Here is a 144,179-nt window from a genome sequence, read left to right as displayed (position 1 = left end):
TATTTTTATAATTAAGAACAAATAATTGACTTCTAAATAAAATTTCTCAAAGATGAAAACCATGTGCTGTCTGAGGACTAAGGGGTCCTGCCTTGTTCACCTTTCTAAACTCTAAACCCTTTATGTAAGTTTCGGGACAAGTGCAAAAAGCCCCTTCTAGACTGACCATGACCACCTGACTTTATCCTGATTATAATTTAACCTGCAGTTTCCAACGGCTGAGATGTCTTCTCCTCACTCTCTATGATCAAAGTATTGTCTACCAAAAAAACAAATGTGTATCATAATAATCTCAATCATATTAAATGCCAAATAATTGGTTGTATTATTGAGTGTGGTAGTTTTTTTTTTGTTTTTGATAGGCAAGCGTTGGTTGAGTGTAGTAGTTTTGGTAGGATGAATGATTGGCAGAGAGAGATATAGAGAGAGGGTTTTATTTAGGGATGGCGGTGGACTAGGGCAGGGCAGGGGGACAAGGTCTCTACCTCTGCCCCGTTCCAAAATTTCACCCTCCATCCCTGTCTCCATCCTTGCACGAGTTTTGATTTTAACCTCCATCCTCATTTCATGTCCTCCATTCTTGGTCCAAACGGGAAGGAGCCCGTTTCTCTCCGGTCTACTGCCATCCCTGAAGGCAATCCATCCCCGCACAGGTTTTGATTTAAACCTTCATGCCCACTTTCATCCCCGTTTTATGTCTTCCATCCCTGATCCAAACGGAGCTGAGGTAGGGTGGAGCCCCATTTTCCCTCGGTCCACTGCCATCCATAGTTTTATTTTCTATAGTTTCAACATAAGAGATGAGGAGATTGAAACCACTTATGGATGGAAAAGTCAGGCTTGCCACACGGATGGAGACGAAATGAATGGGACCCAAGTTCATGAGCTCAAAAAAAATTCCTACAATCATCTCACATATTTCTTTCAGACAAGACAAAAATGATAGAAAAGTGGAGTAAAGGAATAAGGTAATTAAACGCTTATGCTAAAAAAAAATCTTGACAAGGTTGGTTTTATAGGAAAGTGGGCAGATAACTTTCTTATTGAAGGCATGCCCGTCGAGAAACAATCATCCATGCATGGGGCCCACATTTCAGTTCCCCATTGGGGCCCTCTGAAAAGGTTTTTCCTCCAAAAAAAAACCTTGGAAAGTGAGTGAAATGTGAGCCCCATGTGACCACATGGAGCCTTTCATTTTCTTGCAAGAACACTTGTTTCTCCCACTGCAGGAAAACGATTTGTTTTCATGTGAAAAGGGGTTGTTTTTCCGTAAGTAAGAACTATGCATGGCTAAAGGAAAATGGGTGTGGAATGGGCCCATGGAATTCTATCACGTGACTGGCCTGTGTCACATATAGGGATGGCAGTGGACCGGGTGACTCCGCCCCGTTTGGATAGGGATGAAGGGTATGAAACGGGGATGGAGGCAGGGACGAAGGTTAAAATCCATCTTCGGGGATGGAGGCAGGGATGAACTTACACTTTTTCCCGCCCCGCCCCGTCCCCGCCTAGTCCCTCCCTGCCCCATCCTCGGTCCTTCTAAAGGATGGCAATAGACTACGGGAAAACGGGCCCCGCCCCGCCCTACCTCATCCCCGTTTGAACCAGGGATGGAGGACATGAAACAGGGATGAAGGCAGGGGTGGAGGTTAAAATCCTTCCCCGTGCGGGGATGAAGTTTTTAATCTTTAGATGGGGGGGAGGGTGGAGACCCTGTCCCTCGCCCCCACCCCGGTTCATTGCCATCCCTAATCACATAGGTAGGGATGGCAGTGGGGCGGGGCGGGGGACAAGGTTTCCACCCCCGCCCCGCCTCAAAATTTTATCCTCCACCCCCGCCCCGCCTCCGCGGCGGGGATGGATTTTATCCTCCACCCCCGCCTTCATCCCCGTTTCATGTCCTCCACCCCCGCCCCGTCCCCGTCCCCGTCCCCGCCCCGTCCCCGTCCCCGCCCCGCCCCCGCCCCGTCCCCGTCCCGACCCCGCCCCCGTCCCCGACCCCGCGGGATGAGCGTGCTCGTCACCGGCGCCGCTGGCTTTGTCGGCACCCACGTCTCGCTCGCCCTCCGGAAGCGCGGTGACGGTGTCGTCGGCCTCGACAACTTCAACGACTACTACGACCCCTCGCTCAAGAAGGCCCGCCGTCGAATCCTCGGCGACCACGGCGTCTTCGTCATCGCCGACGACATCAACGACGCCCGGCTCCTGGCCAAGCTCTTCGACCTCGTCGCCTTCACCCACGTGATGCACCTCGCCGCCCAGGCCGGAGTCCGGTACGCTATCGAGAACCCGGCGTCCTACGTGCACAGTAACGTCGCCCGGCTCCAGGGTTAGGAAATTAGGGAAGGGAGTTAGGGTTAGTAAACAGTTCATCTGAGTTGGGGGCGGGGATGGGGCGGGGCGGGGCCGGGACGGGGATGGGCCGGGGGCGGGGCGGGGATGGGCCGGGGCGGGGCCGGGGCGGGGATGGGGCGGGGCGGGGGAACGTGCCAGTCCATCCCCGCCTCCACCCCCGGACGGGGATGGATTTTAACCTTCATCCCCGCCTCCATCCCCGTTTCATACCCTTCATCCCCGGTCCAAACGGGGCGAGGCGGGGCGGGGCCCCGCTTTCCCCCGGTCCACTGCCATCCCTACACATAGGCAGGCACTTGAGCAATCCGTGGATCCCATGATTTGTCAACATCTTCACCGTACATTGCTTCAATGGGTTGTAGGGTCCACCAAAAAGTTAATGATGATATCATCATTGGCAGCTACAATAGTGACCATTGATCACTATAACTGACGGTGATGATTCAAAGGGATTTTAGCTATTTGGCAGGAAGTAAAGTGGATGTACCCATGTTTTAACAACTATCGTTTTTAGGAAAACACCATAGTACGTATATTCAAGACAATCATGTATAGTCGTTATGAGGATCATGCAAAATATTTCAACATGGTTTTGAGTGATTTGATGGGTTAAACTAACCCCAACTTGCTTACTATCTTGTCAGAAAAATCACCTATAAGCGGCCCCACCTGGATGAACAATGGTCACTTAATGTCACTTGCATCTGCTTGCCACTGGCAGAGTCCGGATCTGGTGCAATATGATTGTACAAATATTTGTGCATTAAGCATTGGATCACCCTCCATCTTAGAGACAAGTCCCGTCAATTGTGGAGCCCAAGGTTTGATGGACGGCAATGAGGTGCTTAATGCACAAATATTTGTACAATCATACGGAACTAGATCCGAACTCGCCAATGGCAAGCAAATGCAATGCAGGTGGGGCAGCTTTATAGGAGATTTTTCTGACAAGATAGTAAGCAAGTTAGGATTAGTTTAACCTATCATAACAAAAACATAATTGTGTACTCTGATGTTTTCTTAAAAAACTATAGTTGTTAAAACATGAGTACAGTAGCTGAAATGCAATTTTACTTTTTGAGCCACACCTCTCATGCTTTTCTCTATCACCTTACACGCTAAGACAATCAGCCCCATAAAAAAAAGGAAAACAACTTTGATATAAAAATAATAAGAAGAAAGTTTACAACAAGCCATGCCAAGTCATGTCAATACTAAAAGACCTTCTAGGGTATATATAAACATGAGTTGGTCAACAAGACTTCAAAAGTTCATTAACCACAATATTTATTAGGCCTTATAATGGTTCATCAAGCTCAACATTGTTATTATCGCAAAATTTTTTTCTCTCCCCCTGCAAGAGTGAGAGAAATGATACTGCGAGTTAAACTCGACCAAAGTTTTGAAAATTGGTTTTGAAAATCACTCGCATCCGTTTTGAAAATTTGCAAGAAAATTCCGTGGAATGAGATCCGCCTGTCGGTACGAGGTTCAACCGTTCCTGACGCCTTTACCAGGAGAAATTGAACCAAGGATCAAATGTGCGCTTTGACTAAGTTAAATTAACTAAATCATGCTCTATTTTCCTAAAATGCATAGAGAATCAGGCTTGTGCTATGAAAATTTGAAAATAATGCAAATTTGAGAAATATGATGTTTGCTTTGGAAACTTGAAGAAGTCCTTGAAAAATGATTGGAAAAATACTTGAAAATCGAATTTCTGGAAAAATCATTGAAAATCAGAAATTTGCATTGGAAGATGAATTCTCAGGAAAACTTGAACTTTGGGAAAATCGATTTTGAGATTTGGATTGCTTTTCTGAGGAAATGGATTTGAGAATTCTGACGAAATCAGGAAGTTCATTGAAAAATGATTTTTAAAATAGAAAATAGATTCTCAGGAAAACTTGGACTTTGAGAAAATCGATTTTGAGATTTGGATTGCTTTTCTAAGAAAATAGATTTGAGAATTCTGAGAAACCAACTTCTGAAACAATTCAAGGAACTTTGGAAAAATCAATTTTTGGGATTTGAAAATGAAATTGAGAATGTGGAAACCTTGATTTGAACTTGGAAAATACTTGAAAATCTCATTTAAAAATTCAGAGTACTGAGAAAATCAAATCTTGAGAAAATCTTGAGAAAATTGATTTCTCTGAAATGGAATTGGGAAAAGGACTTGGAAAATTATGCAAATTAGATAAATGAATATAAATTTGAAAGATATTTCATTGAAAAATTAGGAAATCCTTTTAAAATTTTGAGGAATGCGGTGCATTTTTGAAATTAGCCTAAGCGTAGTCTCAATGTGGCTAATACGAAGACCATAAATCTATGGTTTTCTTCGTATCCTGACCATGGTCATAAATACGAATCCCACCAAGTTTATAAACTCCATAAGAGCTTGTGCACGTGCCATTCGTGTCAACCATAGTGAATTTTGGAAAAATGTGTATGAATGATGCATCAAATATTAAAATTTGCAGAAATTAAATTATATGCAATGCAGTTCTATTCTAAGCAGAAATGTAAATCTTATTCCAATTTATTACATCTTTACATTGAATAAAAATAAAAGAATAAAAGCTAAGTCTTCTTCTTGAATGTTCCTACAAAACTAGAAAATATGTTAGCACAGAAATGTAGGTTTTTCTGAATTTATCCAAAAATATTGGAAATTATCGGATATTATTCAGATATAAACCCAAATTCATACCCCCCCTGATATAAACATGAGAAATAAGGAACAAATTTCGAAAATAAACTTGGAAATTTGAAATTGAGGTCAAAATAACCAAAATGCCCTTGATAACCTTGAAATCAAGGTTTTCTGAAAGAATTTTTGTAAAATTGGGAAATTTCAAAATCAAATAAAATAAATCAAATATAATATGATAAAATATGATGATATATACGAAAATTTATGGAATTAGAAATTGGAATTTTAAAATTTAGGTCAAATAACTAAAATGCCCCTGATAACAAGACTATGGCCTTGAAACCAGGGTTTTCTGAAATAAATTATGCAAAAATGAGAAATTGAAATGCAAATGAGATTGAAATTAACTCTAATATGACATGCCATGCTTATTTATATGATAAAAACCCTAAAATGGCAAAAATATCATAAAATGTCGAATTTAACTTTATTTTCACCTGATTTTCGCTTTTGAATTTAAAAATAAACTAACATGCAAAGCAAATAAACTTGGAATTGAGCCAAATTTGGCATAGACACCTATAATAACCCTAGGAACAGAATAGAATCCGAAAATATATAGTTTTGGTACTTTTAGATATGAAAATTCAAATAAAGACCCTAAATTTTATGATTTTTGCCTAAAATGTTAACTCTAAATTAGATTTTGGATACTAAACTTATATAAAACTTTACCAAATTTTATGGGGTGACAGAGTACAGTTAGGCAAAGATTTTTTCCTCTTACATATTCTGGATTTGACCTATGGTCAGAGCTGGACAGATCCGGCAAGTCGGATTGGAATCCGACGACTCTAGGATTTAGGACAGACAAATAGGTTTTGGAAGAAATTAAGGGAAAAATAGAAAACAGATGGGAAAATATCTGAAATTATGTGAAAATGTCCTTGAAAAATAGAGGCAAATTTCATCTTTTTACAGAATTGAGATTCGAGTTACGGTTTGGAAATGAGCATACTGTTATCAAAGACCTTGATCTATGGAATTTTCGAGCATGAGAATATGATAGATAAGAAAGATAAATCCGAGAAAAATACTTTGATAATTCCAAAAAATTTTAAATTTTGGTAAATGACAGAGGAATAAGTTAGAAACAACTTTCATGTTAAAAGTTTTTGCATTCGAGCTACGGGTTGAGTGGACACAACACATTAGGGTCGGTCTATACCCTGACAAGGAAAAATCGAGGTTTTCCCAAAGGTTTGGGAAAATCGATTTTTAACAAAAGACAAATCTACTTGGAAAAATCTGAAAATTTACAAGAAAATAATTAATTGTCACAGAGATTCATGGTATTTTTTTGAAGGAAAATCAGATCATTCATCTAGGAGATCTTGAAGGTTATTTTCTGCTAAAACTGAATTTGGAATTTCTAGAAGTGTGAAATCCCGGTTTGGGGTTCGATTTTCTAAATAGAATTACAGAACCCAATTTGATTCGGGTTTTTTGAAGGAGATCAAGATCACATACATCTGTATAACAAGAATTTTTTGAAGTTTATTGAAGGACATTCTTACATAAAATGATGATTGGATAGGGTACATGGATTGAACTTGTGAAGTAACGATAAGAACTTAATAAGCTAACCTAAATATGCAAAGTAAGCCAAAAACAAAGCTATAAGTCTAGCTATGATGCTTAAAACATAAAATAAATTTTAGTATGGCAACAAAAAAAAAACTCAGGGAAGCATGGTTTCTATTTGATTTAGCTCTCTAAAATAGAGATTCAACCCATCAATCGGTTGAACCTCATCTTTCTTGGAGCTTAAGCATAGAAAATGATAATTTCATTATTTCCAATGAGTTGAAACCTCTAAAGAACACCCTTACACGTCAATAGGTTCAGTCTTTGGACTGATTTCAGGCCCCCTTCATGAATATAAGGCTTTGGAATGCAAGATCAATAAGCATCAATGGTGAAAATCATATAAACTCAACAAGATTTAATGAAAAACGTAAAATAAAAGAAAGCAATCTCACCTTGGGACCTTGCTGAAATCAGTTGAGAGGAGTTGTAGGTAGCTGTTTGGAAGGGGCTACAACTGTAAGAGAAGTTGGAGATCCTCCTTGGTGGTTGGCGTGAAGGAGGTGGCTGGGCATCGGCTGAAGGTGGCTGCAACTTGTAGGTGGCTGAAGCTATATTGAAGCTGGCTGCAGGTTGTGTTGAAGGTGACTGCAAGCTGGTAGATGCTGCCAAGGAAGGGCCTTGGAGGGGCTGGTAGAAGTGCAACAATGAAGGCTGCAACCAAAAGAGAGAGAGAGAGAGAGAGAGAGAGAGAGAGAGAGAGAGAGAGAGAGAGAGAGGCGTGAAAAGGAGAGGAACCGTATCCTTTTCTTCTTCTTTTTTTGGTTTTTAACTTAGGGCCAAATAAGATATTTTCCTAAGTTTTTAATGGAAATAGGTTTTGATGAAAAGGAAGAAGGGAGGTTTTACGTGAATGGGCAATAAAGAGAGGGGAAAAGGAAGAAAGGAGGGAAAGAAAGAAGGAAAGAAGGGGAAGAAAAGAAAGGAAAGAGAAGGAAGAAGGGAAAAGGAAAGAAAAGAGGAAGAAAGGAGAGGGAAAGAAGAAGAAGGAGAAGAAAGAAGAAGAAGAAAAGGAAAAAAAAAGAAAAAAAAAGGAAAGAAAGGAAGAAGAAAGGGAAAGAAAAAGGGAAAAAGAAAAAGGAAAGAAGGGGTTGGAGGTTTGGTTGACCACCTTGGTGGGTCCCACCTCTAAAAAAATGAATGATAAAAATAGAGATAAAATAAAAAGAAAATTATAAAATAAGGTAAAAGAAAATATTTATATTGTTTTTTCCTTTTTCTTTTAAAAATAAAATGCAAGTAGATAAGCCATCTCAGAGTGGGCTCTCTTTCCAAATTTAAAATTCATTTTTAAAATCATAGGGGTAGAATGGTCTTTTTAGAAAGATTTCTGACGAAATGAGCTATTTTAGGCAGTTTTTTAAATGAACTCAGAATTTGAAGTTCAATACCCCGTTGCGAAACAAATCGAGTATAGAATTTGAAATTTTAAGTTTAAAAGAAATCCAGATTATTTTTCTCGGGAAAATATTTCCAAATTTAGAATCCTGGGGGTAAAAATGTCAATTTTGGAAACCCAGGGTTTGAAATTGATTTTTAAAAACTTTTAAAACTCAATCTGGATTGAAATTTATAAAACTGGAGTTCTGGACTTCGAAAATGAAATATTATGAAATATTGAGAAATGATATGAAATGATGAAAAATGCAGACCCTGAATGAAGAATTTTGGATGTTAGACCCCGATTGGCAGTTGTATCAATTTAAAAAGTGTTGAAATTGATAAAAATTGCAAAATGGTTCAAGAAATGGTTTTCAGGCCCTACCGAGCTAGAGTGACACTGAAAATCAGGGTTTGAGCTGAATTGAACTGAAATGAGCTGGATTGAGCTGGATTGAGCTGGGTTTTAGAGTTTCAGAACTCAACTGGACTGACAATGCACTAACTCAACTAACCTTTCCGACTAAGTTTTCAAGAAAAGTTGTCATTTTTAGAGAAGTGGTACGGAATGGTCACTGGAGTGAAGTGAATTACAGACCATATCTGGGTTTAAGCTAAAACAAAGATCAGTAATACTGACATGAACTAAAATCGAAACTCAAACACTAGCTCAACTGGCTGAACTTAGCTCAATTTCAGCTAAAAGAGCTGAAACAGGCTAAAATGGGCTCCTGAACTCTTGAAAATGGTTTTGAACTGAAATTGGAGCGCTTGAACTTCTAATGAGCTCAAGCTAGACTCTGGAGAATATGGTTGACTGAGAATGACTGATTCAGAGACAATTGGCTCGGATTTGAGTGAGAAATGAGATCATTTCTGAAGAAATGATCCCATTTTGGCAGGAATTGTCAGAAATGAAAATGGTCTGTTCATCATGAGCTCAGATGAGCTTGGAATGACTGATATTCTAACTGTTTTGAACTAACCAATGAGCTTGGTTGACTTTGACTAATTGGAGTTCGAGATATCCTAGGGGTAAATGGTAATTTTCCTAATAAAAATGGGTAAAATGATAATTTTTTGAAATTGACTCGAGGTTTGACTCCTACACAGACTTAACAGGGTTGGCACTGCACGAGGGGGGTTGTCTGAAATGAGTGTGGAAAAATTGGGGTGTTTACAGATGCCCCTCTTTGCTACTAAGCCGGCTTGAAGACGAGCTTAGTGGCAAAGAAAAACGTACCAAATTTGTGCTATAAAAATGCCCCAGTTAGAAGGATCTGACTGGATATGAAGAAATTAGCCCTTATGAAAATGGTAGATATGAAATAGAGAATGAAGAAGAGAAATTTACTTCAAAAGAAGTGAGATTCAGGTTTTGCCCTTAACCTAGATGGGACGGGAAATACTTCGTGTAGAAACGAAGCTCAGGTTTGACCCTTAACCTAACTAGGAATGAAATACCTCATCAAAATGAGGCTCAAGTTTAACCCTTAACCTGACCGAGAAATGAAATACCTCATCAAAATGAGGCTCAGGTTTAACCCTTAACCTGACCGGGAATGAAAATGATGAGATTCTCGAAAGAAGAACCCATGATGGAACCTTCGGACTTCAGCACAATGAATCTGATAGGAGTTTTTCAAAAGGATGAAATTGGGGTCCCTAAAGCTTGAAAAGGGGTTTGATTTTGGGTGCCTCATTGTTGAGACTAAATAACTTTTGAAATTGATGACCTTTTGCGAGAAAATGATTGGTGGCTTAACCTCAAGCCAAAATTAGACTGTCTATGGTGGGACAGTGGGGACACAAGGAAGTGTGCAAATCTGAGAGCCCAAGCGCTCAGATTATACCAAAGAAGGGAAGGAATCTTAAAAACTCTCGTTATCAAGTCCTAAAAAGGATAACAAATTGTGTCAAGATGCGCCAAAGATGAACCTCAAGCTCTCGATTCACGCCAAGATAGCTAGAAAATATTGTTAAAATGTTGAGAATTGTTGTTGATTCAAAATAATTGGAAATGATGCACATTGGTGCAAAAATATTCCTTTTTTTTCTACCTAAAGTATTACCTCTGACTGGTCTTAACTCCGTAGAATCAAGATTCGAATTCAAATTGCTTGCGATTGACTTTCTTTCAAGGAAGCTACCAATTTCCTTGATATGAACAGAAAAGAAAGTATTCTTGATATTGTGAAAGCAATTGGTGAAAGAATATTGATAGTAGAATTTCACAAAATTTAAAGAGGATTCTTAGCAGACTTGACAGTCTGACATCATGGGATTCTTTTTTCATGATGATCTTTTTGCACTCTCTTTTTGACAGAATTGGAGCTCTCTTGGGTTTTTGGGAAATTTATTACATCATCCTTCATTTTGGAGATGTCCTGACTTTTCTCTCTTTTTTTTGGAAGGGTACGTCACAAACTCCTTCATCTTGGAGATGCTCTGATCCGTCTTTTCTCTCAGGGATTATATTGACGGTTATTGGGTCTTTGGTTGGAAATCGCTTAATGATAGCAGAAATTAAATATCATTTAGGGTTTGTCGGGAGGCTCATCACAGTCGCCTTCATCTTGACGGTGATCTGAACTTTCCCTGGAAGGATCCGTCACAAACTTCTTCATCTCGGAGATGCTCTAAATCTTCTTTGGCACTGGGAGTCTAACTTGCATAATTCGTCTTCATCTTGACGACAATTGAGAGATCCCTTTTGCAGATATTTAATTGCAGCTTAAACGATTGAGGAGATATGGAAATTGAATAGATTTTTTTGTATCACCCAGGATATTTCGACTGCTTTATTTTCCAAGAATGATCTTTAAAAATGTGTCATTGACTGTGATCAATATCAATCACTTATGGCTTTGCGACAACATTGAATTTCCTTTGCTGGCCATATCGAGGATTTATTCTTCTTCTTTTTGGTTGGCCATTGAAAAGATTTTGAATTTTGAATCATTTTTCGCGAAAGCTTTGTCCTTTCGAAAATAATACTGAAGGTATTCTGAGGTAATAATTTTGTGTAATAAAGATTTTGAAATCAACAAATATTTAACGACGATCTGGCAAATTTTTCTTGAAATCCTTTGTGGAAGTGAGCATTTGCAGCACAACTCAACGCATCCATGGCAAAAAAATTCTTCTCCTTTCCCCAAAGGAGAAGATTCAGAAATGGGAAATAGAAATTACTTCTCTCTTCACTGAAGAGGAGGTGTTTGCAAAATGAACTTTCGAAGAGAAATTAAGCTTTCATCAAAACTTCCTAACATTAGGCTTCTCTTATGGAAAGGGGGCCAGTAATAGTGAGGTCAGTGAATTGATCATGAAGGAACGAGTTCATCATATTCTCTCTGAAAAGAGGGTCCTCCATGATGAAATGGCCTAGTATGAAATTATGGTCACAAGGAAAGCGAGCTTCCGTCGAAGCTGTCCCTGAACTAAGAGTTCCTTGTGTGAAATTGGAAATTGATTTTGCAAACGGTTCACAAAGAAACGAGTCCCTTCAAACTCTCCCTGAAAAGGGGCTAAGTGAACAAAGGATAGCATACGAAAAGAATGAGCTCCCTAGAACTCTCCCTGTAAAAAGGGTCTCTCGCAAGAGAAAATGATTAAAATTGGAAATTGGAGATTGGAAATCTGGAAATTAGAATTTAGAATTTAGAAATTGGAAATTGGAAATTGATTGACCCGAAGGTCGAAATTGGAAATTGATTGACCCGAAGGTTGAAATTAGTTTACTGGGAACGACATGGGTTCAATTGAGAATGACATTGGTTCACTGGGAACAACATGGGTTCAATAGGGATTCAGCCTAAGAACGACATTGGTTCAATTGAGAACGACATTGGTTCACTTGGAATGACATGGGTTCAATAGGGATTCAGCCTAAGAATGACATTGGTTCAATTGAGAACGACATTGGTTCACTAGGAACGACATGGGTTTAATAGGGATTCAACCTAAGAACAACATTGGTTCAGTTGAGAACGACATTGGTTCACTAGAAACGACATGGGTTCAATAGGGATTCAGCCTAAGAACGACATTGGTTCACTAGGAACGACATGGGTTCAATAGAAATTCAGCCTAAGAACGTGGATCAGGAGGACTTCAACCTACAAATCACATTTCTGAAAAATACCAATCCAAAAGGGGTTCGACCTAAGGACTGTAAAGAATATTGGATCAGGAGGACTTCAACCTATAGATCCCATTTCTGAAGAATACCAATCCAAAAGGGGTTCGACCTAAGGGTTGTAAAGAATATTGGATCAGGAGGACTTCAACCTACAGATCAAATTTTTGACAGTGAGATTAGTTCCAAAGTTATTAAACCTAAGAACCATATTGGTTTGACAGACGTTCAACCTAAAAATTACATTGGTTTAGTAGGGATTCAGCCTACAAACTATCAATTCCATAGGGATTTAACCTAGGGATCACATCGGTTCAACAGGGGTTCAACCTACGAACTATCAATTCCATAGGGATTTAACCTAAGGATCAAATTGGTTCCGCAGGGGTTCGACCTACGAACTATCAATTCCACAGGGATTTAACCTAAGGATCACATCAGTTCCGCAGGAGTTCGACCTATGAACTATCAATTCCATAGGGATTTAACCTAAGGATCACATCGGTTCTGCAGGGGTTTGACATATAAACTATCAATTTCATAGGGATTTAACCTAAGGATCACATCGGTTCCGCAGGGGTTCGACCTACAAACTATTAATTCCATAGGGATTTAACCTAGGGACCATAGTTTAAGAAGAAAGGGTTCAACTTGTGGGCTTTGAATGAACCAGGTGCTACACTGGGTTTTGAAGGAAGATTCGAATCAGAATTCAAATCTTCAAGGGAAAACTAAATGAATTGGGTTTTGAAAGAAAATTTGAGTCGGAACTTGGATCTTCTAGACCAATTACTAAATTGCAAAAAAGTTTGAGTAGAAACTCAAACTTCTAAAGGAAAGCTAAGTGAATCGGATTTGGAAGAAAATTCAAGTTGGAACACCAAATTTTCTAGACTGATTCTGACACTTGAATTGGATTTGGAAGAAAATTTGAGTTAGAACTCTAATTTTCTAGACCAATTCTAGACATTTGAATTGGATTTGAAAGAAAATTCGAGTCAAAACTCTAATTTTCTAGACCAATTCTAGACATTTGAATTGGATTTGGAAGAAAATTAGAATCGGAACTCTAATTTTCTAGACCGATTCTAGGATCTGAAGGAAGAAAAATTAGACCAATATAAATTGGATTTAAGAGTTCCAACCAGTAAAATAGGATTTAGAAAAATACCAGCATGAGTACCGGATTTTGAAAGAGTACCAGCACGAGCACTGGATTTTGAAAAATTATCAGCACAAATACTGGATTTTAAAAAATTACCAATACGAACACTGAATTTTAAAGAAAATTTTACCAACACGAACACTGGGTTTTTGAAAATAACCAGCACGAACACTGGGTTTTGAAGAATTACCAACACGAACACTGGTTTTTCAAAAATTGCTAGCACGAACATTGGGTTTTGAAGAATTACTAGCACGAACACTGGTTTTTCAAAAATTACTAGCACGAACATTGGGTTTTGAAGAATTACTAGCACGAACACTGGTTTTTTTGAAAAATTATCAATTGATTTTGATAGAAGATTTTCAGTCTTCACCCTCACGATGACTTGGACAACTATAAATTTCAAAATAATGCTCCAGTATAACTGGTGAGTGAGAAGTTGGATGAAAAGATAAGTAATTGATATTTAAAGAATGCTTTCTGACTTTTGATTGATTCTGGAGGGACTTTGAAGATGTCATTCCTTGTGAGCAATATCTTGCAAGAGAAACAAGGCAAATTGATGTTTTATTGATGTACTGAAAAAATAAACTGATAGAAGAACTGGGGCTACATCTTCTTTTCAAAATGACAAGAGTAAGATGGAAAGGATGAGAGCATTAGTATCATCATTTTTCTTTGTGTTCAGGTAAGATAGTTGATTGATCTTCTGACTCAGCCCTTATAAGCAATCCTTTGTCGATGCAATCTTGCACGATGTTCTTAAAGTCAAAGCAATGTTCTATGTCATGCCCCAATACTCAGTGATATTTTCAGAATTTATTCTTCCATTTCCCCAAAGTGGCAGCAAGATCGACAACCTTTGGAAGTCTGACCATATTTTTGGCTAACATATACTCAAGCATGCTCTCGAGTGTCTGATCTAATGGGGTGAATTGGCGATCACATCTCCAACCTTCATGTTTTGGCTTCTTTTGAGTGTTTGCCTTCTGCTGGGAATAGGATTGAAGGGATTTGGCCAGGATAGTTGGTGGTCTGCTGTTTTGTTTTCCCCTAGAATATTCTTATCAACGCGATCTTGAACAATGTTTTTTAGGATAAAACAATTTTCTGTGTCGTGTCCTATTGCACGATGAAACTTGTAAAATTGTTCTTTGAACCTACCCATGATTGCCGGAGGATCGGTGACTTTTGGTAAACAAACCATGTCTTTTGCGAGCAATTTTTCTAGAATATTCTCGAGCTTCTGGTCCAGAGGAGTGAACTTTCGGTCAGTGCTCCAGTCTTTGTGTTTTGGTTTCTCCTGATCTTTCTCTTTATACTGAGGACTAGATTGAAGAGGCTTATCATTGTTGGAGATCTTTTCTTTTTGGTCCTCAGATCCCTCTGAATGGTCATCATGATTTTTCTGGTTACCCTTGCTATTGTTGGCAGAAAGAGTAAAGTATGCCTTCGGAGGTCTGACCATATCTTTTGTGAGCATGTATTCCAAAAAACTGTCAAGTATTTGATCCAATGGAGCCATCTTGCAGTCTTGGTTTCGATTGTCATGTTGTACCTCTTGCCGAGTGTTTGATTTCTGCTGAGACTTGGCCGAAACAGCTGATTGGCATTCTTTTTCATCCTCAACGAATTTTTTTTTATCGATATAGTCTTGGACAATGTTCTTGAAGACGAAACAATGTTCAATATCTTGTCCCGTTGTTTGGTGAAATTTGCATAATCGATCTTTCCATTTGCCTTTTGCAACAGGATGATTAGCAATCTTTGGGAGTTTAACCATTTCCTTGACCAGCATGTATTCAAGGATCTTTTCGAGGGGCTGATCTAGAGGAGTAAATTTGCGATCGTAACCCCAACCGTCATATTTTATCTTCTCTTTCTGTTGACTCAATTTTCCACTCTACTTTGAAGATTTCACTTTCTGACTTATATGATTGCCTTCGTTATCTTTGCAATCATCGCGGTTGGCATTGACGAATAAGGTGGAATTTGTCTTCTTTTTTTAATCTTGATTATTCCTGACGGGGGTGATGCCCTCGTAGAGGTCTTTGCTCATGAAGACCTTGCCCTTGTCACGATCTTGCAAAATTTTAATCACCTTAACCATTTTCTTCAACTGTACTTGGACTGAATCATCCATTGCTTGACTCTTTAATTTATAGGCTACCCCTTGTCTATGAGGGGATCTTTGAAACGCTTGTTGAGCTTCATATTCTTCATCATTGTCCTCTGTTGATTCCTCTTCATCTGTCGTATCAGTATTCTGAACATGCTTCTTGGAAAACTTTAAAACCCTTTTGACTACCCGGCCTTTTGCCTTCTGCTTGACCTGGGTTTTTTCTGCACTGGCTTCAGCTTGCTCTGCTAGCATCTTGCTCATCATCTTTTTAAACATGGTATATATTTGAGGATCGATGCCATCATCTGCTTGCTTTCCTTGACTTTTAAATGACCGCGAGAAATTTATTTCCTCTTCTGAAGCCATTGAGTACTCAGCGATCATCTTTTTTGACCTTGTCTGAACCATTAAATATCACAAACGCTCTCTGCAGGGCAAAGCTGATGGTTAGGTTTTTGAGAGAGATTTTGATTGGAAGAAAATATTTGCTGAGAAATTTGGTAGACAATTGAAAGAGTATCCAATTACTAGGGATTGAGTCGTCACTGGGATTGCGACAATTGTGTTGTCATTCCTTCGCAAAGAAAATAAACAACTGAAAATTATGCCTTGTTACCTAGGCGAGGTCGTCAAACCAAGAATGAAGAATTTGAAAGATTTTTTATTCATTAAAAGAAAAACATGATTGTATTAATAATAAACTTGAGAAAGAGGGGGCGGACAGACAATTTGCCACTACTCTTTATAATCAGTAGAGATACGAGGACCAGAAAAAAGTGGAAGAGTAACAAAAGAGTCCCAGCCATATCTGGCAGAATGGTATGTTCCGGACCACTGTGCTGATGTAAGGTCGAACTCTGGCACAACCCCTGATAGTAGTCAAGCTTCTACGCGCTTCTGTCTTTGAGAAAATTGCCTGACGCATCACTCTGGATAGTAGTAGGTACAGAAAAATGGGTCAAGTAGCTTGAACTGATTGCCATACACATGTATATCTGGGAAGAAAGCGAGCCCTTCAGTGCATACGACCATCACATACTGAATTCTTTCTCGAGCTGTTCTGGATAATGAGCTTACTTCTGCGAATGCCTTATACTGTCGATAGATCTCGATCAGGTTCACATATTCATTCCCGTTTTCTTCAATCAATGGTCGGGACTTACGCCCTGTCATGCGAGCTACAACATCTTTGGGGTTCAAACCCTTGACATTGATAAAAAATTGTTGTTTCAATGGATCTCCAAGTTGACCGGCTAGCTCAGGCAATCCCATGATCTCTGAAAACTCATCAATCAACAGTGTCATCTCGCCCCATGGGAACTAGAACGTGCAAGTACGCGGATTCCACCGTTCTGTCAGTGCATGGATCTGATTGCCGTTGATTGTCAACTTTCCCACTGCGGATGCCAGTTCCAACCCACAATCACCCAAGTGGTCCGAAAACATACAGGAGAAGTTTTTGTGCCAAGTATAGTACCACCGGGGAAAGAAAGGTCCAGTGTTGAGAACTCGATGCTCGGAAAGACTTTGTCGTACCTTGTAGGAGATGTGACCCTCATGAAAGACAGAGTTAAGCTGACTGGATGCCATTGGACTGAAAGATAGGAAGATTGAAATCAGACTTAGAAAAAATACAAGAATTTTGAAAATTGCAGGCAAGATAAAAATGAAAAGCTGGAAATTCGAAGTCTAGAGGAACGAAAGAGTAGAAAATCACCTGGAGTTTTGAAGAAAAAGTGGATAATTTGGAAAAATTGTCTAGGGTTTACAAAGAAATGTTTCATAAATTGGAAAATGAAGTACTTTGGAAAATTATCCAGTAATTTGGAAAAATATGGAAAAATATGGGAAAATAAGATGGAAATGAATATCATACATTCAATTTCAAACAATTATGCACATACAGTATTCCCTAAGAAGCTCACTCTAAATGCATCAGTTTTGAAAGAGCTTTTAGGATCCTAATCCTGACTCTAGGTTCAGATCATCTGTGTCCAATCATGTTATGCTGATATACTCGAGCCGAGGCTTGATGTACGTGGCATAAAAATTTATCTCAGTTCTAGGCTTGTGTTTTCTCAACACCCTTGAGCACCTGCCGATATACGTTGGACTATGGCCCTTGGTACATGGCAGGGGGCGTTAGCCCAAATAAGTGGCCCAGTTGTGAGGCTCTGTCCCGAACTATGGTTCTAGAAGAGAGCCCAGCAACGTGAAGACCGAGTAGACATAGGTGGGGTAGTTTTTGAAAAATGATCACATGCAGGCAAACAGAGGGCTCTAAAACCTAAAGAGATAGAATTTTGAAATTTTGAAATTTTGAAGAAGCAAACATTATTTTCATACAAATCCTAGATTGAGGAGTGATGTATTTCAGACCTAAGTCTATGTGAGCATGAATAGTTCTCCTCAATATGGTCCTACCAAACCATGCCTAGTCTACATGCAATCCATGTCAGCTAGGTTCAAGTCTAGGCTCCTACGTTCACATGATATCAGAAATTAAAAGATGACATTCCATAGAACACGATTTTGATAATTGAGCTAAGTCAAAGCACAAAATTGATCAGGCGAAGACAGGTCCCATCACGGTCGTCGACTGAGTGCAAACACGAGTATATATTAGCCTCCTAGTATCAGATCTAGTACATAATCATCCATAAACGCATCTCGATTGAAAATTTTACATGAGTTCTAAAAGTAATATGCCAACAAGTTCATCCATGACCACATTCCAACCATTCCAAATACTAGACGACTCACCTGAGCACAAGCACTAGTGTATGTTAGCCTCCATGTATCAGATCCAGTACATAATCATCTATGGATGCATCTCAATTGGGTTTATTACTCTAAGGATGCTCACATGTGAAAAAGAGACAAAAATATGGAAATCAAATTTATCTAAGGTTTAAAACAATTGAGGAGTTACGTAAAAGTTCAAAATTTCTAAACCACAAGCATAACTAATGCAAAAATGAAAAGGCAAAATTTAACATTCTTCTTATTCCAAAATATTACAACTTTCAAAATTTAAAGATCCAGAAATAAAAGTTGAATCCTGACAAGTTTATAATCAATCATTAGAATTTAAGGATAACCACGACCTCCATACCTCTGAGTGATGGAGGCCATCATGAACTCTATCAGGTTCGAAGGTAATATAAGTCACTCAAGGCTGCACCATCCCAAAGTGTTTAGGTCCCCTAGGGACTGTAGTAGGTAAGAGTGAAGCCTCCAGCCACATAGCAATTTGTGCTTTGCTTCAACCATTCACGAGGTTATCTATAAATATTATAGGGTATCAACCACTTGCCTGTATGAAACCAAAAATAAACTAAAAGAATATAAGTCAAGTTGTAATAATGCAATCAAAGTGCAATTCTCATCATTTTAAAATGAGGGTCAAGAGAATTCACATTCAAAGCATGCACATGATATTCAATCTCATTTATCATCATTCATTCCATAGCATTCATATTTGCATAATTCATATGCATGCACCTCAAACTCATATTCTTCCTCAAGCATGGCATTCAACATTACAATCATTCATAATCTTGACAAATGTTTATATAAATATATGAAAATTCACACTTCACAGTATGTTTCAAAGTAAAGTAAAATGCAACCGTTCATCCAACACAATATTCACTTTCCTTATACTCAAAAGAAGCATGCTCATGTCCAACTCATAACTAAGACATGCATTATCTAAATTATAAGTTCACATGTCATTTCTCAGAATATTTATGAACTTTGTATTCGATTATATAAATGAAATAGGCCCTAACACACACAAGCACCTCACGTGCAACAACCAAGCACATGGCTTGTATCAACATGTCAAACCATATGACCAACATAACATATTTTTTTTTATTTACATGTAACAAATCATATGCAATAATCATGCAAACCTTAGTAGTCTCTACGTGTTCACAACTACATGTTTATGCATATGATAGCAGTGATTCAAAGAAATCTAATTAATTGTTTCTCTTATTTATTCAGACTAATCTAGTACAAAAGAGAGTATAAACATCCAGAAACAACCATAGGAGTATTTATTATTTTATATATTTTAATTGCCCTCCTATGGCTTAACTGGTTCTTTTCTGAGTGATTCAACCCTGCAATATAGTGGTTGGAAGAACGAACCCATGGTTCCAGGTTTTGGTCAACACCAAACCAAAATCACTGGCAAAAATTGGGCATGTATCCTTAACTTTGCAGAGCTATGGTACTACCACCTAGGATTCACTAGTAGACCAATCCCTTAACCTCCATGGGATGGGGACAAGAGATGCATTCAGCCCTCAAAAACATGTTTCACGAGGCTTATATCACCCTTCTCTCTCCTAGGAGGATAAGAGATCGGGACAGACTCAACCCTCTCGAAGAGTTCGATTTCACTGACGCTTCAAATTGACCCATTATAATGCCCCAGATTTCCAAAACAAAACTAAGTTAAAATTTTCATGAATTTCTTTTTTGTTTTTTCTTTGCAGCGGAACTTAGAAAATATTTTAGCAACAGATTCAGACGATAATGAGTCATCAGTTTTAGAAAACTCTGAGCACATTATAGGTATGTGGCCAAGCAACTTATTGATCACCAAAGTGTTCTATTTTATCAAAAACCACATTTTATTACAACATCACTGCTTGGAAAAGCAGTATAGGTTCAATAAAAGGAAGCAGTACAACTTTGTCTAGAGAAACCCTAAAACTCGATGTTGCATTGCTCCACATATCGTAACGTAGGTCCAACACCTGAAATCTCTATTAAACGGGGTCAGAACCACTCATGGTCTGGTAAGCAAGCAATCACACATTCATTCAACTCAAGTAAATATTTTTGACCACTCAGGGTCGCGTTTTGAAATAACGACACTCAAGCCTCTGCGGCTTAGCGTATATCGCAAGAGCCTCCTTAGGGATATGAGTTAAACATTCATTCAAGTCTTCATGACTTAGTGCCAGCCTTTTCACGGCTGTGATTTGAATAACCGCTTAAGTCTCCACGACTTAGCCTTGACCTCTTCTGGGTCTAAAAGGGATGTCTAGCTCAAGTCTTTATACTTGGCACATTTGTATCCTACACATCTAAGGATAGCACCTCGATCTTTACTTAGTCGTGCAGATACAACATGGGTCTTCGGTTCAGTCATATACCGATCATGACACCTTCACAAAGTTTATGCAAGACTGACTCAACAACGTTCATTCACTCATACATTCAAGCATCGTTGAACCTAAGCTAATGCTTTGTTTCGATAATTAACCCCTCTCCCTGGGCTTAAGGGAGGTATATCTGAGCACTAACGCAACGATCTGGGGGTTGATTATTCTATGTATTATTAGATACCCTAGAGGCCTGTTGACCCCATCCCCCTAGTAGGATGGTACAATCATACCGAAAGAAGTTTCTACTAGGTATTCGAATGCATTCTGCTACTGCTGTAGGTGGGTTCAATCCTTAGAATTTAAGGATAACCACGACCTCCATACCTCTGAATGATGGAGGTCATCATGAACTCTATTAGGTTCGAAGGTAATATAAGTCACTCAAGGTTGCACCATCACTGTCTTCCTCGATGAAAAATTTTAAAGAGGTCTGCTGGTCTAACAAGCTACTTAATGTATGCCTATAGGGCAGTCGTTGAGGAGTATGTAGCCGACCCTGTTCAGTATGCCCCTAACACAGTCATCAACTGCGGGGTCTTTTTATTTTATTCATATGCATGCTTGACTCTGCTCTCGGCACTACGGCCATCACGAGCATTTCACGTCCTTCAGGTGGACAACGTACTCTGTCTCTGCGACCCTTACGAGTCTAGTTGTGTATTAGTCTCTCAATGAGCATGCATATGACATGATCACAATGGATAAGTTTCTCGGCGTATTTTTACGCAACGAGCCCACAACCTAGTCAAGGCGCAACCACTACTCTAGCACAACAGCCCTTATGAGCAAGGTGCCATTACAGGTATCCGGGAGACTAGCCAATCTGGCATCGTTGTGCCATTTAACCGGTTCTGAAAACTCTTCTGCCAACCATTTTGTCAGAATCTTCTCTGCTTCAACGGCAAGGATGCGACAATCCTTTCTACGTTGTAGAAAGTGTTTCATGGACTGGGTAGCACTTCGTTATATGACGAAGTATCTTTCTACGTTCTTTTTTGAGCAATTATTAGCTTCTTCAAAAAATTCTGCAGAACTTCCTCTCTTTGACGGATAAAGCATGCGTTTCTTTTATGTATTTTAGCGGCATCTCCCCTTTTTGGCAGAAAATTGCTACGCTTAACTCGAGAAATGGATGTGCACCGTTGTGCGTACTTTGCATCCATCATGGTTGAATGAAACCTTAGGCCATAGCCAGGTCATACACAAATAGCTTAGTTTTTACGTAAAGAGCAGTTTTGCCAAAAAATGAAGCCTTTCCAATAGGGGCTTCATTTGTCAAGCAGAATCTCGAACGAGGAGCAGTAAGGGAATCACATTGGCGATTTGGAGTTGATCTCCATTTGAACGCTCATTTATACGTCATATATGTATTATAAGCAAGAGTTTGTGCTTTATATGGTGGCGGCGTAAAGGAAATGCATATACTATTGTTTGGAGTGTTTAACCGAACAAAATATTCTACATATATATTTACAGAAAGTAGAAGCCTTAGCGTCATTCAATGCGACGACGTAAGTAAATGCATAATTGGAAGTGCATAATCAGAAATTGCAGAAAGCAGAGAGCCTTGGCATCACACGATGCAACGGCGTAATGTAAATGCATAATCGAAAGTGCATAATTGAAAATTGCAAAAAACAGGGAGCCTGGGCATCATACGACGTGACGACAAAGGTAAATTACAAAGCCTTGGCGATATAAGACGCGATGGCAGTCACCAGACGATATGCACGAAGTTCGGCATCCAATGAGAGTTACGAGGTGAGCGGGTGAACACCGAAGTGTCCCGAAGGGCTCAACCAAGAACTAAGGTAAGATATCCTTTTTAAGAACGCATATACTATGTATTCAACATATATATCCGACGATAGTTACGAGGAAAGCGGTTGAATACCGAAGTGTCTCAAAGGGCTCAACCAAAATCTAGGGTCAGATACTACTTTAGAAAGTATATGCTATATACAAACAAGCAAATACTTGAAAGAGATGGATCAATGAAGCGAACTTACTTGTTGATTTGCGAAGAACGGCTCTGAACTGTGTCTTCTGCTTCGAACCTTCCTTTGAGAGGTCAGATGAGGTCGACCTAGTTGAGAAAGAGGCAAAGCAGGTCAAGCTGCTCAACCCAAGGGGTTTGAACCAAACTGGGTTCGGTCCAAGTCAACTGGGTTCAGCAGGTTCGAATTCAGCCTAAGTAGGCTAAGTCTGGGTTCAGAAAACCAAACCAGAATCTGGACCAAAAATGATATTGACTTTGACTTCAAACCAAACCAGGTTCAAGTCAAGTCGACTGGGTTTGGATCAGGTCAAGTGGGTTCAGACCAGGTCAGGTGAGCTGGGACCAGGTCAGGCAGGCTCAGACCAGGTCAGGTGGGCTAGGCTAGGTAGGGGAGGTTTAGGAGAGAGAGAAGGCAAGAGAGAGGGGGGGGGCAATTTTTATGAAAAGAGAGAGAGTGGGGAGGGCTATTTATAGCCCAAGCCCACCTCCTTCATGGATTTTTCTAGAAATAGCTAGAAAAATCCATTTCCTTTTATGCCCTTAGTTTTCTTTTAATTCCAAGAGGATCCTTGGTGTGGGGCCCACATGAAAATTTCATGGGATATTTTTGTGGGTTCCACCAGATATTTTTTGAGAAATATTTCTATGGGTCCCACCAACATTTTCGTGGGTCCCACAAAAATTTTGGCTTTTCGGCGATTTTTTTTGAAAAATTCTGAGTACGTCATTCCCTTCGTATTGATGTAACTAAGAAAGTTGGCTCGAGGAAATCTCTTGATTTAATCCAGGTAGAAAGTTATGACTTCCAGAGTGTTTGAGCATATATTCGCAAAACGGTGAATATCCTAAGTATAACTGGTTCATAGAATTTAATTTGTTTTGTATTCTGAGTGAAAATGCTATTTTTACCGGTAAATGCCTCATGAATTTTATTCATAAATTATACTAAAAAATTACGGGTCTTACATCATTACCCCCTTAAAGGAATTTCGTCCGCGAAATTCAGTTAAGAGTGCAAAGTCAGTAGCTGAGGATACTTATCTCGCATATCATATTCGAGTTCCCAAGTGCAATCCTCGATTCCATGACGTTGCCATCTCACTTTAACAAGTGGAATGACCTTCGTTCTTAGCACTTGCTCCCGTCGGTCCATGATCTCGACTAGCATTTCTTCTATTGTCATATCTTCTTGAATGTTGATATCTTCATATTGGATGACGTGAGAAGGATCATGAATGTATTTCTTAAGCATTGACACATGGAATACATTGTGTATCTGTGCATATTGCGGTGGCAATGCTACTCGGTAGGCAGTCTCTCCGATTCGGTTTAAAACCTCGAAGGGACCAACGAATCTGGGGCTGAGCTTCCCCTTTTTTCCAAAATGAAACACACTCTTGGTTGGGGAGACCTTGACAAAAACCTTGTCTCCAACCGAGAATGTGAGTTCCCTACGTCGTTGATCTGCGTAGCTCTTTTGTCAACTCTGATCAATCAGTAGCTTCTTTCTGATCATATGGACATGCTCAGTATAATGCTACAACACAATGGGCGAGTCCAAGGTTCACTCACCCACTTCACCCCAATGGATTGGTGATGGACAGGGTCATCCGTACAAGGCTTCATACGATGCCATCCCAATGCTAGCGTGGTGGCTATTATTATAAATGAATTCAGCCAACGCTAGATGGGAATCCCAATCACCCTTCCATTTCAACATACAAGCTCTCAACATATCTTCCAGAGTTTGTATGGTCCGCTCAGATTGCCCATCAGTTTGGGGGTAGAATATTGTACTGAACTTGAGTTTCGTCCTCAGAGATTTCTGCAGTTGCTCTCAGAAGTGAGATGTGAACTTCGGGTCACGATCAGATATGATCGATGTCGGCACTCCATGAAGTCTGACGATTTCCCGAACATAGATTTCTGTCAATCGTTCGGTTGAGTATCGAGTGTTGATTAGCAGGAAGTGAGCAGACTTGGTAAGTTTGTCCATGATCACCCATATTGAGTCGTGTTGTCTTTTGGATCGAGGTAGTTCTACGATGAAATCCATCGTAATGCCTTCTCATTTCCATTTTGGAATTTCGATCCATTGTATTTTTTCGCCAGGTCGTTGATGTTAGATCTTGACTTGCTGGCATATCAAACACTTCGAGACAAACGTAGCCACATCTCTTTTCATACCCCTTCACCAGTACTTTCTCTGCAAGTCTCGGAACATTTTTGTACCTCCATGGTGGATAGTGTACTTGCTACTATGAGCTTTCCGAAGTACTTCCTCTCTTAGCTCAGGGTTATTTGGAACCCATACCCTTTCTTCCATTCATATTCCTCCATCTTCTTTCAAATAAAAGACAGTGTCATCCTTCTCAGCACGAGCTTTTAATTCCAAGTGCTGGGGGTCCTTGAACTGTTCGGCTATAATTTGATCAAGGATTTCAATGTGGATCGTCAAACAGGACAATCGGATTCTGCCAGAATCAGCCAAAAATGGTTTTCAGTTGACGAAATCCTCCATCAACTTCCATTATCCTGCGAGGCTGGCCAGAGTGCCAATAGTCTTGCGACTAAGGGCATCTGCTATGATATTCGCCTTTATAGGGTGATAGGAAAGCGTGAATTCATAGTATTTGAGGAATTCTAGTCAACGCCATTGCCGCATATTGAGCTCTCTTTGAGAGAAGATATATTTTAAGCTTTTATGGTCTGACATGACCTCAAATTTCTCTCCATACAAGTATTGTCACAAGATTTTAAGCACGAACACCACCACATCAAGCTCTAGGTTATGAGTTGGATAGTTTTTCTCATGTATTCTCAACTATCATGACGCATAGGCGATCACCTTACCGTGTTGCATCAACACGCAACCCAGACCCATTCCTGAGGCATTCGTGTAAGCTACAAATCCTCCTTGACCAGAAGGTAGAGTAAGGATAGAAGCAGTAGTAAGCCTCTGTTTGAGAGTCTCAAAGCACTCCTTACACTGGTCATTCCATTCAAACTTGACTCCCTTTTTTAATAATTTTGTCATGGGTACGACGATTCGGGAGAAGTCTTGTATGAACTTCCGGTAGTATCTGGCAAGTCCTAGGAAGCTGCGGACCTCTGTGATATTTTCTAGCTGCTTCCAGTCTATCACAGCTTCCACCTTCGCAGGATCTACTGCGATCCCATCCTTAGAGATTACATGACCAAGGAACATCACTTTGTCTAGCCAGAATTCACATTTCGAAAACTTGGCATAGAGTTGATTATCCTGAAGGGTCTTCAAAATGATTCTCAAGTGCTTAATGTATTGCTCCTTATTCTCTGAATATACGAGAATGTCATCAATGAAGATGATGACAAAGTTGTCTAAATATGGTCTGAATATCCGATTCATCAGATCCATGAAGGCAGTCGGCGCATTAGTGAGTCCGAAAGGCATTACTATGAACTCATAATGGCCATATCTCGTTCTGAAGGCAGTCTTAGGTATATCCTCCTCTTTAACTCTGAGTTGATGATACTCAGACCAGAGGTCGATCTTGGAGAACACTCTTGTTGTTCTGAGTTGATCGAATAAATCCTTAATCCGAGGCAACGGGTACTTGTTCTTAATGGTTGTCCGGTTAAGCATCTGGTAATCGATGCATAACCGAAGGGATCCATCCTTCTTCTTTACAAATAGTATCGGGGCTCCCCACGGTGATACACTCGGATGGATGAACCCTTGTTCCATCAGTTTTTCCAACTGACATTTCAACTCACTGAGTTCAGCTGGCGCCATTTGATACAGGGCTTTGGATATCGACGTTGTTCCAGGTAAGGATTGAATTCTAAATTCAACCTCACAAAGTGGTGGAAGTCCTGGCAATTCCTTAAGAAACACCCGTACCACTTCCAAACTCTCAAGGGACTGGATGTTTGAATTTTTCACTAAGAGGCTTAATAGGAAGGTTACACAATCCTTCCTAAGGTATTTTTGTGCCTTAAGAGCTGATATGAGTCGTTTCTGCGGGACAGGTTTTGATAACCGGTATTCCACCTTAGGCAATCTCGGTTGAGATAGAATTACTCTACCCTAGCGGCACAAAATCCTGGCATTGTTCTAGGCCAACCAATTCATTCCCAGAATGATATTGTATTGTACCATATCGATTAGGATGGCATCAATAGGTAAGTGTTGCCCAACTATCTGTATATTCAGGTTCTTCACACACCGAATACATTTGGTGTGTGAACCCAACGGGTTGTACACTTCGATCATTTTATCAAACGGTTGCACCGAAGCGTGGAGTTGTTCAGTGAAATCATCAGAGATAAAAGTATGAGTAGAACCACAATCAAACAAGATGTAAGTTGCATGTCCATTAACATGTACGGTGCCTTCAATCAGGTCATCATTTTTTACTTGTTCAGTCGTTACAGCGTATACACGACCTGTAGCAGGCCCTTGTTCTACTCTAGGTGAGGGTCGTTGGAACTGGGGGCGTTGTGGCACTTGTCGAGGGGGTCCGACAGATCCAGAATTCCCCTTTTTCTCATCTGCAAGCTTCTTTCTACACTGCCTCACAATGTGGCCTACTTTGCCACAATAGAAGCAACTACTTGTGTCACGAGGACATGGTCTCTTCAGTTGGTTCACATGGCACTTTGGGCAACTGGAGTTGGATTGCTGACTATTGGGAGTCACATTCTGCCTGGGTTTTACGACTTAATGAGCGATGTTCTCACCTTGGAACTTCCTCTTTTGAAAGGGTTGTCGTGAACCTTGGCCAATTGGGAACGTTCTCTTATGGTTCCCACCATTGCTTACAGGCCTTTTTGCTATGACCCCTTTGGATCACTCCCAATCCATGTGAATTTTTAAAGTTGCCACCACTACAGCTTGAAAAGTTGATGGCATGCTTGTTATAACTCGAGATTGCAGCCCTTCCCGCAGACCATTGATATACTTGTCGGCTCTCTCTTGGTCTGTCTCGAACAACTAGGAGCAATATTGTTCTAGAATTTAGAATTTTGTGGTATAGTCAATCAGACTCATATCGTTGTGTTCTAACTTCAGAAACTCCATCTTTTTCTTATTTCTGGAATGCACTGGAAAGTAGTTATCCAAAAAAAATGTGTGAAAGTCCTCCCAAGGAACGACTTTGAGTTGCGAGAACTGGATCAACTTAGTGGTATCCCACCACTTCCGTGCATTGTCCTTTAATCGATACATGCCAAAGTTAGTCATTTTCTCTTCTGGTACACCCAATACCAGAAAGGCACATTCTGTCTTCTCGATCCAACTTTCTGCAAGCTCTGGATCAGCTTTTTCGATAAAAACTAGTGGGTCAAGTTTGAGAAACTTCTCATAGGTTATTCCTCCCAGGTTCTCGTTGCGAGGTGTGATTGGTTCTGGCCTCGTCTCATGGATGGTCGTAACCAGGTTGTTGAGCATCTCCAGCAGGAATCCTTGCGTATGGGACTCCTCGCTCGTCATGGTTCTCCTCGTTGTAGGAGTCATTTATCTATTCACACACAAGCACTTGTTTTTAGTTTCTTGATATATATAGGAAAGTAAAACTTTATTTACTTATATACATTCCATTACACAAAAATTGCATTATATACAAGTGTCATGCCACAGTGGCAGACATAGGCGACAAGAAACTATATACATGAGTCTATTGACTCCAAAATATCACCAGTCGCTTAAGATATGGATTTTCTTGATGAAGATGAACTCATAAAAATCCATTTGTTGCCACATTGCCTTGGTTTAGGCACAACAAGAGTCGACTTGGGTGGCACTTTCGCACTCTTAAGTGAATCCTGGGGATAGATGAGGGATGTTGGTTCACTCTCCCAAACAGCGATATCAAGACTCAGGGAGTCTGAAATTATGTTTGACGAATAAAAGGAATCTCCTCTTTCATTTAGATCATGCAAGCTTGGCGTATGTGATGTCGAGTGGTAGCTTAGTGAGTGATTGACTTTCTCAAGGAAGTTCAAATCAAAGTCTCTCAGCCTTGGCGATCCATCAGAAGTCGTTGATGTATTGTTACTCCCAATACTTGAATGATGCAGTCCACCGACATGCGAGGTCTCATCTTTAAGACCTTTTAATCTCCGCCGACCTATATCGGTGATATATTTCCTTTGACATTCGTTGGCGGAATGCCCATCCTCGTCACAAAACTGGCAGTCATGAACCTCATACGGGCATATCCACTCATCGTGCATGAACTTGCAATGATAGCAATAACCGCGCGAGTTGTGAGTTGTCATCTATACAAAGATGCACTCAAATTAGTAATTTTGAAAGAAGATATACTTACAGTGTAATATCATGAACATGACGGATCTTGAACCAGGTTTCTCAGACACATGCTCTGATGCCAATTTTGTAATGCCCTGAATCTCCAAAACAAAGCTAAGTTAAAATTTTCATGAATTTCTTTTTTTTTCTTTGCAATGAAACTTAGAAAAACTTTTAGCAACGGATTTAGACGATAATGAGTCGTCAATTTTAGAAAACTCTGAGCACATTACAGGTATATGGCCAAGCAACTTATTGACCACCAAAGTGTTCCATTTTATCTAAAACCATATATTTATTATAACATCACTGCTTGGAAAAGTAGTATAGGTTCAATAAAAGGAAGCAGTACAACTCTGTCTAGAAAAACCCTGGAACTCGATGCCGCCTTACTACGCATATTGCAACGTAGGCTCAACACCTGAAATCTCCATTAAACGGAGTCAGAATCACTGATGGTCTGGTAAGCAAGCAATCGCACATTCATTCAACTCAAGTAAATATGTTTGACCACTCAGGGTCGCGTTTCGAAATAATGGCACTCAAGCTTCCACGACTTAGCGTATATCGCAAGAGCCTCCTCAGGGCTATGAGTTAAACATCCGCTCAAGTCTTCATGACTTAGCGCGAGCCTTTTCACGACTATGATTTGAATAACCGCTTAAGTCTCCACGACTTAGCCTTGACCTCTTCTGGGTCTAAAAGGGATGTCTAGCTCAAGTCTTTATACTTGGCACATCCGTATCCCACACATCTAAGGACAGCTTCTCGAGCTTCGCTTAGTCGTGCAAATATAACATGAGTCTTCGGTCCGGTCAATCTAGTCATATACCGATCATGACACCTTCACAAAGGTTATGCAAGACTGACTCAACACCGTTCATCCACTCATGCATTCAAGCGTCGTTGAACCTAAGTTAATGCTTTGTTTTGATAATTAACCCCTCCCCCTAGGTTTAAGGGAGGTATATCTGAGCACCAACGCGACGATCTGGGGGATGATTATTCTATGTATTTTTAAATACCCCAAAGGCATGTTGACCCCATCCCCCTAGTAAGACAGTACAATCATACCGGAAGAAGTCCCTACTAGGTATTTGAATGCATTTTGCTACTGCAGTAGTTGGGTTCAATCCTTAGAATTTAAGAATAACCACGACCTCCATACCTTTGAGTGATGGAGGTCATCATGAACTCTATCAGGTTCGAAGGTAATATAAGTCACTCAAGGCTACACCATCACCGTCTTCCTCGGTGAGAAATTCTGAAGGGGTCTGTCGGTCTGACAAGTTACTTAATGCATGCCTATAGGGCAACCGTTGAGGAGTATGTACCCGACCCTGTTCAATATGCCCCTAACACAGTCATCGACCGCAAAGGTCCTTTCATTTTATTCATATGCATGCTTGACTCTGCTCTCGACACTACGACCATCATGAGCATCTCACCTCCTTCGGGTGGACAACGTACTTTTACTCTGCGGCCCTTAAGAGTCTAGTTGGACGAGCCCATAACCTAGTCAAGGCGCAACCACTACTCTGGTACAACGGCCCTTACGAGCAAGATACCCTTACAGGTATCTGGGAGACGAGTCAATCTGACATCGTTCTAATAATGGGCATCGTTGTGCCATTTAACCGGTTTTGGCAGCTCTTCTGCCAACCATTTTGTGAGCACCTCCTCTACTTTAACAACAGAGATGCGGCAATCCTTTCTACGTTGTAGAAAGTGTTTCATGGACTGGGTAACACTTCGCTATATGACAGAGTATCTTGCTACGTTCTTTTCTAAGCTATTATTAGCTTCTTCAAAAATTTCTGCAGCACTTTCTCTCTTTGTCGGAGAAAGTGTGTGTTTCTTTTATCCATTTCAGCGACATCTAACCTCTTTGGTGGGAAATCACTACGCTTAACTCGAGAAATGGATGTTCACCATTATGCGTACTTTGCATCCATCAAGGTTGATTGAAACCTTAGGTCATAGCCAGGTCATACGCAAATGGCTTAATTTTTACGTAAAGAGCAGTTTTGCCAAAAAGTGAAGTCTTTCCAATAGGAGCTTCATTCGTCAAGCAGAATCTTGAACAAGAAGCGGTAAGGGAATCACATTTGCGATTTGGAGTTGATCTTCATTTGAACGCTCATTTACGCGACATATATGTAATATAAGCAGAAGCTTGTGCTTTATATGGCGGCGGCGTAAAGGAAATGATATACTATTGTTCGGGGTGTTTAACCGAACGAAATATTCTACATATATATTTGCAGAAAGTAGAAGCCTTGGCGTCATTCAACGCGACGACGTAAGTAAATGCATAATCGGAAGTGCATAATCAGAAATTGTAGAAAGCAGGGAGCCTTGGCATCATACGACGCGACAATGTAATGTAAATACGTAATCAAAAGTGCATAATTAGAAATTATAGAAAACAAGGAGCCTGAGCATCATACGACGTGACGACAAAGGTAATTTACAAAGCCTTGGCGATATAAGACGCAATGACAGTCACCAGATGATATACACGAAGTTCGGTATCCAATAAGAGTTACGAGGTGAGCGGGTGAACACTGAAGTGTCCCGAAGGGATCAACCAAGAACTAGGGTAAGATATCATTTTTAAGAACGCATATAGTGCGTATTCAACATATATATATGATGATAGTTACGAGACAAGCGGTTGAACACCGAAGTGTCCCAAATGGATCAACCAAGAACTAGGGTCAGATACTACTTCAGAAAGTATATGCTATATACAAACAAGCAAATACTTGAAAGAGATGGATCAACAAAGCTAACTTGTTGATTTGCAAAGAATGACTCTGAACTGCGTTTTTTGCTTCGAACCGTCCTTTGAGAGGTCAGACTAGGTCAGATGAGGTCGACCTAGTTGAGAAAGAGGTAAAGCAGGTCAAGCTGCTCAACCTAAGGGGTTTGAACCAAACTGGGTTCGGTCTAAGTCAATTGGGTTCAGCAAGTTCGAACTCAGCCTAAGTAGGCTAAGTCTGGGTTCAGAAAACCAAATCTGGACCAAAAAGAACCTTGACTTTGACTTTAAACCAAACCAGGTTCAAGTCAAGTCAACTGGGTTTGGACCAGGTCAAGTGGGTTCAGACCAGGTCAGGTGAGCTAGGACCAGGTCAGGCAGGCTTAGACCAGGTCAGGTGGGCTAGGTTAGGTAGGGGAGGTTTACGAGAGAGAGAGAGAGATAAGGCAAGAGAGAGAGGGGGGGTCATTTTTATGAGAAAAGAGAGAGTGGGGAGGGCTATTTATAGCCCAAGCCCACCTCCTCCATGGATTTTCTAGAAAAAGCTAGAAAAAATCATTTTCTTTTATGCCCTTAGTTTTATTTTAATTCCAGGAGGTTCCTTGGTGTGGGGCTCACATGAAAATTTCATGGGATATTTTTGTGGGACCCACCAGATATTTTCTGAGGAATATTTCTATGGGTCCCACCAACATTTTCGTGGGTCCCACAAAAATTTTGACTTTTCGACGATTTTTCAGACTCTACTGGATTTATCATTGTTCAGCCCTGCCTAAGTCCAACTCCAAGTGGGACTCTACGAGATTTATCAGACTCTACTGGATTTATAAGAATCCATGTTGGGATCTACATAAGTTATCAGAGTTCAGCCCGGCGAGGAGTCTTGCCTAGGCTGGGTGGGACTATAGTGGGATGCCCCCTAGACTCTCATTTAGGGTGAGAGTATTCTTGTGTATCTTATCTGTAGTTTATCTTCTTCTCTTATATGTAGTTTATCTTCTTCTGATTCTGTATTCTATAAATATGTTTGTATAGTTTATTTTTTCTTCAATGAGATTTATTGAGTTTAACCTTTAAGTTTCACTTTGCTTATTGTTTGTGAGTACTCCTTGAGGGAAAAACTCTGCTATCTCACCCATTCATCCATCCTCGCTCATCATCGGTCAATTATGAATGTGTTTTTTCCTTTCAGCCGCGCCCTCACTCTTGCCTTAATTTTCGTGCTCATCAAGTGAGGTCCTCATCTCTCCCTGTTGTTTCTCCCTTGGTTGTGTTCTCCCTGCCCTAGCCTCCTCCACCCCCCCCCCCCCCCCCACCCCCTTCCACGCTCTTCTGCCTTAATTATCCTAGCTAGCCTGCATGTCCCAGACCGAACCCAATTTACAGATCAAAGAAATCATATTTTGTTTTATAAATATTACTTTTTTACCCAACCCTGTCAGATCTGGCATATGGATCCTGGACGATTTTCTACCGACTACTTCCAAAAATTCTCTAGGCCAAAATTCTAAAAATTTAACCATAGGAGAGTACACCTGTTAGCTTTCAAACTCAATCTACAAATCCCAAAAATTCATCCAGACCATTGAGATCTAGTCAAATCTTTGGAACATGTCAGAGCTCGAATCCAAGACAGAACCTGTGACGTCCTTACTAGTCCCAAAAATTAATTATTTTTGACCTTTTCAAACCCCTAAAAAATCTCAAAAAATTATGTTTTACGTACTTGAGACCTCCCACCAGTCGACCAAGCCCAAATCCAGCCTCAAATCCCAGCCAAACCCTCTCCACCACCCGAACTTTAGACCTGCAATAGTCTATCCTATAGGCCAACAACACTTGACTTGGAGTCATAAAGTCACTCTGTATAAAGTTTTCCACCTTCGCCAGCAAGGATCCAACTAGTTGGATATTCTAAGTATGTAGACCCTAGAAATAGAAAAAGTCTCCATCGCTTCCATCCATCTGGAGGAAGATGCAACACGTTGGTACCACTGATTCGAACAGAGCCTTGGTGTACCAACTTGGGAAGCGTTCACACGTGCATTGATTCTATGATTTGGCTCTTTGGTGCATGTAGATCACAATGTAACGTTGTCCCAACTAGAGGTTCACAACCGTAGTTACCAAGGAGCACCAGGAATGGTACCGAGACTTCAGAGTAGGGATGCCAAAATACTACAACCCCATTGATTACATGTCGTGAATGCTTCAAGGAGGAGGATGAAAGGTTCAAGAAGAAGCATGTTGAGATGATGCAGGTGACTAACCAGATTAAGAAACATACTCCCAACATTGTACGTGGGCTCCTTGATGCAAAATTCCAACTGAAGGTAGTTAAACCTGAGCCAGAAGGGACTGCCCCCAACTTGTTCGGTGAAATGTCTGAACCAGTGGTAGTTGCTTCCTGTGCCACTCCAGAAGGTCTGAGATGGCTAAAGTTGGGTGGCAAAGATGGGTTTAAAGGGCAGAACACCATCATCTATCATGTGTTTGATATAATGTTCGAATCAGACAAGCAGGGTGGGACCAAATGCCACTCGAGTTCAGTTGCACCTAGCGAGTCCTTGGAGCATCCCTTGCAACTGAATGTACATCACCATGGTCGAGATACAAGGTACCCAACTTTGATCATGAGCTCTCTCACTCATGATGTGGGTCGACGCACATCACAATCAGCCCTCTCACGATACTATAGCGAGGTACCCAATCCAACACAACATAATCGTGATTTTTGTCAATCCATGAGGAATTTTGTGACACAATTTTTTGCATTGGATTCACAATTAAATTTTCTAGCCGATCACACAAGCCGCAACCTCAAATATGGCCTATATTGTACGCAAAATGCAAAATACTCAAAATAGGACACTATAGTTCTCATAATTGTTGAGAGTGACTATGCATCAGCCATTGCAAGGATGACCACTTCCGTGAGGATCTCAGTGAAGGAATAGAAGAAGGCATGTCTAAAGCACAACACTCCAATGCCCACTATGGGCACACTGAAATGCAACAAGAACCCTATTTAGTTGTGGGCAAAATGTGTGCTAATATAACCTTGTCGATTGTTGCCCCTACCATAGTTGCAGGTCATCACTACGGCAAGTCGTTGGTAACGTTACAACAATCTGATGCATGCTATATGTTCAAGGAGATGTTTGGTATAGTTGCCAACCAATTAATTGGGCATCATCTAGGTTGCCACTTAGATGACTGACATATGGCAAAAGAAGAAATCCTACCTAGGTGTTTGATTCAGGGGGAGAGGTTGATTACAGAGGTGTTACCCTGAGTTTTCGTCTTGAGGACAAGGCCTGTTTGAGAGGGTTGGATTGTTACAAACCCTTTTCTACTCCAGGTCTGACTTAGGAAATCCGCCCCCAATTGGATTTGTTCCACAAGAGGATCTACCATAGGAGTTGCCCAACCTAAAGTCCTACCCAGACTGGGATTTGCAAAAGTTATCAGAGTCCAACCCAGCATGGAGTCCTACCCAAGTTGGGACTATGGTGGGACGGCCCCTAGACTCTCATCTAGAGTGGGAGTATTCTTATGTAGCTTATTTGTATCTTATCTTCTTCTCTTTTTGTATTCTATAAATATGCTTGTATAGTTTAGTTTTTCTTTAATGAGATTTATTGAGTTCAACCTTTGTTTCATTCTGGTTTTTGTGTGTAAGTATTTCTTGAGGGAAAAACTTTGCTCTCTCACCCGTTTATCCATTCATGCTCATTACTGATCAGTCAAGAACGTATTTCTCCCTTCCAGCCATACCCTCTCGCTCCTGCCTTCATTTTCAAGCCTACCAGGTGAGGTCATCTTCTCTCCCTAATGTTTCTCCCTCCCTTGATTGTGTCCCCTGCCTTGAGAAATGCCCTAGCCTCCCCCCCGCCCTTCCACATTCTTCTGGCTGTGTCCCCTACACTAGGGCATGCCTCTCTCATCTTACCACTAGCCAAGTCCTTGTCCGATGACACGCTCTGCTACTACAGTGTATCTGACACCTATCAAACACGCCGCACCCACCCCCAATGCCGTTGTTGCCCCTCTATTGTTGTTACAACAACCCAACCGCGACCTCAGATCCGGTCAGCATCTAGCCGAGCAAGTGCAATTCCATTCTAGGTTTCGAACTGTGCTTCGCAAGGCCAGAACCGATCCTCTGAGAGTCAGGTTCTATTAGTCCCTCTCTCTCGTACCAGAGAGAGGGACGAGGACATTCACAAATATGTGAAGACATTGCATGCATGATTTGCAAAAGTCCTCTCTCTCATCCCAACAATGCTTGAAAACAGTTTAATGCCAATATCTTATTTGTAGGATGTCAAAGTCATGGGTGCCAGTTTAAGGTCTCAGATCCATGCAGATACATTCCATGCCTTGTTGTAATGAGGCATGTTCAATTAAAGAATGTGACTATGTATTGATAGAGACACGAGTGAGAGAGACAAGAGACAGAGATAGAGAGATGAGAGAGAGAGGGGGATGTTCGCAAATCATGGATGTGAATGTTCTTACACATTTGTGAATGTCCTCAAACATGATCTTTTATTTTTAGTAAAAGGAGATTCACACATTTTGGGGACATTTACGTGTCATACTATATTTGCAAATGTCCTCATGCTTGTCATTTTTTTAGTAAAAGGAGGTTCACACATTTTGAGGACATTCGCAAATATGAATTGCGAATATCATGCTATATTTATGGAGGGGTAAAAATGTCTTGAAAATTTTGAGAATCAAAATTTTGGATATGCAAGAGATTTTGTCAAATTGCTAGGTATTTCAGGAAGCGTGTATGATCATTTGCCGAAGTTTAAATCTATGCTAGTGTAGAGTAAGTCATTTTTCCTTGACAAACGCTGAAGCATCGCCACCCATTTAGCATTGTTGAAGTGGACATCTACAATTGAATAACCATCTAGAGGATATTCGCAAATATGAGTTGCAAACATCATGCTATATTTGCGGAGGGGTAAAATTGATAAAAATTGAGAAATAAAATTTTGGATATGCAAGAGATTTTGTCAAATTGCTAGGTATTTAGAGAAGCGTGCCATTTTTCAAGGTCAGTACAATCATTTGTGGAAGTTTAAATCTATACTAGTGTGGAGTAAGTCCTCTACCCTTGAGAAGCTCTCAAGCATCGCCACCCATTTAGCATTGTTGAAGTGGAAATCCACAATTGAATAACCATCTAGAGGCACATCCATAAGTCGATATAGTGCCAATCGTTCTGGGCATGATCCATTGAGCATCGTAAGATTGACCGATGCCATAATGTATTATTGGTATGGTCACAAACTACAGTTTTTACCACCACCTATCCTTTTGTGTCCAGAATGTTTTGCCCTTTGTTGGATCCGATGCAAAAATCACACTCTCCCTCAACCCAAATTTTAAAGAGTTAATGCTCATCCTTCAACTTATCCACTTGAAAGACTTCCATGGAGGTTTGATTACTACTATCATTAGCTTCCCTAGTGGCACAGGCAACACCTTCATGACAGATGTTCTTCATAAAGGTCCAAATCTTCCAGATAATAATGTGAAATGATATCCTTCAACATTCCTCCAACCAAGGTACTTCACGTATGACAGAAAACCACCATTTAATCTCTGTCACAATCTTCGACCAAGGAGGGTGCCATTTATTAGATGCTCTTCACAGATCTCCAAAAATTAGCTACCACTAGACAGGATAAAAACAAACATTAATATGTTTCTTCACATTCAAGCTGCATGCTCTTGGATCTGCAGTTTTCTTTAGTGTATTCCATAGAATTTTCCTACTGCTTTCCTTAAAGACATCTAGCTGTAATTCTGATTGTTCACGCTATTGAACACAGTGGCTTGAACTTGGATCCACATATGGTCAAGAGAGGGGATTAGACAAGGTTCATTGTAGTTTCCACTCCCTTTCTAACCTCCCCCTCCTATTTGGCTTATGATGGTGTTTTCTTCTTGATCTGATAGATAGGATTCACGGGTGCCTTCACACAATGGATCAAACTAGAAATGAGCATTCAAACCATTCTCAATTCTCCAGCCAGTTTTTCCTTTTGATGGTACTCCAACCTGGTTTGAACTCCTTCCAAGCCCATGAACCTTCTGAAGTTTTCCCTATTATTTCTACTACTGAGATATTTACTTTTCATAGTGCTAGTATGAAAGATATCCCAGGGAGCTTGACATCACCAGGCCTTTTCATACCTACTTCAGACTTTAGACAACAAATCTGATCCCATCCAACAAGACAGATCCTCCTCGCATCTTTGGCCCATTCCATAAGTAATAAAAAGTTACCCATAGTAGTAATTATATTAGAAATCTGCAACTACATTGGAAATTTTAATCACTGCAAAAGAGTACTGCATACAACTAATTATATTGGAGTTACTTTTAAGAAATTTGATTTCCTCTCTATCGGATCAACAGTATCTTGGCATAGATCTGGTTTTAATTTCTCACAGAACAGGGAAGTCCAAGGCACTTCAGTCGGAGATCTGTAAGCTTCCATCCCAAAAGATCCTTGACATGGTTAATGCCTCCATAAGTCCTGAATGCAAGGATCAATAACTTGCCTTCATTAACTTTCAGCCTAAGTTGGATAAAAAGCCTTGAACTTTCTCTTTAAACTTAAAACTATACTGGGTACTTGCGCTACACAAAAATAACATCAGTTCTGAATTATCAGCTTAAAAGTAGTCTTGGCATTTGCACTGCACAAAAATAATGTATCATCAGTGAAAAAGGATGCGAGATAATGAATGCTCGCATAGGGAACCTTGAAGCACACAATTTTCCTTCTTGAATCACCAAGAATACTTGCTTATGGAATCTTGGAGCACACCATTTTCCTTGAAACACCAAGAATGCTTGCTTATGGAATCTTGGAGCACACAATTCTCCTTCTTGAATCACCAGGTTTAGACAGCAAGTCAAATTCTCCATTACCACAAGGAATACATATGGTGATATTGGGCGTTATTGGATCACCTTGGAAAAACATTTACCTGCTGTCTTGTTTAACACCAAAGTAATAGATGCAATTGATACACACAACATGATCTTCTCAACCCACTTTTTATGCAAACTGAATACTATAAAAAAAAAATGGGAATCCCTAGTCTAACCAGTCATAGGCTTTGCATAGGGTGCTTGCCTATTGCAGGCTTGGATAGAGTCGATCAGCTCGTCAACTAATAAAATACTTTCTTTGATATCACACCTTTTAAGAAAAGCCCCTTGATTTTAAGAAATTACGCAGTTCAGCATACTCCTCCAAGTTACACAAAGCAATTTAGTTATCAGTAAATATTTAGCCCCAGTAACCTTAGGAATGATAAGAATATCAGTATTTTTAATTGTTCTATACATTTTTCCTTTATCAAAGAAGTTCTTAATTTCTTTTCACAATCACTACCTATAATGCTCCAAAATTCCTGGTAAGAACTGCTAGGAAAACTTGTTAGTTCAGGTGATTTGCTTCCATTAGATTGAAAGATAGCTTGTTTGGTCTCTTCGTGAACAACAGGGAAGTGTAGAGCTTAGGTCCAAAAGCCACAGAGGTAGTTCATCTATATTATCTTCTTTTAGAAGCAAGGATTTTAAATACTCATAGCAATGTTTGTGAATAGTCTCAAGTTCTTCAACCTCAACACCATCGACAACAATACTCCGTTTCTGAAACTTGGTTTTCAGTCTATAAAGAATTCAGAATTTATATCCCCTTCTTTTAACTATAGAATTCACGTTTTGTAGTGTCAAAAGTGTTTCCCTAAAGCTGCAACAAGCGCCATTTTCAGAATCAAATCTTTTGACAACATTGTCATTGGTATCATACAATTTCTCCAACTATTTCCTCAAACCCTCTTATCCTGGTGTAAATATTTCTAAATATGTTACAATTCCAAGCTTTAACCCAACCTTTGACTTCATGAAGTTTCAATTCCAAGCTTTAACCCAACCTTTGACTTCATGAAGTTTCACCACAACTTGTTCAGTGGGACATCCGATGATTTTGACAATCCAAGACTTTACAACAATCTACCTCCATTCCAGCCTTTTCACATGTTGAAGAATTTCAGGTTGTCTGGATCCCATGCTCAGAAAATATATTTTTCAGACACAATAGCATTATGGCCATAGACTGATCTTAAAAGGGTACGAAGATTCTGGAAGTCCGAACATCTTAGCCACGAGTCAGTGATGGAACATTAATCAAGTTTGCTCCTGATATTGGCTCTGCCCACCTGATTGCTTGTTCAAGTATATGGTTGATTAGAGACTGTAACTTCAATTAGCCCATAAGAGTTTAGAAAATTAAAGAAATTTGTGACACATTGGTTTAGGAGCTTTTGTAGTTTTCTCATCATTAGCTCTGATTACATTAAACTCACCAATAAGAAACCAAGGTTCTTGTTTATTTGCCCTAGACTTCACCATAGCTCTCTTCTATTGTCTTTTTCCTCTTTTCCTTTCTCATTCTTGTCTTTCTCCTCTTCCGTAATATTCATAAAAGTGTAGGACTTGTGTAACGACCCCAACTCATACCCCTTAAAAAGTACGGAATTTTTTTTTTAAGTGCAGAAACATTCCAGAGACTCGGGGCCTTTACATTTCCACTCCCCATTGGATAACCAACCAACCACAAGATATCTCTCTCTCTCTCTCTCTCTCTCTCTCTCTCTCTCTCTCTCTCTCTCTATATATATATATATATATATATATATATATATATATATATATATATATATATATATATATATGTTAGAAAGTGGCTTTGAATACATTAGGTTCAATAAAGAACCAATACACATGCACATGAAGTGCGAATAAACCCATTAAAGGGAACAACACAAGCACATAATGTGCTAACACATAAACCCACACAAGAGGCAAAAATATGACATAAAGTCATAAGTTGAATATTATTGAAGAAGAAGGAAGAAGGGGGTATAAACCCCATACAATGGAGCATAAGCTCCTCTAAGAAGTAAAGAATACAAAGGGGGAGACCCCTATTTATAACACAAGAGAGGGGCCAAAAAGGGGGCTCCCAAAGGAGTCGTTAGGAGCCCCCAACGGTCACATTTGTGACCGTTGGGGGCTCCCTAACGACTCTTTGGGGAGCCTCCCTAGGTGGCGCAAACCACAAAAAAGGGAAAAATAAAAAAGAAAATTAAAAATAAAATTACAAACATATTTCAAATGGAATATGCGTAAAAACTGTGAAATGTCTAAACTACCCCTATGCCTATAAATAGATAAATATATATTATATATATATAATTAGGATAATACATATGCATATATACCATATATGAATATGTATTATCCTTTATATATATAAAATATATATAATATTACAATTGTCGAATGATACATTTTAACACCCTCCCCTCAAGCTTTGCGTGGGGGAACGAAAAGATTGAAGAAAGCAAGAGGAAGAATCTCAAGGCTTCAAGAGCCTTCAGGACGAATGTCATTGTAAATGTCTCCCTCCAATGTCTTTAACGATGAGCACCTTCCATGATCTATCCAAGGTACTTCTTTTCCTCTTATCTTCAAGATCCTGAGGAACAACAACAAAGAACAAGTAAAAAATATCTTTGCACTTTACTCAAAAAAGAACATTCCTAACAAGGTGCAAAATTTATGCATAATAAGATAATTACTTTAGCATGAAAAGAAAATTTAGAAAACCAAAGTTTTCAAAATCATATATCATGTTTAAAGAGTGAGCGGAAACATATTGCAAGAATGCATAATGCATTCATAAGGTCCAATATTGGACAAACACAACCCCATAATGGGAGAATAACAAAATAGTCCACTAAGGGACACCACAATAATCCTACGAAGAGGCATAAGCAACATATACTTTATTGAATGAGATCCTAAAAGGTCATAAAGAGCATATGCATATATTATCATGAAATGAATTAATACGTAAAGGAATCATTAATAAACATGCTTCAAACATGTAATGAAGTGCCAAACAAGAGAAACGAAGTCTACAAGCATACTTTAGACAAAAAATAAACACAAGAATTCACAAGGTTTTAAATCCATTTACGAGGCAAAACGAATAGTATTATTTGAGTAGAGAATCTTACCCCTTTAGGAAAATCTCACTCAATTGACAAAAAGGACACATTTTGCATACAAAAGTGGCCAAAATACCATAAGCACTTAATATATAGATTAAATGCCAAAAAATCAACTTGATTTTAAAATATGCATATCAAAAATATGATTCACTTGAATATCTTAAAACACAAGTCATGAATGAAATTTTGCAAATTTCAACAATACTTCATCCATTACAAACAACTACCTCATTAGTCCTCCAAAACCCATAAATCAAGTGTATAAGCTACTAGATCAAGAATATAAATATAATGCCATTAAAGGCCAAAGACACACACAAAGGTGTGCAAAAGAATTTCTTGTCTACATATAATAATACTTGAAATGAGTGCATCTACGACAAGAACAAGAGAATACACGTCAACATGGACCAAAAACATCTCTTGTCTACGTAAAAATACACTCAAAACCAAGTATGTTCAGCTAGTAGAACAAGAGTAACAAGTCAACCATGGGCTAAAACACAATACATCTCTTGTCTACATAAAATGGCACTTGAAATGAGTGAAATAAGCCAACCATGGGCATACATCTCAGCGACTAGAGCAAGGACACAAACGCCAACATGGACTAAAATCACACACCATGGTGTGAATCAACGTGCCTTGTCTACATAAAATAACACTCAAGACAAGTGTGTTCAGCTACTAGACCAAGAGAGCAAAAGCCAACAAAGGGCTACCAACACACGAAGGTGTAATAAAATTCTTGTCTACATATGATGACACTTAGATAAGGGGCATAAAAGGAGAAGACTTTTGAGGTAATCAAACTTGTAATGACAAACATATATATAAATCAAACCTTGAATCAATAAAACAATATTCTTCAAAAAAAAGAATACCCATAAAAATAACATTTTGGAATAAACTATGTAAAAGTATCTTCAACAAGATACAACAACCGATAGAACAATATTCTTAAAAATAAATGTGTGAACATACGCACACCAAGAACATATGGAACACTTGTGCACAAAAACACAAAATCACAAATGTGCAAATGCACTCATAATTTTCATAAACAATGGAAGGTTGAGCAATAATCCCTAAAACCTTGATTTCAATATGCCTTAAACATTTTAAGGTTTCAAACATCATATATCCATCACATTTATATATAAATAAGAGCATCCATAAGATCAATGGCAAACATCAAACTAGTGACACACTCATATACCAAATCATTCTAGAATCCCAAGGTGCCCATAACTCACCTCAACCCCCATCTATAATATGGTAAGTGGACAATCTAAAAAGACATAACAACGAGTGTCACACTCATAATTAGATATCATATACCAAATCATTCTAGAGTCCCAAGGTGCCCATAACTCACCTCAACCACCATCTATAATATGACAATTTGGACAATCTAAAATGATATAACACGAGGTGCCCATAACTCACCTCAACAAACATCTCTAATAAAACAATAATAAGGCCAAAACAATGATGCATTAAAGAAACATGTGATGGACACATATAAATGCCACAAAAAGGCAATAAACACTTTAGGAATCATTTTTCAAAGAAAAGAGGACCGATTAAAAATTGAATCAAAGGTCCAATATAATCAATCACAATAATATGCTTTATAACAACAATTTTGCATAAACATGAATTATGCTTAATCTTCAAAAGAAGTCATTTATACAAAAAAGACTTATTATGCAACTAACACAATTATGAAATATTAAGCAACATCATGCGTAAGAACCGATTTGGAATAATCAAAAAGTCAAAAACAAGCCTCAACTATGATAGATATAAAGTGCAATTAAATGCACACCAAATGATAATAGATGCACTTTTATGCAATGCAAGATTTTTAAATGACAATAATCTTGAATAAGCAAATAACAAACTTAGGCCAATATAGGCATTCATAAAGATGGTGAAGTTTGAAAAATCTTATGAAATCCACTATTGTAACTTAAAAAATGATGCTCACAACCAATCTCAAAAGATCCACAAAGGGTTACAAGTATTAATGAATCGTTGAAGAATATTATGCAAGGAAAAAGATACTTACAAACAATCTTCTCACAACAACCATGAAATCTTCATAAAAGAGTATATACTCACAAGAAGATTATAAGGACCGAAAGACTCCTTAAAGAGAGCTCAAAACACACAAAATTCCCAAAGGGGGAAACTCCACTAAAGTGAGAGAAATTCCAACAAAGAAGAATAATAGATTTGTTAAAAAAACCTTATGATAAAGTAAGATTGTACTATGGCATAAATCTATAAAATTAAACATTTATTGAGGAAAAATTCAAAAGCTTTTAAGTTTTATCAAAAAACATGACTTAATAGATTATTACGAACTCCTAATGTAATAAGTACGCAACAAACATTAGTGAAGACCATAAATTTTATAATGAGACAAGCTCTTTAAATCAAATTGAAAAATCTTTTAAGAGTATAAAGATCCAAAGAAAATCACCATATTCCATAAGACTATTTTAAAACTTAATTCAACCGGAATAAAAAAAAAACTTTCTTAATTAAATGTTGCTCATATAAAAAGGACACATTGGGTAAGTGAATCAAAACTTATTAAGGAATTTAGCATTTTTCAAAAAACTACATCTCACAAACATTTTAATCTTAACATACCTTTCTTTAAAGATTTACAATATATAAAAGGTATTCTTATAAACAAAGTTAGATTTAAAATATAAATTCAAGGCTCCAATGGTCATAAATCTTTACCGACCCATTAAGTTTTGAGCAATCATATATCTAATTTTTTCGCCAAACAAGTTATCATTTTCAAATGTTTCAAAGAAAAACATACGAAAAAGATTCAATAGAGTATCAAGTAACTCAAATTTTTATAAAAAGACATAATGACAAAGAGTACAAATAAAAAAAAAACATATTAAATTCTTCATACAATACTTAAGGAAATAGAATGCATACCTAATAACTTTAAGAAAGAAAAGAGAGAGAAATAAATACTTCACCATTTTTCTTTAAAAATTTCTTGAATACCACGCTTCCCGATGCACCAAAGAGCAACTCGATCTCAACCTTGCTCTGATACCATGTTAGAAAGTTGGTTTGAATACATTAGGTTCAATAAAGAACTCATACACATGCACATGAAGTGCGAATAAACCTATTAAAGGGAACAACACAAGCACATAATGTGCTAACACATAAACCCACACAAGAGGCAAAAATATGACATAAAGTCATAAGTTGAATATTATTGAAGAAGAAGGAAGAAGGGGGTATAAACCCCATACAATGGAGCATAAGCTCCTCTAAGAAGTAAAGAATACAAAGGGGGAGACCCCTATTTATAACACAAGAGAGGGGCCAAAAAGGGGGCTCCCAAAGGAGTCGTTGGGAGCCCCCAACGGTCACATTTGTGACCGTTGGGGGCTCCCCAACGACTCTTTGGGGAGCCTCCCTAGGTGGCGCAAACCACAAAAAAGGGAAAAATAAAAAAGAAAATTAAAAATAAAATTAAAAATAAAATTACAAACATATTCTAAATGGAATATGCGTAAAAACTGTGAAATGTCTAAACTACCCCTATACCTATAAATAGATAAATATATATTTTATATATATAATTAGGATAATACATATGCATATATACCATATATGAATATGTATTATCCTTTATATATATAAAATATATATAATATTACAATTGTCGAATGATACATTTTAACAATATATATATATATAGATCTTACATTTATCATTCATACCATAGAAAACCAAAATTTCATTAATTAAATAAGAAAAAGTAATCTCAAGACAATTATATAAAAAGAACCAGAGTGCAATAACAAGTAAATGTAAAGCTATGTCACATGGGTGCGGGTGCGGGTGCGGGTGCAGGGATGCGGCACTTCCAAAAAACCCGGGTGCGGGGGTGCGGCAGGGGCAAAAATGTAAAAAAAAAATTATATATATATATATAATGAAATTTTGAAGTTTAACAGTTTAACATTTAACAATTAACATTGTCATAATATGATTCATCATGCATGCAGTATATCAACCTAAATATCAAATTATCAATCAAATAAGTAAAGCAATTACATAAATCGACCTAAATATCAATCATATAAGTAAAGTATAAAAGAAATAAATTACATACCAAAGTATATCCTGATGAAGTAATGGATGTTAATAATCTTCTTCTTCATCATCAAATGCATCATTAGAAGGAATATTGGGCTCAGCTAAATCCATGTTTGTTATGTTGAAATCATGTTCTCCCTCGAAGTCACACTCTTCTGGGTTTACATCCCAAAATTTGGATGTTTCTTGTATGCGTTATAAACCCAATTTGAAAATGATAAATACAATACAAGTATATTTAAATGAAAACTAAGAAATAATCAAATAACTAAGAGAGCAAATTAGTACATGTATTCATCATTGCTTCGCAAAAGTAATCGAAGATTTGAATGAACATATACTAAATCCTATGCACGCTTGCTGGTGAGTTTGTTTCTCTTCATGTTGTGGATTTGAGAATATGTGCTCCAATTTCTTTCACAACAAGATGAACTAGCAGACTGCGATAGCAATCTTAATGCAAGACGTTGGAGAAGAGGTGTTTCTGATCCAAATGTTGACCACCATGTGATAGGATCTATATTATCTTCTTCTCTCGCGAATAACGCCGGTCCATATAATCTCGAAGATGAAAATTTTCCAAACTCTTATGTGACTTGATGTAGAAGATATGTTTCTGGAAAAAGTCTTGTCATACACATATTTCTGTCTTGATAGCTCTGGGTCTAAATTTGGAGGAACACGACCAATACCACCAGCCCGCCACTTATTTGCATAATATTTTGGATTAAGAGAATGTGTCATGCAATGCAAAGGAGTGTTGCTCTTATCCCATTTTCTAACTAAAATTGAATGAATATGATTAAAAAAATCTGAATCATCCAATGCAGGATTTTTTTCTTCATGCTCGAAAACTATAGCTTGTATTTTTTCAATCATATTATCCCACATTTCATAAACTCTGTGAAGCATGAGCTCATCCTTATCAACTTCTCTTAACATTTCCTAAATAGGTTGCGTAAATTGAAAGAAGTATACCACTCTGTCCCAAAACTCATCATCAAGAATGAATTTTTTTATTTCTTGAGCCTTGATATCATCATCAGCACGATAGAATGTCCAATTTTCATCAGTCACCATGTTAATCAAAGCATTCTTCACTCTTTTAATCATCTTCATCATCACAATGATGGACGCAAAATGTGTTTCAGCGACGTTCAACAATTTCAAATCAGAATGCCTATTAAATATAGCATTAGCACGATGGTGGTTAACAACAAAATTCCTAATGCTTTTGACATTTCTTTCTAAATCTTCAATCCATGAACATAAAGCATATGCTTGTGAATTTTCTTCTTCTTTGGGGTTGCAGATGCTCTTTAGGGCTAGATTTAAGTTGTGTGCTACACAGGGAGTCCAAAAAATATGAGAGTACTCACTCTCCAAACTCAACGCTGCACTTTTACAAACTGGAGCGTTGTCTGTAATGATTTGTATCACTTTCTGATCACTCACTTCTTTTATCACTTCTATAAACAATCCCTTCAAATACTCTGCATTTTTATATTCCCCAGATGCATCAACTGCTTTCAAGAATATTGGGTCACTAAGCGAGCAAGCAATGAAATTGATTAATGGACGCCTTTGAATATCTGTCCATCTATCAGACACAATAGAAACTCCATTTTGCTCCCATGAATATTTTTTAATCTCTAGCAACCTCTCCACATTTGCCCTCTCTTCTGCAAGAAGTGTGGTTCGTATTTTTTCTGAACTTGGAGGCACATAACCACTCAAATTACAATTTGCCAAGGATGTTACTAAATCCTTCCAATAAGGATTTCTAGCCGCATTAAATGGGAGTGAACCAGAATAAAAATACCTCCCAACTTTTCTATCCAATTCTTCTCTTCCATATGTATTGAATGTTGTTTGTATCGTTCCTCTACCTCCTACATTGACTTTTCTTTTCTTTTCAGCATCTTCTTGGTGGCTTGCAAATGGCACACTGACTGCAGAAGAATCGGACATTGTCTTTCTCTTCTCATATTCTTCTTGTATTTTCTTGTATTGTCTTCGCATTGCCTCATCAACTTTTCTGCAAGCTGAAATGCCATGTTTCGGTATCTTCAACAAATGAGCCTTCACTCTTGTGTAAGACCCAACAAAATCTCTTTCGCAGAGCTTGCATCGAAATCTCTTGTTTCCACCACCTCCTTCTCCAGTTTTTGCAAGTTTATCTACATGTACCCATAGTGGTCTTACATCATCAATCCCACTGCAACTATCAGCAAAACTAGCAGCAGAACTCACATGTTGGGATGAGGATGACGCAAGTCCTTTACCTTTATCCGTCATTTTTATCCTGAAAACACACAAAAAAAATACATTAAAATTTTCAAATTAATTATACTCGACCCTCTCCCCCTGTGGAAAACACAGGGAGAAGGGGGGGCTCAGCCCCTCCCCTGCCAACCCAACAAGAGAGCGAGAGCGAGGGGGGCTCGGCCCCTGCCCTGCCGAAAACAGAGGGAGCATGGGGGGGGGGGGCTCAGCCCCTACCCTGCCGACCCAACAAGAGAGCGAGGGGGGGGGGGGGGGGGGGGGGGCTCGGCCCCTCCCCTGAAATCAAAGGGAGTAGGGTGGGGGGCTCAGCCCCTCCCCTGCCGAAAACAGAAGGAGCAGGGGGGGCTCGGCCCCTACCCTGTCGACCCAAAAAAAGAGCCAGAGGGGGGAGGGGCTCGGCCCCTCCCCTGTCGACCCAAAAAGAGAGCCAGAGGGGGGAGGGGCTCGGCCCCTCCCCTGTCGACCCAAAAAAAGAGCCAGAGGGGGGAGGGGCTCGACCCCTCCCCTGTCGACCCAAAAAAAGAGCCAGAGGGGGGAGGGGCTCGGCCCCTCCCCTGTCGACCCAAAAAAAGAGCCAGAGGGGGGGGGGGGGGCTTGGCCCCTTCCCTGTCAACCCAACAAGAGAGCGAGAAGGGAAGGGGGTGCTCGGCCCCTCCCCTGCCGACCCAAGAAGAGAGTGAGAGAGGGTACATACCTGCGAAAGGAGAGGAGGAGCCTGGGAGGCGGAGCTGGGGCGGCAATGGGAGAGAGCTCGAGCTCAGGAGGAGAGGAGAGATTAGGGCAAAAAATTTTTTTTTACCCTAATCCTCCTTTTCATCGGGGAAATTTTTTTTTTACGCCCAAACAGTGGACAAAATGACCCTGGGTGCATTGACCGCACCCGGTGCCGCAAGCGCACCAGCGTCGCGTCGACGCGGGTGCGACACCTGTTTTGCCGAGTCTCTGTGACATAGATGTAAAGAAAACGAAAGAAAAGTAGAGTCACGTTGTCCATCTGTGAAGCTGTCTAGTAATCGTATAGCACTCGTAGCTCTCCCAGAAGCGAGTCACTTCACTGATCCTCTGCGGTTGCGAAAAAACACAGAAAGAGGGTGTCACAAATCTGAAGAATTCTGCGTATGAATCCCTCTAATGAAATAAATAATCAAAAAGAACACAGATAAGATTTCATGCAATAATTCAGAGGAATGCAATTATGACAAATACATAATTCGCTTAAGCATTCATGCAATAGAGACAATTATTAAGCATGAGAGAACATTTAATAAATAATAAGGATCACAACTGAAGTAATAAAATCATTTAACATGCATTAGAAAACAACATTATGCATTTACCAACATTTAACAGTTAAGGGAACGGGTAAACATGCATGATCTAATGTATAGCAGAAATATGCATGGCTTCAGTGTAATGCATGAGTAAGTTATTTTCTCTTATTAGAATTTTCTTTTCATATGCATGTCTCTATTAAATAGATACAATTTAAGTTCCTCTTTTTAATTACCGTTGCCCGCGAATACACCAAACGGGTAAAATCCCCGAGGTCAAGTTAGATTCTAAGAGTAACTTAGCACACAATTTATATTTTATTACTGAGTTCCAAACCTAACCCTCAACCGATATCAGAAAACAACACCATCCATCAGAACATTGGAAATCAACATCCAATATCGAAGACACCATGAAAATCAGCATCCACTGGCGTCACTTTCTTGGTATACCAAAACAACAACTGTGTCTAACACACCACCCCCCGGCAAAGTGGCGAACTCTCTCTAAAATCGTGGTCAGGAGAAAGAACCTCAATATCGGGTTCAGGGACAACAACAATGCACATGGAGTTTTTGTATCCTTTCAGTTTCCCCAAAACCGCAACTCCAAGAGTCCCGTACTCCCGACGAGACATCTTAGAAAATACATTACACTGTTCTTTTATTTTTATTAATTTATTATTATCCCATTACTTTAATTTGCAAATTCAGCACGTAAACAAAGGCAACTCGCATCTACCCCTGCGAGAGCCATCACGGGACTCTCGCCCATGAAAACACATAGATCAGTGCAATATAATGCAAGCTATTAATGTGATTTTTGTGATGTATTCAAAATAAATAAAGGAGCAAACCACTGCTCGAAGCCCACCCGGCCCACGATGATTCATTTCGATCATCGATGCACCGCATGCAAAAACCATAACATGCCATATATGAAATAAATCACATTTTCTATGTGCACATTCATATATACAAATTTTCACTATGCGCAGAAAAACAAGAATATTTAGAAACATGTTTATATTCAGTTTATATGATAGTGGTACGTGCACGTTTTCATGTAATGCACATGTTCAAGTCTATTGCATGCTCTCATTCAGTACAAAAGTTCATGTCCAACGCATAATCTCATTTAATACTTGGATTCATGTCAAATGCATGCTTTCACTTACAATTCACTTTAAACAAACTTGTGAACACATCATGCAGTCACTTACAGGTAATTCCACATCAATTCCATGTATGCTCATGTATAAGTAAACCATCATGTGTTAACACTTTTTAACTCTGCAGTTTAAGCATTAGAAACAGCTTATACAACGGCAACCAAGGACAATTACATGTTTAGCTAAATCATCGTAGCACTCGTAACATTTTTGCCATGTTGATTATATTGATGCATGCCTAACAACTTTACATGACATATGCATTTTGATCACATTGTAAATAGGCATGACAGGATGCATAAACGATGATCATGTATGCAGCTAAACAATCAATTAAACACTTAAACATGAGTGTATATATGTATAGAAATCAATGTAACCTGTGCAATTATGGACTAACCTATATATATATATATATAATGCGTTCTCTTTTTTTTATTAACCTGTAGGGTAGACAGGCCAGCACCCAGCCGAAGGTCGGCTGGGGCTGACAGGGTGCCACACGGCCCAGACCGGGCCTGGGCACCACCTGTCATGCTGCCAACGTCTGGCAATCAGCCGAGACCCACTCAGTTGGCTGCCATCCACATGGGTTACTCCTTTTCCCATGTATTTTTACCAAATCATTGCATGGAATACAAATTCATGCCTTTGTTCTCATTCACAACAAAAGAAGAACTCGTACCTTATTAAAAATCGAAAAAGACACGAAAAATGAAGGTCGGATGGTTGGAGATCCACCAGTCTCCTCCTCTCTCTCTCTCTCTCTCTCTCTCTCTCTCTCTCTCTCTCTCTCTCTCTCTCTCTCTTTTCTCTTTTGTTTAAGAGGGTCAAGAGGGGGTGACGCCCCCCCTTCTCCAGCCCTCTTTAGATGGGCTGGAGAGGGTGGGTTTCCCTCTTGGTCCCTCTCCTTTCTTGCCTTTTCTAAGGTTTCCAAATTTTTTTAAGATCCCCCTTTTGAAAGTTTCTATATATTTTTATTTTCAAGCCTTCTCTCTTAAAAGTCCCTCAAGACCTCTTAGGTAAGCAAGAGGGCCCATTTTAGAAGCCCTAGTCAGCCCCCCTCCCCCCCTCCCCATTACCATCTCGAAATTAATAAAAATTAATTAATTAAATAATTAATTATTAAATATTTATTAAGTATTAATTGTTCAAAAGCTCCCCAAAATAGTCAAATTGACTAGGAAGACTTTTTATACTTAATTAACTCTAATTTAAAGCTCCTAACTGAATTTAAAGCTATAAATATGTTGGGCATGAATTTGGATCTGGATCCAAATCCAACTCCACAAATCCAAATGGATTTTGGATTGAACCAAGTCCAGATTAATATGGGTCATGGATATAGCTCAGATCCATATTAATTTGGATCAAACCCACTGGGTCCGATCCGATCCAAATTCGGATCCAGTTTAACAAACTGCTCCCTTTTTGTAAAAACGTGATTTTTGGACCAACCGTAGCCCGAATCGAGAAAAATAAAGTATCGTTGCGCTCAGAATTCTGAGACGCATCCAACGACATATTACACTAATATCAAATTCCAAATTTCTCCCAAAAATAACCTGAATTTCGCTTGAATTTAAAAGTCAAAAAATAAAACTCTTTATCTCTCTTCGATTGGCTCGTTGCGACCTTGTCGATGGAACCTGGGCCAAGCCCAGACTCAAAGACATCAGTCTAAAATCGAGCCTCAAACGATTTTTCTCCCAGACTTAGCCAAATTTTCGAAAATCTCATGAAATGACTAAGTACGAAAATACGCGATATTACAACTTGACTGTTCTAGTATGATATTAGAGCCATACTGCCTCAAGCATGTGGCAATGCTGACCTATCAAAGGAGCAGGTGATAATGAGAAGTACTACCATTGAGAGAAAACCGTGCTAGAGAATTTTTAACTGGATGAGTTTTTTCTTTTATCTATTTAATACAAAGTTTTAAAATTTTCTATTGTAAATACGACAAAACAAGAAGATTACTCATTATAGAAAATGGCCATGTTAATTCAAACAAGAGTGAAATTTGGACTAATTCAATATGAACAGGTTCCCATCTGAATGATATTCTCGCCTTTGATTCCCCATTGCTTGGCCAGAATTGAATGTTTTATCAGAACTAAAGTCATCTCCTGTGATATTAAAAATAAAGCACAATGCACCCTCTATTCATTCAAAATGTGAAAAATTCTTAAATATTTCTGCATGTGTTGCAGTCTAGTCATCCATCTAATCAAACTGCTGGCGCAGCTGCATTTCTGACTCACTTTTCCATGTTGAGTGACTTGACTGGCCCTTCATTCGTTTACTTTTCTCTTTGTCTTTTATTGTTGATCCCTTCTTTTTTTCAACTTCTGTCTCAGGGTTTGTAGGTGGACGATCACCACATATTGGGCATACCATACCTCGTGCATTAGTATATGTCTTTGGTACTCCACATTGCAAGCACATTCTATAACAAAAACAAAATCCAAGAAATGCTTTACATTGAATAACATAAAAGGTATTCATTTCAGCACAACAATAGAGTAAAACAAGAATCAAACCGACTATGGAAAAGGCTAAAGCAGAAAATACCTTGAAGATTACCATCAACTGGACAAATAATATCTTTCTAGATGAAAACTATGTAAAGCATTAGCAAGGACCACACCTTTTGTTCAGAATAATAAATAAAGCATAAGCTAGAAGCATTTATAGTCAGACACGAGCGAAGATAATCCTTCAATAAAATAACTTCTTTTCTACTATAGTTAATGAGCAAAGCAAATCTGAACAACATCACAAGTTCACAACTCATGAGATAAACCAAGGTCATGGACAAGCCATACTTAACATCAACTATTTCCCATCTGTGGGGTTAGGATGACCATGGAATATGACACCAACATATAGAATGCTATTCAAGAGATCCTTCCAAACAGGGCAAAACCTAAATATTTCTAAGAGAGTATTCCACAAGGTATTTTTGCTTTTTTGGGTACGTGAAAATAAAAGTCCAAATAAGACACCCACAAAGAATGGGTTATAATGGGCTGGATCTCATTACACACATCTCATTGCACACACACACACACACACACACACACACACACACACAGCTCATCTTTGTGATTCCATGTTCCCTTACTAGCTATGTTTCAAAACCAGAATTTTCCATTATATATACAAAACTCTATGACCATGGGCATGTTTGTTTTGGTCACAGGTAAATTAGCTATGAAAGTTTTGTCCTGGAGAATGTGTTTCACATGATTAACATTCTCAGGAGCAACTTTTCATGTTTGTTTTTTAGTTGTGATTTTTGGGTTGTAATTTTCATTCACTTGTGATTCACATTATCATGTTTGTGAAAGGTTGAGGTAAGCAAAAACTTTCTCATGCCTTTAAAATGGACCAACTTTGGATTTACCCATTTGGATAGTTTTCGGATCTGGGTTAGATTTGTAACAACATTTCAGATCTGGGTTGGATTTGGATTCAGGTTTGATCCAAAATCTGTTTGCATTTTAACCCCATGCATGATAAAAAAAAAATCAAGCGAGAAGTACTTGCTGGCCTCTCTCCCGTCAAACATCCAATATAAGAGGAGGGGCTCACCAGGCCCCTCTCGCCATCAGAATAGAGGGGCTCACCTAGGGCTGGAAAACAAACCGAGCAACTCATGGCTCTGCTCGGTTCGGCTTGTCCCAAACTCGTTCATGTTCAGTTCGTTTGGATGGTGAGCCAAACACGAGCTTGTTCATTATACATAGCCGAGTCAAACACGAACAAGGGGTGTTCTACTCGGCTCTGCTCATATAAGCTCGTTTAGATAGCTTATGTTGAATTTATTGCATTATAAATGTAATAACCACACTTTTCTTTTATTTATTTGGAATTTTTATGCTTAAATTGGTTGATTTAGGCTTGGGATCCAGGATCCCGATATGACTTCTATAAAATAGGTATAATACCTTATATAAATGTATGCTAAAGACAAATATATATATATAGACACACACACACACACACACACACACACGTAGGTATATCAATGGACTCACGATTGGATCCATTCGGATCCAACCCGTGAATCCATATCACGTGAGTGGTGAGGGTCCGAAATTGCGGTCTGACCCAGACCCGGCCCACACCTTGCAAAATGAAAAAAAAAGGTAAAAAAAGGCAACCCGATATGGGTTGCCCGATAAAACAAAAAAAGGAAAGTTAGGGTTTAGTGTGAACCCTAACTGATATCGCATGGGAGGAGGGGGGCTGGAGCACGTCCGCCAGGAGGACGGTGTGCTCCTGCCTTTTCGGGGACCACAGCCCTCAAATAGGGGTCCCAAACCCCTTCTCTTCCACTCTCTGCCTCCCACGCTCTCTTCCTCTCGTTTTTGCGCGCGGCAGCAGGGGCAACCGACGCCCTTTGCATCTCCCTTTGTCTCTCTTCCTCCCACTGTACCTCTCTTTTACCCTTTGTCGATCGCCTCTCATATCTCATCTCTCCCTCTATTTCGATCTCGTGCACACCGACAGAATCATCGACGTCTGAGTGCTTCTCGACCCAGCTACTGCTGTCGCCAGTCACCCTCATCAGAGCCAGCGACCTCCTCACAACAAGCGAGGAACTGACGCCCTCTCACTGCAGCAACCTCCAATCGCCGGAAAACGGTAGGATCTCTGTGATTTTTCTTGTTGGGTATTGATTGTATCCGGGTGTGGTGGGGTGGGGGGGGGGGGAGAAACCTTGTTTTGCACTGGCACCGAGTGTCTGTCTGGATTCTTGTCTGATGGAAAACCCAAGTCTGTGAGTTGGGGGTTCTGGTAGCTACGACATCCGAGCTTAAGGATCCTGTCAACCCTAATCCAAAAACCCCAAATTGAGGATTTGGGGGTTTTGGATATATATATATATATATATATATATATATATATATATATATGATAAAGGGGTTTATAATGGTTGTGTGGTTCTTTTCATTTTCTGTAATTACGTTTTTTTCGTGCTCTTGAATTCATTTTCTGCTGAAAAGGAGGAAGATCTGGTTTCGGATATACATATTATAAGGAGATTTATAATGGTTGAGTGGTTCTTTTCAATTTTTGTAATTAGGGTTTTTCGTACCTTTTGATTTCGATTTACGCTAAGGGGGAGTTTCGAATGATAAAGAGGGATTTCGGTTTATGCAAAAAAAAAGGTTTTCGATTGATGCAAAAGGGATTTCACATATACTGATTTTTTTTTTAAATCCCTATTCTTTTAAATCCTCTGTCCATTCTGTTGGAGCGTGCTAGACCTTGCGTGATATGTGATCAGACACGTGCTTGCTGAAATCGAGAGTGGTCCAGATCTTTTATGGTGTTTGGCTCCATTCATTTATTTTTCAATAGACCAGTTAGTGTAGATCTGAAATGGGGATTAGTAGTTTTGTGTTATTTATACTAAAAAGGGGTGTGTTATTTTTATCATCCTGCGTAGCATATATTGTAATGATCCGAGTTAGCTGGCCTTGTATGCATAATATGGATCTCTTGATTTTTAGTTTTATGGTCTTGCATATTATGTTGTTTCGAGTAGGCTGTATTTTTGTGTTTTGTTGTCGGTGGAGAGATGAATGATAATAACTTAGAAGTTATGATTAGTATGCCTGCAAACTGAAAACCTGTTTGGCATGCTAATGCTCACTCTTATCAAATACTTTGATATGCTCGTTGGGTCTGGATGTCTAAACCAGTCTATCATTGAGATGCTAGATTGGACCAGGTAACTTGTACATTTCATTTCACCTATCTAGTTAAAATACATGTTATGTTATTTCCTTGTAAATAGAAATACCCCTAGTTAATTATAAAGTGCATAATAGACATTCTTTATATGAAGGCCAATTAAATTTTGATTGGGGGACCAGACCTAACATATGCCAGATTGTCTTGCTACAACATATGCATACACGCTCAGTTGGTTAAGTAGGAGGTTGCACCTATCATTACCCTCTTATTGTACTTACACCCAGCAGTCATACTAATGTTATAGTGATACTCTGGCGATATTGTATCTCATGACCAGCATGTGTAATGGTTTCTGGTTATATGTTACTTTATGTGCATCATATGTAATCCGCACTTACGTACTCAGATTATGACGTATTTGATGGTACATGATAGAGCTGGATCTAGTGTGAAATAAATTTGCACTTGCGTAATGTATGATCGATGTATGTCCATGGTCACACCACCCCATGTTCTGACAGGTTAATACTCAGATCACAGTGTATGTTGAGAAACTTTGGGTTTTGGCACAGGTCAGTGTCTAAGCATGTACAGGACATACATAAGTTAATTCAATGTTAACAAATTTATGTTGATAACTCTATCTGTTATTATATACATAAAGTTGAGTTTTTGAATATTTAATGGCACATGTTAGCATGCTTTATAGTTTATAACATGTGAGATATTTGATGTATGTTAATATGTTATCGCAAAGTTTGTTTTGGGTACAGGTGCATACATGATATGAATGTGTGCAGCCCTGCAATTTCAATTTCTAGATCCGGGTTATGTTCATGTGTGTGGATGTTAACATATGTTATGAATGAAAAGTTTCATGTGCCTACATTTATAGGACATGTTTAATTATCGTGCATTTATGAATTGGTTTCAATTGCATGTGCATACATGAATTCGATGTGTGTTTGGCATGTACAACCTTGCATAAATGTTCTCATGTACTTATGAATCATGAATGAATGTATGTGTATTAAGTGATTACATGAAAGCAATTTCACATGAATGGTGAAGACATGCATATGATTGTGATAGCTCATGCACATTGTTGAATTAGTATGAATGAATGTGCATTTGGAATCATATTGGTATCATTGCATAAATTGCATATTGTTATGATTTTTACATACGATGCATCGATGGTCTAATGAATCATCACAGGCATAAAGAACCTTGAGCTTTGGTTTGCTCTTTCTTTAATTATTTAAATGCATCGCAAAAATCACATTTATACCATGGTTTTAATTGTGTTGTTCTATTGTTGTCACGGGTGGTAGATCGTGAAGAGCTGTGTATGTTGATTTGCGAGCTTATGGTTGCATGTTGATGTGCAAGCCTATGTTATTAATTTTGCATGTTGATTTGCAAATGTAATTTTATTGCTTTATATTGCACTGTTCTATGTGGTTTCACGGGTGGGAGTCCCGTGATGGTTCTCGCAGGAGTAGATGCGAGCTTTTGCCTTATTTTTGCATGTTGAATTACAAAACTCAATAATTGGCTCTTAATAAAAAGATAATGAATAAGAACAGTGTAATATACGTTCTGAGATATCTCATCTGGCGTATGGGAATCTTAGAGATCCGGTCTTTGGAAGACTGTGAGGATACAAAAATTCCGTGTATTTTATTTTGTCCCCTGAACCCGATATTGAGGTTCCTTCTCCTGGCCACGGTTTTAGGGAGAGTCTGTCACTTTACCTGGGAGTGGTGTGTTTGACACAGTTGTTGTTTTGGTACCAAGAAACTGACACTTGTGGGCGTGGGGTGTCCTTGGTGTTCCCGACATTAGATGTGGAGGTTTAATATTCCGATGGATGGTGTTGTTTCCTGATATCGGTCGAGGGATAAGTTTGAAACCCAGTAATAAAATACAAATTGTGTGTTAAGCTACCCTGGAAACCTAACTTGACCTCGGAGATTTTACCCGTTTGGTGTATCTGCGGGCAACGGTAATTAAAAAGAGAAACTTAAATTGTATGCATTTAATATGGCATGCATATGGAAAAGAAAAACCTTAAGGAAAGATAATAAAGTGTTCATGCATTGCACATAAATCATGCATATTTTTGTTATGCATTAGGACATGCATCTTTTATCTATTCCTTTAATTGTCATATGGTGGTGAATGCATGTTGTTTAAGTTCTAATGCATGTTAAATATACTGCTTACTTACATTATGATTTCTGTTATTGATGTATGTTTTGCATGCTTAATAATTGTTTCATGTTGCATGAATGCTTACTTGAATTATGCAATTGTCATAATTGCATTCCTCTGAATTGTTGCATGAATTCGTATCTGTGATTATAAGATAATTAAATGTTGTTATTGATGTTACCTGTCAGTTAGCTTCTGATAAATTGTTGACTGTCGTAGCGTAAATCTTTACTTATTCTTGTATATACTGAAAATCATACTTGACACTCACATCATATATTAGATTCATGATATACCTGCATTAAAAGTTACAGTAATTCCTACTTAGACAATTATAGTCTAATTCTTATAAATATATCATTTTTCAGGTAAAGAGTAGAACTTATGAGCGGCTGCGGGATGCGGCATTGGATCGAGATTTTGGATTTACTGATCTAGGGTTAGTTTGAGAAACTCTGATGTTATTATTCATTGATAATGAAATAAAATAAATGTTTTGGTTTGCTCCCCACTGTAATGTTCCGGAATACTTAACCCTATAGTATTACTTGTTTCCACTGTTTTAAAAAAAAATCCTCAAAATTTGGGTTAAGATTTTGAGGCGTTACAATAAATGTCAAAAGAGCATGTTAGCCCAACTGGGTGGTTGGGCTTACTTGATGTAACAATTCAGGAGTTCCATTCCTATAATGAACCCTTTCAAAAAAAATATTTTTTTTATTTAGGTGAGCTAGCTCGAACTCTGCTCATTTTTATTTAGGCGAGCCTCCAACAAAGTCCATCAAATCACCAAAGTGGATACACAAAAGCTCTCACTCACAAAACCCACAAAAGGGCACACAAAAGAGGCTCACAAAATATAAAAAATATTATTTTATTGATGTTCAAAATATGCAAGAAGCATTACATTTATAAAGGGGGTTCACCCCTATTTATATACATCATGGGAGCACCATAGAGACGTTGGGGCTGGTCCGTCTCTATTGACTAGTCAACAAGAAATAAAAAGAAAGAAAAAAGAAACTAACCTCAAACTATAGTTACAATAATATATATAGTACATATATATGTATATATATACATAATACATATACATATGTATCTACAATATATGTATATATACAATTTAACATATCTACAATATATGTATATATACAATTTAACATGTACTAGCCTGGCCTAGAGTTCCATAGTTGTACAATCATCTGGACTGCTAATCAAAACTTCCTGAGATAGTATAGGCGTGATATAGGCAACGAATGTTTGATCATGTTTCATCCGGGATATGTAATCTAGAATCCAAATGTAAGTTGTAGCAACAATAACCCCTTTTCTATATTTTTCTTTCTGCAAAACAAATTCTGGTGGGATCTTAACTGACCCATCCAGATGATCCTAAAGATCTTGGCTACAAATTAAACGAATGATTTATCTTTTTTAGGTAAGAAATTTGGAATTCGTTAATTTTTCAGATGCTAGTTGATTAAGAAAGCTGGCAGAAAGAAGCAAAGAAGAAGAGGAATCCATTAGGAAACAAGATTATAAAGGAAAGGTTCTCTTTCTTAAGCGAGTTGCTGCTGATAAGATCAAGGCTAAGAAGACTGCAGAAAACCAGTCCCTCACGATACACAGATCTGCATTTTTTTTTTTTGCAGATCAGGGAGCAATCACGAAACAACAGTGATAAAGAAAACTAGGAAAGTAGATCAAGACGAGAAACAATAATTTAACGAGAAGGATGTGGTCAAGTAGAAATGATTTTGATAAAGAGAATAAATATTTTCAGAACAGAAACCCAGCAAGAACAAGAAAAGAACCCAAAACGATATTTGATTTTGGGGTTTTTAAAGAAAGGGAAATTCAAAATTCACGTCAAAGGAAAAATCAAGAATGAGAAAACATGAAAGAGAAGAATGAAGAAAATGAAAAAAGAAGCAAGGAGGAAACCCAAATACAAATACCTGATTTAGGGATTTTCAGGAAGAAGGAAACCAACAAAGAAAGAAGAAAGAGAAGGGAAAGAATAAAGACAAGAGTAGCCAAGATCCTTCAAACTTACCGTGATGAATAAGTCAAGACCGAACCGTGCCCTGATACCATGTGAAATCAGATCTGCGTCACCAAAGAAGAAGAGGAGGAGAGGAAGAGACGAGAAAAGAGAAAGGAGGGCTGCAGCAACTCACCACACGATTCCCAATGTGGGACGTGTAGGGTTCCCTTTTAATAAAATATAACTGATCCCTTTTTGGTACAAGTACAAAACTGCCCTTTGTATTAATGTATAGGGGAAAAACTGGAAACAAAAGAGGGATTAAATAGCATGTTACAATAAAAGGCGTCAATCTGGATCCAGATCCAAATGTCATGTCTCAACACGCCCACAGCCTTGGGCCGGTTTCTTTTGTCTTTTTGGTCATTTTAGCAATTGGATTGGATTGTTTGGAGTGGGATCCGATGCCAACATGTGGTGACACGTGTTAAAATATGTATATATATATATATATATACATATACTTATATATATATATATATATATATACATCCGTATATATATAAGCATATATATACATATATGTATATATATATATATATTGTTTCTCTTTTAGTGAAATACCCGATAGGGGTATTCTTGTAAAACAGCCAATGTAGTTTTTGTTTTTTACTTCTTTTTTTTTCCTTTTTCCTTTTTACTTTTTCCTTTTTTTATTTTGTCTTTTTGTAAGACCACAAGGGGCCCCACTCTTGTAGTCATTGGGGCCCCAACGGTCAGATTTCTGACCGTTGGGGCTCCCAACGTCTACAAGGGAGCCCCCTTGTGGTCCCTTCTTAGAGCCTCCCTCCTCTATAAATAGAGGAGGTTTTCTCCTCTTGTAAGCATGGGTTTTTCACCCTTTTCTTTCCTTCTTCAATAATATCCAACTTATGACTTTAAGTCATTTTCTATATTTGATAGTTTTGTGTGTGCACATTTGGTGTTTGTGTTCGTGGCTCTAGTGGTCACTCTTAAAGAGTGACTTTTGCTCTATTGGTGCTTCCGCCTCTTTTTCATTTCATGGTATCAGAGCTCGGTTGGTGATTGGGCTTTTCTTTGGAACGTGTGCCTCTCAATTTTTGAAGAAAGGAAGGACTTGTTGGTGCCGATGGAACGTGACTCTAAAGTGGAGCTTTCTTTTAAGCTAAATGGGTCCAACTATCTCATGTGGGCCTCCGCTATGGAAAATCATCTTAGAGGTAAGAAACTTTGGGGTTTTGTTATGGGAACTACTCTCAAACCCTCTCTTGTTCTCACCAAAATCGAAAATGAAGTTGAAAAAGCTTTAGATGGTGATGAGCGCATCAAAGCTATTAATGATCATCAATCCAAAATTGAGGATTGGGAAAGTAACCATGCCAAAATTTTAGCATGGTTTATGAATAATGTAGATCTTAAAAATTGTGCTAATATTGCCAAATTTAGAAGGGCCAATGAGGCTTGGTTTTTCCTTAAGGGTATGTATACCCAAAAGGATCTTGCTCGACAATTTTTTTGTCAAAAAAAAATCCGTTCCACTAAACAAATGGATATGAGTGTCCGGGACTATTTTAGCTCTTTAACTCCTCTTTGGGATGAACTTGCTCTTCTTGAGCTTAAGTGGGTGGCTCCGGAAGATATTGAATTAAGAAGGGAGCAAATTGAAAAGGAACATTTTTTCCAATTTCTTCATGGTCTTCGCCCGAAATTTGAACAAGGGCATCTCTTCTCCATAGAAGCAAAGCCCTACCTATTGAAGATGCCCTTGCCGAGATATGTCAAGAAGAAACTCGACTTGGCTTGAGCATTAAGAGTGATGAAGTTTTGGCCGTTACTAGGCCCGGATCGAATGTTAAAGCATATAGACCTCCCCATTTTAACAAAAATAGTAATGGGTCTAGAAAGGGAATAATATGTCATTACTGTAATGAACCGGGACACATTAGACCGGTTTGTCCAAAACTCAAAGGAAAGGTAGCCGCGGTTTGGGAAAATTCTCCAAAGAAGGAAGAAAGTACCAAAGGAGATATCAAAGAAACTCTAAATCACATCTCCCAAGTTCTCCAACATCTTCTCAAGACTTCTCCTTCAACATCCGGAGCCGCCATCGCCTACTGTTCATCACCTCCAGGTATGTGGATACTAGACTCCGGTGCTTCTTTTCATATGACATCTCACAAAAACTCTCTTTCAAATGTTTTTTCCGAACCCATATCCTCTTGTGTTTCAACAGCTGATGGTACATCATTAAAAATTGAAAGTATTGGAACACTTGACTTTAAAAACTTTTTCGTTCCTAAAGTAAGAATCGTTCCTAAAATTAATTTAAACATTTTTTCCGTTTCTCAAATCACCGATCATGGATGCCAAGTCTCTTTCTCACCTAAAGATTGCACCGTGCAGGATCTCCAGTCAGGGAAGCTGATTGGGCAAGGCCATAGAAGGGATGACCTCTACTTTATGGATTTTTTGACTCTTCCATATAAGTCATCTTGCAATCTTGTAAAAGACAAAAGTATTGGAATATGGCATGAGAGACTTGGCCATCCAAATTTTGTAAAAATGTCTCTTTTTCCGTTTTTGAACAATACTTGTAAAGACAATTACATGACTTGTAAATATTGCATTTTTGGGAAATCTAAAGCTACTCCATTTCCTCAAAGAAGTTACTTTACCACTCGGCCATTTAAACTTATTCATTCCGATGTGTGGGGACCTTCTCCTATTTTGTCTAAAGGAGGTTTTTCGTATTACGTGGTATTTATAGATGACTTCACTCGATTTAAATGGATTTACTTCCTAAGTCGCAAATCCGAAGTTTTCTCCTTCTTTAAAGAATTTCATGCAATGGTCAAAAATCAATTTTTGGGAAATCTATCTATTCTTAGGTCCGATTCGGGAGGCGAATATATGTCCAATGATTTTCAAAGCTATTTAAAAGAAAATGGAATTTGTCACCAACGTTCTTGCCCCAACACTCCGCAACAAAATGGTCTTGCGGAAAGAAAGCATAGACACATAATAGAAACTACAAGAACGTTATTAATTTCAAGAAATATTCCAAAATCCTTTTGGGCCGAAGCGGTTCTAACCTCTACATATCTTATCAATAGAACTCCTTCATCCTCTTTGAAAAATCTTTCTCCATTTGAAAAACTTTACAATATGTCTCCCGATTATAAAAGACTAAGAATTTTTGGATGTAAATGTTTTGTTCTAACTCACAAAAATGATAAACTTTCTCCTAGGGCTATTGAATGTATCTTTTTGGGATATGGCGAAAAACAAAAAGGTTATCGATGTTTTGACATACTTAAGAACAAACTTTATATCTCTAAAGATGTAACATTCCTTGAAGAGGAAAATGGTTTTTCGCACCAACCAAATGAAAATATTGATTATTCCTTTCTATTTGACTTGTTGCCTCAAGAAAACATCATAGATGATCATATTGATCCTAGTGAATCCCTTAGTGAAGATCTTTTTGAACATCCAAGTGATGATCAAAACTTAGAAGAAAATGTTTCAAGACAAATTCAAGTCTACTCTAGAAGGAATGAAAGAAATCCTCCTTGTGCCCTTGAAAAATTTTCCCAAGGTGAGTCAATCGAAGAGACATCTCAAAGAAGATCAAATCGGATTTCCAAAATACCAAATAGATTTGTTTCGTATGATTCCTTTTCTCCTAACTTTCGAGCATGCCTTCTTGCTCTTCACTCCTTTCATGAACCATCTCATTACAATGATGCTAAGCAATATGCTCATTGGAATGAAGCTATGGAACTAGAACTTAATGCTCTTAAAAAGGCACAAACTTGGGAAATCATTGATCCTCCCAATGGCAAGAAACTCATTGGATGTAGATGGGTTTTTAAAGTTAAAACTAAGAGTGATGGTTCATTGGAAAGATATAAGGCTAGGTTGGTTGCCAAGGGATATGCCCAAGAGTATGGGGTAGATTATGATGAAACTTTTGCCCCGGTTGCTCGAATGACTAGGGTTCGAGCTCTTATTGTTATAGCCTCAGTCAAAAAATGGCTTATCTTTCAACTTGATGTCAAAAATGCATTTTTGAATGGTAATTTAAATGAAGAAGTTTATATGGAACCGCCTCCAGGTATGAACTTAAATGGAAAAAATTTGAAATTAAAAAAGGCTTTATATGGACTTAAGCAAGCTCTTAAAGCTTGGTATGATAGGTTTAGTAACGTATTAATCAATTTAGGATTTTCTTCTTGCTATACTGACACTGCTCTTTTTGTTAAAAGGACAGGTGACTCCATTATTATGCTTCTACTATATGTTGATGATATGATCATTATTGGAAATGACAAAAAGGGAGTAAATGATGTAAAGTCTATGTTAAAAGAAACTTTTGACATGTCTGACCTTGGTTATTTGAGATATTTTTTAGGGATTGAAGTGGCTTATTCCCCGCGTGGATACATCCTATCTCAAATGAAATTAGCTGCAGAAATTTGTACCAAATCAGGAATATCTGATGAAAAGAAAGTTGAGACTCCTGAAGTTATTAATGCAAAACTGAGACTTGGAGATGGTGTTCTTCTTGAGGATCCAACCCCCTACCGTCAATTAATCGGATCTCTCACCTATCTATCCATCACACGTCCAGACATAGCTCATGCGGTTCATGCAGCAAGCCAGTTTCAGCATGCACCTACTTCGGTTCATATGGCAGCCGTAATAAGGATTGTACGATATATCAAAAATACTATATCCAAGGGACTCTTCTTATCCTCTTCCTCATCTCTTGACTTAACTGCTTTTACTGATGCTGACTGGGGAGGAAATCCCAATGATCGTATCTCAATAACGGGTCTTTGTATTTTTTTAGGTGAATCCCTCATTTCGTGGAGATGTAAGAAGCAGCAGAAGGTTTCACTGTCATCCACTGAAGCTGAGTATCGGGCCATGGCAATGACCACTATGGAAATCGTATGGCTCAGAAGTCTCCTTGCTGACATGGGTGTTCCCATTTCCACTCCCACCAAGCTCTGCTATGATAACAAAAGTGCGATATACATTGCCAGCAATCACACTTTTCATGAGCGAACCAAGCATATTGAAATGGATTGCCATTATGTTCGAGACGAATACCTCAGAGGGACTATCTCATTACCATATGTTACTTCAGAGTATCAACTAGCTGACTTCTTCACCAAGGCGCTCCCAACTCCACGATTTATGTTTGCAAACTTTCGGTCTTCTCCCCGTAAAGTTTGAGGGGGCGTGTTAAAATATGTATATATATATATACATATACTTATATATATATACATTCGTATATATATAAGTATATATATATATATGTATATATATACTGTTTCTCTTTTAGTGAAATACCCGATAGAGGTATTCTTGTAAAACAGCCAATGTATTTTTTGTTTTTTACTTTTTCCTTTTTTCCTTTTTCCTTTTTACTTTTTCCTTTTTTTATTTTGTCTTTTTGTAAGACCACAAGAGGCCCCACTCTTGTAGTCGTTGGGGCCCCAACGGTCAGATTTCTGACTGTTGGGGCTCCCAACGTCTACAAGGGAGCCCCCTTGTGGTCCCTTCTTAGAGCCTCCCTCCTCTATAAATAGAGGAGGTTTTCTCCTCTTGTAAGCATGGGTTTTTCACCCTTTTTTTCCCTTCTTCAATAATATCCAACTTATGACTTTAAGTCGTTTTCTATATTTGAGAGTTTTGTGTGTGCACATTTGGTGTTTGTGTTCGTGGCTCTAGTGGTCACTCTTAAAGAGTGACTTTTGCTCTATTGGTGCTTCCGCCTCTTTTTCATTTCAACACGGATCCAAATAAGAGAGCCTTTCTATATAGGCTCACTATGAGAGAACCCTAGCTCTCACGATGAATTGATTCTTTTTACTAAAGTAGTTGTCCCCCTCTCTTTCCCTCTCATCTCTCTTCTCTCAACCAGATAGTAGTGCCTCTTTGGCATTCCTTGTGTAACGTGAGGGCTGAGCACGCACAAGGAATCCGTAAGACTCCAGGGCTCCGCCTCGGTGTTGAGCATACCAGCAGCCCGTCCTTAGCCCAACCGCAACCCTCCCTAGCACGTGGGTGGCTTGGATTTGTCGTCCAAGGCATAGAGAACACCTCCCCACGCCATATTTGATGTCTCCCCTACTGATCACAAGCTGCGGCGCCTACCTTGGGTGTTCCTGTAATGAAACAAGAGCCTTCGAACAAGAACACAAAAGTTCACAACAAGTGTCCACTAAGGGCACATCAACAAAGCCCATAAAAGGGCATACACAAGAAGGCTAAAAAATAAATATTTTTATTTAATCCATAAAAATGCTAAAAGCATTGAATTACAATGTGAGGGGGATAACCCCTATTTATACACAAAAGGGAGCTCAAGAGAGAGGCTCTTAAGAGACTCAATAAGGTCGTTGGAGCTAGTCCAACGACTCTATTTGTAGTCATTGGACTAGCTCCAACAGCTATCAAACTAGTCAACAATTGTGATGACTAGTTTGAATCTAGTTCAAATTGAACTAGACAAAACAGAAAAGAAAAGAAAAGAAAAAATATATAAATATATACACTTTTAACACTCCCCCTCAAACGTACAGTTCAATGATAAAAAATTTGCCTAAGAAAAAATGAAATATGGGAGCAGCAAAAGGTTTGGTGAAGAATCTGTTGGTTCTGATGTAACATAAGGCAGATCAATAGTCTTGTGTAGATATTCATATCTAACGTAGTGACAATCCATTTCTATATGTTTGATGCATTCATAAAATGTATGGTTGCTGACTATGTAGATCACACTCTTATTGTCACAGCACATGCATGAGGCTTTTGTCACTTCAAGTCCCATGTCAACCAACAATCTTCTGAGCTAGACAACCTCGATAGTTGTAGTTGTCATAACTCTATACTCAGCTTCGGTTGACGAAAGAGAGACCATCTGTCGCTTCTTGTATCGCTACAAAATCAGAAATTCACCTAAGAAAACACAAAAACCAGTGGTTGAGTGCCTGTTATTGGGATCACCTCCCCAGTCAGCATTAGTGTAAGCAATTAAATCTAATGTAGGTGAAGCAGACATAAAGAGTCCTCGAGAAAGAGAAGTCTTAATATATCTAATAATACGCAAAACTGTTCTCATGTGAACAGAAGTAGGAGCATGCTGAAAATGACTAGTTGTATGTATAGCATGTGATATATCAGGTCTGGTAATTGAGAGGTAGGAGAGTGCTCCAATAAGCTGTATGTAAGGAATAAGAGCTTCAAGAGATTCTCCATCATCAATTCGCATCTTGTTATTGACAACCTCAGGGGTATCAACTTTCTTATCATCTGTAATTCTAGACCTCAAGACAATGTCAAAAGCAAATTTATACTAAGATAATAAATACCTTTTAAGAGAGTAAGCAACTTTAATTCCTAAAAAGTATATTAATAAACCTAAATCAGTCATTTCAAAATAAATTTTTAGAAGTTTTTTAATGTTTCAACTCTCTATTTGTCTCCTGCAGTAATGATCATGTCGTCTACATAAAAGAGGAGAATAATAGTCCTTGCATCACAAATCTTAACAAACAAAACGGTGTTAGATAAGTTCTGAAACCAATATCAAGCATAACATGACTAAACATGTCATATCAAGCTTTTGGTGCCTGTTTAAGACCATAAAGAGCTTTATTTAAATGAAAAGCTTTACCCTTAGAGATACTTACATGAGGTGGTGCTTGTAAAACCCATGAAAAAAAAATCGGAACCAGGTCGGATCCAGATCCGACCCGGACCCGATAACCCATTAGGGTTATAACACCCGACGTAAGGGGGCGAGGATTTTTAAAACCCTCTTCCTCCCCCACGCCGCTCTCCCCTTCCCCCCTCGACTGAAAAAAAAAGGAAACCCCTTTGAGGTTTCCCGAATCGCAACCCCCCTTGCCTTTAAGAGCACGCAAGGGTGAGGGAGGAGCCCTCACCCGTGCACTCTTCCTCCTCCTCCTTCTCTCCTCTCTCGCTCCCTGCGTGTGGCAGCACTGACGACGCCACCGCCCCGCCTCTCCCCAGGTATTCTTCTTCTCCTTCCTTTCTTTTACTTCTTCGTCTTCCTTTTTTCGGGTTGTCGGAGGGCCGACGGCCCCTGTCGTGCCTTTGTGAACACCCTAAATTTTTCAAAGTTTTTGTAAAAATGACCCTTTTGCCCCTGACTCCATCTTCTGAGAAAATCAAAGCGATTTCAAAGATAAATTGCAGTCATTATTCAGATTTTCTGAATTAAATTCCATATTAATGTATTCAAATTCAATTCCGGATCCAAATCCAGTGTTTTAAATCCGTATTCTCTCAAAACCCAGATCCTAATGCATTTTCTGAAGAAATTTTCTCAAAATAGCTTTTTGTAAATATTTTTACAAAAACACCAAAAAATTAGTTTTAAACCTTTGATTTCTCGTAAAACTTTAGGATTTTATTCTAAAAACTGCAAAAAAATGGAAAAATAACAAAAACCCCAAAAAATTGGAAAAGCTACGCGAGAAATGAATGACTTTAAACTTCTTAAAGTTGGTTTTGCCGAAAACCTCATTTTAAAAAAAAAACATTTTATAAAAAATTTCCTAAAAAGGGGACCTCTTTTATGAAAAAATGGAAAATTTTAACAAACTCTCTCCCGCGCCTCTCTCCTCTCTCCGTCGTCCGATCTGCAACAGCCTGCCTTCATCTCCACCTTCAACGGATTTTCCCCTCTCGAGGCTTCCATTTCCCCTTTAAGAAGAGGCCTCCAATCTTCTTCTCGGTATCCATTTTTTTCCTTGAGATCGGTTTTTCACTTCAAGTATCCATCAATTCCCTCCATCGGAGAAGCAGAATCCACCATCGTTGATCATCCATTTTTCTTCACTTCATCCGGTTTTTCTATTTGATCATCCAGTTTCTCTTTGATATCCATTTTCAACTCCTTTTCATCCCAATCGTCGATGGCGTCTCTGCAAATCCATGATCGGCATCCATCTTTTCATTTGATCGAGGATTCTCTGCCTCTCACATCCATTCCAAATCCTTCCTCTTCCCTCAATAAGAAGAGGTGCAAGAAAAGGGGTGAGGCATCGAGGAAATTCGGCCTTCGTTCCTCCTACACATTACTCTGGAGCACCTCTCTCTCTTGAAGGAAAGAAATCCATCATCATCGCACTCTCTGCCAAGGAGGAATTGAAAGGAACGATCTCCAAAGGGGCTTCACCTAAAGTGGTTTGGAGGAGATCGAGGACCCTCTGCAAATAAGGTCAGAATCTCTTCCTCTTGTTCCTGGTTTTTCTTTCTTTTTTTTGCTCCCACCTTCGTTAATGCACCTTTGAGAGAATTGGATTGTTTATAGCAACAATGATTCCTCTCGTGTGCAACAACAAAACGGAATGAACAATTCTGACATTAGCGTATCCACTTGATCCTTATTTCTGTTAAATCTAACTCTTTACAAATTATTACAGTATTTTCTATATTGCCTTAATGTAGCATTCCTACACCTCCTCTGTTCATAGCTTATTTTGGATTCCTTGGTTTCTGCAATTTCTTTCATCCTGTAATCATTTTTTTCCATACTTAATTTTCCGTTTTTAGTTTATATTTGACCATCCCTCTGATGGCATTACGTTCACTCCATTTAGATCGGTTACAACTCATTGTGAATCTCTCACTAGTATCATTTTGTGAACATCTATACTTTCATGTCTCTGTTATGTATTACCCGTTTTTTTTCTTTTTTTGGCTTTCCTTATTACTTTCTCTTTTATTTGCCTATGATTTTGATATGCCTCGGCCATTAGTACCGAGATAATACACCATTAGACACCTACATCTGTCCACCAGCTGTATCCTCTTCCCCTGTAAAAGAGGCATGCTCAAAATCAAAAGGTCGTTTCTCTCTCATGTGTCATTAAAATTGCAGACGTGGTATTTATTCTGAGAAACTCTAAGCGTGCGGATCTTCCTATGGCAGATTATTCTCACAGTGATGAAATTATTGTCATTAGGCATACACTATAAAGTCATTTGTTGGTGCCTTTACCATCTAAGCTAAATTCTCAGCACAGCCCTTTGCCTTGTGCTACGAGAGGTTCTCTACCATCCAGGCATCCCTCTAGTGAATTTGTAAAGTCGACCTCTAACAATGAAACATCAACAGACGATGATTACCCGGATCTAAATAACCAAGAATCTGTAGCACCTGTAGGCTTAGAACTTGTCTAATTAACCATCACTGTTCATATCTATACCATCTACTTAGTTTTGCCATGTTTTATATATAGCTTATCACTGGGCCAACAATTATTTTTTTTTTTTGTTACAGCTCTTCATACTGCTGCTCACCTATATACTCTGTGCTTACAGTAGCATAGAGGCATTTGACACCTGCATCCAGTTCCCATCTGCACTCTCATTCCCCTTCTGTGCATGTAGCCATCCATTTTTTTTTATCTGTTTTTAAGTCAAAGTTCACCAAGTATTAGGGTCCATTTCTTACTACAATTCCTATAATTACTAATAGTATAGGTAGATAATGTTGTACATTTTCCTTGTTTTTCTTTCTTCTCTCTCATTAACATCATGTTCATTTGGCATGCGCCCCTATCTCCTCTACATTCATACTGGACAGCCCATCGAAAAGTATGCTCCATTTCCTGTTTTCATATCCCTTTGCATCAAGTAACAGAGTTTTTCATGACGGAGGCCATGCAATCTGATGCTTTCCATTGCTACAGAAAAAAAATGCTATAAAAATACCTGTGAAGTCCCATTGCCAAACAGCCTCTGGGAAGTCTGATTGCCATAAAGAAGCTATCAAAGTCTGGGTGTTAATATCACTTGAGTTTATTTATGTTGAATCCCTTATTAGTTGAAAAACCACATCTGCGTACATTAGCACAGCAGAACACTGCTAGTAAGAATAAGTACAACAAGCTGAGGCGCATCAGAGCTCGCAGATTAAGTAATTTCGACCATTGTTAAGGGGGAAGGATATTCTTCACCATCAGACCAAACAGAGTAATGGATGTTTGGATTTTTTGCATATCTTTCTTTCACTGTTTGTCCAGTAAATCTGCACAATTTCCATCAAGATCAAGCTTGTGCAAACACAGATGGATGATCATTAAAGACCTGGATTTGATCTCTGGATCAACTCCAGTCACGTGATTATCGCCCTATGGTTATCATCTGAGCCCATTTCATCAAAATCCAATAAGCATGAAGTTTGATTTCTCTGTTCTCCAGAAAATAATGGAACTAGAGTAACTGATCTTGTTTGATTAAGGTGCTTTCTGAAGATCAGCGACACCTAGATTTCGGGTTTATGCTGATTGATTGACTGGGATTTAGTCATTGGTCACTAGTTTCCTGCCGGTATGTTCGTTAGTTTTGGTTGTAGTAAAACATTAGTGGTAAAACCTGATTAGATGAAATCTTTACTGTATTCCTTTCATTAAGATTTCTTTACACAAAAAAAAAAACAAGAATAAAAACAAAACACTAGTTGCAACCTTAACTGTTTGGCTGCGCTCTTTCATTAAATTTTCAGTGTTGTATGTAATTCTGAATTGGTTAGTCACTTTTAATACTTCCTTTTAAGACTTCAAACCCATCTGATATGCTTGTGATCCCACAATGGTTATGGTCATAATGGTTAAAGATAAGAGACTTGTATGAGTCCTCAAATGAAGAAGATACAGCAGAACCGTTGTTTGACAAAGACTAGGACCCATGCTGGTGGTCTTAAATAGTGCTGTGTCTGAACCAGTTCTTCAAAAAAACCTATTTTTTTTTCAGAACTGCAGATTCAAGTTATTTGGTTCTACTTATTCCTTGGGAATGCCTTCTATGGTTAATCCGAAACACCTATACCCCATCCCAATTCATTTCCAGCACTAATACAGTCACATTCACTATCTCACCTTAATGCCTATATATATATATATATATATATATATATATATATATATCATTTTCATCCTTCCTCACTTTAGATCTTAAATACCTTAGCATATGAGCATCTTTACCATTGATATCCACATGATGTATGCAACTTCTTTCCATTTTTTTTTCTTTATATTAATCAAGTGTTTTGCAGGGAATATGAAGAGAGCATCATCACTTGAGATTTGTATTTTCAAATGTAAAGCTTGTAATAATTTAGATCTTAATGAGAATCTACATTTCCTGCTTTAGGTAGAATGAATGAGCATTGTAAACATCATGAATTACTTGTTTTCATACATTTTTGCCTTTATTTCTCAAATTCTCACAATGGTGAAACACGAATGGCACGTGCACCATTTCGTAAGAGGTAAATTAATCCTAAGTTGATGATTTACATCAACGGCCATAGTCGGGATGTAGACAAGACTTAGCATTTTTATCTTTTATAAAATAACACTAGATCCACACTGGATCCTTTTCAAAATTATCATATTTTTAAATATTTCTTTCTTTTATTAGAGTTTAACTTAAAATTGACTCAAAATATATACCAATGGCCATAGTCAGGGTATATTGAGAGTTAATTTCGTTTTAAACTCTATAAAAGCACAAAATATGTTTTATTCTTCACCTGAATTTAAATATAGATTATTATATAATACATTCAATGACCATAGTCAAGGATGTATTATATTTTCCATCTTATTTTCAATTCATGTAAAGAATGAAATATGATTTTCAAAATCCAATTTCAAAATTCTTTAAAGTCATTCATCATTTAGGATAGAATTGCATCATATCTTCAAAAATTCCCTTTTCAAAAACCCAGGTGATTTTGAGCATCTTTTCTTCAAATTTCTTTTTCAAAATCCAATTCTATCTCAAATTTCAAAGTCCAATTTGACTTTGGAAAAATTCAAAATCATTTTATATTCAAAATTTTGATTCTATCTCAATTTCAAAGTCCAATTTGACTTTGGAATTTCAAAAATCATTTTATATTCAAAACTCCAATTCAATTCAAAATTCAAAATTCAAAATTCAAAATTTCAAAGTTCAAATTTAACTTTGAAATTTCTGATTCATTCTCAAAATCAAAATCAAGTTTATCTTCTTATCTTCAATCACAGTTTGAGACTGGTTATGAATCTCAAAATCTAAATCCTCCTAAAGTTTTAAAATTCAATATGGGTTTTCAAAACCCAGATCCATCTTTAAAGGTCCTATTTGGACTTTTCAAGAATCCAAAAATCCAAAAGTTAGATCCTAAATCTCAACTTGGATCCAGATTTTCAAGTATGAATTCAAATTCCACTTTGGATCTTAGACTTCAGATCCACATTTCATCTTAGATTCCAAGTCTTGGACCAAATCCATTCTAGGATCCAGAATTCCACTTCTACTTTGGATCTCAAATCTCAGATTTCAGATCCAAAATCCATCTTAGGATCCAGAACCCAATTCTACTTTGGATCTCAGACTTCATATCCAAATTCATTTAGGATCCATAACCCAATTCTACTTTGGATCTCAGACTTCAGATCCAAATCCACTTTAGGATCCAAAACCAATTCTACTTTGGATCTCAGACTTTAGATCCAATTCCATTTAAAATTCAGAATCCAATTTCATCCTGGATCCTAGAGTTCAAATCCAATTCCCATTTTCAGGTTCTAAATCCAGAATCCGATTTTAAATCTCAACTCTATTTTCCAAACTTTGGATTCAAATTCCATCTTGAAATTCCAGATTTCAAAATCAACTTTTATTTTCAATTCCAATCCTTAAATCCAATTTCATTTCATCCTAACTTTCAAATCAAACCCATCTTTTCCAAATCTATTTATATCTCCTAAATTTCCTTCTGATTTCAAAGCTTCAAGGCTAGAATTCAATTCAATTTTCAAACATTCATTCAAATTCAAAATTCTGAATTCAAAGTCCATTTATGGTTCTGAAATTTCCTTTCTTCTCCTTTTATCTCAAATTTAAAATCATTCCTCTCAAAATCCAGATTTATTTTCCCAAGCTCTGATTATTTCAAAAACTTAGAACTTTAATCTTAAGTTCTAAGTTAGAAACCATTTCTTCACTCTATCATCAGATTCATCTCAGAAACACTTGGAAAATTTCAAATCATTTTCAAAAAGAGCATACATCTTCGCATTTGCACAAGCATGATTATTTGTGCATTTTAGACTTAGGATAAATTCTTAGATAATTTCTTAGCAAAGCAAAAGACATGAATTCGACCCTTGGTTCGATTACCCCTGGTAAAGGCGCCAGGAACGGTCGAACCTCGTACCGACGAGCGAATCCCGTCTCCTAGTTTTCCCGCAAATATTTCAAAAACGGAGGCGAGTCATTTTCTCAAATATTTCTAAAATTAAGGTCACGTGAGACCCCCGCAAAAGAGTTTCTCTTCTTCTTTTCTCTTCTCTCTTTCTTTTTCTATCTTTTATTTTTCTCCCTTCAAAAAAGAGGAAATAAAGGTCGGAAAGGAAAAAGAGAAGGAAGAGAGAGAATATTACGAGAGGAAAAATTTTGTGATGATCACAGCCTTCCCCTTCTCCCCTCTTTCTTTGTGTACGTCGGGAGGTCGGCAAGAGGCCGACGGCCCCTTGTCGTGCCTCCCCTCTCTCTCCCTTTCTGATTTCGGCAAGCAGGGACTTACCCCCTGCCGCCTCCCTGTTTCCGACAGGCAGGGGCTTGCCCCCTGCTGCCTCTCTGTTTTCGGTAGACAGAGGTGATGCCCCTGCCACACTTCTGTTCCGGCAGGCAGGGAGCTCGCCCCTGCCTTCTTTCTGAGTCTATGCCAGGCAAGGGGATCGCCCCTGCCTCCTTCCTGAGTTTATGTCAGGTAGAGGCTCCCCCCCCCCCCCCCCGACATAAACTTAGGAAGGAGGCAGGGGCTATCCCCTTGCCTGACATAGACTCAGACAGAGGCTCACCCCCTGTCATACCATCCCTCCCCCCCCCCCTCTTTGTCTCTGAGTTGTCGGAAGGCTAGCAGCCCCTGCCATGCTCTTCCTCCCACTTCGTCGTTTTTGTTAGGCAGGGGCCTCGGCCCCTGCAATTCGAGGTCCATCTACAGAGGCCAAGGCCCCTGTTGTTCGTCTTGTTCAGGTAAGGGCCTCGGCTCTTGTCGTCCGCTATATTGTCAGGCAGGGGCGGAGGCCCCTGCCATTTGAAGCCTGTCAGGCCGACAACCCCTACCATTCGTTTAGTTCTGTCAGGCAGAGGCCTCAGCCCTTGCCATTCGAGGTTTGTCAGGCATGGGCCTTGGGCCCCTGTCGTTCATTATTCTCCGATAAGCAGGGGCCTTGGGCCCCCGCCACTTGTCAGATTCGGTATGACAGGGGCCTCGGCCCCTGCCGCTCATACTCTCCGTCGGCAGGGCAGGCCCTGCCACTGCCCCCTTCTTAGGGTTACCAGTAGTATGGCGGGCAGGGACTACGCCCATGTCCCTTCGCTAATTATTAATAAGCAGACAAGGGTTGTATCCCTGTCCCTTTCTGTTCTTTAGTATGGCTTCAACCTTATAAGTTTTCACACTTCCGCAGATTTGCGTGACGGATCCCGCTCATGCCCTACAGCCTGTGTCCTACATCGCCTACAGTCGCACGCACGCGCAACGACGCAACCTCCCAAGGTAGGGAAAAGAGAGGAAGAAAGGAGGAAGAAGAAGAGGAAGAGGGTTCCTCTTCTCCAAGAGCCCTTGTTCCACCATCATTCTTCTCTATTTTTCGATTTTTATCAAAAGTACGGGTCTTCTCTTTTGATTTCAAGTAAGAAATCGAATGTCGGTTCAATTCCATGTAATATTTTGGTTGGAAAATCCATGGAAAAAACGTGTAGAGTATGTGTTCTTAAAGATCCCATGGAGGATGACCCAAGGATCGTCCTCCATGACTGTGTTTTTTTGTATACTTTACCCTTTTTATGAAATAGAAATTTTGTACTAGTATAACAGAATTTTTATTCTTGATAGGAGGGGTTCTTTTAGGATCCATTTTCCTGTTATCGATTTCCAACGAAGGGTTTTGATATGGGATGTGTAAAAGCATGAAAGTATGCATGTTATATACATATGTTTTTCAGAAAATATGTGTGTAATGGTGTACTTATTGAAACCATTGAATATATATGTATTGTTGAATAAGTATACACAAATAGGCTTAATGTTCATGTTAGATTCTTTTGAACACGCACATGATTTGATTTGTTTACGATCATACGTGAATGTGAGCATGTTCGAATCTGCCTGTTTGGGTCTTCAAAAAAAAAATGGGTATTTAGTTATGCTTTTTTAATTTATTTCAAGACTTGTTAATTAAACTAAAGTTGGCTTGTTGTGTATAAAAGAGTGGGGTTTGGTTTCATATGCTCGGAATTGATACGATATGCATTAGCAATATACTATTTCAAGTAATTCCTAGTGCTCGTGTACACTTAAAAAGAACGTGCCTAGTCATGTGATTATTTTCCAGATTTTTGCTAAAATACGGTGGACTTAATCTGATGAATGAATTTCTTCTTATGCTTTAGTTTGATTTTAGCATGTTGGATATGAATGCATGTTTGTGAACATGTTATTGCAAAGTTTGTTTTGGTACAAGTGCATACATTATATGAATGTGTGCAGCCCTAAAATTCAATTTCTAGATCCGGGTTATGTTCATGTGTGTGGATGTTAACATATGTTATGAATAAAAAGTTTCATGTGCCTACATTTATGAGACAAGTTTAATTATCGTGCATTTATGGATTGATTTCAAGTGCACGTGTATACATGAAATCGATGTGTGTTTAGCATGTACAGTCTTGCATAAATGTTCTCATGTACTTATGAATCATAAATGAATGCATGTGTATTAAGTGATTACATGAAAGCAATTTCACATGGATGGTGAACGCATGCATATGATTGTGGTAGCTCATAAACATTGTTAAATTGGTATGAATAAATGTGCATTTGGAATCATGTTGGTATCATTGCATAAATTGCATATTGTTATGATTTTTGCATACGATGCATCGATGTTCGAAATGAATTATCATAGGTCTGGTGGGTCTCGAGCTTTAGTTTGCTTTTCTTTTATGTATTTAAATGCATCGCAAAAATCACATTTATTTTTATTGCACTATATTGCATTGTTCTATGTGTTTCCACGGGCAAGAGTCCCGTGATGGTTCTTGCAGGGGTAGATGCGAGCTTTTACTTTTGCTTTTGCATGCTGAATTGCAAAACTCACTAATTGGCTTTTAATAAGATAATGAATAAAAACAGTTAAATATACGTTCTGGGATCTCACATAGAAAGAATGGGCATCTTAGAGATTCGGTTTTTGGGGACCCTGAACCCGATATTGAGATTCTTTCTTCTGACCACGGTTTTAGGGAGAGTCTGCCACTTTACCTAAGGGTGGTGTGTTCGACACAGCTGTTTTGGTATACCAAAAAAGTGGCACTTGTGGGCATGGAGGGTCCCTGGTATCCCGACATTAGATGTGGAGGTCTAATATTCTGAAGGAGATTCGGTCAAGGGCTAAGTTTGGAACCCAGTAATAAAATACAAAGTATGCGCTAAGCTACCCTGGGAACCTAACTTGACATCGAGAAATTGTACTTGTTTGGTGTATCCACAGGCAACGATAATTAAAAAGAAAAACTTAAATTGTGTACATTTAATAGGGCATGCATATAGAAAGGAAAACTTTAAGGAAATATAATAAAGTGTTCATGCATTACATATAATCCTGCTATGAATTAGAACATGCATATTTTACCTATTCCCTTAATTGTTGTATGTTGGTAGATGCTTGATGTTTAATTTCTAATGCATGTTAACTTAAATTGTGATTCATGTTAAGGATTAATATCCTTTCATGCTTAATAAATGTTCTCTATTATATGAATGTTAAATTGAATTATACAAATGCCATAATTGTATTCTTCTGAACTATTGCATGAAATCTTATATGTGTTCTTTATGCTCATTTATTTCATTAGAGGGATTCGTACACAAAATTCTTTAGATTTCTGAAACCCTCTATTTGTAGTTTTTTACAACCGTAGGAGACCAGTGAGGCGACTAGTTTCTAATAGAGTTACGGGTGTCACGTTTTTGCTGGACAGCTTACAGAGGAACAACGTGCTCAGTCCTTTGCAATTAATGTTAGATACTCTTTATTTCATGATTAATAAATAATGAGTTGCTATAATTTGGAATGATAAATGTAAGCTCTATTGTGGTTGGTTGTTTTATCCAATTAGGAGTGAAACTGTAAAGGCCCCGGGTTTCTGGGAAGATTTCCGCAATGGTTTAAAAAAAAATTGCATTTTCAAGGGGTTTGAGTTTGGGGTCGTTAAAGGTTTGGTATCACAGCCACCACAAAATCTTACACTTTTATCATCTTTTAGCATTAAGTTTTTAAATTTTGGTAAGTGAGTCATGTCCTGAAGCGTCAGCAAGTTGCGTCTCGTACTCCAGGGCAGTCTCCTTCACTGGTAAGGCTATTTAATACTTTTATTTAAAGCATATGAACTCTTTATGATTGATTGCATTAATAGTTTAAATTTTCATTTGGAGTGAATTTAAAAGTCTTAGTGTGATTCTATGAAAGTAATTTGTCCGAGATCAATCCTAAGGGGGTAGGGATGTAATATCGCGTATTTTCATACTTAGTCATTTCATGAGATTTTCAAAAATTTAGCTAAGTCGGGGAGAAAAATCGTTTGAGGCTCGATTTTTAGACCGATGTCTTTGAGTCTGGGCTTGGCCCAGGTTTCATCGACAAGGTCGTAACGAGCCAATCGAAGGGAGATAAAGAGTTTTATTTATGACCTTTAAATTAAAGCAAAATTCGAGCAAAATTCGGGTTATTTTTGGGCGAAACTCGGATTTGGTATTCATGTAATATATCGTCGGATGCGTCTTGGAATTCTGAGCACAACGATATTTTACTTTTCTAAATTTGAGTCCCAATTTGCCCGAAAATCGCGTTTTTTTGAAAATTGAGCAGTTTGTCGAAATGGATCCAAAGTTGGATCAGATTAGATCCAAGGCCTACGATCCAAACTAATATGGATTTGGGTCTTATTTAAGTCCTACTTAAATCTGAATTTGATCCAGATCTTGATCCATTTTCATTTTGGGTATAGGTCTAGATTTTGGATCCGGATCTGGATCCAAATCCAAGCCCAATGTTTTTCCAGCTTTAAATTCAATATAAAGCCTTAATTTGGAGTTTAATAAGATTGATTGAGATAGCTAGTTACGAATTTATAGATTTCGCTTTCTGTTGTAGAACAATTAGAGAATCAGATCTTTACTGATCTTAGATCTTGATATGAGGTTATGCTTGGGTCTTTTGAGAAAAGATGGAGTCATTCTGAGAATGACACCTTAAGCGAAGTCATGTCAACTGGCCGCACAAGGCCTTGAGATATGAGAATAAGTTAAGGTTATTTTGAACAAAGAGTCTATTAGAAATAGCAAGGACAACAAATGATAAACTGATTTTGATAAAATACAAAGACCCCATTCAAGAAACAAAAGTTTATTAAGAAAATCACGCATATATTTTGTCTAACTGAAACCTTTCTCAGGAACTCATTATGAGTTGTCTTGATCACTTTAAAAGCATGTGTGTTTGGGATCACACGCACATGTGCATCTTCGTCAATACCGATTAACTTAGACTTCGATCTATACGGAGAGTCATTCAAGAAAATTTCGCGGACGAAAATCTTTTAAGGGGGATAGGATGTAAAACCCATGGAAAAAAATTCGGACTCGGGTCGGATCCAGATCCGACCCGGACCCGACAACCCATTAGGATTATAACACCCGACGCAAGGGTCGAATCCAGACCCAGATCGTGCAAATACGTATCTGATCAACGTTGAGAACGTGAGACGCACCACTTGGTGAGTGACCATTCTTGTTAAGATTAGTGTAATATAAGTATATATGTATATATATGTATACGTGTATATATTGTTTAATATATATATATATATACATATATATTATGTACATATTGTAATAATATATAATAATATATATTATATATATTGTAAATGTATATAATATATATGGGAGTCAAGTGAAAGCTAGCCTGACTTGCTTCCTAGTCAAACTAGTTTGACTAGCTCCCAACGGCTAGAATTCTAGCCATTGGGAGCTCTCTCCTTTTAATGAGAGAGGACTTCCCCTCTCTATTTTACTTCTTCTCTCCTTTACTTTTCTCTATAAAAAGGTATGGGTGTGTGCCTTGTAAAGTGAGAAAGTGATGGGTAGTATATTTTGTGTGTTTTGAGAGTTATGTAGTGAGGAAACTATGTCATTTTTCTTTTTTTTATCTCTAGTGTCCATTATGACGAGTTATTCAATGTAACTTTCCTTTGTCCATTATAAATAGAATTTTTCATTCACTTTTTCATGTAACCTTTTAGCTCTCATGTTTTTATCAAAATGTTTCATGTTCTTGGAGACCATTATGGAGTGTGTTTGGATCCGTGTCATTTCATGACATGGTATCAGAGCCTTGGCATCATAGTCTTAGAAAGGATTTATATTTATGAATGCTATGGACTTGAGGATTTCGCATTTCGGTATGTATCTTTGTCTTTTTACCTTTATATGTATGGTAGGTGGTTTTTTCTAAATGGGTTATGTTAATATTACATGTTTTCTTTTGAAATTAGAATACTTTATCTTTTGATATATGAAATATATGTTTTTGAATTATGAATATGTAGTGAAAAACTATATTTTTGCAAAGATATATGATTTCTTAAAATCTTATGTGTGTTCATGTTTTGCAAAATATTAAATTTCATTGACTACCTTAGGATTGTTAATATATTGTGATGTTTCTTTAGGTTATTTTTTAATTATGAGACTAAGATATTATGTTGTCATAAGGGTCTTTTCTATCATCATATGAACGTGGTATTTCATGTAAGTGTGAGTGATATGGCTCTATCATTATACAACTTATTAAGTAAGATTATTTTCAAAATTAATGACTTGTGAAATCTCTTGGTATATGGCTTCTTGCATAAATTGATCAATAAAATATTATTTTATTCCTTGTGTTCTTGCCCCTTTAGTGGGTGTTTGTGTGTAATCCCATTTTGTGGCTTGTGGATTCCTTTCGTGCTTTGGTGGAACTCTTTGAGTGTCCACTCTTGTTGTTTCAGTGAATATATTTTGGAGGTCATGGTATATGCCTCAAGTAATTTTTATAAGTATTAAGCATGGCTTATAATTGAATGCATATTTTAAAATATTAAATGTGTTTCTCTTAGTGGATTATTGTGCTTATGCTTCCTCTTCAGCATTGTTAAAACTTATTTTTCTCTTCTTTTTAGTCCTTAGTGGATTTATGTGTTTTTTGTCCACTGGTGATTTATTGATTTAGAAACTTGTGCACTGTAACCCCCCAAAATTTTAACCCAAATTTAAGAGGATTTTTTTTTATAACAGCGGAAACAAGTAATATTATGAGGTTAAACATTCTGGAACATTACAGTGGAGAGAAAGCAAAAACGTTTATTTCATTTCACTATCAATGAATAATGACATCAGAGTTTTAAAACCATAAGAGGAACTCAAACTATCCCTGGAACAATAAATCCAAAAATCTTTATCTGATGCCTCATCCCGCAGCCGCTCATAAACCCTATTCTTTACCTGAAAAATAGTAAATTGATTGGAATTAGACTACCATGTCTAAGTAGGAAAACTGTAACTCTTAATGCAGGTATATCATGAATCTAGCATGTGATGTGAGTGTCGAGTGTGAATCTTTAGCATATACCAAAGCACGTAAAGCAGACTATGCAATAGCAATAACAGACATATATCTAAGTAAGTGAGCAGGTTATGCAACCGCTATAATTAAGCAAGTAAAGCTTTTATGCAACAACAATAACAGTAACATGCACAACTTTCTGGTAATAATCACAATGTGAATTCCATTACTTCATATCCACACATTTCAGGATTTCGTTTCATCACAAGCTCCGAATATAAAATATGTTGAAAGAGTATGAAATGTCTCTCTAGTATCTTCACTCACTGTGATACCTAACTGATCTAATTAGTGCTTATCTTTTCTTATCCCGTGGGTACACACGGGCCAAGGCAACCATCCCAGAAGAGAACATTCAGGGGTATATTATTCAAAGGTATTCATTAACCCGAACGTTCTAACTGAGACTGAAAATCCTAAGGGAGCGGCTAGTGACCAAGAGAACCTTCCAAAGGCCAAAACCAAAAACAAGATGCATCCCTAACTTCTGCAGAAGAACAAAGAGCTACCACCTAGGACATATTGGTAGTCCGGGTCCCCCCCCCCCCAACTCCGAGGATTGGAGACCAACGAGTCACTTTAACTTGAAACAGGAAAACACGTCCCCGGAGTTTTGTACCACCTACCCTCTCCGAGGTAATCCTGAATCTGAATGGGTTAATCTTTTCATTTAATTTATTTCTCGAAGTACAGGGCATTTCCCCAACTTCCTTCTACTACCACAGCAGTAGAATTCCCAACCTTAGTCATTTTACCAAGGTGTATAGAACAGTCTCAATCCTTTGTCATATTGATTGCATAACCCACTCAAGGTGCTCTGGTGTCTTTAAACCAGTCAAGCACGAATGCCCCGGTACCTTTAAACCAGTCAGGCAACAATATTATATTTTCATTTTCATGTGGATTCACATCATAACTTCGATGGTCTATGCATGACCCTCAATACACTGGCTTGTCATTCATATGTCCACAACAAACTGACCCATAGGTTCGGTTATCAGATTACCATTCATCATCATTATTTATTTATTCTTTAATAGCAAATTGTCACAACGTACCATTCGGTTTTGACTTGTGACATCCCAACACACGGTGGCATGTATTAAAAACTCTGCCAACAAGTAAAGACACTGTTGGTGTCCTTTATTGAGCATGCAGTATAGTCCTAGAGATTTGGTAATACAGCTATATACATTTCTCCCAACACACTCTCATTTGAACATTCCACAAGATATACAGCTTAGTTGGCATTTAATACTTTCAGCAATTATGTAGTGTTAGGCAATAGTACTTCAGAAAAATATACCGTTTAGCATGCATATGGACATTGGAGAATAAGCATCTTAATGGCCATTTGAATCTTCTAGATGATATACATGTAATAGGCATTGGAACATTTTAAGGAATATGCAATTGAACATCATAAATTATACAGCTTAATATGCAACTAACTATCAACTGAATATACAAGTTACTATGCAGTTGAATACCAAATTTGCAATATCAATAGAACAAGACATACAAGAGAATGTATCTCAAACATCACTGAGAAGCACAGGACTGAATCAGTTTTAATCTGAGAAAGCATATGGGTTCCACTAAAACAAATCGCAGCCAACATACTTTAAACTATGAGAAAGAAGCTTATGAGACTGCAACATATTTAATTTCACACAACATCATGCATACAACTGTATAAGCTTATACATGATCACAAGTACTCAGATCTGATCACAACCAACAAAATAATAGGAAAATCAAACTTAATAGCAATCCACAAAATAACGTATTACTCAAGTATTAAAACCGTCAAAATAATATAACATCTTTAGACTATCATACACTTAAAGTTTTGCTATTTTAACAGAAACACACATTTCTGATTAACTGTGTTAATATGTCAACCACACAAACTCGCAATTTATTGTTTAAACATATTAGAAATTCTGATCAGCTGTTTCAATCTTGAAAACAAGCAAACCAGATTTTAATTTTTTCTTGAAAGCCATGCAGCATAATCGCATAACCACAATCTGTTTGAATCGGGTTTTACTATCTGACTATTCACAAATATATTGGTAAACATAACAGAACCATAAGCTGTGTGGATCCGATGCAAACTTTGAACATTCTCAAATACACAGTATGACCGAACCGTAGGTTGTTTGGATAGATTTATAATTTGAACATACATAACATAACAGAACTATAAGTTATGCGGATCAGATTCATAATTTGAACATAAATAATATAACATGTAATCATTATATATGTCAATTGCTAAGGATTGAACTTACTACAATCTGTGTTACACAGAAATCAAGATGTCCCATTTAACTTGCAGATAGAAGATGGTCCATTACACCAAATATGTAAATCCACCAAAATACTTTTATTTCTTAAAATTCAACCTATATTATCTTTCAAGTGTTGAAGTTTGTTCTTTCTTGGGCAAAGATGACAAAACAAGAAACATGACAGCATTCGCGTCAAGATATCGTAGTATTGTCATTAGCATAAACCTAATTAACCAAATGGCATGTTCACTATCATTGTACGAAACATGAAAATAAAATCTATAAGTTGGTCAGACCTTCAAAATACAAGTTATAGCATACATGATGATCATCAGACTCATAAGCACCTACAGATGCATGCACAAACATATTAGTAAATATTGAATGCTCACTCAGAATTCACAGGTCAGTCTTTATTCCGATATGTGTATATATATATACATATTTATTTATTTAATTTTTCTTATATATAGATATATGTATATGTATAAGTAGAGTGATTCAAAAGGAACATATCTGAACAAATTAATTGAAAATCATCCGGTAATAATGAATATCCTATTCAGGGTTCAAGCATGATCAGAATGACAATTTATGCATCTAATGTCAACTACTCAGATCAGGAGTATTACCCAAGAAAATATGCACATTTTTTTGTGCTAGGAACAGTTACCGAAATTACCCAAATCAAACTATCAATTATTCAACATCTACAAGAACCCCTCCCAAAACCTGTTGATTTGAATTTCTTGCAACCTATCCAATGGGATGCAGGGTAACCGGGATACCCAGTCTGTCGAAAAAGATTTCTGGCAACTGATGGTCCAGACAGTTCAAAATGTCAGCTGAAATACCTAATTGACCAACTCGGGTTTTCCGGCAACCATAACCCCCACCCTTCTTTGAGTTAGGGTTACACACGAGAAACCCCCAACTCTGATACATCTAAACAGGCTTTCTTTCTTGATTAACCCAAAACACACCCGGATCCAATCAACACCGAACAAGAAAAGTGTACAGACCCTACCTTTTCCGGCGGAAGAGTTGTCGCTGACGACTGGAGATGGCTGGCGACAGGAGGTGACCGGTGACCGAACAGCAGGTGGTCGGAAGGCTTTTCGACGACGATGACCCTGCCGGCATTGCCGTGACTATCGAGATCGGAAGGGGCAGGAATGTTGCAGAGGTCTGCCGAGATGCAGCAGCAGTGATCTTGCCGAGGACGATATCTCTGCTGCCAAGCTCGGGTCGAGAGGGACAAGGGAGACAGAGAGGGAGAGAAGAGGAGAGTGGGAGGAAGAGGAAGACAGAGGGCATGAGAGGAAGAGAGGTGTGGGAGGGGAGTAAATAGGGCAGGTGGCCCTGAAACGGAAGGAGGTAGTTACCTCCTCCCCGGCGGCTGCGCACACCCCTTCCCCTTTCACGCCATCGCCCTACGTTAGGGTTCACTCAGAACCCTACGCAGCTTATCGAGAAGCCCAGTATCGAGTAAAAAAAAATTTAAACACTTACCTTGCGTACGCGGGGCGCGGCTCGGGTCTGGATCCGAGACCCGGGATCCAACCGAGTGTTGGATCCGCATCCCTCTTGCGATGTGGATCCGTAAGTTGGATCCATATGGATCCCACCATAAATTTATTAAAATTATTTATATATATTTAATATGTGTTTACTATTGTATTACTATTATTATTTATCTATTTATTTCTAATATATGTATATGATATTATATATATGGACCCTAATTGATATGTGTCCCGGATCCGAATCGTGGATTCCAGCAATTTATTATAGATCCAACATTAAAATTTTAATTGAATTCATACTACATTATGCAGATCCACTTGAGTCCAACGATGGATTCGACAAGTTTATTTGCTATTATACTTTAATACCCATATATATTTTTTCTTTTTGGATTCGAGTAACGGATCCTAGGCCCAAATCATGCTAATTATAAAATTTATACACAAAGTTTCTAGGTAATTGTATAAAATTTGCGATTATTACATCCTTTCCTCCTAAAAAGAATTTCGTCCTCGAAATTTACATGTAGGTGATTACTCGAAAAGATTGGGGTACTTCTCCCGCATATTAGCCTCTGGTTCCCACGTGCTTTCATCAATGCCATGGTGTTGCCATCTCACCTTGACGAGAGGAATGGTCTTTGATCTCAAGAGTCGCTCACTTCGTTCCAATATCTCCACTGGTTTTTCTTCCATTGTTAGGTCTTCCCTTATGTCTACATCCTCGTACTGGATGACATGCGACGGATCTTGAAGATATTTTCTTAACATAGATACATGGAATACATTATGTATCTGAGCGTACTGGGGAGGTAGGGCAATACGATAGGCCGTTTCTCCAATCCGTTCCAAAATCTCAAAAGGTCCGACATATCTGGGACTCAATTTCCCTTTCTTACCAAAACGAAACACACTTTTGGTGGGTGATACCTTCACAAAGACCCGATCCCCCACATCAAAAATGAGCTCCCTGCGTCTCTGATCTGCATAATTCTTTTGTCGACTTTGGGTTGTAAGCAGTCTATCTCTTATCATCTTGATCTGTTGGGTATAATGTTGTAACACGATTGGTGATTCTACCGACCGTTCACCAATTTCATCCCAATACACAGGTGATCTACATGGTCTTCCGTACAGAGCTTCGAAAGGAGCCATGCCGATACTCGCATGGTAACTATTATTGTAAGCATATTCGGCTAAAACAACATGTTTGTCCCACTCACCTTTCCAATCCAGTATACATGCTCGCAGCATATCTTCTAGTGTCCGGATAGTCCTCTTTGATTGTCCGTCAGTCTGGGAATGAAAAGCGGTACTCAGCTTCAGTTTTGTACCCAAGGCCTGTTGCAACTGACCCCAAAACCGAGAAGTAAAACGAGGATCTCGATCTGATATAATAGAGACTGGTACTCCATGCAGTCGAACAACCTCTCTGATGTATAAGTCTGCTAAGCTCTCGAGGGATTGATTTATTCGTATGGTGTATTTGGACTTATGTGCTTCACCCAATAGTTCTTCTTTCAACTTGGGATCACTAGGGACCCAAAGTCGCTTTTGCATCCATATACTGCCATCTTCTTTGAGTGAGAAGTGTGAATTTTCTGGTTGGGCTAGTGACTTCAGTTTCTCATACTGGGGATCCTCTTTCTGACCTTCAATAATCTTTGTAAGGATCTCCGGATGGGCAGATAAATTAGATAACTTGATACTTCCCACGACATCTGCGAACGGTTTCCAAACAATGAATTCCTCCACCAATTTCTACCATTTTGTCAATAGACTGGACAAATTGCAACCAGCTTTGCGACTGAGAGAGTCAGCTACCACATTTGCCTTTCCTGGGTGATAGGAAATGGTAAAATCGTAATCCTTTATAAACTTCAACCATCGTCGTTGTCGCATATTCAACTCTTTCTGGAAAAACAGATACTTGAGACTTTTGTGATCAGTAAATACCTCGAATTGTTCCCCATATAGGTAATATCGCCATATTTTCAAAGCGAACACCACGGCTGCCAATTCGAGATCATGAGTTGGATAGTTTCGTTCATGAATCTTTAATTGGCGAGAGGCATATGCTATCACCTTGCATTAAAACACATCCCAACCCAGTACCTGAAGCGTCTGAGTAGACCACAAAACCACCATGACCTGAAGGTAAAGCCAACACTGGTGCGGTGGGAAGCTTCATCTTTAAGATTTGGAAACTTTCCTCGCACTTATCCGTCCATTCGAACTTAATTCCTTTCCTCAAAAGCTTGGTCATGGGCATGGCAATCCGTGAAAAGTCCTGAATGAATCTTCTATAATAGCCTGCTAATCCTAAAAAACTCCTGATATCACTGATATTCTTCGGTTGACCCCAATTTAATACAGCTTCAACCTTAGCCGGGTCCACAGCGACTCCATCTCGCGATATGACATGACCCAAGAACATGACCTTCTCGAGCCAGAATTCGCACTTGGAGAATTTGGCGAACAACTGGTGTTCCTTGAGAGTCCCTAATACGATCCTCAAATGTTCACGATGTTGCTCTATGCTTTCAGAGTATATAAGTATATCATCAATAAAAACAATCACAAAAGTATCCAAGTACGCTTTGAATACCCGATTCATCAAATCCATGAATGCGGCGGGAGCATTTGTCAGTCTGAATGGCATAACTACGAACTCGTAGTGACCGTACCTTGTTCTAAAGGTTGTCTTGGGAATATCATCGTCCTTGATCCGAAGTTGGTGATACCCAGATCTAAGATCGATTTTTGAAAACACCTTAGCCTTTTGCAATTGATCGAACAAGTCTTCAATGCGAGGTAGGGGATACTTATTTTTTACGGTCGCTTGATTAAACATCCGATAGTCTATACACAGCCTCATAGAACCATCTTTCTTCTTCACAAAAAGAACAGGTGCTCTCCATGGTGACACCCTCGGTTTAATGAAACCTTGCTCCATCAACTCCTGGAGTTGTTTCTTCAGCTCCTCCAACTCTACTGGGGCCATACGATAAGGTGCTTTCAAGATCGGTGTCGTCCCAGGTAACGCTGTGGAGGTAGTCCAGGCAACTCATCCGGAAACACTTCCGGAAATTCACGAACCACTTCAAGTTCTTCTAAAGGTGTGACCTTCGGCTCGCAGGTAGATACATTCACTAGGAATGCTCGGCACCCCTGTCGCATATACTTCTGAACCTTTAATACCGATACAATTCGGCCCTTCACTGTAGGTCTAGAGAGCCGAAACTCAACCTTTGGCAATCCTGGTCGGGACAAAACCACTTTCCCTTGGCGACAGAGAACATTGGCATAATGTTCATATAACCAATCCATCCCCAATATGACATCATATTCAGTCATATCGAGCAAGATTAGGTCAGTAGGTAAGTTCTGCCCTTCAAGTACAATTATGACATCAGGGATGTAGTTTACACATATTGAATTATATCCTATCGGATTGTACACATATAATTCATGTTTCAGAGATTCAGTATGTGCACCTAGTAATTTCGCAAACTCTATAGATATGAACGAATGTGTAGCACCACAGTCAAATAGAACGAGTGCAGCATAGCCATTGACAAATACCATACCTTGTACCAGATTTCCCTTTTCCAGCTCTTCTGTGGTGGTAGCATATACTCGTCCATGCACCCTCTTCTGTGCATTTTGCTGCGGTGCTTGCTGCTGAGATGGTTGCGGTTGATGCCCTCCTCCGACATTCCGTTTCTGCATATCCGCCATCTTCTTGTGGCACTGACGGGCATAATGACCCATCTTTCCACAATAGAGACATGCTCTGGTGTCTCTAGGGCAAGGTTGTCCGTAGTGGAACCGGTTGCACTTCTGGCACACCTGATTTTGTCCCTGTTGTTGCGGAGGACAATTCCCACCATTGTACCTCTGCTTCTTGTGAGATAGTTGGTGTAACGCCCCAAAAATCTAGGACTTGTAACTTTTAGAATAGTTTAGAAAGCTTTGAAATCATACAATAATCAGAGTTTAAATAGTACTTCAGCAGAAAATGATATTTTTAAAACCACAAGTCAATGAACCTTGAGCGCATTACAGGGTAAACTTTCTTTTGCCGAATTCCGCACAACTATTGAAATCAAATGGTTTTGAAATGCAATTTCAATGATGGAGAATTTGTTTGTTGAAACCGAGAAGAAGTTTACTAAAACAGCTTTAGTAATTCAAGGTTTAATAAAAAGAGAAATTTTGGAATACCCTTTATACCAAATTTACCAACATGTCCTCAGGAGCGAAACGTCAGGGAAAGAGCTCTATCTTGATCTCATCACGCCATCGTGTCATCGCAGACTGTATTACCTATCCAAAACCTGCCCATAAAATGGGTCAGTTTCACTAAAAACTGGTAGGTGCACAGACAGGACAATATTGAACATAATTAAGCAGAATAATTTAATATGTCAAGCAGACAGGCAATTATATAGTAATTTAATTTCAACAGATTCACGGAGCAAACTATCATGAGCACAATGCTAAAATTATTACAAGCATTTTACTGGCACAAGTAAGCTAACTAGTACAAGCAAAGAACTGCATAAGAAATACAATGATTCATCAACCACACACACAATTCCATAAGTATTGAACCTGTTGTACACTATAACTTTCATACGCGCATAACTCAACAAATTGTGTGATCGGATTTAAATTATGTTTCGATATTAACTGGCCAAGTAGGTACGCACAAGGCACGACTCTAGAAACAGCCTAGACTGATCTGGGGGTTTATTATGCTATGTATTTTATGATAACCCGGATAGCTGACTGAGTCCGCACCTAAGGGGATGGTCGGTGACCAAGAGAGAAATCTCCAAAGCAGCATAAACAATGGATGCATCCCAAACATGGAGAGCTACCACCTAGGATAATTATGGTAGTCTCATTCCCCTAACTCCGATGACTGAGGAAGCCGAGTCTTTTGCTCGTAACTGCCATTAATGGCCTGTCCATCGAAGTTTTGTACCTTCCCGTCCTCTCTCCTGACAGGAGTCAGCGATTCAAATGAGTACATCAGGGGTAGTTAACTGAAGACCTATTCTACATACTCTGGTCTTTCGACCAACTCGAGTATCTTGCTGGTGAAGGCGAAAACATCACTTATTTAGGTGATCACAACATTTTGTTATTTGCACTCATCGAGGTTGCCACAACCTACTCATCCAATCATCGCAACGTAAGAAGGTGTACTTGTCAAAAAGTACGGTCGTACTTGTCAAAAGTACGACTACGATGAAAGGGAAATGGTTCCACAAAAGAAACCCCAACAGATATTATCTGCAAAAGAATTAATACAACACAGCCTGGCAAGATAAGTCTTGAATTCACTTCAACAACATTTTTCATATTTCATGATGCAAGGTCATCTCGGATCTCTTGTCCGATCAACAAAGTACTTAACATGTTGTGCATGTCTAAAAGTACGCTATACTGAACCAGGGAGGTGTGTGGGCTTCTCAAAAGGAACACCCAACGCACAACTTCATAACGATCCAAAGAATAAAGGAGTCACATTTGACACGATTCATCCTTAAAAGCCATAATGCCACATTAAGTCATTCACGCAAAGCACAACACTATCAATCTTGCATCCAAAATTTATCTTAGTATCGACATGTGACACTAGATTGATAAATAAAGAATGGGTCCTTCAACAGAACCTCACTCGTTCATATGCTCATGCCCCTGATCGGGGTTATTCGAATTTAGTCGCAACTCGAATCGGGGTTATAAAATATTTCTCCCAAGTGTGCAGACTTGGGAGGACTCAAATGCAACTTTGAAATCCTGCGAGGATTAAAACTTAACTTTGCAAAAGTTGCGCCATTTGAAGAGCACTAGGTTCGCAGGAGGAAACCCTCTTTTAAAGAACTGCAATGCACAAGTACAACTTCTAGTGTTTTGAAAACAACTGAATCAGGATAGGCACAAGACTTCATTTATGTAAGTACATATTTACCATAAATGTGAGCATATGCAGGTTATAACATGACGACAAGCAACTCTCGACTTGCGATGCCGCACATCAAGCGAAAAACATATAAGTAACACACGAGGTGCCAAACCATACCTTGACCACTTAGATAGGCAAACACATAAGGTCATAAGTAATACATGAGACACGAAGTCGTACCTCACTCAAAGGAAATATGCAGGCAGAAATGTATACAAGCAAACAAGGGCATATGTATTTCAAAAAGTGCGAAACCACCTTCAACACATAAGCAAATACGCAAATTAATACTCGAAGAGTAAAATCGTACCTCGACTCATAAATATGCAGACAAGAATAATACGCCACGCAAAAGCAATATAAATCTAAGTACAACTAGCATAGACATCTTAATTATTTCAACTTAATTAGATCTATTGCCCCTTATGCGACTTTACCCTACCTCGGGATGTCGTGCAGCTGCGTACGTCTACGCGTGAGGATAATACGAGGGTCGAGCCGCGGAACACGAACGGGACCTGTTGCAAAAATCTGCAAGAGTGTGAAATATTCAATTATGCTAATATAATTAATGGTGAGACGGGGCAAGGGTAGGATTAGGCGGCAGGGAGTGATCCCCCGACTGCTGACGACAACGGGGCGACAGGGAATGAGCCACTGTCAAAAACAGCGAGGCGGCAGGGGGCGAGCCCCCCGCAGACAGCACTGAAGCAGCAGGGGTCGCACCCCTGCCGACAGCACTGAAGCGGCAGGGGTCGCACCCCTGCCGACGACAGCGAAACGGCAGAGGGCTAGCCCCAGCCGACAACACTGAAGCGGCAGGGGTCGCACCCCTGCCGACGGCAGCGAAGCGGCAGGGGACTAGCCCCTGCCGACAGCACTGAAGCGGCAGGGGTCGCGCCCCTGCCGACAGCACTGAAGCGGCAAGGGTCGCACCTCTGCCGACGGCAGCGAAGCGGCAGGGGGCTAGCCCCTGCCGACAGCACTGAAGCGGCAGGGGTCGTACCCCTGCCGACGGTAGCGAAGCGGAGGGGGCTAGCCCCTGCCGACAGCACTGAAGCGGCAAGGGTCGCGCCCCTGCCGACAGCACTGAAGCGACAGGGGTCGCACCCCTGCCGACGGCAGCGAAGCGGCAGGGGGCTAGCCCCTGCCGACAGCAACGAATTGGCAGGGGGCTAGCCCCTACCGACAGCACTAAAGCGGCAGGGGTCACGCCCCTGCCGACAGCACTGAAACGGCAGGGGTCGCACCCCTGCCGACGATAGGGAATCGGCAGGGGTCGAGCCCCTGCCGTCCGGCGAAAGGACGATGGCAGGGGGACAAATCCCTGCCGAAGAGAGAGAGAGAGAGAGATCGGGGCGAGGGGGTGTCACAGGGACAAATCCCTGCCAAAGGAAATAAATTTAAGTTTCTCTTTAGTGTTATGATCATTATCCAGAATACTTCGGTACCTTTAAACCGTCAAGCACCAAGTAACTGTATCAGGCATTCCACCCATATTACCCATTAGGCAAGGTTTTCCAATGTAATACCCTACTAAGTTAAACTATCTTTTATATGCTATAGCATATTAAATAACAATATTAACAGCATATTGCAATATCAACCGAACAAGACATACTAGAGAATGTATCTCCAACATCACTAAGAAGCACATGATTGAATCCAATTTATTCTGAAAACACAATGAATTTCACTCAAACAAATCACAGCCAACACACTATGAGAAAGAAGCTTATGAGACTGCAACATATTTAATTTCCCACAACATCATGCATACAATTGTATAAGCTTATACATGATTTCAAGTACTCAGATCTGATCACAACTAACAAAATAATAGAAAAATTCAGACTTAACAGCAATCCCCAAAATAACGTATTACTCTAGTATTAAACCGTCAAAATAACATGACATCTCTAGACTGTCATACACTTAGAGATTTTCTATTTTAACAAAAACACACGTTCCTGATTTACTGTTTTAATATGTCAATCACGCAAACTCGCAATTTACTGTTTTAAACATATTACAAATTTTGATCAGCCGTTTCAACCCTGAAAACCGGCAAACCATATTTTTTTTTTCTTGAAAGCCATGCAGCATAATCGCATAACCACAATCTGTTTGAATCTGGTTTTACTATCTAACTATTCACAAGTATATTGGTAAACATCACAGAACCATAAGCTGTGTGGATCCGCAGCAACTTTGCATAATATCAAATAATAATTGTGACTTCTACCATAGATTATGAATGTTGAATATTTATTCCAGTCACCCGGTTGATCAATGTAATTAGGAAGCATGCATATACAGGAATGAAACATAAATCATTCCACAGTGATTTTATCACAGTTCCCAATACCAACTATTTAGGAAGAACCCAAATCCATTGTCTATCGAACACCCTAAGGGTTCAGACCCTGACCATTTGTATGATTACCAGGAAATTCCTAAAGTATATCTACTTTAATGATACCCAAATGTATAAGACCATCAATGTACACATGTAATCAGAGGAATTCAATTCTGATAAAAATGAATAAAGTCTGATAACAGGTAGTTAAAAGCATAGGTATTCAGACTTAATAGCAATTAATAACAGCATATGAATAGAGAAATGACCGGAAAGCTAATCTGATAACAGGTTAGACGTTACTAATTTACACAGATTCAATTAAGCATCACAGGAGTTTGATAAACATTGCTATGTAATCTTAAATGAACCAGACTCAATGGATCGGCTAACCTGTTACAAAGCAAATTACTATTATAAAAATATATATATATTATTTATGCACCCCTTCACGTCTTAACAACTTATGCATTAAAATAGTAACTGACATAACTAAGAATTCATAAAATGCATTACAGTGTACAACCAAGAGTCGAACCCTCACCCAAATCGATTGGATTTGAGACTTTCGGGTTAGGGTTCGGCAAGAACCCCCCAAAATATGAGGTTGCAGCCGCCCGGAACCCATTTCCTTTCCAAATTTCGTATCTAATACTTGGTCCCCCTTTTTGTATATCTTCTTTTTTTTCATAGCAGTGGAAACCCCCAAATCAAAGATTTGGGGTTTCCGGCGTGGGATTTACTGAAATCCCCAACTGTCACCACACCCCTCATGATTTGGGGATTTTCGATCCCCCACTCACTCACACCCCGAGCACGCGAGCTACCTACGTAGAAAAAAAAACAGTAACCTACCATTTCCCGGCGAAGGCGTTGCAGCAGCCACGAGAGGAGGTCGGTCGGCGTCTCCTGGCAAGGCTTCGAGCAGCAGGCCAAAACTCGGAGGCTGATCCGAAAGTTAGAGAGATAGAGAGAGAGAAAATGGGGTAGTGAGAGAGGAAGAAAGAGGGGTTCGGGGGTCCCCCTTTGTAGGAGGGTGGCCTCCCGAAAAGGAAGGAAAGCTTACCTTCCCGACGGCTGCGGTGTGCTCCCCCACCTCCCCATCTCTTGACGTGTTAGGGTTCAACTGAACCCTAACACTCGGTATATCGGAGGAGAAGGTTTTCCCCCTTTATATTTTTATCGGGCAACCCCTATCGGGTTGCCCTTTTTTTTTTTTTTTTAACCCCCCACTCGTTTCCTTTTGCAGGGTGTGGTCCGGGTCCGGGTCCGAACCGCGACCCGCGACGCTGGACCCGGTAGAGATTTGGATCCGGGGATTTAAAAACGTGGATCCGGGTCGCGTGAATAATAGTGAATCCATGGGTTGGATCCACTTGGGTCCAACGATGGATTCGACAAGTTTATTTGCTATTATACTTTAATACCCATATATTTTTTTCTTTTTTGGATTCGGGTAACGGATCCTAGGCCCAAATCATGCTAATTATAAAATTTATACACAAAGTTTCTAGGTAATTGTATAAAATTTGCGATTATTACAGTTAAAACCTATTGTCCCCCTCATTTTAAACCACAAAATCAAGGTGAAAATGGTGGGCAAAGAAGAAAAAGGGACTATAGCAAAATTATTTGTCATTTTTGTAAAGAACCCGGACATATCAAACCCATATGTCCCAAATGGAAAAAGCTTCTCGCAATGGCTACCATCGGTGTACACCACAAAAGGAGGAGGCATCATCAAGTGGGTCACTCTCTTTAAATCAAATAGTGGAAGCTCTTCAACCTCTCCTCAATGGAGCTACCTCCGGTGCCGCCGTGTCTATTTCATCTTTTCCAGGTCTCTTGGCTTTTGGACTTCGGTGCATCTTTTCATATGTCCCAAACATGTTTTCACTTTCCGATTACTCAAAAAATGTTTCTCCCTCTGTTGTTTCCACTGCGGATGGAACCTCTCTTGAAATTAAAGGAATAGGTAATTTTGAAACTCAAGATTTTTTTATTCCAAAAATTAGATTTATACCTAAACTAAACTTAAACATTCTCTCTGTTTCTCAACTCTCGGACCATAGTTGCGATATTAAATTCTCTTTTGATAAATGTTTAATACAGGATCGCTGGTCTGACAAATTGATTGGGGAAGGCTTTAGAAAAGGAGACTTATACTATATTGAATCTCTTCAAGTTCCAAAATCTTTTTGTAATGTAGCCCAAAACAAAGATATAAATGTATGACACAAGAGACTTGGTCATCCTAATATCACCAAGTTGTCTTATTTACATTTTGCAAAAGACCTATGTAAAAGTTCTTTTTCCTGTAATGATTGTATTCTCGAAAAAATGCAAAGTTTACCTTTTGAGCAAAGAACTATGTTCTCTTCTAAAACTTTCGAAATTGTTCATTCGGATGTTTGGGGACCCGCACCTATTGCTTCAAAAGGAGACTTTTCTTATTATGTCATTTTTGTGGATGATTTTTCCAGATATTCGTGGATCTATTTGCTTAAGTTCAAACATGAAGTTTTTTCGTGTTTTAAAACCTTTCATTCAATGATCAAGAATCAATTCAATAGTAATATAAAGATATTTAGAAGTGATTCTGGAGGGGAATATCTCTCCAATCAATTTAAAGTATATCTTGAGGATCATGGAATTGTCCACCAAAGGTCTTGTCCTAAAACTTCTCAACAGAATGGGTTGGCCGAAAGAAAACACAGGCACATCATTGAGACCACTAGGACCCTTCTTATTTCCCAAAACATTCCTAAAAACTTTTGGGCAAAAGCAGCTCTTGCTTCTGTTTATCTGATAAATCACTTACCATCTAGAATATTAGGAAAAATATCCCCTCTTAAGATTTTATATAAGCTTGAACCTGATTATAGTAGGTTACGAGTTTTTGGGTGTAAGTGTTTTATACTTACGGATAAGAATGACAAACTCTCTCCCAAGGCTATCCCTTGCGCCTTTCTTGGATATTCCGAAACTCAAAAAGGGTTTCGTTGTTATGATCTTCAAGATGATAAGTTATATGTCTCTATAAATATAACTTTTTTAGAAAATGAAAGTGGCTTTGAAAAAAATGTTTCTCAACAAGAAAACTTTGATTATTCCTTCATATTTGACTTATTGTCTAGTAATGATGATATATCTAGTGATGATGATGTATCATCAAATCATGATGAGGAAAATGATGGTAATGTTGGTGAACATAACTCACTCAATTAACAAGAAAGTGATCCAATAACCTACTCTCGTAGAAATCAAGACACCTTTAGAAGTGCTATGGACCAATATAGTGAGTTTGTTCCTACCCTCGATCACCGAAGATCTGAAAAGAATAGGAGACCTCCAACTCGTTTTGTTTCTTTTGATTCTTTCTCACCCCGGTATAGGGCTTGTCTTAGTGTCATTCACTCTTATTTTGAGTCAAGGAATTTTGAAGAAGCTAAAAAATGTATAGAATGGCAAGAAGCTATGCAAAATGAACTTAATGCTCTTAAAAAGGCTGAAACTTGGGATTTTCAAACTCTACCCATAGGAAAGAAAACTATAAGTTGTCGATGGGTTTTTAAGCTTAAAACTAAGAGCGACGGATCTCTGGAAAGGTATAAAGCTCGCTTAGTTGCAAAAGGGTATGGGCTAGAGTATGGAATTGATTATAAAGAAACATTTGCTCCTGTAGCCCGAATGGTTACAGTTAGATGTCTTATTACTATTGCATCTATTAAAAATTGGAACATTTTTCAAATGAATGTGAAAAATGTTTTTTTAAATGGTGATCTTAACGAAGAAGTGTATATGGATGCTCCATCAGGCATGAAGATTCCTAAAGATAAAGTTTTTTGTCTTCGAAAGGCCCTCTATGGTTTGAAACAGGCCTCCAAAGCCTGGTATGACAGATTTACCAATGTAATGTTGAAAAATGGTTTCTCATCATGTTATACTGACACTGCTCTATTTACTAGAAAATTTAATGCAGGGATTGTGATATTATTACTCTATGTTGATGACATGTTAATTACAGGTGATGATGTTCAAGGAATCAAGGGTATTAAGTCCGTCTTGACTTCAAAATTTGAGATGTCAGACTTGGGTTTTCTGACATATTTTCTTGGAATTGAGGTTGCCTATTCGCAACGTGGTTATTTTCTATCTCAGTCTAAACTTGCTTGTAACTCCGCCTGTGTAGTTATACACTGCCGGTCCCAAGCCCGGATAAAGGAGGAGGGTTGCGGTAGGCCTGTGACAGCCAGCATAAAAACTTTGTCATATCCTATGAAAATGAACCAATATGAGAATTTCGTTGGGGCGTTCCCTACTGAGCGACGCGCTGTACTCTCTAGGCCCGGAGGCAGTGATAAATGTGCAAGGGTTGCTAGGTCGTCGCCCAGAAGCGACGCGTCACACCGGCGCCCGGGTGTGGTGTCAAATAGGCAAGGGTTCCCTCACTTTGTTGGACGGGTGGGGGTAAAGAAGTTAGTCCAAGACCATAAAATTAGGTTAGCCACTTGGAACATAGGGTCTTTAACTGGTAAGTTGGTAGAGTTAGTAGATGTTATGTGTAGGAGAAAGATTGATATTTTATGTCTTCAAGAGACCAAATGGGTAGGTGAGAAAGCTAAAGTGATAGAACCTTGGGGATATAAGATTTGGTATACAGGAATAAATAGGAATAGGAATGGAGTAGGGATTGTTATGAGTCGTCAGTTTATAGATAATGTAGTTGAGGTCCGTAGGAAGGGTGATAGAATTTTACTTATTAAATTAGTATTAGGTACGGATATTATTAATATTATTAGTGTTTATGCACCTCAAGTAGGTTTAGATGATTCCATTAAGCATCAATTTTGGGAAGATTTAGATGGAGTAGTACAAGAGACATCTTATGGAGAAAAGCTTTTCATCGGCGGTGACCTTAATGGACATGTAGGCATTAGTAGGGATGGATTTGAGAATATCCATGGAGGCTATGGTATAGGAGAAAGAAATGAAAGTGGAGAAAGGATTTTAGATTTTTGTTTGTCCTATGATATGATCTTAGCAAACACTTGGTTTAGGAAGAGGGAGTCTCACCTAGTAACATTTAAAAGTGGGGTTAATACGAGTCAGATAGATTTTTTCCTACTTAGAAAGAGAGATAGGGGTTGTTGCATCGATTGTAAGGTTATACCAGGAGAAAGTGTAGCTACACAACATAGAGTCTTAATTTTAGATCTTAGAATTAGACAATGTCGCAAAAGGGATAGACATAGGATAGATCCTAGAATTAAGTGGTGGGCACTGAAAGGAGCTAAACAAGGAATGTTTGTAGAGCAGGTAGTTAAGGAAGTTGATTGGTGTCTCGAGGAGGATTCAGAATCAATGTGGAATAAGATAGCGGGTGGTATGAGAAAAGTAGCTAAGGAGGTATTGGGTGAGTCTAAAGGCGGTGCACCACTAGGTAAGGATACATCATGGTGGAACGAGGATGTCAAATTAGCTATTAAGGTTAAAAGAGAGTGTTATAGAAATCTAAGTAAGAGTCGTGATAATGAGAATTTGGAGAAGTATATGATAGCAAAGAAGGAAGCTAAAAAAGTTGTTCGAAACGCGAGGGCTAAGGTATATAAGGAGGTTTATGACAAGTTGGATACCAAAGAAGGCGAGAAGGATATTTATAGGCTTGCAAAGATGAGAGATAGGAAATCGAAGGATTTGGGTATGGTTAGATGTATCAAAGATGAAACGCAAAGGGTTTTAGTCAAAGATGAGGAGATTAAGGAGAGATGGAAAGATTATTTTGATAAGCTATTTAATGATAGTCATGCTCAAGATCTTGGAGACTTCTCCATTCCTTTTCATGAGATAAATCGTGACTTCATGCGCAAGATTCAAAAGAAAGAAATTGCAGAGGCTTTGAAGAAAATGAAATCAAGAAGGGCAGTTGGCCCAGATGGTATACCTATCGAGGCTTGGAAATGCTTGGGAGAGAAAGGTTTAGAATGGTTGACAAATCTTTTTAACTTGATTTGGCGAACAAATAAGATGCCTAATGAGTGGAGGAAGAGTACTTTGGTGCCTTTATATAAGAATAAGGGTGATATACAAGATTGCACAAACTATCGTGGTATAAAACTCATGAGTCATACTATGAAACTTTGGGAGAGGGTGATTGAGTCTAGGTTGAGGAAGGTTGTCATGATATCGGAGAATCAATTTGGTTTTATGCCTGGAAGATCAACTATGGAAGCTATACATCTTCTTAGACAACTTATTGAAAGATATAGAGAGAGGAACAAAGATTTGCATATGGTTTTTATTGATTTAGATAAGGCATACGATAGAGTACCTAGGGACGTTCTCTGGTGGACAATGATGAAGAAAGGTGTTTCTCTCAAGTACATTAGTATAATTAAAGATATGTATGAAGGAGTAGTAACCAATGTCCGCACTTGTGGAGGGGTGACAACCAATTTCCCGATAACGGTTGGGTTACATCAAGGATCTGCTTTAAGCCCTTTCCTATTTGCAATAGTGATGGATGAGCTTACGAGATCAATTCAAGAAAATGTACCGTGGTGTATGTTGTTTGCTGATGATATTGTTTTGATTGATGAGTCTAGAGCTGGGGTTAATGCTAAGTTAGAATTATGGAGACAGACATTGGAAGCTAGAGGTTTTAAGTTGAGTAAGAGTAAGACTGAATATATGGAATGTCGGTTTAGTAAGCAACGAAGTAGTGATGGGAGTGTAGTGAAGCTTGGTGAGCAAGATATACCGGTGAATGATTATTTCAAATATTTGGGATCCATCATTCAAAAGTATGGAGAAATTGATGGAGATGTAAATCATAGGATAAAGGTTGGGTGGATGAAATGGAAAAGTGCTACTGGAGTGCTGTGCGATCGTAGAATGCCATTGCGGTTGAAGGGAAAGTTTTATAGGACGACTATTAGACCCGCTTTACTATATGGTACGGAATGTTGGGTTGCCAAGAGACATCATATTCAAAAAATGAGTGTAGCTGAGATGCGGATGCTTAGATGGATGTGTGGAAATACAATAAAAGATAAGATTCGGAACGAAGAGATACGTAAGAAGGTAGGTGTTGCACCCATTGAAAATAAGATGCGAGAGAATCGTTTACGGTGGTTTGGACATATTCGGCGAAGGCCTAATGATGCTCCAGTTAGAAGGTTGGAGAAATGGGAAAATATATTAGTTAAAAGAGGTCGGGGTAGGCCTAGGAAGACTTGGATGGAGATGATAGGAAAGGATATGAATGCTTTGAACCTCACCGAGGACATGTCGTTGGATAGAAATGATTGGAGGAAAAGGATTCATGTGGAAGACCCAAAATGAATTTCTTTTTTGGTTCATATCGCTGACCCCAATTGTTTTGGGATGAAGGCGTAGTTGTTGTTGTTGTTGTTGTTGTTTGTTGTTGTAGTCTAAACTTGCTTGTGAGATTATTGACAGATCAGGAATTTTTTATGACAAAGTATGCGAAACTCCTGAAGTTGTGGGAGCAAAAATGAAGATTGACGACGATGTTCCTCTAACCGATCCTACTCCTTACAAGCAGTTGGTAGGTTCTTTAATGTATCTTAGCATTACTCGACATGATTTGTCACATGCTATACACATCGCCAGTCAGTTTCAGCACGCTCCTATAATCGTTCATATGAGTGTTGTGCTTCGCATCATCAGATATTTGAAGGGAACAATGAATAAGGGAGTATTTCTATCTTCTTCTTCTGAATTAAAATTACTTGCTTATACTGACTCGGATTGGGGAGGTGACCCTAGTAACCGTCACTCCACCACTGGCTTTTGTGTTTTCTTAGGTGAGTCTTTGATCTCATGGCGATGCAAAAAACAACAGAAGGTCTCTCTGTCATCCACTGAAGCCGAATATAGAGCCATGGCATCTACCACCATGGAAATTGTATGGATTCAACGCCTTTTGGAAGATATGGGAGTGTTTATTAGAGAACCAACAAAGTTATGTTGTGACAATAAAAGTGCAATTTATATTGCCAAGAATCACACCTTTCACGAGCGAACAAAGCATATAGAAATGGACTGCCATTATGTCAGAGAAGAATATTTGAAGAAGGTCATTGATCTACCATACGTGACGTCTGAGTATCAACTTGCAGACTTCTTCACAAAAGCACTATGTTCGCCCAGATTTCATTTCCTTCTTGACAAACTTGCGGTTATCGCACCGTAAGTTTGAGGGGGGGTGTTAAAATGTATCTCCAAAACCTTGTTGTAAGTATAAATATATATATTTATATACTTAGAGATACATATACATATAATATATTATATGTATATGTATCTCTACATATATAAATATATATATTTATACATATTTTTATTTTCTTACTCGAAAAGGGTATTCTTGTAATCTTGCGCATATTCTATTTGGGAATATATGTTGTAATTTATTTTTGTATTTTGTATTTCTTTATTTTTTATTTTTTATTTTCTTTTTGTATTTCATAAAGGTGCATTGGGGGTCCCCCAATAGAGTCGTTGGGGGGGGGGGGGGGGGGGGGGCAACGGTCACAAATGTGACCGTTGGGGGCTCCCCAACGACTCCTTTGAGAGCCCCCCCTTTGCACCCTTTTTGCTTTGTATAAATAGGGGTGTTCTCCCTTGTAATTCTTCAAGCTTGAGAGTCTCAAGCATTTGCTCCTTTTTATGAAATACATGCATTATTGCATGTTTGTTACTTTTACGCTTTTTGCGTATTTTGTTCAAGTGTTGTGAGAGTATCTTCGTGCACTTCTTTTATAAAGTATTTATGCTTGTATGCGTATTGTCTCTTCATAGACAATTTCACATATATATATATATATATATACACTTGTGTGTTTCTTAAAATGGATTCAAATTGTGTTTATAAATTTCAATCTGCATCTTCTTCTAAATTGGATCAGCCTGCTCGTCTCTATTGCCTATGTTGAAAATTCATATATATATATATATATATATATATATATATATATATATATATTGATTCACAATGGGTATAAAAGTGCAGGGATTTGATTGGTAACTTGAAAGAAAAAAAAAATGGCTGATAATATATATGTGTATTTTAGAGATAATTTCATGTACAGTTATTTTTCTTATCAGCATATATGTATTGGCTGCTGAAGGTACAGATTTGAGCAGTAGGTGCTGGTTCATTAGCGTGAACAAGCGAAGCATGGTTGTTTTGATTGTTGTATTTTCTTTCTTTTCAACCTGTTCAAATTCAAAGTGTCCTTGGGTGCTAATACCATGATTGACCTGTGTGAAGGGCTGTTAACCTGATCCAACAGCGTGTGTGAATCTCTAAATCGCTGAAACTGTTACTGATTTGATTGTATGATTATATGTGGGTCCAATTGATATACTTGTCCCTGTATAAAATAAATTTCAGTATTTGACTTTGTTGGTCGTGCAAAAGATACGAATACATTAAACTGAACCGGTAACACATGTACACATTAAACTGAACTTGGGGGCTGACACTGAATCATGCTTCTCAGCATATTAGCTCTTGGTTATATATATAAAAATATAAATAAATAAATATATATATAACTTGATGTTGAACTTTGGTAGTTCTGCCCTAGTTTTGGCTGATAAGATAAATCTGATTTTTGTCATTTGGTTTAAAATCCGATCGGTTAAATGTATTAAAAATCTAATTTGAAAAATTGTTTAGAAATCTTAAATTTTCTTATGTTCAAAATCTGATTTTCATTAAAAGGAGTTCAGATTTTTGCTATTATGATAAATTTGAATTGTGTATTACAATATGCAATGGTTCATGTGCTGTGAATATGCATTGATGTGGTACAGTGAACACAATTGTGTATGAACCACTAATGGGCCCTTGGAGGCCAAGTGCACGTGTTGCCCGTGAAACAGTAAGTTTTAAATGCATTGCAAAACTGTTTTATATTAATTACATAGTTGAAATTGAGAGGACAATGGTTCAAATTAGTTAATGCATGTTTATTTGCATGATTGTTCTTGTGTAAAGGATACTTAATTGATTAACAATAGTAAAAGAGACCAAACAGTATAATAATTGTTCTTCCTTGGTTGCCCTCTAAAAGGGTAGAAACCTCGGATGGTGGTCATGGTGGACCGTGAGGATACTAAACGCCGTGTGCATTGTTTTTTCCAAAAACACGATGTGTGGTTCATGTTCCCGACCACGATTGTAGAGAACTCCCGCCACTTTGCCTAAGAATGGTGTTGTTAGACTTAGCTGCAGTTATTGGTATACCGAGAAAGTGACGTCAACAGATATTGATTTATTTGTCATCTCGGCATTAGGTGTTGATTATTAATATTTCGATTGATGGTATTGATTCCTGACGTTGGTCGAGAAACATGGGTAGGACCCAGTTAGTAAAATACAAATTATGTGATTAAGACACAAACTGGGGACTGCCTTGAACCTCAAAAATTTGGCCCGTTTTGAGTGCTCACGGGTTTTATATAAGTGAATTTAATTGTGTGCATTAAGTATGGACATGCATGTAAATGCAATAATGATAATTAGAGTTAAAAAGTCAGTCATGCATGTTGCATTGATTCATGCATCCCTAAATATTTAATTTTGAATGAGATGGTTGATTGTTTTTAATTGAATTCCTTGTATTGCAAGCATGTTCTGAATAATGTGATGTTTGTTGAGCCCTCTTAAACTGATGTTTTGTTTTATTTATACTAATTTTCTTACTTTAGGATTTTGAGAGGGTCTCCTACGAGAACTTCGGTTCTTACCTTATTTTTTAAAAACCTTTTTCAGGTATTGAAGCTCAATGATGAAGGAACTGGCTTGATGGAGGGAGCAAAGGTTATGATGTGATAACTCAGATTTTGATAAAGTTGAGAGTTTTTATTTTGAAAAACTTGTTAAACCCTAAATGGGAACTATTTTATTAAATTCAATTCAATATAAATTCATGGTTTGATTTATTTTATGTGTAGGATGTATGTTGGATTGCGTATGTTAAATTTGTGATGTGACCAGGGTGCACCTGTAATATCTTTTCGCAATGTTTTAAAATTAATTATTCATAAAAAAAAAAAAATCATAAAATTTTCAAGGATTAGTTTGGGGTCATTACAGTATCGTACGATACATCTGATACAAGTACGATACACACCTATATCGAGATCGTATTGTTTTCTCTTAAAGTAACGATATGTATCGTATCGTACAATACTTACAACTCTGATATAGATGCTTGATTTTATAGAAACATACTCTTAGATCATCTAATTACGATATATAAGAAGGATCTTTTAAGGGTTGAAAATCAATGGCTTAGAATATTCATAAATATTCAAGCATAAAAAATCACATTTCTTGATCCGATTACGATGATCCAACAGTCAATTCTTAGAAAATGGATCACGCCGAATGCATCTGTAGAGTTAGATTTGCAAAAAAACTATGAAAATCTCGATTCATACCAGCAAACATATTTCAGTTTTCCTATATATATACATACATATATATACAGGTACAGGCAAAAATACCTCAAAAGCTCTGATGCATCTTTTGATCCAGGCAACGTCGCAGTATGTTGTTTCTTGCCCTCGCCTCCTACAGATTTTATTGACAATTGCACTGTTGAGCCCTCAACATCATTTCTCACTCGTTCATGAAATCCAACCAATTGGGCTTTAGCTTCCACGACAACACCTAAAAACATCATAAACTATGAATTTATAGCACTTGCAAATAGTAACACCTAGAAAGAGCTTTTATAATCATGGTATACAACTAAACAAAAGAAATAGAAGCATACTACTGACATGTTTTTAAGATTCTTGTCACAATATGAGTCATATTGGCAATACAACATTTTACTTTGGTAATTGGTGTTTTTCAAAATTGAATCGATATCACTTAAGTGTTAACCATTACTTTGAAAGTCATAGATATTTATGCCAACATACAGGTTTTTCTACTTATACAACATATTTTTGCTATGGTGCATACACATTAGAAGTTAACAAAACCCAACCAAGTCCCAAGACAAAAACTGAGTACAGTGCCACTAGGTTTCAAATTATGGGTAAAACCACAATCCTGCTAAGCAGACTCTAGCTAGAGCTCCTACCAAATTTCATTCCTTTCCAATACCTTGGACTGGCAAAATGCATCAGTTTCTAATGTCTAACAAACTCTAGAGTCTAAACACATCCGTTTGGCAACCAAATCTGTATCAAAACAAAACTTTGCGAAGTATAATTTATTTCCTTCTAGGCTCTGTTTGGGGACTGGGAGTCGGATGGAGTTTATGCATTTGGAAAAATGGGAGCTACTGATTCCAGGATTTAGCAGCTATACCTCTAAGAGGTGGTAGTTTCTAAATCCACTTTTCAGTGCAACGGGAAAACAGTCACACTTCCCTTCTAACTTTCATAAACTGCCTTCTCAACATCACTCTCCCAAACAACCACCACCACAACCATAATACTTTGATCAGAGTTAAACCCAAATCTCCCATCTCAGCTACCAGTTCCCAAACAGAGCCCTAACAAATTTGTGGTTTTACGAGCACCAAAAACCATTAAGAGCCACCCACATACATCCACAACCATATCATATCGCACCTTTAAGCATGGATTTTTATAGTTTAAAGAGGAGGATAGAGGAGGTAGGCGTTTACATCTCTTGTTTGCCTTTAATCTCTACAGCAGCAAGTTCAACATTCAACAAAGGATTTATTCCCTACTATGTAACATGGTACTTCTAATAGGCCTTCGTATCAGTGTCGTACCCATCCCAGTACTAGGAATGAGTCAAATGGGTTTTGAACTGAACTCATTTTGTGTATCTTATGATTTAATCAATATGTAGCCTATTCTCGACATCAAAGTGTCTCCTATTGAATATGTATTTGTTGGTCATTATCTGTTAGTTAACTATATACCTACACTTTTACTTCACCATTAACAGTCTATAACTTCATATCTAGTGCATTCAGTGAAATGTAGCATGATTGTGCATTTATGCATAGAAATGAACCAATATGTCTGCGTGTGAGCATATGTATATGCATAGAAACGAGCCAGCTCGAGCTTCAGCTAAGTTTTAGCTTGAACAGCCCAAGCTCGGATTGTTTTTCTTGTTAAGCTGACCTAGCTCCGGCTATCAGCAAGGAATAACAGGTTCAAGTGTTGAGGACATACGCTTCTTAGAGAGGAGACAAAAAACAAAAAGGTTAGGGGCCAAACCCCAATATGCCCACTTCCAGTACCCCCAGAGTAGAGGACCACACTGAGTACGACCCTGCACTCATTTTCGGCAAACAAAGCACCTAACTAAAAGAAACAGCAATCAACAAAACCCTGTGTATAAAAGAACACAATATTTATGTTTTGAAGGATTTACCAGGTGGGGGCTCTTTCAATTTCCGATGCAATTTCCGATGGGAAGCTTGCTTATTTCCCCTCCTCTCGGCGGGAACTTGTTCCGACACGCAATTGTTGAGGAATTCCGGCGGTCCGGTTATCTAACAAGAGATCCGGCAAACAATTTTTCGTTAAACCTACGCATTATTTGCGAGGGTTTCCGTCTATCCTTCCTTCCCGAAGGAAAAAAAATCAAGGAATTGAATTGATTTGTACCATGGAGAAAGCATCGGCTGCCGACGGCAAGCGCATTCTCGCGGGAAGGTCGCCGGCGGTGGCGGAGGATGGTGCAAGACTGAAGGGAACTTTCTCTTCCCCATCATCATCGTCACCATCACTGGCTGAAAGCAGAGATTCTCGATCATCGACCTCCTCCGACGAGTAGCCCTGCAACAGAGATAAGCTCATTGCGTACACCTCGGCCTGTTTTCCTAACGATCAAATTCAAGCAGAGCTCCAACTTCCAACTTTCCCCACGAGCCCGGGCTGTCCAAATGACACGCCAAGGACGACGGGGTCCATTTATTGGGATTTTCTCGGTAATCTCATTTTCGGGATTTTCGCGGCAAAAGGAAAATCTTGCGATAAATTAAAACTTTTGTTTTTGAGAAAAAACATGAGAATTTTTTCTAATCTCATGAAAAAAGAAAAATCTCAGAAAAAGCATTCGATATGAGAATATTATATATAATTAATAATGAAACAATATTAGGATCAAAATGTAATATTTTCAAAATAAGTGATATTTTGATCATATTGTTCTTTTCTCAGGGTTGCATCGATTTCTGAATTTCCAAAAAATGGTGATATATGTGACTGTGTTTTTAACTCCTCATTTTTCTATTTTGCCTTAGCAATAATAGTATGCTTGGGACAAGTTTTGAACAACATCGTGGTTGAGACTTTGCCAAATGCTTACAAGAGAACGAAAATAAAAATATAGTAGGCGTGAGTGAGAAAAGTTTTGATCTGCACTTACATCTGCCCATCTTAGACCGTCAAATCTAATGATTGGGTGGCCCAAAAAAAACCTATGGATGTATGTATGTGTTTTCCTTTCATATGGATGTATCGTAGGGCATGTTTGAAAGTGAGAAAGACGTAGGAAAAGTGATACTACCCTTCCAAACAGAAGAGAGAGCGAGACCTGGATCATGCTGTTATAGGTTTTAGTCTATAACTGTGACAGTTATTTCCCCCTTTCCTGCTTCTTCTTCTTTCTTTTTCCCTAACCAACCCACCCTATCTCTCTCATCCTCCCCTTTTCCGTCTGGCAGATCAATTTTTCGTCATTCTCCGACGATCGATGGTGGTGTGCTACCCTCCTCGACCTTCCCTCTTCTCCTTGCTGCCATAGGAGCTCGTGGGCGAGTGGTTGCAGCTCGTGGGTGACAATTCAAGGGGATTCAAAGGAGAAAAGTGTCCAGAGGTAGGTCGTTTCTCTCCCTCCGCCTCTAAATCTTGTTTTCTCTCTCATTTTTTATAGAATTTTTAGGTATATTTTGATATTTAGTTCATTGTTTGGCATTTTCTTGGATGTTGGTCAATCTTAAGGAGAAGGAACAACTTAGAGGGCTTCTTAAGGCACGTTTGGGGATCTTTGCTACTGGATTTTGTGATTCAAGGTAGGTGTCAACCCCTCATTCTAGTGAATACTGGCATGAATAGGCGTGGTATCATGGTCAAATTCAATAAATGTGTGGCTGAGAATGTTGCATTTTAATTTTTTTGTTGTTCTAGCTTTATATATATATATATATATATATATATATATATATATATATATATATATATATATATATATATATTGCATATAAGATGTCATGTTGCATATCCATTGATCATGCGTAAAATTCATACATGATCATGTGCGATAAATGCTTGTTTGGGAAGGTTTTCATCATTTTTTATCGAATCATAATTTGAGCAAATTGAGCCTCTTTGGAGTATTTTGAGGAGAATAATTAGGTTTTTAGAAAATAATTTTGAGAAAGAGAAGTCTTTTGAAATATCAAAAAATTTTATGGACTCTTTTTGAAAAATTATCCAAAAACCTAATTAGACATTAACTTCTAATATAAAAGAGTTTTTTTAGGCTAGAGGAGGCATTTTTCCTCTTTTTCCCCTTGTTCTCTTCTCAATTGGTTGCCTACCTTATTCTTCATTGTTCTTCTTCTTATTCACTCTTTCCTTTAAACCTCATCATCGCTTGTTTTTCTTGCCCCCATCGTCGAAGAGAGAGTAGAGTTCATTCGATTGCAATAGAGAAGCTATCCACTTTTTCTCAACCCTTCCATCGAAGGTAAATCACATGGTTTGCTTCTTCTCTCCTACCTTCATAGTTTTAGTTTTAGTTTTAGTTTTTGCATAGCATACATCATATTATTGCATGTAGTTTCGTTTGATCATTGCATATTCATCACATCTAGATTAGTTTAGTTTTATTTCCATCATTTGAATATATATATATATATATATATATATATATATATATATAATAGTGTAGTTTAATCGGTTATCTCAATTTGCATGGCAGTAGGTAAGCATATTATTTTATTAGTGCTTTAGTTTGATTCATGTTATTGTTTTTCTTAGATGTAATTAGTTTACTTTCATAAATTAGTTCAACTAGATTTACTTTAGATTCAATAATATTAACTGATTAGGGTTTTGCTTTGCTTTTAGTTAATTTATGATTTGTGATAATTAGATTTAATCATTCATGCATGTTTTTATTTATAAGTTTGTTTATTTATGTATTTAATCATGTCTTTCATTGCTTTCAGCATGCTAGATTAGTTAGTTTAGTTTTAATTCATTTGAATTAATTATTTCATTATAGCAGAAATCGATAGATAGAAATAGTTAATTAGTTGATTTATATTTTTTATTTATTCAACCTAGTTAAAATTATTTATTGTTTTCAACAATCAATCAAGTATATTTTCAATTCCAGAATTTTTATTTTCTATACTTAGATTACACTTTAGTTGTTAATTAATTAAGTATTGTTTTTAGGTAGAAATCGTTTTAGCCGATTTAGGTACTGGTAATTTTCTTTTAATTAGTTAATTTTAGTTTAACATTAATTCTTTTTTTTTAGTAATTAAATTAGTATAGGTTCAGTTTTATGTTATTATAATCGTTAGAAATTAATTAGTTAATGTAATTTAGTTAATTCACATTAGTCGATTGTTATTATTTGTGTTTATGTGAATTATCGACTTTTGTTAGATAGAAGTAGTTTGTCATTTGCTTTATTATTCAGTTAATTAAAATTCCTATGTAAATTCGGTTAGTATAGTTCTTTATGTTAGTTAATTTCATTCTTATTAGTTATGTAAATTCGGTTAGTATAGTTCTTTATGTTAGTTAATTTCATTCTTATTAGTTAGTTGACTTCTTTTGTCATTTAGTGTTGTAAGTTGTTATTTAGTTCATGAAGTAGTTATTATTTGTTAATAGTTAGTTTTACTATTTTGTCTTTTAGTGTACTGGCTAGTTATATGTTATGAGTATTTCATTTTAGTTTATCTCATGTTTTTGTGATTTTTTGCTGAAACTAACATTGAATTTATATGAGTTTATATGCTTTATTTTGTGTTTTACATTTTTATTCTTGCAGCAGTGAGCCCTCGAAAGTACCCTCAAAGAGCCCTATGAGGTCCCAAAAAGCTCTCCTCAAAAGGCCCTTCAGGCCCCTCAGAGAGCCCCTTCAGGCCCTTAAGGGAGCCCTTCTGCAAAAAGACTAAAAACCTATGATGAAATAAAGAAGGGAGCACAATCAAATAAGAAACTAAAAGCTCAAGTCTTTTTCTTTTAATTTTAGATTAGGATTTATTTTATTTAATTCATTGGGTCTGTAATAAAACCATTAATTATTCTTTGTAAGTCCTCCGCAGAGGGCAGCACTCATTTTTTTATTTAGTTAATTAATTTTTTATTTTCAAGGCAACAAAAGTAGTTATGTATGGGATACAAAAGTACTTATCCCATTCCCTGAGTTCGACCCGAACTCCACCACTCGTGTGAGCTGGTTTTTATGATTTGATGCACGGTTTACACAAATGTTTTTACTAAAAATATATCTCAAAAAATACTCTATTGAAAAAGATGCATCATTCATGCTTGTTTTAATACAAATGTTGCATGTTTTAGAGGTTGAACCGTGTTTGCCAATATGTTGTTTCCAAAAAAAACTATATATTATTTTTGTAGGGGTGTTAGAGAGCTTTGTTGTTTCTCCATGTAGTCGAATCACGGTTTAAATGTGTATTTTTGCTAAGTAGACATCTTTTTTTCTTTCAAGAGAGTCAGGCCTAATTAGCTTGATTTTGCTCTTGGTTGGGTCGGCTCTTATCGAGTGAATGTTGGCCAATGAGCACTTTTAACATAACACTGAAGCTTTAAACATTACTCTGGGTATAAGGGGTACTCATACAGGATATTCTAGCAATAGTAAACTCAAGCATTAAGATGGCATGATAGCAATTCTGAAGTTAGTTAGAGGAGAAGTATGCTGCCATGATGTCATCAAAGAAGGTTAATGAAATTTTGAAACCATTCCAGCTAACCTCACTTAGGAAGATGGACTCAGGTTAACCATGAGTTGTTAATGGCTTGTCCAGAGTTATATGGGCATTGTAGTTTGCACGATTAAAACTCAAGTTTCAATGTTCAGAAGAAAAACAAATAGCTTTGCAATATAATCCTGAAATACTAGCATCAACTTCCTAATGTTATTGCAATTCATGAGGTAAAACAACGTGAGTTCCCTTGTTGAAAATTTATTTCAAAGAATAATAAAAGATGGAAATCTTTGAGCCTATCCAGTAAGATGTTGGATGACTTAAAATCCCAATATATAACTATTTTTTTTACGCTTTATGGAGGAAAGCAAGACCTCTTGCTGCCCCCAAGGAAATCTTCATTTTGACATCCCAAGAAAGTTGAAGCAAAATTCTTGTACTTATTACAGAATTGATCAACCTAATGCAAAAAGAATTTCTCATAGAAATTCCAGCAACTCATGCATAGATACTTGTTGATATTAAGCGCAAAGTTCGTTGAAGCAACTTTGAAGTTATAGAAATGGCATGCTATAAGGGTTATAAAGGTAGAAGAATATATCATTTACATCGTCAATCTATCTCATGCTCTATAATGAAAGTGACCATGCAATATTCACGAGTACTTCAATAAGCTGGTAGTTTTTTGTTTAGTTGTGGAAAATAAAAAAAAATTAAACTATTTTAGATATCATAGGGCATTTTTGTTACTACAGCATGTCTCCATCACAAGTGCAAAAGGAAGACCCAATATTGTCAGAAAGTCCTAATTGGTTGGAGTACTCATGACTAGACCCAGAAATTGATATAAGTGCAATTGAATATCTACCTATTGAAGTGTTGACAAATCATCTAGGGTCACAAAAAAAGTATAATGTAAGTGCATGCGTTATTGCTCTATTTTCTATCTTTGTGTTCTTTTTTCCTCTTCAAAACGATCTCAAAAATGTAGATATCCTTTGTTTATACTTCATAATTGTGTGCTATTGTAACTTCATGATCTTGTTGTTGTCGTTTCATTTGATATATCTATAATTTATGAATTGGTTCTTTGTTACATACATTAAATTTAATGTTGTTCTTGTATGATTAAATTTTGTGCAAGTAGTCTGATCTAATATTGTTTACATAAAATTAACAGATGTTAACATATTCATGATGAGGACGTGGGTGTTCTTCCCCCCTAATATTTGGTTCATCATCCACCAACCAAATTAAACACCTAGACAGGATCAACTTTAGATCACAGGTGGGTAATACTTTAAGGGAGAAAGAGGTGACCCCCCACACACCATAGGCCATTGTAGCTCCATAGTTGTCCATGGTGGCTTCAGATAAATATTAATTTAGTATTTTTTATTATAATTAAAAATTTATTAATGTCATTCATATTAATATTTATTTTGTTTCTTACTATAAATTAGCAACTGCAGAATCTTCTCAGCGTAAATATGGGAAGAACAAATGTGTAGCCCACCAAAGATAAATCAACCAATGAAAGACATCGATAATTATCAAGCCTAGGATGCAAGGAGTTGTGGGCAAGGGCTCATCCATATTCTCTAAGAAGCTTTCGTACATCATCAGGGCGCAAGCCATACTTACTCACAACTCATAGAAGAAGGTCTCAGACGATGAGAAGTTGTTCTGTGAGATAGTTTGTGTAAGTATGTTGCATAACTATTTTGATAAGCAAATTAATACATGAAAATAGTGTTACTAACTATATTTTGATAATTTAGTGCAGGAAGAATTTGATTTAAATAAAGATATATCTAAACATTAATTGTGCATGGAGAAGCAGCTTCAACTATCATACTCAAGGGTGCAAGAAAGTTTCTATAAGTATTATCAGAAGTTTCAAAACCATGACGTAGCAGAATAATATCCTCCAGAGGGAGTCAACTTTAAAGTGTGGAAAGGGATTTACATATTTTTTACCAAAGACTATTGGACGATAAATATTGGATATATATTTATAAGTAAATAAATGTTTATTTTTTTAGATTTTTATCTACTAATTGATCTTTTTTTGGTTAACATGGGCGTCAAAGAAAAATTCGATGAATAAAGCAAAAAAGATGATCCAACATACCAGTGGATCATATTTGTACCTTTAGAGGTATCATACTAGGGTAAGTTTATTTAGTGTAAGTTTATTTTGTTTTCATATGATTATAGTACTAAATATATATTTGATCTAATAGATTCATAATTTGTTATTTGCAAACTGAAATAGATGGACAGGAAGTGATAGTGAGTGTGATCTATAAAGGGACATACACCCTTTCAGATCGCGCATATTAATCTGTAGCGAAGCATATGATACCTTTATAAGTAACTCACACTTTGTAGTGCCACATTTTGTATATTATCATTAATTATTGATCTATAACCAATTATTAATGACGTGTAGATGAAGCTGCAATTTATGGAGATTAAAAAAACAACATCTTCTTCATAAAGAGGTTCGTCGACGACACATCAAGACATCTTTGTCAAGGTTTTCAAGGAGTGGTATGGACATGTGAGGGGATTGGTGCATTTTTCCTCCATCCAACTCTAGCCAAACATGAATTTTGCAACTATCTTCTTAGTTGGAGGCGATGCAGACGAAAGTCCAACAATCAAGAGAGGAAATTAAGCAATAATAATAAGCAACTAAACAGGAATTTGAGCGAGAGTGAGAAGAAAATAGACAAAAAATTAAATGGAGCGAGAGAGAGAAACAAGTAGGAATCTTAGAGAGGAGTTGTAGGCCTTCATGGATGCACAAAGACAATTTTTGAACTCTTTGCTTATATAAGAAGTGTATATGTTTTGATTTCTAAACTCTTTGCTACAATTAATATAATTAAATTTTGATTTATGTGAATATTAGAAGTGTATATATTTATTGTAGGCTTAGAGAGGATAAAATAGAGTTTAAGGGGTTTGTATTTAAAGTGTGTTTGTTGCATGCTTAGAGAGGATATACTAGGTTTGTATTTGAAGTGTGTCTGTTGCACGCTTAGAGAGGATGTAGTGGGAGTTTGTATTTTTGAAGTGTATGTTTGTTTTTTTAAGTGTATTTGAAGCTTTTGTTTGATGTATGTTTAAAGTGTATGCCAATAATTTTAAGTGTGTTGAATGTTTGATGATGTATGTTTGAAGTGAATGTTTGCGGATGTATATTTGAAGTTGAATGTTTGAGGATATAATGGATTTGTATTTGAAATGTGTTTGGTGCAGACTTTGAGAGGATGTAGGGAATTTATATTTTTGAAGTGTATGTTTATTTTTTAAAGTGTATTTGAGATTTTTGTTTAATTTTTGTTGAATGTATGTTTCAGTTGTTACTTTTAGTATATTTGAAGTGTATGTATTTGAATATAAAAATATTTTTTTAAAACTAATTTTTAGTTTTCAATTTGTAGGTTTATATCCTATAATAATGACATTTTGTCTCACCATTATAACCATCCTATAATGGCAACTTAATTCTCCCTATTATATCCTATAACAACGAGTTAATGCTCGCCATTATAGGCTATAAAAGTGAGACAAGAATGTTATAACCTATAGGTAGCCTATAGGGGCAAGATCGCTACCTCACCGTTATAGGGATCTCACTGTTAAAACAACTTTGTCGTTATAGTATACCTTGCTGCTAATAGTGTTTCCTATTCCAGTAAGATTCTTTGCTAGCATTGGTTCACCCTTTAACAACGTCCTATAAATGTCACCGTTATTGGTCAACAAATGTCATTTTGTTTCAGTGACTTATACTCGCCGTTATAGGCTGTTAGCAATGACAAATAAAGAAATAGAGAAAAAAATGAATTTCTTGCTATTAACCCTCAACATTGTAGTGCATACATCCTCAAACATTTAACTTCAAACCCACTACATCATCTCCAAGTCTAAAACAAACACACTTCAAATACAAACCCCATACACTCTCTACATCCTCTTCAAGCCTGCAACAAACACATACACTTCTATAATTTACATAAATCAAAATTTAATTATAGCAATTGTAGCAAAGAGTTTAGAAATCAAAATTTAGGGAATAAAAAATATACCCTTGTTTGTAGAGCACACTCGTCATCGATTCCTGCCCATCTATTTTAATCTGCAAATAAAAAATTAAAAATCTATTAGATCAAACATATTTAACACTATATTATATGAAACAGTAAATTTAGAGAAGAAACTTACTCTCGTTCGATACCTTTGGAGGTACGAAGATGATCTAGTAGTATGTTGAACTGTTTGTTTTGCTCTATTCATCGATTTTTTTCACACTTCAGAGTCGACTCCCTTAGGAGGATGTTGTTTTGTTGCATCATGCCACATATTCAACCTTTATCTTCTACAAAATTACACATCAAAATATTTATCAATTATCCTCTAAATCATTTTGATGTAATGGCATGGGATCTTCGTCGACGGTGTAGGGGGTAATGAATCAATCCCTTCGAAATTGGCCTTTTGATATGTCCTATTTTTCATTCCATTCAGTTGAAGATGGTAGAATCTCGTATACAATTCTTAGTATTATCTTCTGTGCTATATGCATTTCGCTATTTATGGGATCTCTATTATAAAATACTTGCATAGCTTGAGAGGTTAAAATAAGATGATCCTCCTGGTATGCTCAGTGATACATGTTGACACGTAAAATATGTGTCCTTACATATATGCCTATTATTAAACCAATCACATCTAAACGTATACACCCAATGTCATCCTATATATTTAAATTCGATAATATCCATTAGAACACCATAATAGTCCACATCAAACTCCTCTTCATTGCCTTCACATGTAACCATTACTCCACTGTTTTGAGAACCATGGTCTTTACCTTGAGACTGTGTATGAAACCTAGTTTCATTCACATCATAAGTTTGATAGGACTGTAATTTATGCTCAGGTCCTCTTATGAGACTCCGTAATTCTAGAGAAGCATTCTTGTGATTCTGTAGAAACCTTGTGAGCTCCTGGGCATGTTGTTGCACAAGCTGTGGATTATCTGTCTGTGTTTCCTTAGATACGACTCACATTCAGCGTAGTTATCCAGTACATACAGATGACCTCTCACACGTTCCTAATCTGAAAGTATAATTGGTAAACTGTCTTAAGCTTTTACGTGAATATCATGTGAGAAAACAGACAAACTAGGTGTCCTTGCCATGTTGGGACTATCATCATGTTGATCTCGATGGTTAAATCATCAATGCCACTAAGATACATTAAGCAAAAGGTCATACATTCTGTTAGAATATATGCCTTAATAATAAAAGCTTTTGGTCATGCTTTGTTCCTCACAATTTACTTTAATCTAACAAAGAATCTCTCAATGAGATACATCCAACAAAATTATACTGGTCCACCAAGTTCGGCCTCACATGGTAGATAAATGACTAGGTACACCATGATGGTAACAAATACATATGAAAATATCTTCCCCAAAGCATATACGATTACTGAAATATTTTTCTTAATCTTTGTTAAAGCATCTCTTCTCAACGTCCTTATACACAACAATCTCAATATATCACTTAAACGGATTAAAGGCATGCCGATTGTCTTCTTTAGATATTCACAAACTATAATAGGAAGTAGCTGCTGGAAAAAGACATGACAACCTTGACTCTTCATTCTTGAAAAGTTAGCATTGTTTATGTTTATATATCACCCAATGTTAGATGCATAGCTGTCAAAAAACTCCTTATGCTTACTCGAAAATGTGTATTATGCTTGTGGTTTCTTCGGTGTTGCACCACCTCCATCTAAGTGCAAGTGACAATGTATCTTTCTGAGTCTTAAATCTTTTCATGCATTTTCGTTGTCCTTTGTTTTTCCTTTCATATCGAGCAATGTTTATAAGATATTATTACATATGTTCTTCTCAACATGCATCACACCTAAGTTTGTCTTAGCTTCAGTAATGATTAATATGATAGTAAAAAAATATGTATTTTTTTGTCCAATTTACCGTTAGTTGTTAGCACATTTTTTTCCACCAACCCATACTTTTTCGAAATCAATAGTAATGTTACTTAGTTGTACATCTAGTTTACCTCCAGATAATTCATTTGGTGGCCCTCTAAGCTCCACTTTATAGTCAAACTCCTTCTTTTGATGACGCCATAGGTGATCTTCCAGTAAGAATCGATGGTGTGTCATGTAACACATCTTTTTGTCAAACTTTAAGCTATCTGAAACTATATCGATGTTGCGAACTAGATAAGAAAGCTTCCTCTTCGTAGACCACTCTGATAAGTTGGCATATACTAGAAAAGCATTGATAGTCCACGTTACCACTGCTCGCATCTAAAATATCTCTTTAGTTGATGCATCATACGTGCTAATGCCTTCATTCTATAACTCTTGCAAATCTTTGATTAACGGCGGCATGTAAACAAGTATTTTATTTTTAGGTGCCTTTGGTTCATGGATGAACAAAGAAAGTTGTATGAAGGGATGTTTCATGCACATCCATGGAAGTGGATTATACGACAATAAATCTACGTTTCACATGTTGTATGACTAGCTCATATTTTTAAATTGATCGAAATCATTGTTTGCCAAGTTGAGACGAACATTGTGAGGTTCTGCTATGAATGATATATGTTCTCTGTCAAACTCCTTCTACATTACAGAATCTGATAGATGAATTAGTATGTTCTCATCGCTTGCACATCAGGTCTTGTGCTACCTCATATTTGATCTTATTTTTGTTCTGTTATCATTAACAAGCGTTGCAACCTTGGTTTTACAAAAAAACATCATAACACCATTCGAGTAACTTTTATTCCTTTACCTTTGTGTGGTTTTTATCCTGAAGCATTGTACTTTGGGCACGTTTCGTTCTTCTTATGCTTCTCTCAGAAAAGCACACAGTCATCTGCACATGCATCTATCTTCAAGTAATTAAAGCTGGAGGAATTCATAAATTTATTCGCCTTGTAGTAAGTATAAAAATCTTTTCCACTCGGACAATTCCTCCTTTAACAAATCAATAAGCATGTTAACGATCTGCTGCTCCAAATTGTTCATTTTTTTGATACGTAACAACTTGAGAATGAAAGCTAGTCGTGTTAACTTTGTACAACCTAGATATAGATTGCTCCAGGCATCATGCATTAAGTCTCGAAGGGCCTGTTGTCATCATCTGGAGGTGGATCCAATGTTGTCAACATAATAACGTCATCCAATATTTTTTTGACCCGATCATGAATCTCTATTGTATCCTCACTCTCATCATAATGTACATGCACTGCATCTATGTAGGTTTGGGTCATACTCACATGGGACTGAATATATTTCATGGTAGAACTACATTCAATCAAGTGTAGTTTGATCAGTGGTAGAACTTTATATTTTTTATGCTTGCAGACTCGACATGGGGATCGCATCCTACTAGCGGAATCAACATGAGCACTTGATGCTTCAAGGAATCGATCAATTCTAGATATATAAGATTCAAAACTTCTATCGTGAATGTGTATCCATGATTGATTCATATTTATAGACAACAACCCCACTATATTTAACAAGAGAATCTTTGATCAGTGGCAGAAAAAAATAAACAAGCTAAGCAATAAGCCAATTGAAAAAACAAATCAATAGCTAAATCAATAACCTAAAATTTAAAAAACATTGATATTCTAACAAAATCAAACATTCATTATTCATGGATTAATGCCAAGTGATAATTGAAAAAAAATACAAGCAAACCCTAAAACCATAACTAAACATTTATGCCATTTATAAAAAATCATTTCAAAGCTTATAATCAGTGTTTTGTATGTGTTTCACTAGCAAATACATTCAAAGCTTATAATCAATGTTATGTTGATGAAAATACACGAAAGACACTTACTCCTGTTGATAAAATCACTATAGAAACTAAAATAAGGAGAGGAGGTGGGGGTGCATGGTGTTAGGATTCATATAGAAATCAAAATTATTTTGAAACAATAATTCATCTCCATCCTATCTGGTTAATTGGGATAGTGAGGATTTGTCCATCTTGGCCTATTCCTGACTTGGTTAGGAGGGAACAAATTGCCCTCTTTCTCTCTGTATTCAATATACCCACCTTCTGAAAAATTCTCGTCTTGCACCCATGGCACCTTTGATGGACCCTGTACCTGTACCCACACAGGTATGTGTTAACAGTCTGGTAATTATAAACTGGTACTAGAGAAGAGAGCTTCAGACAAGTAAACGTGATTCATTTTACTTATTTAATTGTTAATTTTCAGTCGTTGATGATTCTCACTTTTGGTAATAAAAGAAACCTTGGGTGCTTTTACTTCAACTTAGTTTACTTGTCCTAAATTAGGGATGGCAAAGTTATTGGTTTGGGTTGGATATTCCTGTCAATCCTAACCTGCAGTAAGGCCTGATAAGCCTGGTTATATTAATTGGGTGCACATGATAACAATCCTCACAGATTTGGATCCAGATTTGAAATTTTACTGGAATCCAATTTGGCGCTTATGACAGGCTTCCATAGCAGAAGAAGTGACTTTTTGGGGTTTGAAGACAGAAATGGGGCACATAAAACACCTTGAAAGAATGCATGCTAACCATAAATTTTCAAAAATCTCAAAGTTTAAAGCGGTACCAGACAAATTATAAGTGTGAACTAGGTTTGCATCTGATCTAAAACTGACTATAACCAGATTGTTGTCAGATCTAGATTTTCCAACTCCTACTCCCACTCCAGCTCTTTCAATGTAGTTTCGTTTTAGGTACCAAGATCTGGTTGAATCAAGCCCATTTACAGCTCCTTAACTGGTGCGCAAATGAAAAATATTTGGCATACTTCTGTCTAGCCTAGTAAGAAAGTTGGATATTTTTGAGAAGTAAATTTCTTTTCCTCCATTTGAAGGTGTTAATAGATATTGTTGAGGGTCTCATGGATGAAATTGCACGTGCTGGTGGTATTGGATGGTTTGTGAAAGGTGTTACAGAAAAGGCATCTTTGTTGGACTTTTTGGACCCAGGGCAAACTAAGAGACACAAGAAAGTGGAGGAGCTGTTATGTGAATGTGAAGGGTTCACGTTCAAAATACATGAATGCTATGCATGTAACCCCACTCTTATCCCATTATATAAAGAGATCTATGGTAGCTTGATGGAGGTGATCTCTCAGGGTTCAAAGGTCCTACTCACCATTCGACCTGATGGCTTGGGCGCATCGAGGGCGTCAATTGGCTGAGGAGTACGTCGACCGCCCATGTCTACACAAACTTTGATTTGATCGACTATGGCATCCAGTAAGTGGAGCTCTCTCTTTTTTATGTGTTTCTCACCAACATTGGGTTATGGGCCCACCCCATCCTACCACTGCGCATGTGGGTGTGTCGACGATCTAACCATGCTCATTGAATTCAACATTGTTTTCCTTTCTCTCACCGGACTCTCGTTCTTTTTTTTTTTTGAGGATCGACGATGTAAGGTGGAAGGTGTTGGACGACGACACACTATTTGCCAACCTGTAGCAGATGTCGTGATGGCTCTGTCAAGGCCAGAGGAAGTCGCCGCTGGTGAGTGAAGGTGTCAATGAGTTGGGTAACCAAATTCTAGGTTTTTTTGGGAGCCCCCCCCTTTCCCTACCACCTAAGCCAAGTGCAGGGTCGTCGAACGACCGTCAAGGCCCTATAGCCATCAACGTTGGCCAGGTGCCAAAGTTTGTCGTGGCTGACGACAACCATGGCCGACCGTTGAAAGACTGTGGTTGTAAAAGCCACAATTAGCTTCAGTCGGTAACCTGGTCGGCTATCATCGCCCCGGACGTCGGGACTGTCCATCGGATGGGCGACCATCATCGTAGAAGATGAGGTCGAACACGGCCGTATGTGGTGGTGGCCACAAAGCTCCTCCCTTCCCCATATGTTCTGCCATCTTTCATAGACAACTAAGGTCGACAATGGTTGACTGTCGTCGGTCGTCACAGTTGACTATAGTGGCGGACTGCTGGTGGCGATTGAGAGTAGCAGAGCACAAGGGAAGGGGAGGGCGTACAAAACAACAACAACAACAACTACGCCTTCATCCCAAAACAATTGAGGTCAGCGATATGAACCAAAAAAGAAAAAAATTCTGGGTCTTCCACATGAATCATTCTCCTCCAATCATTTCTATCCAATGCCATGTCCTTGGTGAGGTTCAAAGCATTCATATCCTTTCCTATCATCTCCATCCAAGTCTTCCTAGGCCTACCCCAACCTCTTTTAACTAATATATTTTCTCATTTCTCCATCCTTCTAACTGGAGCATCATTAGGCCTTCACCGAATATGTCCAAACCACCGTAAATGATTCTCTCTCATCTTATTTTCAATGGGTGCAACGCATACTTTCTTACATATCTCCTCATTCTGAATCTTATCTTTTATTGTATTTCCACACATCCATCTCAGCATACGCATCTCAGCTACACTCATTTTTTGAATATGATGTCTCTTGGCAGCCCAACATTCTGTACCATATAGTAAAGTGGGCCTAATAGTCATCCTATAAAACTTTCCCTTCAACCGCAATGGTATTCTACGATCGCACAACGCTCCAGTTGCACTTTTTCATTTCATCCACCCAACCTTTATCCTATGATTTACATCTCCATCAATTTCTCCATACTTTTGAATGATAGATCCCAAATATTTGAAACAATCATCCACCGGTATTTCTTGCTCACCAAGCTTCACTACACTCCCATCACTACTTCGTTGCTTACTAAACCGACATTTCATATATTCTGTCTTACTCTTACTCAACTTAAAACCTCTTGCTTCCAATGTCTGTCTCCATAATTCTAACTTAGCATTAACCCCAACTCTAGACTCATCAATCAAAACAATATCATCAGCAAACAACATACACCACGACACATTTTCTTGAATTGATCTCGTAAGCTCATCCATCACTATTGCAAATAGGAAAGGGCTTAAAGCAGATCCTTGATGTAACCCAACCGTTATAGGAAAATTGGTTGTCACCCCTCCACAAGTGCGGACATTGGTTACTACTCCTTCATACATATCTTTAATTATACTAATGTACTTGAGAGAAACACCTTTCTTCATCATTGTCCACCAGAGAACGTCCCTAGGTACTCTATCGTATGCCTTCACCAAATCACTAAAAATCATATGCAAATCTTTGTTCCTCTCTCTATATCTCTCAATAAGTTGTTTAAGAAGATGTATAGCTTTCATAGTTGATCTTCCAGGCATAAAACCAAATTGATTCTCTGATATCATGACAACCTTCCTCAACCTAGACTCAGTCACCATCTCCAAAAGTTTCATTGTATGACTCATGAATTTTATGCCACTATAGTTTGTGCAATCTTGTATATCACCCTTATTCTTATATAGAGGCACTAAAGTACTCTTCCTCCACTCATTAGGCATCTTATTTGTCCGCCAAATCTTGTTAAAAAGATTTGTCAGCCATTCTAAACCTTTCTCTCACAAGCATTTTCAAGCCTCGATAGGTATACCATCTGAGCCAACTGCCCTTCTTGATTTCATTTTCTTCAAAGCCTCTGCAATTTCTTTATTTTGAATCTTGCGCATGAAGTCACGATTCATCTCATGAAAAGGAATTGAGAAGTCTCCAAGATTCTGAGCATGACTTCCATTAAATAGCTTATCAAAATAATCCGATTGTAAAAAAAAGAGACAGGTTTGAGGGTTGGCTGTCAGGCTTCTACTGTAGCAATTACAGTGGATCCTGACAGGGGCGAGGGCCCGATCCAAATCTGGACCCGATTGTGCATTCTGGGTGGATCGGGTTTACGCCGATCCGGGGGGGACTCAGACCCATTAAAGGTTTCAGGTATGTGTCAAGACCCGATTTGGTGGGATCTGATCTAGGGTCTGGGATTGAGTCGGGACCCAACCCGAGGTTTCGGATAGACCAGGTTTGTGTTTGAACGGTTTGGCTGGCTCATAACTCGGGACCCGGTCTAGTTCTGTACTAAGTCTCGGTCGTGAGATCCAACCCAGGATCCGGTTTAGACCAAGATTGAATCTGGACTAGGTCTAGATCTATGGGATTCAATCCAAGATTCATTAAGACTGGGTCTGGATCTGAACTAGATGAGGTCCGAAACTGGAACCTTGCATTGTTTACCCTTTTTAAGGAGCAGAACTGGTTCTCTGATTAATACAGTGTATTTTAGGACTTTTTCAAAGCCTTTTCTGACCGGTTCCAAAAGGTTTTTCACCGGTTCCTCCATTAGAAGACCCTGTTTTCTTGTATCTAAAAAAGAATAGAGGTTTTCTCATTCGATTTTAGGGGTTTATAGCTTTAGTGCATATTTTAGACCAGTTTGGCGGTTCTTAGACCAGTTCAAGGACATTTTTGACCAGTTTAAGGTCGTTTTAGACTGGTTCAAATTACTTTTTAACCGATTTCAGCACAGGAACCCCAGGTATTACCTGTAACAACATGTTTTTGTCATTTTAATCATGATTTTATGTGTAATTTTATCATAGATGCATGACTTTTGCATGCATTTGATGTTGCTTTGAGTTATCCATGATATTCAAGCATGAATTATGACTAAATGCATGATATATGTGATGTGTTTCATCAAAAATTTATTTATGTATATGAGATACAATATGAATTTGTGATTTTGATGTTATTATACATAGTTTGTCATGAATATACATGCATTATCATGATTGCATGGGCATGCTTTGTAATATAAATGTGCTTGTGGTAAAAAATCTTGATTAACTTACTCATATAATCACTAAAGTGATCTGAGTTGTATTGATTGAGGATTATTTGAACTGTATTGATAATTGGTATTATGGTTGTGTGTGACTTTATGAAACAATAATTATATCCAAAGGTAGATTATTGTGTTTTAAATTCACATAGGGTGTAATAGTAGCTGTGTACATCAACCCTTGAAGCATGTTCGTACCCAAAGGTATACTGCTGAATTGCCTTTGATTATATGATTTACTAGTTTAACCAATTGTAGTCAATTCTTTGATAATTGAGAAGAGTCAAAGTAGTGTTGAGTATTAGCATTTTCACCAAAGTGGAATGATAATGACTCTATTGTGCTTGTCTCTGAAAAGGTAAATAATAAAGGGGCTCATGTTTACCTTTTCAATTTGAGTCTCGTATGCACATTTATATGGTCTTTTTCTTTTCATTCTTGGAGTACCAAGTTCATTGATCATTGATGGTTCTAATAATATCTCCATCTTAAACATGTCTATTTTTTCAGATTAAAAAAAAATAGTGTTATTCACTTTAGGATACATAGACCTAGATTCGACTTTTAGAATTGACGAACCTCCCGCTCTTACAGAGCAAAGCACAACCGATCAGAAGACTACCCAAAAGAAGTGGGAGCGCTCGAATAGACTTAGCTTATTACTTTTACAATCTGGAGTGGCTAAGAATATTCGAGGTGCTATCCCTCATTGCAGAATAATAAAATTTCTTTAAGTCATTGAGGCTCAGTTTGTCAGTTTTAATAAGGCTAGGGCGAGTACCCTGATGTCCAAGTTGGTGTTTATAAAATATTCTGGTGATAGTTACATCTGACAATATATCTTGAAAATGGAAAACATTGCATCTTAATTGGATGACATAAAGTTTGTCATTTCAGAATCCTTCATAGTTCATCTTATTTTAACCTCGCTTTCTACTGAATATAGACCTTTTAAGATTTTTTACAGTACACATAATGATGAGTGACTTTTTAATGACCTCTTAACTAAGTGTGTTGAAGAAGAAGAAAGGTTGAAGGGTGAGAAGATGTTGTGTGCACATATGGCTTCTCATAAGAAAAAATATAGGCTGGGGCAAAGAAGGATTCTTTTAAGAAAAAAAAAAGCAGAAAGAAAACCTCTGGAGAGAGTTCCAACTCTCAAGCAAAAGCCAAATCCCAGGGTGACAATTTTTCTACAAAGTGTTTCTTCTGTAAGAAGAAGGGACGTAAGAAGGTAGATTGCTTGAGGCATAAGAAATGATTCGAGAACAAAAGTAATGAGTCATTATTTCTGACGAGTGTAATTTAATCCATATTCTATTGCATAGTTGGTGGGTTGATTCTGGTGCCATGGTGAACATTGCCAACTTTTGGAAAGCATTTTTGAACAAAAGGGAACCAACGAAGTATGAAAGAGGCATCTTCTCAATAAACAAAATGCATTCACATGTCAAGAACATTGTAACCTGCAAAGTTGTATTGGACTCTGAATTTATTTTGGATTTGGTTGATACATTTTATGTTCTAACCTATAGTCGGAACCTTATTTATATTTAAAAACTTGTTAAGTTTGGGTTTGTATTTAATTTTGAGAACTCTAAGCTCATAATTGCTAAAAATTCTATTCTTATTGGTACTGCATGTGTGTGATGATTTTTATCATTTGAAGACCAAACTTCAACTCTGAAAATCTCACTTTGTGAGAATACAATGATTGACAATAAACGTGGTTTAAAGGATAATCAATCCAATTTGCTTTGACATCGAAGAATAAGATACATCTCAAAAGAGAAACTCTAAAGACTTGTGAAAGAAGAGATTCTTCGATCTCTTGTTTTACAAATAGAGAATCATGTGTTGATTGCAAAAAAGCTAACCAGGCTAACACATATAAGAAAGATGTCAAATACAACAACAAAAAATTAGAGATCATGCATACAAATATTTTCAGGCCGTTCCCCGGGTTTTACAAGTAAAAAATATTTTGGGTTTTATGGGATGATTACTTACGATATCTGTATCTCTACTTATTATTTAAGAAATATGAAGTTTTTTGAGTTTTTAAGGACTTTAAAAAGAAAGTAGAAAAATAGACTCATGAAGTCATAAAAGTGGTTAGGTCTAATAGAGGTGACAAATATTATGGCCTTTTCATTGAGATCAGACAAAAAAAAGGGTCATCAGCACAATTTTTAAAAGAATAAGGCATTGTATCCCAATACACTATGTCTAGTTGTAAAGCCCGTGAAAAAAACAATCTGTGTCAGACACGTGTCAGACACATGCCCTGCACGTGTCGGACACGTGTCACGGTCGGTCCGCCGTTTCGGACCCGGATCCGAGCTGGACCCGAGCCCGAACTCAGACCCGACTTCTCGATCGTTCGAGAACCTTGTGACTTTAAAGGTCATAGGCGTCTCGGGCGAGGGGCAAAACCCTCACCCCTTCTCTCTCATCTGCTCTGCCCCACCTCACGCCGCTGCCGCCGGCGATCGGAGACGTCGACGAGCGATTCCGTCCGGCCGGCCTCCCTGACGACCGACGATTCTCCCCCTTCGAGCTTCGGTGAGCCCCTCGATCGACCCTTCTCTTCTCCCCTCCCGATCTCTTCTCGTTCCTCTCAGCGACCTCCGACGCCGGCAACTCGCCGTCGGCCACCGCCTTCGCCCCATGTGCTGCGGGTAGCCGCCAACACAGTATCGCAGGCCCCTCCTTCGTCGTCGACCACCACTGTCTCCTCTGCTGCAGCCCCCGGCAATCGTCGCCACTCTCCGCCTCTCACCTTTGAGCTCCGACGACCTGCCGTCTGACAACGATCGACGTTCGTCAGCCGACACTCCCCCGATCCCCCTTGTTCTGCTCCCGTAAGGCCTCTTTCCCCCCTTCGGTCGCCAGCGATTCGCAGCCGGCATCCTCAGCCGACGACGACCTGCGTTCCTCCCTGCAGTCGCCGAGCGCCGACGATTCGCCACTCGTTTCCACTCGGCTCCTCCTCCGGTCGCTACGGTCTTCGGAGGTATAACCCTCCCCTCTTTTCTCCTGTGTGCTGGGTGGATCGACAGGGGGGCTGAACCCCCTGTCATCACCGTTTGTTGGCAGGGGGCTAAACCCCCCTGCCACCCTTTGTTGTTGGTCGACAGGGGGCTGAGCCCCCTGTCATTGGCTCTTCTTGGCAGGGGGTTCCGCCCCCTGTCACTCTCTTTGCTGTTGGACGACAGGGGGGCTGAGCCCCCTGTCGCCTCTTGTTTTGGCATGGGGTTACCCCCCCTACCTTTTTGCTCTTGGTCGACATGGGGGCGGAGCCCCCTGTCGCCTCTTGTCGGCAAGGGGTTACCCCCCAGCCTTTTTGAAGTGGGTCAACAGGGGGACTGAGCCCCCCTGCTCTTCTGTTTGGTTCTCGGTAGGGGGGAGGGGTCCCCCTGCCTTGATGTTGCTTCTCGGCAGAGGGCTTCGCCCCCTGTCTTCTTTTGTTTGCCGGCAGGAGGCTAGGCCCCCCTGCCTTCGATTGTTTCCCCTGCAGGGGGCGGAGCCCCCCCTGCACCATTCTGTTGCTCCTCGGCAGGGGGCTCTGTCCCTCTGCCTCTTGCATTGTGCCGGCAGGGGGCGAGGCCCCCTGCCTCCTGCGTTGTGCCAGCAGGGGGCGAAGCCCCCCTGCTTTCTTGTTTTCGAGCAGGGGCTTGCCCCCTGCATTTCGTTATTCTCTGGCAAGGGGCTTTGCCCCCTTGCCATGTTCTTGTTGCCGGCAGGGGGCTGCGCTCTTGTCTCATGTTCTGACAGGGGGTGTTCCCCCTTGCCTTGTTGTGGCAGGTGTGGTAGGGAGCTTCTGCTCCCTCCTCTGCCTTTCCTTGTGCCTGGCAGACAGAGAGCTCCTGCTCCCTGCCTCTGCTGCTGTTGCCAAGCAGGGCTGAGGCCCCTGCCTTTGGCACCCTTGTCTGCAGGATGCAGAAGCTCTTGCCTCTGCCTCGTGCAGGCAAGAGGCCTTGCTGCCTTGTGTCTTCTTGGTGATATTTCGGCTTATGCTAACGTTCTAAGGTCTCCAGGTTGAACGGTGGATCCACCTCGCCCTCTGTGGCTCGAGCTCTTGCTTGCCTACGCTGCATGCATACGAGGACCCGCAACCCCTTAAGGTAGGGGATTCTTGCGTGAAAGGACAATGAACTGATAAATGCTAAAATAAGGAAGATAACTAAAAGAGGACTATATATGTATACGTATAATATATATACGTATGTCTTTACCTTCAAGGACGCGGTTTCGCGATCCTTGTTCTCTTTACTATCCTGCACTTTCCTTTCTATCGCCGTCGCGCTATATGTGCCTAGGCTTTCTATTTCTGTCTTTACATTTCTTGTCTTTTAATTCAAGGACGCGGTTTTGCGATCCTTGTCCTTTTTACTTTCTCGCACTTTACTATCCTGCTGCCCCGCGCTTTGCGCCTTGGCATTTACTTGCTTATGTCTGCCTTGTTCTCCAGGATGCAAGTCTTGGTCCTCCTTTACTTTCTTGCACTTTACTTCCTGTATTTACTTGTTGCCCCGCGCTTTATGCGCCATGGCTTTGCTTCTGCTTTACTCTTCGTATTTTACTTTCCTGTGCTGACGTGCTTGCTCTTGCACTTACCTTTTGTATGTATTCGTCTTTACCTTGTTGCTGCGCTTCGTGCATGTATCCTATCTCTGTCGCATGCTCCTTTTCCTGCTTGCGCTTATTGATCTATCGAGGTGCAACCCCATGCCTCGTGAGTCGTCCTTTACACTCGCGTGGTCAGTATAGGATCTCTTACCTCACAAGTTGCTTACGTAGTTGCCTGCTTGTGCGTTACGATGATCGAGGTATGATCTCATACCTCGTGTGGAGCTTTAGCGTTCTACCCTCGCGGTGCGGCTTCGCCCATCGAGTTTTGCCCCTCGACTTGCCTTTGTATTGGTTTGTGCACGGGTTTGTCCCTTGTTAGCTTGCACTCCTTGAGTGCAGCTTCGAGCGTATAGTGTATATCGTTTTACTTGTCTTACAGGTCACGACACACACTTGTGCACTTCGGTTCTCCAAAGACATTGTCTTAGGTGCAAACCTATTTTCAAGATGTATAGCTTGTAAAGCAGAGGTAGCGGCCGGACTTCCCAAATCGATGTATTTGGGATAGATGTGTTACAACCTTAGTTCGCCTATCCGATACAACTCAGATTGAGCCTGCGCATGAGTAGGGCAGGGACCCTAGCGAGGTACATGCGCCATCGCTAGATCAGCGTTACCTTGCCTCTGATACGAGACCTAGTTTCTAGGCTTTCTGATTCAACCATGTTTGTAACGCCTTCCTTCGTGAAGGTATTGTAGGATCTCTTACGAGGGATCCATGTTCTTCCTCTTGTAGTTATACCTTTAGTTCCGTACGATATGTTTGGACTACGAGAGCATGACGAGAGGTCTATAGTAACCTCTAAACGTGTATTGACACATTGAGCTAATCCTGTTATGTTGATTTCGCCTGATAGGCAGTTTGCTCGCGATTGTCTAAAGAACCCGAGCACGATCAGTTGGAACTGGGATGAGTTCACTGTAAGCTTCTATAAAGTAGAAGCATTGGGATTTCATGCGAGAGATCCGTACCCCTTCTCATCGTGATTGTAACTTTGAACAGGTACGTTGCGTACTACGATGAGTAGGATGAGAGGTCTATGTCTGCCTCGAACATGCAATGGCATGTGTTTGAGATTACAAGAGTGATGTTTCTACCCTCACTAGGGATTGACCCCTTTCATTGTGATTATACATTTCAATAGGTACGATGCGTACTGCGGTGAGTAGGATGTGAATTGTGTGCTTGCCTCGAACGTGCAATGGCGCGTATAACTCACCTAAATAAAAATCATGCGCCTTCACAGGCAAGATGCTCGATTGGGTTGAAAGACCAGAGCATGAGAATGGGACGGCGGTTAAGAAACCCTCCGTCGTGCTCATTCAGGACGATTCATCAAGAGAGAGGATGGATGGTACAAAACTCCGATGGACAGTAATATATGACAATCTCGGGCAAAGATCCGACTTTCCCCAGTCATCGAAGGTTAGGGGAAATCCTTTGGGCCACTTCTGCAGAAGTACGTATGCGCATCTATTGGGCGTTTGTTTGCCTTTGGGGATTTACTCTCTTGGTCACAGACCGTCCCCTTAGGAAGCGGACTTAGTCAGTCATTCGGGGTATAATAAAATACATAGCATAATGGACCCCCGAATCGATCTCGGTTGTTTCTACGTTTTGCCTTGTGCGTACCCACAACGGCCTGCTCAGTAATGAGACAAGATATAACATATACACAGGATCATGAGATATGCTTGTTGTGACATGCATTGCTTGCTTGCTTGTTAGCTCGGTAGTTCGGTATGCTATTCGTTGAGCTAGGTACGCCTGTCGAGGCGTTACCCTTATTGGTTAAACTGCTTACGCAGTTCTTTGCTTAGTAATAACTAGCTTCTCATACTAGTTGATTGCTTATCCTGTGTAGCTTATGAATTGCTTGTGATACAATAGCTTGTGCCTCACGATTAATGTAATCGCTTGTCGATGAACTGAGCCATCCTATGGTACTTGTATATGTATTACGAGTGTTGTTATGAATACCTGTCTTATGCAATTGCTTTGCTTGACTGGTGAATAGAGTTAGTTACTCTTCACCTATAATATCTGTGGGATTGCTATAGTGGTTTGTTCAGCACTATAATCCTCCTTGCTCTTGTACGTAGCTGTTTGCCTTACTAGAGCCTTGCTTACTCTATAACATGTTTGATTAGATTTGCTAGTCTTGCTTGTTCCTGCTTTAACTAGCATTTATCTTGCTTATTGTAGCCTTTGCCCTTTCTTGTTCTTTGCACCTCTACTAGTATGTTGTGAGACTGACCCATTTTCATGGGCAGGTGGTGAACAGGTTAAGACAGCTTGCGATGGCACGATGACGCGATGCACTCAAGGCAATGCCCTTTCCTGACGTTGCACTCCTGGAAACTCTTTTGACGGATGTGGTATAAGGTTTCTTTGAAAGCATCTCTTTTGATTATAACTCTGCATTTCTAAAACTGTATTACAAAAATGTGGTTCTCCTTTTCATTTCAATAAAATATATATTTGAATTGCAAATCGGTTTGTAAGGGGAAATCTGCTTTTGGTTGTAATGTGCCCAAGGTCTAGGGACTTGCTGTTTTGAACCTGATCTTCCGCTGAACTTCTTTTTTAAACTTTGATAAATGATTGATTTCAAAGCTTTTAACCTTTTTCATAAAAGGTTTTAAGTCCATGATTTTGGGGCGTTACAACTTTTGGTATCAGAGCAACAGGGAAAGTGGTAATCCTTGATCATCCGCCATCTGCATCACACTGTGAGTATTATTTTCTCTTAAATTATTGTGTATTTATTTTAAATAAAGAATGTGTTTTTGCTTAGATGTTGTTCAATAAACTGATCAAATCTTGAGACACATTCACCGGAGCAGTTGAGCAGCTCCAAGCGATGGTCCAGAACCTGGATCATAAGGTTGATAGGTTGGTTTGCACGAGCACCAATCTAGAGCGAGGTGTCAGCCCTCATGTTTTGTCTGATCCGATGTGCCTTTAGAACCTTGTAGATTGTCACTTTTGCAGAAAGGTGGTGCATTCTGCTGCAGAATGCCACTTTAAGCAACGCCGTGACAGAAAGTCTGCCGAAGATAGTGCTGATAACAAGCGTCAACCTGCTAAAAGACAGAAACTAAGTGAAGAAAACGAGCCTCAACGATCGTTAAACCCATAGTGTTTGAGATGCGATCGTGTTCACCATGGACAAGCATGCCCCCGAGCCTCTGGTGGTTGCTTTTACTATGGCAGAGTGGGCCACTTTATTCATGATTGTCGCATAAAGAAGGTCGATGACCTCCAGCGAGTGGGCAGTATGCCCCAACCTCCTCAGCAATAGCGACAGAACTCATAGTAAACATCGAGTAGACACCTTTGATAGTCTTAGTTTAAGGCTTTTGTGTGTGTTGTTGCGCATTTTTTGTTAAGTCAAAGCTTATCAATGGAATTACGTATGACTTTGGTGTCTTTGTGATCTTAATGATTGTGATGCTTATTAGGTGAATGACGTGTCACGCCTACAACTGATTAGTTTTTAGGTAGTTGACTTATACGCCTACAAAATCATTAGTTTAGATCATTTAGGTGTATCACACCTCACGACTACAAACATTTAGTTTTTGATGTTACATCGCGCCTACGTAACTATGCTGCAGGGATTCGTATTATGATTGGTTGTGTGATTACATCATCTTTGTATAGCATGATTGATGAGTATCATGAATATTGGACTAAGATGTCTTGTAGATATGTGCGTGTGTTTCACGCTGAAGTGGTCGAATGCGTTGTGCTTCGAGGTAAGAATTGTGGATGCATATGTTGGTGCAAAGATTTGAATTGTCTTATTTGCACATACAACTTGAATCCTGTGAATTTATTGGATTATATAGGAATTTCGTAAGTTAAAGTTGAGTTGATTCTTAATATGTTATTTGCGTATTTCTGTGTATAGAATTCATACTTTGATTGCGCATGCTTTGAGGTCCTATTTGAGGATATAATGTTTCTTGTGGCATTGATAAATTGCATAGTTTAAATCTTCTATGTGATGTGATTGATATGCCGCGTGATATAATTGTTGAGAGCATGCGATGAATGTTTATTTTTGATATATGATTATGGTTTGTGGAACCTTGTTGGAAGAAGGTATGATTTTGTGATTTGTTCTGCCATGAGAAGTGATACGATGCATATTGTTGGTATATATGCTTATGCCCATATTGGTGGTTGCTGACCCCGAGTGCGGTCAATTGTTTTGATCAGTCGATTGTATTGATGCATGTATCACTGTGTATGGCGCCTGTTGAGGATCTGGTCTCCAATGGATTATCTGCGAGGGGGGTGTATGACCAAGATCAAGTGACCCACTAGAGTGGTAGAATTCTGTGAGAACGTGCACTGTCCAAGACCGGGTAGCCGCGAAGACGGTGAACTATGAGGAAGTGTATGGTCCAAGACCAAGTATACCATCTAGGGCGGTAATTCCTTGTGAGGTCGAACATTTTCCCAGACCAGGTGATTCGGCGTGGATCTTGTTGATAATTAGTGGCTATCGACCCTGTGAGCGGTCATTTGTGTTGATGCGTGTATCGCAGTGATTTTCTTTGATTATGGCATTTGTTGAGGTTTGGGTTCCCAAGGGTTTTCTATGAGGGTTCGTATGACCAAGATCTGGTAATCCGGCTAGAGTGGTAGAATCTCTGTGAGGATATACACTGTCCAAGAGCGGGTAGCCGCGGAGACGGTGAACTGTGAGGAAGTGTACTGTCCAAGACCAGGTATACCATCTAGAGCGGTAATCCCTTGTGAGGTCGTACGTTTCCCAGATCAGGAGGTCCGGCGGGGAACTTATGGACTTTGATGAAAGGCTATGGTGAGCTCTGTTGATGTTCTGATATTGATGAGTATAGCCAGTTGTGGATCTATAGATTTGGCTTTCTGTTATAATATGATTATATGCCCAACTCAGATGTGAGAATTAGATCTTTATTGATTTTTAGATCTTGATCATGTTTTCGACCTTCTATTGGAAGGGTGAGCTTTTATGAGAAAGTATGTCGCCTTAAATGAGTCTTGATAGGTGGCAGTTGGCCGCATAAGGCCTTAAGAGAGTATAGATTGTGGTTATTCATGACGCAGAGTTTGTTAGGGTTTGCGAGTGTGACACACGACGTGATGATGATGATTTAAAGACCCCGTTCAAGGAACGCAAGCTAGAGCAATGTCTCATTTTGTCTCTTCATCCCTTATCGGGTCAAGTAGAAGTTAATGATTAAACCTTTCCTTTTTTGGTCTTCTACTAGACTCGTTTTCTTTGATGACTCGTCGTGTCCCTTCACCCTTGAAGATAGCGAATAAGCATTCTTATAGCCTTTTGCTAAACCCCCTTTCCTTTTATGGCTCTCCTTGTGAATTCTTGCGAAGACAAGTGTTAGTAAATTCACACATATGTTTTGTTCGATCAAGTTGTTGGCTTCGAACCTCTTTTTGGGACGCATTATGTGTTGTCCTGATCTCTTCAGAAGCTTATGTGTTTGGGGGTTCGTGTGCGCACGTACATCATAATCTACCTAGTTTCCTTAGGCTGCGGTCTAGGCAGATCACCTTCCTATGAAATTTCGAGGATGAAATTCTTTTAAGGGAGGTAGGATGTAAAGCCCGTGAAAAAAAAATCTGTGTCGGACACGTGTCAGACACATGCCCTGCACGTGTCGGACACGTGTCACTGTCGGTCCGCCGTTTCAGACCCGAATCCGAGCTGGACCCGAGCCCGAACTCGGACCCAACCTCTCGATCGTTCGAGAAGCCTGTGACTTTAAAGGTCATAGGCATCTCGGGCGAGGGGCAACACCCTCGCCCCTTCTCTCTCATCTGCTCCGCCCCACCTCACGCCGCTGCCGCCGGCGATCGGAGACGCCGGCGAGCGATTTCGTCCGGCCGGCCTCCCTGACGACCGGCGATTCTCCCCCTTTGAGCTTCGGTGAGCCCCTCGATCGACCCTTCTCTTCTCCTCTCCCGATCTCTTCTTGTTCCTCTCAGCGACCTCCGACGCCGGCAACTCACCGTCGGCCACGGCCAGCCACCACCTTCGCCCCGTGTGCTGCGGGTAGCCGCCAACACAGTATCGCAGGCCCCTCCTTCGTCGTCGACCACCACTGTCTCCCCTGCTGCAGCCGCCGGCAATCATCGCCACTCTCCGCCTCTCACCTTTGAGCTCCGACGACCTGCCCCCTGACAACGATCGACGTTCGTCAGCCGACACTCCCCCGATCCCCCTTGTTCTGCTCCCGTGAGGCCTCTTTCTCCCCTTCGGTCGCCAGCGATTCACAACCGGCATCCTCAGCCGACGATGACTTGCGTTCCTCCCTGCAGTCGCCGAGCGCCGGCGATTCGCCACTCGTTTCCACTCGGCTCCTCCTCCGGTCACTACGGTCTTCGGAGGTATAACCCTCCCCTCTTTTCTCCTGTGTGCTGGGTGGATCAACAGGGGGGCTGAGCCCCCTGTCGTCACCGTTTGTTGGCAGGGGGCTAAACCCCCCTGCCACCCTTTGTTGTTGGTCGACAGGGGGCTGAGCCCCCTGTCGCCTCTTGTTTTGGCAGAGGGATACCCCCCCTGCCTTTTTGCTCTTGGTCGACATGGGGGCTGAGCCCCCTGTCGCCTCTTGTCGGCAGGGGGTTACCCCCCCTGCCTTTTTGCAGTGGGTCAGCATAGGGACTGAGCCCCCCTGCTCTTCTGTTTGGTTCTCGGTAGGGGGGAGGGGTCCTCCTGCCTTGATGTTGCTTCTCGGCAGCGGGCTTCCCCCACTGTCTTCTTTTGTTTGCCGACAGGGGGCTAGGCCTCCGTGGCTTCGATTGTTTCCCCTGCAGCGGGCGGAGCCCCCCCTGCACCATTCTGTTGCTCCTCGGCATGGGGCTCTGTCCCCATGCCTCTTGCATTGTGCCGGCAGGGGGCGAGGCCCCCCTGCCTCCTGCGTTGTGCCAGCAGGGGGCGAAGCCCCCCCTGCTTTCCTGTTTTCGAGCAGGGGTTTGCCCCTTGCATTTCGTTGTTCTCCGGCAAGGGGCTTTGCCCCCTTGCCTTGTTCTTGCTGCCGGCAGGGGGCTACGCCCCTGTCTCGTGTTCTGACAGGGGGTGTTCCCCCTTGCCTTGTTGTGGCAGGTGTGGTAGGGAGCTTCTGCTCCCTCCCTTGCCTTTCCTTGTGCCTGGCAGACAGGGAGCTTCTGCTCCCAGCCTCTGCTGTTGTTGCCAAGCAGGGCTGAGGCCCCTGCCTCTGGCACCCTTGTCTGCAGGACGCAGAAGCTCCTGCCTCTACCTTCTGCAGGCAAGAGGCCTTGCTGCCTTGTGTATTCTTGGTTTTATTTCGGCTTATGCTAACGTTCTAAGCTCTCCAGGTTGAACGGTGGATCCAGCTCGCCCTCTGTGGCTCGAGCTCTTGCTTGCTTACGCTGCATGCGTACGAGGACCCGTAACCCCTTAAGGTAGGGGATTCTTTCGTGAAAGGATAATGAACTGATAAATGCTAAAATAAGGAAGATAACTAAAAGAGGACTATATATGTATACGTATAATATATATACGTATGTCTTTACCTTCAAGGACGCGGTTTCACGATCCTTGTCCTCTTTACTTTTCTGCACTTTCCTTTCTGTCGCCGCCGCGCTATATGTGCCTAGGCTTTCTATTTCTGTCTTTACCTTTCCTGTCTTTTAATTAAAGGACGCGGTTTCGCGATCCTTGTCCTTTTTACTTTCTCGCACTTTACTTTCCTACTGCCCCGCGCTTTGCGCCTTGGCATTTACTTGCTTATGTTTGCCTTGTTCTTCAGGATGCAAGTCCTGGTCCTCTTTTACGTTCTTGCACTTTACTTCCTGTATTTACTTGTTGCCCCGCGCTTTATGCGCCATGGCTTTGCTTCTGCTTTACTCTTCGTATTTTACTTTCCTGTGCTGACGTGCTTGCTCTTGCACTTACCTTTTGTATGTATTCGTCTTTACCTTGTTGTTGCGCTTCGTGCATATGCATTGTTCGTGCATGTATCCTATCTCTGTCGCATGCTCCTTTTCCTACTTGCGCTTATTGATCTATCGAGGTGCAACCCCATGTCTCGTGAGTCTTCCTTTACACTCGCGTGGTCAGTATAGGATCTCTTACCTCACAAGTTGCTTACGTAGTTGCCTGCTTGTGCGTTACGATGATTGAGGTATGATCTCATACCTCGTGTGGAGCTTTAGCGTTCTACCCTCGCGGTGCGGCTTTGCCCATCGAGTCTTGCCCCTCGACTTGCCTTTGTATTGGTTTGTGCATGGGTTTGTCCCTTGTCAGCTTGCACTCCTTGAGTGCAGCTTCGAGCGTATAGTGTATATCGTTTCACTTGTCTTACAGGTCACGACACACACTTGTGCACTTCGGTTCTCCAAAGACATTGTCTTAGGTGCAAACCTATTTTCAAGATGTATAGCTTGTAAAGCAGAGGTAGCGGCCGGACTTCCCAAATCGATGTATTTGGGATAGATGTGTTACAACCTTAGTTCGCCTATCCGATACAACTCAGATTGAGCCTGCGCATGAGTAGGGCAGGGACCCTAGCGAGGTACATGCGCCATCACTAGATCAACGTTACCTTGCCTCTGATACGAGACCTAGTTTCTTGGCTTTCTGATTCAACCATGTTTGTAGCGCCTTCCTTCGTGATGGTATTGTTGGATCTCTTACGAGGGATCCATGTTCTTCCTCTTGTAGTTGTACCTTTAGTTCCGTACGATATGTTTGGACTACGAGAGCATGACGAGAGGTCTATAGTAACCTCTAAACGTGTATTGACACATTGAGCTAATCCTGTTATGTTGATTTCGCCTAATAGGCAGTTTGCTCGCGATTGTCTAAAGGACCCGAGAACGATCAGTTGGAACTGGAATGAGTTCACTGTAAGCTTCTATAAAGTAGAAGCATTGGGATTTCCTGCGAGAGATCTGTACCCCATCTCATTGTGGTTGTACCTTTGAACAGGTACGTTGCGTACTACGATGAGTAGGATGAGAGGTCTATGTCTGCCTCGAACATGCAATGGCATGTGTTTGAGATCACAAGAGTGATGTTTCTACCCTCACTAGGGATTGACCCCTTTCATTGTGATTATACATTTGAATAGGTATGATGCGTACTGCGGTGAGTAGGATGTGAATTGTGTGTTTGCCTCGAACGCGCAATGGCGCGTATAACTCACCTAAATAATAATCATGCGCCTTCACAGGCAAGATGCTCGATTGGGTTGAAAGACCAGAGCATGAGAATGGGACGACAGTTAAGAAACCCTCCGTCGTGCTCATTCGGGACGGTTCATCAAGAGAGAGGATGGATGGTACAAAACTCCGATGGACAGTCATATATGGCAATCTCGGGCAAAGATCCGACCTTCCCCAGTCATCGGAGGTTAGGGGAAATCCTTTGGGCCACTTCTGCAGAAGTACGGATGCGCATCCATTGGGCCTTTGTTTGCCTTTGGGGATTTACTCTCTTGATCACAGACCGTCCCCTTAGGATGCGAACTTAGTCAGTCATTCGGGGTATAATAAAATACATAGCATAATGTTCCCCCGAATCGATGTCGGTTGTTTCTACGTTTTGCCTTGTGCGTACCCACAACAGCCTGCTCAGTAATGAGACAAGATATAACATATACACAGGATCATGAGATATGCTTGTTGTGACATGCATTGCTTGCTTGCTTGTTAGCTCGGTAGTTCGGTATGCTATTCGTTGAGCTAGGTACGCCTATCGAGGCGTTACCCTTGTTGGTTAAACTGCTTACGCAGTTCTTTGCTTAGTAATAACTAGCTTCTCATACTAGTTGATTGCTTATCCTGTGTAGCTTATGAATTGCTTGTGATGCAATAGCTTGTGCCTCACGATTAATGTAATCGCTTGTCGATGGACTGAGCCATCCTATGGTACTTGTATATGTATTACGAGTATTGTTATGAATACCTGTCTTATGCAATTGCTTTGCTTGACTGATGAATAGAGTTAGTTACTCTTCACCTATTATATCTGTGGGATTGCTATAGTGGTTTGTTCAGCACTATAATCCTCCTTGCTCTTGTACGTAGCTGTTTGCCTTACTAGAGCCTTGCTTACTCTATAGCATGTTTGATTAGATTTGCTAGTCTTGCTTGTTCCTGCTTTAGCTAGCATTTATCTTGCTTATTGTAGCCTTTGCCCTTTCTTGTTCTTTGCACCCCTACTAGTTTGTTGTGAGACTGACCCATTTTCATGGGCAGGTGGTGAACAGGTTAAGACAGCTTGCGATGGCACGATGACGCGATGCACTCAAGGCAATACCCTTTCCTGACGTTGCGCTTCTGGGAACTCTTTTGACGGATGTGGTATAAGGTTTCTTTGAAAGCATCTCTTTTGATTATAACTCTGCATTTCTAAAACTGTATTACAAAAATGTGGTTCTCCTTTTCATTTCAATAAAATATATATTTGAATTGCAAATCGGTTTGTAAGGGGAAATCTGCTTTTGGTTGTAATGTGCCCAAGGTCTAGGGACTTGCTGTTTTGAACCTGATCTTCCGCTGAACTTCTGTTTTAAACTCTGATAAATGATTGATTTCAAAGCTTTCAACCTTTTTCATAAAAGGTTTCAAGTCCACGATTTTGGGGCGTTACACTAGTAGTGCTTACCAGAATGGTGTAGAGGAAATAAAAAATTATATGATTTAAAAAAATGATCTGAGCGGTGATAAATCACTCAAACCTTCCATTGACCTTATGGGGTAAAGCTCTTAGGATAACAGTGCACATTTTGAACAAGGTTCCTACGAAGGTTGTCTAAAAGACTCTTTATGAGTTATAAACTGGTAAAAAACCTTCATTGTCATATATATGTATATGGGGATGTTCAGTTGAGGCTAAATTGTATAACCTATATATAAATGCCTTTGATCTTAGGACGACTAGTGGTTTTTCATTGGTTATCCAGAAAGATCAATGGGGTTTAGGTTTTATTGCCCATTTTATACACCACAAATAGTGAAAACAGATAAAGTAAGATTTCTTGAAAATAATTTTATTGGGATAGTTGCATATCAAAGTTTTGATGTTGAGAAATTGCAAGATTTAGTTTTCATACCTATAAAAAAAAGATCTTATTTTCTTGATCATTGTCCATTTGAAAGATGTTAAAAAAAAATCCGGTCAATGAACATCAATCTCAATTAGAATAAGTTGTTGATGATGATATGAAATAACAACAAGATGCAGAGGTTCGATTTGAACCACCTATAGCACTTATATGGAAGTCCATGAGGACCAAGAAATTTATTATCCATCCAGACTATGTGGTGTATTTACAAGAGCTCAATTATTTTATAGGCATTAATGATGATCCCTTAACCTTTGCAGAAGTCATTGAAAGTAGAAGATCGATACATTGGATCCATGCCATGAAAGAAGATCTTGATTCTATGGTAAGTAACCAAGTGTGAGATCTTATACCTCGACTTGATGGAGTAAGACTTGTTGGTTGTAAGTGGGTCTTTAAGACCAAAACAGATTCTGAAAGGTGAATGAAAAGGTACAAGGCTAAGCTCGTTTGGATTCACACATATAGAGGACATTGATTATAATAAAACTTTTCTCTCGTCTCAACTAAGCAATTATTGAGAATAATTATGACCCCCATAGCTCATTTTGATTTAGATCTATACCAAATATATATGAAAACAACTTTTCTAAATAGAGATCTAGAAGAAGAGATATATATGTTACAACTTCTTGGTTTCAGTGTAGATGCCTCAAATAATTTTGTTTGCAAATTAAAGAAATCAATATATAGACTTAAACAAGCCTCCTATCAGTGGTATAAAGGGTTAAATCAGGTGATTTTAAACTTTGGATTCACTAAAAATATTGTTGATTAGTGTATATACCTTAAGGCTAGCGACAGTAAGTTCATAATTCTGGTTTTATATGTTGATGACATTCTTCTTGCAATTAATGGTTTGAGTATGCTACATAAGACAAGATTTTCTTTCCTCTCATTTTGATATGAAGGACATGAGTGAGGACGCTTGTGTCCTTGGAATTGAGATCCATCATGATAGAACTAAGGGTATCCATAGCCTCTCTAAGAAATCCTATATCCTTAAGTTATTAAAAGATATAGGATAGAGAATTTTTCTCTTGGACTAGCACCCATAGTAAAAGGGGATAAATTAAGCTTAAAGGACTGAGAATCATTTAGTGTGTATTAATACAATCAGAATAAAGAAAATTACTATGGATCCTCTTACTAAAGGGCTAGCACCAAGATTATATTCCCAACATGTATTGGGGATGAGTCTATTTGATTCCTTCTGATGTATAACAATACATTATGGTTATATGATATCACATTTTTGAAAGTAAATTGATTATCTATGGTTTTGTGTATTATTGATTCTGTGTAAAGTATCTTTCATTTTGGAAGAAAGAATAGCAAAATAACAATATTAAAAAGACCAATAGAATGGGTTAGAGACCAATATGTTCACAAAGGTAATCTTAACATGCTAAACATTGAAAATGAATAATATTGTAATACATGAAAATATTACATCTTATATAAAGGTGTTCATCTCCATGACTCATATGATTCATTCTCGTGATACAGGATAACATGTGAACCCACATGAAAATTGAATCGAGATAATGGTAAAGAACTTTGATTATGTGTTTTTTTGTGTCAATGGTTCAAGTGAGAGAATGTTAGACTTTTTGGATCGGGTCCAATCGAATGTGACCCAATTTGACACAGGGCACACCAAGAGACACAAGAGAGTGGAGGGGCTATTACGTGAATGTGAATGATTCACATTCAATATATGAATGTGAAAGGTTCATATGCATGAATGCCATGCATACAACCTTCACTCTTTTCCCACTATATAAAAAGATCTATGGTAGCTTGATGGGGACTATCAAGGTGATCTCTCTCCTTCAATGGGTTCAAGGGTCTTGCTCAGCATTCGACCCGACGACCTGGGCTCATTGAGGATATCAATTGGCTGAGTTGTATGCCGATTACTCACATCTACATAAACTTTGACTGGATCAACTGTAGTGGCATCCAGTAAGTGGAGTTTGCTCTCCCTTTTACGTGTTTCTCACCAACAATCTTACCTCCAAGGGCTATTTCCTATGTCATTTCAACTGTTGATATTCATGAATCTAAAGGTAGTGCGTATTGTGCATCAGAAAGGAATAGACTGCATTTCCAAGGTGATTAGATGTTTCCAAAGAGTGATTTGGATGCTCTTTATGGGAAAGGAGAGGATGATTTGGATAGGGATCACACAAGAACATGCTTGAATATGCAATATGTTTCGAACAACGCAAAGAGGGATGATCATAACATGCAATATAGATGCCAGATGGACAATCAGAAAACCATGAGCAAGGACAAGCACAATAAAAGTTACAGATCAAGAAGCCAATTAGAGACGTACAATGAACCCTAAAAAACCCCAAAACCAGAAACAATATATCATTGAGAAAATTATTCTTTCATCCATTAAAATCATGGCGTAGAGAAGTAAAGAGAAGCAGAGAGACGTACTAGCAATAGGGACCTCAACCGGTGGTGGGGATGATCTCTGGCTGGATTGCAGAGAGAGAGAGAACAGAAGAGCGGTGGTGGTCTGACAAGATCACACATAGACAAAGAGAGAGGGAGATAAAAAGGGACTGTTGTGCTTTTTTTAAATATGATTCGATAACGGCGACATAAATATCACTGTTATAGAGTAAAACCCTATAACTATGAGATTCAGAGCTCGTCGTTATTGATCTATAACAATGAGATCTTTTGCCTATTAAATATAGGCAATAAAGTGTTTTAACAGTAATATTTAATGTCCAAATAATCTCCCCATTTTAAACATATCTTTAACGGTGACATCCTGAGGTTGCCGTTATAATTCTGTCTTTAACGGTGAGATATGTGTAGGGGCAAGGCCCGACCCAGCTCACCGTTATTGATTAAGCGATAACAACGAGATTCATGACCGTAGTAGAGTAATAACGATGCAATATTTATGTCACCGCTATTACCTATTATTTAGCGGGGACAAAACTCTTGCCTTTATTGCGTGATCAATAGAGACAAGGTTTTTTTTTTGCCGTTAAAGAGTCGCCGCTATTGACCCACATCCTTGTAGTGAGTGATGTGCGCAATTACTGTAATGAAATATATCATGAT

The 144,179-nt window shown here is 38.9% G+C and overlaps 1 protein-coding gene across 1 annotated transcript; it reads right to left on the bottom strand.

Annotated features, from left to right (window-relative positions):
• Positions 1–52,771: 52,771 nt before the first annotated feature.
• On the bottom strand, positions 52,772–108,503 carry LOC149816634 (plant/protein). Its single transcript, XM_089987793.1, has 4 exons — positions 108,241–108,503; positions 108,005–108,125; positions 106,141–106,306; positions 52,772–53,164 (listed from the first exon to the last, which is right to left on the bottom strand). The coding sequence occupies exons 1-4, from the start codon at positions 108,430–108,432 to the stop codon at positions 52,942–52,944; spliced, it is 702 nt and encodes a 233-aa protein (XP_089843919.1). The 5' UTR covers positions 108,433–108,503; the 3' UTR covers positions 52,772–52,941.
• Positions 108,504–144,179: the final 35,676 nt, after the last annotated feature.

Source organism: Nuphar pumila, chromosome 14 (assembly GCF_984573655.1).
Source record: "Nuphar pumila chromosome 14, dmNupPumi1.hap1.1, whole genome shotgun sequence".
Classification (NCBI taxonomy): Eukaryota; Viridiplantae; Streptophyta; class Magnoliopsida; order Nymphaeales; family Nymphaeaceae; genus Nuphar; species Nuphar pumila.
The sequence above is the reverse complement of the archived record's forward strand: the minus strand, read 5'-3'. Positions and strand labels throughout refer to the sequence as shown.

Excerpts from the sequence above, each read along its gene's own strand:
- LOC149816634 (XM_089987793.1), bottom strand. The coding sequence starts at position 108,432 with ATGAGCTTATCTCTGTTGCAGGGCTACTCGTCGGAGGAGGTCGATGAT. Across the intron at positions 108,126-108,240 it reads CAGCCGATGCTTTCTCCATG|ATAACCGGACCGCCGGAATT; the intron begins GTACAAATCAAT and ends ATCTCTTGTTAG. Across the intron at positions 53,165-106,140 it reads GATGCATCAGAGCTTTTGAG|AATGTGCTTGCAATGTGGAG; the intron begins GTATTTTTGCCT and ends TTTTTGTTATAG.